This window comes from Oryctolagus cuniculus, chromosome 1 (assembly GCF_964237555.1).
Source record: "Oryctolagus cuniculus chromosome 1, mOryCun1.1, whole genome shotgun sequence".
Taxonomy (NCBI): Eukaryota; Metazoa; Chordata; class Mammalia; order Lagomorpha; family Leporidae; genus Oryctolagus; species Oryctolagus cuniculus.
In genome coordinates this window covers 199,390,628-199,534,806 of record NC_091432.1, presented here as the reverse complement: position 1 = coordinate 199,534,806, position 144,179 = coordinate 199,390,628, and the positions used below count along the sequence as shown (strand labels likewise).

The 144,179-nt window shown below is 46.4% G+C and overlaps 1 protein-coding gene, 1 non-coding gene and 1 pseudogene across 7 annotated transcripts; 2 read left to right on the top strand and 1 right to left on the bottom strand.

Annotated features, from left to right (window-relative positions):
* Nucleotides 1-35,831: 35,831 nt before the first annotated feature.
* MELK (maternal embryonic leucine zipper kinase) lies at nt 35,832-120,149 on the bottom strand. Of its 6 annotated transcripts, none has more exons than XM_002707984.5 (18): nt 119,998-120,149; nt 116,065-116,158; nt 114,320-114,405; nt 110,557-110,673; nt 108,194-108,337; nt 106,493-106,561; nt 104,049-104,141; nt 98,860-98,958; nt 76,117-76,185; nt 73,518-73,616; nt 64,818-64,904; nt 62,818-62,937; nt 58,688-58,810; nt 52,020-52,251; nt 48,686-48,782; nt 46,120-46,288; nt 39,548-39,651; nt 35,832-36,359 (listed from the first exon to the last, which is right to left on the bottom strand). In XM_002707984.5, exons 2-18 carry the CDS (start codon nt 116,120-116,122, stop codon nt 36,182-36,184), a joined length of 1,944 nt encoding a protein of 647 aa, XP_002708030.1. In that variant the 5' UTR covers nt 116,123-116,158; nt 119,998-120,149; the 3' UTR covers nt 35,832-36,181. The 6 variants fall into 6 exon arrangements, with proteins under 6 accessions (XP_002708030.1, XP_008263528.1, XP_051700013.1 ...); XM_008265306.4 differs by having other exon boundaries at nt 48,686-48,785; nt 119,998-120,148; XM_051844053.2 differs by lacking the exon at nt 119,998-120,149 and adding an exon at nt 119,733-119,986 and having other exon boundaries at nt 48,686-48,785.
* Nucleotides 63,319-63,426, top strand: LOC127485117 (U6 spliceosomal RNA). Its single transcript, XR_007912293.1, has one exon. It is a non-coding gene; the product is annotated as a U6 spliceosomal RNA (small nuclear RNA).
* Nucleotides 104,786-105,958, top strand: LOC138847671 (small ribosomal subunit protein uS17-like; annotated as a pseudogene).
* Nucleotides 120,150-144,179: the final 24,030 nt, after the last annotated feature.

The following is a 144,179-nucleotide window of genomic DNA, read 5'->3' as shown; positions in this document are numbered from 1 at the left end:
ATCATTGATCTGGAAGAACTGAACAAGACCAGGGACGTTGGGCCAGGAACCCTGATGACATCACCCAGGAGGAATATGGTGAACCCCACAAGAGCCTCACCGGTGACTGGGGAGACCACCTGGCAGTCCTGCTCTTCTCTGCACAAGGTCGGTTGGAAGTCAGGGTATTGTTATTCAAGGTCAGCTGAAAGTCAGGGTATTGTTATCCAAGGTTGGTTGGAAGTCAGGGTATTGTTATCCAAGGTCGGTTGGAAGTCAGGGTATTGTTATCCAAGGTCAGTTGGAAGTCAGGGTATTGTTATCCAAGGTCGGTTGGAAGTCAGGGTATTGTTATCCATCCCTTGCCATGCTGCCCTTGATCTCTTTGAGAACAAGAAGAAAAGGGGTAACATCAAACTCCACGTCCACCGTGTCCGCCACGGACAGCTGGGATGCAGTGACATCAGAGTATCTCAACTTCACCCATGGTGTGGTTGGCTTTGAGGACTGCCCCTGAGCATCTCCCGAGAAATGCTCCAGCGGAGAGAAAGACCTTGGAAATCATTTGCAAAAGCGTTGTCACGAAGTGCCTTGAGTTCTTCTGTGAGCTGGCAGAAGACAAGGAGAACTACGAGGCGCCTTCCGAGAACCTAAAGCTTGGTCTCCGTGAGGTCCTCACCAACCCGGGAGCCAGGGCTCCTCTCCGAGCTGCTGCACTGTCACCTCCCAGTGTGCAGCCAAGGTGACTCCGAGGCAGAGCTTGCCCATGCGTGGGGGAGACACAGGTCCATCCCCTGTGTCACTGGTGGAGGCAGACAGCAGGGGTCGCTCTGCTTTTATTGTGTGAGTGCGGAAGCTGAGCTTCGCGGTAGGGCACAGGACCCGGCCTGGTGCAAAGCACTGCGTGCAGCCGCTCAGGGCGTCTGCTGGGGAGAGCCTGGAACTGCCTGAGGAGGAGGAGGAGGAAGAGAAGAAAATGCAAGAGAGCAAGGAGAAGTTTGGGAACCTCTGCAAACTCCTGGACGAAGCCTTGGATAAGGAGGCTGAGAGCAGCAGCCTCCCACAGTCTCCACCCGCTGCCTCGCAGTGGCCAGCTCCCGCGGTGGGACCGCCAGCACCGAGTGGGCCGCAAAGGCCCAGGCCCTGAAGGCAGCTCTGCCTGGGCTTCAGGCTGGAGGAGAGCACCTGGAGACGAGCCCTCACCACCTTGTGGAGAAGCCGCGGCAGGAGCCTGAGGCTTCTCCTTTAAGGCTCCGCAGACGCACTCCAGCCGCATGGGTCACGTGGTCCCGCAGGACCCAGGCACTGCTGCGGACAAAGTGGCAGCAGAGGGACCTGGTGCCGCTGGTCCTGATGGGGGCGCCCCTCTTGAGGGCGAGGAGGATGCGTCTCCCATGGAAGCAGTAGACTTGGGGTATGACTTAGTGACGTTCTGCCCTCTGAACAGTGTCCCCCAGCCCCCACAGCCCCCACAGCCCCCACAGCCCCCACAGCCCCCACGGCCCCCATGGCAGCTTGGCTCCCTCTGCTAATGTCCAGAGGCCTTTTTCTCTCTACAGCAGGGAACAAGGACCTCAACTGAACAAGGGGTTGTTTGTTTATTTTGTCCTTAAATTAAAGCATACAACATAAAGAAAATACCATTTTATTCAGAGAATGGAAGGAGATGCTGGTACCTGCTGCCCATGGACGAACCTTTATAACACAAATAGAATGAGTCTCACACAAGAGGTTCCCTGCTGTATGAGTCCGTGCGTGGCAGGTACCTAGAGCAGGTGGATGCACAGACACAGGCGGTAGAATGGGGGTGACCAGGAGCCAGGGGAGGGCAGATCAGGGGGTCAATGTTCAATGGCTATAGAGTGGGTGCATGAGACAGTGAAAAAGTCCTGGAAATAGAGAAAGATGACAGTGTACAACTTGCTGCTACGGAGCTATGAACCTAAACGTTGTCAAAATGGTAGACTTGGCCGGCGCCGCGGCTCACTGGGCTAATCCTCCGCCTCGCGGCGCCCGCACCCCGGGTTCTAGTCCCGGTCGGGGCGCTGGATTCTGTCCTAGTTGATCCTCTTCCAGGCCAGCTCTCTGCTGTGGCCCGGGAGTGCAGTGGAGGATGGCCCAGGTGCTTGGGCCCTGCACCCCATGGGAGACCAGGAGAAGCACCTGGCTCCTGCCATCGGATCAGCGCGGTGCGCCGGCCGCAGCACGCCAGCCGTGGCGGCCATTGGAGGGAGAACCAACGGCAAAGGAAGACTTTCTCTCTGTCTCTCTCTCTCACTGTCCACTCTGCCTGTCAAAAAAAAAAAAAAAAAAAAAAAAAAAAAAAAAAAAGAAAGAAAGAAAGAAAAAAGAAAAGAATCATCTTCTAAGGCACCAGGCCCTTCCTGTGCAACGGCACTGACAAAGGAAAGCCTGGAACTACTTCAGATGCTAACTCTGCTTTTCACCCGAAGGGACAGTCCCAACCCTAACCCGCACCACAGTCCTGTAATGCAGCCCTGGCCAGCAGGGAGGAGAAGAGAAGAGAAGATGGTCCCAGACTCAGTTAGGATGCGTTCAGCTGTGCTGACCGGGAACACCAGCCTACACAACTGGGGAGTGTCTCGGCTCCTGTCACTGCAAGCCAGAGAGAGAGCAGTCGCCTGGCTGGGTTGATTTGGAGGGTCAGCCTTGCCGTCAAATATCCGAGATCTTTCTGTCTCCAATGAAGACTGGAAACTCACTGACCTGTTTTGTCTTTTCCCAGAACACACAGCTAAGGTTCATTTCCCAGCCACCTTTGCCGTTGGGTTGTGGCCACACGAGTGAGATCTAACTCAGTGTGGCAGATGCGTGAGCCCACTCCAAGCCCTGCACAGCAGCCTGGCACACCCAGTCCTCCACCTGCCCACCCGATGCAGAGGCAGCCCCAGCCGCACGGGGTGGCAGGACCGCCTGGACCCCGAGAGCGAGGTTCCCTGAACCACGCATGTGCTGAGCTTGCTAGGGTCGCCCCAACAAAGCACCGCAGACAGGGATGTTGAATACCAGATATTCATTTTCTCCCAGTTCCGGAGGCCAGAAGGCCAAGAGCAAAGGGTTGGCCTCCTTGGCTGCCAAGAGACCCCGGGCCGTCCGCTTCCTTGTGCACAGCCCCTGGTAAAGACGGGGCTGCCGCGGGAGGCTCTCGGGAACAGCAAGTCCTCCGCCTTCCCAGAAGCCCCCAGCAACCCTCCACCTCGTGTTCCGCTGGCCAGAAACAGTCGCGTGCCTGTGATCAAGCCTATGCCTGGGTAGATGGAGTCATTCTAATCGCCTTTTCTCATCAAGGCGAGGGAATGCGCTTGGCGACAGCAGCGAGGAAAGGCTGTCTAAACAAAATTCGAATTTTCTTGGACTGCAGTGAGAGAGAACAGAGGCTGAGAATGGCAGCCAGCGCCTGTTCCCACACTTTTTATCAAGGTTCTCCATGTTCTGGAGCCTCCAGGGTCTGGCCCAGCCCTCCGTGGACAATTTTGCTTATTTGTTTCAATATTTATTTTTATTTATTTGAAATGCACAGTGACAGAGAGGAGGGGGGATCTTCTATCCACTGGTTCATTTCCCAAATGGCCTCACGGCTAGAGCCGGGCCAGGCTGAAGCCAGGAGCCAGGAGCTTCTTCCAGGTCTCCCACCTGGGTAGCGGGGGCCCAAGTACTTGGGCCATCTTCCACTGCTTTCCCAGGGAGCTGGACTGGAAGTGGAGCAGCTGGGACTCAAACTGGCACCCAAATGGGATGCTGGCACTGTAGGCGGTGGCTTTACCAGCTATGCCACAGCGCTGGCCCCCATGGACAGTTTTTAAAGAGATTTGTAGAATGTAAAAACTGAATGAGGCTTTTGAGATAACTCCTTTATTGTATGAATGAATGGGCAGATTCCCAGAGCCTGCCCAGGCTAAATCAGATTCTCCAGAAGTGGATCTCAGAATTCTGATTAAAAAAAAAAAAAAATCCGGGACTGGATGCAGTGCCAGCATCCCATATGGGCACTGGTTCGAGTCACAGTTGCTCCACTTCCAAACCAGTTCTCCGCATTGGCCTTGGAAAGCAGTGGAAGATGGCCCAAGTCCTTGGGCCCCTGTACCCATGTCAGAGACCTAGAGGAAGCTCCTGGCTTCTGGCTTTGGATCGGCACAGCTCCAGCTGTGGCAGCCATTTGGGGAGTGAACCAGTGATGGAAGACCTCCCCTCTCTGCCTCTGACTCTCTGTAACTCAGCAGTTCCAATAATAAATAAATAATTTTTTAAAAAAATGAACAGACACATCACTATATCTTTAAAAAAAATCAACCCTGGGGCCGGCGCTGTGGTTTAGCGGGTAAATCTACCACCTGAAGTTCCATCATCCTATGTGGACACCAGTTCGAGTCTCATCTGCTCCACTTCCCATCCAGCTCTCTTCTATGGCCTGGGAAAGCAGTAGAAGATGACCCAAGTCCTTGGGCCCCTGCACCCATGTGGGAGACCTGGAAGAAGCTCCTGGCTCCTGGCTTCAGGTCAACTCAGCCCCAGCTATTGTGGCCATCTATGGAATGAACCAGTGGATGGAAGATCTCTTTCTCTCTGCCTCTGCCTCTCTGTAACTCTGCCTTTCAAATAAATAAATAAATCTTTAAAAAAAAAAAAAGAATCAGAACACCACACTTTTTTCAAGAGAAAATCCTTCTTATATTCTAATTTTCCGTAAGAACAGAAAACCTTGCGAATGCAGTTCATAAAGGGGTAGTTTTTAGTAGGCGACCCGGAAGGCCGATCTTCTCCCAGGCAGATCATCCGGCGGGGCCTCCGTTTCCTTGGCAGTAGCAGGTAGATCCCGTCCTCTCCGCCTCCACAGCCGAGGGAGGCCCGCGTGAGACACACAGGACAGGAGCGTGCTTTGCAAACTCTCAGCACTGCGCGTGTCCACCCCTCCGCACCCCCTTTCGTTTAGGGAAGCAGACTGAAGGCGCTTTGTCCTTGGGGGCTGGGGACATCAGGTCCCCACTGGTGGAGACTGGCCCCTGTCCTCAACCCACCGCCCACTTGGGGAGCCTCCCCCCTTGGCCACTGCTGGTTTCATGCATTATTCAGTCACAGGTGCCACCCCACAGTGGCCTGATGGTGTCCTTCACACAATCTGCGGTGTCTCCAGGTAGGACAGACGAGGAGTAAGAGGCTGAGTGACTTTGAACACACCTGCGGGATGCAGTGGAGCAGGTGCTTTGGCAGCGTGGGACTGAGCGTTCTTGGTGGGGAAGGCAGCCGAGGTCTGGGCACTCGAGGGGACGTTGACAGCTACAGACTGTTGGCCATCAGGTCCTCGCTAATGCCCGTGGCTTGGGCTTTTTGAAGTCTTCCCCCTCCCCCTCCACCAATGCATATTTGAGTTTGCTGTAAGAATTCTTTCTATTTCAGTTTGTAGAACACCCGCACCTCTTAACTCACGGGGTGCTCAAAACCACCTTGTACATAAACAGACCATGCATTTCCTTCTCCCGGATCTGCCACGCTCTGCTGAGTCCTGGTTCACCGAGTTTGTTTAGCTCAGTCCCTCGCTTCACTGTTTCATATACGATGGTGAACGCAGATGCCCTGTGGCCCCTGTCTTTGTCCATCTGACAATATGCTCGATAATGAACTCACTTAGCAAATTATATTAGGTGGGATTCACAAGCAGCGGAGAACCAATTCAAATGACCTTAGGCAAGAAAAAGGAAAGAGACTCTCATGGAACCCAAAACAGGAAAACAGCCTCTCTCTCTCTCTCTCTCCACCCCCCCTTTCTCTTTTCCTCTTTCTCTTTCTCTTTTCTCTGTCTCACTAAACTTTGCCTCTTACATTTCTATTTACTGGGAAGAATGAAATATATACTGGTTTTCCTTCTATCTCAAATTTTATTCATTTTTTATTTAAACTTTTTTTTTCACTTTATTTGAAAGGCAGAGAGGCAAAAGTAGACCAAATGAGATCCCCCACCCACTGGTTCACTCCCCCATTGCGCACAACAGCCAGAGCTGGGCCAGGCAGAAGGCAGGAGCCCAGAACTCCATCCTGGTCTCCCACATGAACGGCAGGGACTCAAGTACTTGAACCATCACGTGCTGCCTCCCAGGGTGCACGTTAGCAGGAAGCTGGATTAGAAACTGAGCAGGGTGCTGGCATCCCACATGGTGACTTAGCCACTGCACCAAACACCCAGCCCATCTCAAAGTTTAGAAGTCCCAGTATGGGGCCCACTGGCCCAGGTACCCACTCCAGGGCCAATCACCAGTGGGAACACCGCATGGATAGAACAAAGGGCTAGGGGTAATCCTACAAGAAAACACTGAGAGCATTGTGCTGGGAGACAAAGCAGCAGCATTTCTCTGGGCCACCGTGTGTGAGACACCCACCCATGGCAAAGTCCTCAGAGAGCATCCTTGTTGGGATGAATGAGATGGCTTCCCTGAGGAGGTGAGACTGAAGCTACGACTCAAAGATGAGCAGCCGTTAACAGGAAACTCTACTGAGCGCCCTGCAGATTTAAAGATGAGGACTCCGTCTGCAAGAGATTTCAACTGAAGAGAGCAGTGTTTCCTGAAGACTGCTAGCGAAAGCCAGGTCAACAGCTTAGTAATACGTTTCTGATTTTTCAAAATGGTTCTGGGGGCCAGTGCTGTGGCGTGGCAGGTAAAGCCACCGCCTGCACAGCCAGCATCCCATATGGGTGCTGGTTCAAGTCCCGGCTGCTCCACTTCCAATCCAGCTCTCTGCTAATGTGCCTGGGACAGCAGTGGAGGATGGTCCAAGTGTTTTGGCTCCTACTACCCACGTGGGAGACCCAGAAGAAGCTCCAGGCTCCTGGCTTTGAATAGTTTGAATTGGCCCAACTCTTGCTGTTGCAACCATTTGGGAGTGAACCAGTGAACAGAAGACCTCTCTCTCTCTCTGCCTCTGCTTCTCTGTAACTGTGCCTTTTAAATAAATAAATAAATCTTTAAAAAAGGGTTCTGAGGTCAAATATGTTTTCTTTTTTGAACATTTATTTATTTATTTGAAAGGCAGAGTTACGGGAGAGGGAGAGGGAGAGGGAGATCTTCCATCTGCTGGTTCACTCCCCAAATGGCTGCAATGGTCAATGCTAGGCCAGGAGTTTCTTCCCGGCCTCCAGGTGGGTGCAGGGACCCAGGTACTTGACATCTTCTGCTGCTTTCCCAAGTGCATTCACGGGGAGCTGGACTGCAAGTGGAGCAGCCAGGACTTGAGCCTGCACCAATTTGGGATGCTGACATTGCTGGCAGCGGCTTAACCCTCTGCACCACAGCGCCGGCCCCCCACCAAATGCATTTTAGAAACACTGGATTGGTCAGAGTTCAACCATTCTCTTGACTGCAGTACTTGTTGGAGATTTTTATGTGCCACAGTGTCCAGAGAATCTCTAGAGAAATCCTCTTCCCAGTCAAAACAGCCTTTATAAGTAGTGTCTTCAAACGTGAGCAAAAGTACCGTGTTGGAAAACCCTGGTTTCCGGATGGGAAGACTCCTGCTCAGATGTCCAGCTCGGTAGTGCCAGCATCTCCACTGACCTCCCTGGCCTCCCTCGCCCTTCTTCCTTGCATAACCGAGGTCATGGCTGCCAGATAACCATGGTCCAGCCCCTTCCCAGCCGCGGTAGCCCAGGTAACCCCTCTCTACCAACGAGACTTCTGCTGGGAGACTTGAGAGAAAGACCGTGCTTCTGATATAAGGAAAGGCAAATAGGAGGTGTTCTCTCACAGGCTTCTTTCCTGCTTTTGGGCTTTGTGGAGAGCAGATGTGGTGCCATGAGTGACTGCAGCCACCTTGTGATCAAGAGGTGAGATTGTTGTTAAGGCACCGGACCGTTTCTGCAACCCTCCACCTCTGGGCTTCTCGCTACGAATGCTGACTTCCAGGAGGGTGATCTGTTACTTGCAGCCGAAGAGACAGCCATCTTTACTAGTTCAGGTCTCAGCTTGGGTCATCTATCTTGGGCTTTTAGAATACAAAGTGCCAGGGCTGGCGCTGTGGCACAGTGGGTTAACGCCCTGGCCTGAAGTGCTGCCATCCTATATGGGCACCGGTTCTAGTCCCAGCTGCTCCTCTTCCAGTCCAGCTCTCTGCTATGGCCTGGGAAAGCAGTGGAGAATGGCCCAAGTCCTTGGGCTCCTGCACCTGTGTGGGAGACCTGGAGGAAGCTCTTGGCTCCTGGCTTCGGATCGGCACAGCTCCAGCCATTGCGGCCATCTGGGGAGTGAACCAGCAGGTAGAAGACCTCTCTCTCTCTCTCTGCCTCTCCTCTCTCTGTGTAACTCTGACTTCCAAATAAATAAATCTTTTTTTTTAAAGCATATACATTAGAATACAAAGTGCCTCCCTGTTTAATCTTTTCCTATAAAATCCTGCTTCATTTTAATACTCAAATTTTATAGAACATATGTACCTTTCAAAAAAATCTTATTTCAGTCTGTATTCTTAGAGGAACATGTAACATTTGTGACTTAAAAAACTCACCGTGACATCATGAACAAAACAGTGTGGGGGCAAAGTCTGGAATTACGGCCCAACTCCGGCCGGGGAGCCCCGGACTCCCAGATGAAAGCTCCAAGAGCTGCTTAGGAAATCACAAGAGAAGGCGCGCGCCAGGCGGAGCCTCGTCACCATCCACGATTACCAACGGCCCTGTAGGCCACCGGACACCAGGAAGGGGTGTCCACGCATCCTTACCTCCTTTTTTTTTTTTTTTTTTTTTTGACAGGCAGAGTGGACAGTGAGAGAGAGAGACAGAGAGAAAGTCTTCCTTTGCCGTTGGTTCACCCTCCAATGGCCACCGCGGCCGGCGCACCGCGCTGATCCGATGGCAGGAGCCAGGAGCCAGGTGCCTCTCCTGGTCTCCCATGGGGTGCAGGGCCCAAGCACTTGGGCCATCCTCCACTGCACTCCCTGGCCACAGCAGAGACCTGGCCTGGAAGAGGGGCAACTGGGACAGAATCCAGCACCCCGACCGGGACTAGAACCCGGTGTGCCAGCACCGCAAGGCGGAGGATTAGCCTAGTGAGCCGCGGCGCCAGCCTTTTTTTTTCTTTTCTTTTTTTAATCTTTTTTTATCCTTACCTCCTAAGAGGAGAGTTTCCAGCACCAATAAAGGCCTCTGATTATGCTGTATAACTTACAGAGTTTGTTGGTTAAAGAGTTTGGGCTGACCTGTAACGCGCTGTATTTCCTCCAATGTAAGAGCAGGGGAAAAACGGGTTTCCAGGCAGCATCTCTGCGTGGAACGTGGGATTTTTTTTAGAATGGGTTGCCACAAGTACAGACACCTGTGATTTCGTGTGGCAGGAACCTGGGCTTGAATTGTTTTAGAAATGCCTTTGCTGAAATACAAATCAATACCCCTCTTGCATTAAGAATCAATGTGATAATTGGCTGTGTTCGGAGCTGCTGTATCTTCCAAGGAGCAGCAATTACTCATGTGTGTTCCATAAACCACTGAGCCATAGGCTGTGCATCAAACCCACCTGAGAAGCCCTTAAACAAAATTAGACACAATTAAAAGGGATTTCTAGGCGGGAGGCTTGTGCTTTCGAAATTGTCCAAGTCATCGAAAGTTTGAGAACCATTGCCCTAAGCAACAAATTCCCCCAAGATGTTAGGAATAGGAAAATATTGATATGACAATATGAATAAAGAAACCCACTAGTTTTCCTTCTATCTTGGCCACCAGGAAGCTCAAGCATCCCCCCTAGTCCCTGGTCCCTGGTTCTTGTGTCTGTTAACCCTCTCCTTGCTGCATATGTCCAGGTGTTGCTTCTTTTATCTTAATTCACCAGGATGCAATAAAAATCCCAAGTCTTCCACCATCCTGCCATCAAACCTGCCACCCAGCCTGACCAGCTTCTGCATACGTGACCACACGCGCGCACACACACACACACACACACACACACACACCAGGGGTTACGCTTCTGGAAGCCCCACCTCCAGCCTCTGCTGTCACCTTGGCTTCCTCCCCCGGAAGTCTGATCACCTAAAGCATGTTCCACAAGGTGAAAGCCTTGACTAATCCAGTTTCCTATGAGTCAGGGATATCAGCTGTTAATATCGACCTACTTTCTATGGCGAAAAAAATACATTTTACTTTAGGAATGAAATATACGGCCTCATCTATGCCTGAGTTCATCAATCAGCTAGGCGGTCTTGTGTTGTTCCTTTCATCAGCTCTGACAAAGCGATATGGAATTAGACACCCTGCGAACTGTTTCTCTGCTCTAATGTGGGAGCTGCGCTTCACTAGAGGGGATAAAAGAATCCACTGTCATTTCTGTTCTTATCATACTCATTTTTGGCAGAGAATTTATTCACTCCCCACTGTATAGTTATTTATGTGCTGCAGCCTCACATTTTTGCATTCCCCAGAGAACGCACCATTAAAACTCTTAATGTGACACCTCATATTTTTAGTAGACTAGAAAATAGTTACAATTTTAATTTAAATTGAAATGACTATGTAATAGCTGGACAAATCAGCTTGAGATCCCCAGAGTTCTTAATTGTAATTCTCCATTGTTTTCTATGCATAAATTTCTTTTCCGAAGTGCTCATTCTGAAATACTCCCTCATTTCTTTCAGCTGTCCCAGGCTCATTCCGAACTCACTTATTTAATAATTTTCTATGGTTAACAACTTCATGATTAAACTTTAATGTTAAATATAAATGGTTGAAATAATAGGCTTATTAGAGTGTTTAGAAAAGAAAGCAGATTCCACAATTTAAAGAATCATGAACTTCAGTATCCAATAGGAGAAAAGGAGAGACACTCAATCTGGCTAAGACGAAACAGACTTGGATGATTTAAATGTACATATTATTTATTATTCAAGAACACGTGCTAGAGAGCTATGCAGTGGAAGCAGAGAGTGAGCTCTCTGGAGGGAGAGGGAGAGGGAGAGGGGAAGGGGGAGGGGAAGGGGGAGGGGGAGGGGGAGAGGGAGAGGGCAGTCAGTCTTCCATCCATTGGTTCACTCACTCCCTAATCCAAAGCCAGGAGCCTGGAGCTTCTTCCGGGTCTCCCATGTGGGTGCAGGGGCCCAAGGACTTGGGCCATCTTCTACTGCTTTCTCAGGCCATAGCAGAGAGCTGGATCAGAAGTGGAGCTGCCGGGACTTGAACTGGCGCCCATATGAAATGCCAACATTTCAGGCATCAGCTTTACCAGCTACGCCACAGCACTGGCCCAATCTTGATTTTCAAAATCAAATGATTTATTAGCCAAGACCAAGCTAAGAGAAGAATCAGAAGGGACCTTACAGCATGAGGGAAGGAATTGTCCCACTAGCCCTCAGCCAGTCTCTTTGTGGGCCCCACATCCGACACAAGGGCCTAGACGTGCAGTCAGCTCCTGTGGGCTCCTGGGCTCCTGTTCCCTGCCCCGCTGAGTGGGGGCATCAGGACATCTGGTTCTTAGCATAAAAACAAAGCAAAAAAACAAAACAAAACAAAAAACAAAACAAAAAAAAAAAAACACCTGGGGACTCTGAGATCAGATTTGATTCTAACCCTGCCTGGCTGCAGGTCGAAGGCAAAAATGTCTTCAAGAGAAAACTAGGGAAGGTATCTCAGAGAGGACTTGCAGGCTCTGCGCAGCTCCCCTGGACACTGGTGGAAGTGAGAACCTCATTCTTCCCCTCCATGCCACTCCCCAGATCACACACACATGCACACACTTACATGCATGCACACATACATGCACATGCACACACTTACATGCATGCACACATACACGCATGCACACACATACATGCACATGCACACATGCATACTGAAGACTGACGGCAGAGCTCTCCCGCTATTTAGTGAAGGACATCAGAAGCACCTAGGAAAGAGCCTTGGACAGGTCCCAGGCAATCTGGTGACTAACACCGACCCTGCCACAGACTGGCCATGTGACCTGGGTCAAGTCCACTTCCCACGATAGGCCTCAGGTTCCTCAACAGCTGAATGAGAAGTCAGGCCCAAGGGCATGGCACCTCCCATCCTTTAGCTCCATCTTGTGTCCTGTCTTCTCTAGGCAAGGCTGTGCTGGGCATGGGTGTCAGAGTGAGTGACAAACTCACCGGGGCCCAGCATCTGCGGGAGACAAACGACATAGACTGAGCAAGCTGAGCAAGAGGGGTTTCCAGCATGGCCATGTGAGCGGGTGCTCATGTCACTGTCCGAAATGGATAGAGTGGCCATTTCACGTCCCTTGTAGACCAGGAAACTTTGAAGTAAAAGAGGTGGGTTATCAATTGTTACGCTGGGGGGCTGGCGCTGTGGTGCAGTAGGTTAATCCCCCACCTGTGGTGCCAGCATCCCATATGAGCACCGATTCTAGTCCCGGCTGTTTCACTTCCCATTCAGCTCTCTGCTGTGGCCTGGGAAAGCAGTGGAAGATGGCCCAAGCGCTTGGACCCTGCACCCATGTGGGAGACCTGGAAGATGCTCCTGGCTCCTGGCTTCGGATTGGCACAGCTCTGGCTGTTGCGGCCATTTGGGGAGTGAACCAGTAAATGGAAGACCTTTCTCTCTGTCCCTCCCTCTCACTGTCTGTAACTCTACCTTTCAAATAAGTAAGTAAATAAGTAAATAAATAAATAAGTTAAAAATTAGTCTTCCACTAAGACTGTCCCAGGCAACCTGCATGTATGGTCATCCTACAGATGGGGCCTGGGGCAGATAACATCTGGGGCATAATAAATTTCAGTCTAGAAATACTGCCTGTCACGTGTCTGTGGAACACCCAACTGGAGCTGCACAGTGGCAAGGTAGGCAAAGGGGCTTGGAACTAAGGAGAGACACAGAGTTAGGAGCCATCAAGAGTCATAGGACGTCTAGATCATCCAGAGAATGAGAAGAACAGGGGCTGGCATGATGGCACAGCAGATAAAGCCACTGCATTGAAGCTCGCATCCCATATGGGTGCTGGTTCAAGTCCCGGTTGCACCACTTTGATCCAGTTCCCTGATAATGCACCTGGGAAAGCAGCAGAGGAGGCCCAAGTGCTTGGGCCCCTGCACCTGCATGAGAGACCTGGAAAAAGCTCCTGATTCCTGACTTTGGCCTTGCCCAGCCCCGGTTATTGGGACCATTTGGGGAGCTACCCAGCAGCTGAAGGATCTCACTCTCTCTCTCTCTCTCTTTCTCTATCTCCCTCTCTCTTTCTCTCTCCCTCTCTGTAACTCTTTCAAGTGAATAGATAAATCTTACAAAAGAAAAAGAAAGGAAGAAAGAATATAAGGGGAAGAGGCCAGAATTGGATGCCTGGAATTAATATGGGTGAGGGGTAGGCAAAGGAAAGTTGAAAATGATACAGAGGGAGTGGTAGAAAACGGAGGTCACAGGGAGGCCTCCAGGGGGCGGAAGTGGCCAACAGTGTGGGAGGCAGAGTCCTGGCATGGAGCAAGTCAGCCACTGGTGCTCCTGGAGGTGTCCAACACAGCCCCTCTGTACAAGGCCCTTGAAACCAAGACTCTCCACCTTCTCTTTAAAGCTAGTCCCAGAGCCGGCGCTGTGGTGTAGCTGGTAAAGCCACCACCTGCAGTGCCCGCATCCCATATCGGTGCCGGTTCGAGACCCGGCTGCTCCACTTCCACTCCAGCTCTCTCCTATGGCCTGGGAAAGCAGCAGAAGATGGCCCAAGTGCTTGGGCCCCTGCACCCACGTGGGAGACCCTAAAGAAGCTCCAGGATCCTGGCTTTGGATCGGCGCAGGTCCAGCTGTTGTGGCCATCTGGGGAGTGAACCAGTGGATGGAAGATCTCTCTCTCTCTCTCTCTGTGTCTGCCTCTCTGTAACTCTGCCTTTCAAATAAATAAATCTTAAAAAAAAAAAAAAAATCTAGTCCCCCCTATGGAGTCTGTGCCTCTGAAAGCAGAGAGGACATTGAAAACCCAAATCGTATCCGGGACCTAAAGCGTTCTTTGCAAGTGGCAATTACTGTACTGGGTTCCCTTCCCCTCTTCCCTACCTCACACCCTTTCTGTCTCCAGCATACAGCCGTTTTTGCTCATCGCCACTCTCTTCCCCTTCTGCTTTCAATTTCTATCCCATTTGCCTCTTATTTCAGCTTTAGAGCTTGGTGGTCTAGCCTCCACCCAGCCATTCTTGCAGCCAAGGCCATGAGCACACGGTGGGAACTTCCCCGCGGCCCAGCTTCTGCCCCTGCCGCAGCAGGGTGGCCACACTTGCTTCCTCCCAGACACAGCCAGTGCTCCCCTCTCGGTCCCTGGCCTGCCTGTCCCCTGCCGCCTCCAGTGCTGCCAGCTTCTCAGGGCTCCATCTTGACTTTGATCTCCCCCTGCTTCCTCTCCCCTCTCTTCGACTCCTTCACTAGGCTCAGAGCCGTGGTTTGCCAGGGCCGAGTGCAGTCACAGTCTGCTGGCGCTTGGATCTAGCCACAGAACCGTGGGGTCAGGGCAGGTGCTGGCCTGTTGGAAAGGGCCCAGTTTCCCCTTCCTCAAGCCACACCCTAAATTTGAATTTGCTCTCAAGAAACTCTGAGGTCTCCCACTCTCTAACCTCAAATCCGGGTCCTAGATTCTCACGCCGAGAATCTCAAAGAATTAGCGCCTCTTGGGTTTGATTGAAGAGGACCTCAACTGCTATGGTGCAGACATAGCTTACTCCTTGTAGTGCCTCCTTCTGCCTCTGCCCAGGCACCCAGGGATGGATAGCTTGCTAGTTCCAGGGCAAACAGCTAAGAACAGTGTCTCATCTCCTACCAGGCCAAACCTGCCTTCTTATTCTACCCAGGCCTTCGGTCTTCTCTATGTCCCATGGGTCCAACCAGCAGAGGTCAAGTCCCTCTTCCATACATCTCCAGGGTCGTGAAGGTGCCCATCACATCTCCTGCTCCATCCAGCCTCCTCCATTCCTCCGTCCGTGCCTCACATCACCCAGCCGCAGATCCCTCGCAGCCCGGGCCCACTCGCCTGGGTGGAACCATCTCCAAGAGCGTGAAATGTGTACACATATGCGTGGATGTGCTTAGGGAGCAAAAGGACTATCTTTCAGTTTTTCCTTTAAGTAGTTCGTTTCTGCGAACATCAGGGGACAATCTCCAAGAGACAGCATGACATATGATGACATAGAAACAAGGTTATCCAGGAGCCCGGCGCGTCAGACCGTCTGGAAAACCCTTAAGTGAAGAATGCTTGTCTCCATGAAACCTTGGTAATTTAAAAGAGACAATGACCATCTGAAGCAGTCAAGGTCTCCGTTAAATCCAGCTAAGCCAGGCGACGAAAGGGGGAGGACTTCTCACGCAAGGGGACCCTTTGGTCTTTAGCGACATCATTATCTGTGGGTTATTATCATTACTACAAATACTAATACACTTTTATTAAGCACCGGCAATGACCCAGGGCAAGTGAGTTTAAGTTCATATTATATCCATTTTCATTATTGAGAGAAAAGAGGAGAATGAACAAAGGACTATAATGTGAAATTCTAAAGGAGGAAAAATGAAAAAAGGTTAATTAAAAAAAAAAGCCCACAGTGTAAAGAGAAAGGCTCCAACTGTTCGTGGTCAGGCGCCATGATGAATGGCGGCTCTCGTCACCCTGGCCTTGTCCCCCTGCAATTTCTTTCCATCTCTCTCGCTAGAAAAAAATAAAAGATCCTCCCCCAGCTAAGGACATGGCAGGGACAGGCAAGGGGGGAGGCCCAGGGAAGTAGACCTTCACCTCAAGGGCCCCCTGTGGCTCTGAAATTCTACAAATCAGTGCTTGCTAATTCCAAAACCCAGCCCCCGAACGACACCACATTTAACATTAAACATGCACTAGAATGGAGGAGTAAAGGGGCTGGCCCAGTGGGGCAGCAGGTTAAACCGCTGCCTGCAGCCTCAGCCTTCCATGGGAGCACTGGTTCGAGTCCCAGCCACTCTGCTTCCAGTCCAGCTCCCTGCTAATGCTTCTGGGAAGGCAGCAGAAGGTGGCTCAAGAGCTTGGGCCCCTGCACCTACGTGGGAGACCCTGATGGAGTTGCAAGATCCTGACTTCAGCCTGGCCCAGGCCTGGCTATTGTGGCCATTTGGGGAGTGAACTAGCAGATGGAAGATCACTCTCTGTCTCTCTCCCTCTGTCTATATAACTCTACCTTTCAAATGAATATGAAATATGAAACGATGAAAATGTAGAAATAAAAATATTAAATCCTGAGAGGCACTCCCTTAAAACTCCCCAAAAATGTTCTTTGCACCTTGAGAAATAAAACATTGAAATCCACTGCCCCCCATCAGTGCACCTGGCCTGCTGGACACTTCACATGGGAGATCAACCATCAAATTCCTGCTCTGTGACTCGGGGTTTGGTAACTTGGAGTCTGTTTCCATGCAGGCAGCTTCTCTCCATCAAGGGGATGACTGAGGCTTTGAATAAACCAGAATGGGAGCTCAGAACACCAAGCAGGGCAGCGGAATGTCATCAGAGGTGTGTCATCCAGGCCAGAGGGAGCACTGTGCCCGGGGTGTGGATGACGTCATATAGTGAGGTGTTTACAGCCACAGTGTTGGAGCCAGTTGTCCTGGCTGAAACTTCCATTCATCATCCCAAACGACACACCGCCCCTTGATGTCCCCTTGTGATGTCAGCTCAGAGGGACCGAAGATAGATGTGTCGTCTGCTTGCCTGTGGGTGCCACGTGTGAAGAAAGAATCCTGGCAATGGCAGAGCCAGGTCTGCGCTCCAAGCTTGGGTGCTTTGCCAGCCGACACGCAGTGACGCGGATGACCACTGCTGCTCTTGGCGAATCCTTTGCGGCACCCAAGGAGTAGGAGGTCCCACCCATACACTGTGAGGACCATAGCAATGCCATTCTCCTGGAAAGTCGACTTAGATTGTGTAGCAAGGAGGCTCAGAGGCAGCCCGTGTGTGGATGTGGGTGCACCTGCCTGCCGCCCAGCATCTTTCTCATGGAGACTGCACGCACCTTGATGGCAGGAGGGCACACGTATTCTCTTCCATACCCCACCTCGCGCCAACCACGGCGTTCAAATGCAGGAAAGCTGACTGAATAGGTGAGTCAAGAACAGATATTCAATAAATGATACTGGGCCGACTGGCTCATCATGGGGAGGGGTGAAGTCAGATCACGGAACGAGTCAGGGTGGGAACATGTATCAGATTTGTGTCTGGAACAGGTCACACCCCACGGAGGCCAGGCGGGAGGAAGCAGTGAGCTTACCTTCGGGCAGACCCTGTACTCTGAGAAGTTCATGTATCCTAACATTACGGCCTCACTTTGAGGAAGGCCCTTGCAGCTGACAGCCTGAAGCTGTAAGAAACCAGCCAACTGCTTCAAGTCATACTGCTAGGACATAACAGAGCTTTTCATTTGAAATTGCCATCAACGGGGCGGCGCTGTGGCGGAGTGGGTTAAGCCGCCACCTGCAATGCTGGCATCCCACATGGGCGCTGGTTTGAGATCCGGCTGCTCCACTTCCAATCCAGCTCCCTGCTAAAGTGCCTGGGAAAGCAGTGGAGGATGGCCCAAGTGCTTGGGCACCAGCACCCATGTGGGAGACCCAGAAGCTCCTGGCTCCTGGCCTCGGATCTGCCCAGCTCTAGCCATTTGGGGAGTGAACCAGCAGATGGGAGACCTCTCTGTCTCTCCTTCTGTCTGTCTGTAACTCTGCCTCTCAAACAAATAAATAAAATCTTAAAAAAAAAAAAAAAAAAGTTCCAGACTTAGCTTGCACATTCCCTGCCCCAGACCCACAATCAGCCATCTCTTCGAGGAGCCCTGGTTCCTTTCATTAGAGAATGGCATTAGAAACAAAGCTCTGGTCACTAGAGGTGCTTATCACAGCTGGGGTGTCCTTTACTTCCTCTGAGCTGCCAGAGAAAAGAAGTCGATGTCACTGCACACTGTGGGGTGTGCGTAGTCATGCACAAATATTGCTCCATGTAATCACCTGTCTATATTGAGCTGAACATGTGGCCTTACTGGCGCTTCCTGTGCGAATCTCTTACCACATGGAACATTCTAGCCTCCTTCCCTTGCTTGTCCATAAAGTCCCTCTCCAAGGATGAGGAACCTGGCTTTCGCCATCAGCCACCCATTTGCTTGGTGGTTGAATTCCAGATGTTTACTGAAATTGGTAGCCTGAGCTCCTACAGGAAGCAACGCTCTCAGTAGAGTGTGGTGTTTACGGAAGGCTCATTTTGCCTGTAGTCTTAGACACTCACTTCCAAAAGCCCGGGGTTAGCATTTTCCCACCCCCTCCAGAGAGGGTGTGTCATAGAGTTCTAAAAAGTTCTCTTGTCACCGTATACTTCCTTTCTTGGATCTTTCAACCTTTTAAATTATTTTTTAAAATATTTATTTATTTGAAAGACAGAGTTACAGAGAGAGGGAGACAGAGACAGAGAGCAAAAGTGAGAACTCTCCATTGGTTCACTCCCCAGTTGGCCACCATGGCAGGAGCTGGGCTGGTCCAAAGCCAGGAGCCAGGAGTTTCATCCAGGTCTCCCATGTGAGTGCAGGGGTCCAAGCACTTGGGCCATCTCCTACTGCTTTCCCAGGCACGCTGGCAGGGAGCTGGATCAGAGTGGAGCAGCTGGGACTCCAGCCGGCACCCAGATGAGAAGCTGGTGCCGCAGACAGCTGCTTTACCTGTTGTGCCACAGCACCAGCCTCAAGTTTTTATGTTTTTAAATTAGTTGGGTAAAGACCTACAAGCATAATTACTTTTGTTTATGATTATGTGTGGCTTTGTTAGAAACCATAAAAATGTTTTCCAAAGTGAATGGACCATTTTGTACTTCTGCTAACAATGAGAGAGTTCCTGCTGCTCTATGTCCTTGTCAGCATTTGGTATTGTCAGGATTTTTTTGGATTTTAGCCATTCTACTGGGGACGTAGTATCATATTGTTTTAATTTGAAATTCCCTGAGGACACATGATGTTATGCATCTTGCCTTGTGTTTATTTACCAACTATATATCATTGGTAAGGTATCTGCTCAGACCTTTTGGCTATTAAAGTTGGTTGTTGTTTTTTAAGATTTATTTACGGCCAGCGTCGTGGCACAGTGGGTAAGGCTGCTGCCTGTGATGCCAGCATCCCATATGAGTGCTTGTTTGTGTCCCAGCTGCTCTGTTTCCGATCCAGGTCTCTGCTAATGGCCTGGGAAAAGCTGTAGATGTTTTATTTTATTTATTTATTTGAAAGGGGTTAGAGAGAGAGAATCTTCCATCCACTGGTTCACTCCACAAATGGCCACAACTGCCATGCTGTAACCAGGCTCCATCCGGGTCTCCCACGTGAGTGCAGGGGCCCAAGCACTTGGGCCATCCTCTGCTGCTTTCCCAGGCACATCAGCGGGGAGCTGGGTCAGAGCTGGAGCAGCCGGGACTCGACCAGCACCCGTATGGGATTCTAGCATTGCAGGAAGTGACTTTACCCACTATGCCACAACAGTGGCCCCAACTGTTGACTTTTAAGAAGCTTTTACATTTTAGATACAAATCATTTATCAAACGTGTTTTACAAACATTTTCTCTGATTCTATGGGTTGTGGTTTCCTGATGGTGTCCTTTGAAGCAAAAAGTTTTTTTTTTTAAATTTTTGTGAAGCCCATTGTATCTATTTTTCCTCATTTCTTGTGCCATTAGTGTTGTTATCTGTGAAACTATTGCCTAATCTAAGATCTAAATTATTTACTCCTATATTTTGTTCTAAGAAATTTTAAATCATTTTTGCTCTTACGTGTAAGTCCCTGATCTATTTTATATTACTTTTTAAAAATTTTTTTTATTTGAAAGGCAGAATGGCAGAGAGAAGGGGACACACACACAGAGAGAGAGAGAGAGAGAGAGAGAGAAAGAGATAGGTCTTCCATCTGCTGGCTTTCTCTCCAAATGTCCACAACAGCCAAGTCTGGCTGAAGCCAGGAGCCAGCAACTCCATCCAGGTCTCCAACACGGATGGTAGGGGCCCCAAGTACTTGGGTTGTTTTGGTGTTTTTTTTTTTTTTTTTTTTGGACAGGCAGAGTGGACGAGAGAGAGAGAGACAGTGAGAAAGGTCTTCCTTTGCAGTTGATTTACCCTCCAATGGCCGCCGCAGCCGGCGCACCACGCTGATCCGACAGCAGGAGCCAGGTACTTATCCTGGTCTCCCATGGCGTGCAAGGCCCAAGCACTTGGGCCAACCTCCATCGCACTTGCGGGCCACAGCAGAAAGCTGGCCTGGAAGAGGGGCAACCGGGACAGAATCCGGCGCCCCGACCGGGACTAGAACCCGGTGTGCCGGCGCCGTAAGGCGGAGGATTAGCCTAGTGAGCCACGGTGCCGGCTGGGTTGTTTTTTGCTGCCTTCCCAGTAGCATTAGCAGGAAGCTGGATTGGAAGTGGAACTGCTGGGCTCCAACCAGCACTCTGATATGGATGCTGGCACTGGGGAGGGAGTTTAGTCCACTACGCCACAAGGCCCCCACGTCCCCGAACCTTTTTTTTTTTTTTTTTTTTTTTTATTTATTTATTTGAGAGGCAGAGTGACAGAGAGACGGAGAGACAGAGAAAAGTCTTCCATTCACTAGTTCATTTCCCAAACAGCCGCTTAACAGCCAGAGCAGGAGTCAGGAGCTTCTTCCAGGTCTCCCACATGGGTGCAGGGGACCAAGCACTTGGGGCATCCACCACCTCCCATATGGGTGCCAGTGAGCAGGCCATTAGCAGGGAGCTGGACTGGAAGTGAAGCAGCCAGGACTTGAATCAGCGCCGGTGTCACAGGCGGTGTCCTAACCTGGTGCATCACAATGCTGGCTCCAAAGGCTATTCTTTCCTCTTTTAAAGTGTCCTGTATTTGTCAAAATGAGTTGGCTTGGGGGCCAGTGCCATGGCGCACTAGGTTAGTCCTCCGTCTGCAGTGCTGGCATCCCATATGGGCGCCGGTTCTAGTCCTGGATGCTCCTCTTCTAATCTAGCAGAGAGCTGGATTAGATGGCCCAAATCCTTGGGCCCTTGCACCCATATGGGAGACCGAGAGGAAGCTCCTGGCTGCTGGCTTCAGATCGGCACAGCTCCAGTCATTGCGGCCATTTGGGGAGTGAATCAACGGAAGGAAGACATTTCTCTGTTTCTCCCTCTCAAATAAATAAAATCTTTAAAAAACAACAACAATGAGTTGGGGCATTTGCAATAGGCAGAATAACACCCTATCGTCCAGGATTTGTGAATGTGACATCTGTCAAATGAGAATTAAGGTTTCTGATGGAATTAAAAAGTTGCCAATCAGCTGACCTTAAGATAAGTAAATGGGGGGCTGGTGCTGTGACGCAGGCATCCCATATGGGTGCCGGTTCTAGTCCCGGCTGCTCCTCTTCCGATCCAGCTCTCTGCTATGGCCTGGGAATGCAGAAGATGGCCCAAGTCCTTGGACCCCTGCACCCATGTGGGAGACCCAGAAGAATCTCTTGGCTCCTAGCTTCGGATCAGTGCAGCTCTGGCTGTTGTGGCCATCTGGGGAGTGAACCAGCGGATGGAAGACCTCTCTCTCTGTCTCTACCTCTCTCTGTCGCTCTTTCAAATAAATAAATCTAAAAAAACAAAAAAAAAAAAAAAAAAGGAAATGAGGGTTAGTGTTGTGGCATAGCTGGTTGAGCTGCTGCCTACAGCGCTGGCATTCCATATGTGTGCTGGTTCAAGTCACAGCTGCTCCACTTCCCATTCAGCTCCCTGCTATGGCCTGGGGAAAGCGGGGGAAGATGGCCCAAGTGCCGGGGTCCCTGCACCCACGTGGGAGACCCAAAAGAAGCTCTTGGCTCCCAGCTTTGGCCTGCCCCAGCCCTGGCCACTGGGGCCATTTGGAGAGTGAACCAGGAGATGGGAGATCTCTCTCTACCTCTTTCTAAGTATGCCTTTCAAATAAATAAAATAAATTAAAAAAAAAAAAAACACATAATGACATGGTCCTGCATGTCTGGGTGGACCCTATGTAATTGTGAGTACCCTTAAAAATGGCAAAAGAAAGCATAAGAGTTCAGAGTCAGAGGGAAATGTGAGTATGGAAGAGGTCAGAGTGATGTGTTGTGACAAGAACTTGATTCGCTTCTGACTTCTGGAAATAAAGGAAGGGAACCATGAGCCAATGATTGTGGGAAGCTCCTAAAAGTTAAAAAAAAAAAAAAAAAAAAAAAAAAAACAAGGAAATGGATCTGCCCAGAACAGAAAGGAGTTCAGCCTGTTGATGCCTTAATTTTATCCCACTGAGACAACTGGTAGACCTCCTAACTCTAGCAGGTAGATAATACATCTGGGTTGTTTTTTTTTTTTAAGTCACTATATTTATGATGACCGAGTGAGAAAATTAGTACAATCATAAATGTTCATTTTTGGACTCTCCTGTTCCAATGATTTATAGTTATGTACTTACAGCACTACCACTGCCCTGATTACTATAGCTTTGTAGTACATTTTGAAATCAGGAGATGTAAATTCCCCAATTTTATTTCTTTTTCAAGATTGTTCTGGCTATTCTGGGTCTCTTAAATTTTCATATGAATAGCCGGCGCTGCGGCTCACTAGGCTAATCCTCCGCCTAGCGGCGCCAGCACTCCGGGTTCTAGTCCCAGTCGGGGCGCCAGATTCTGTCCCCGTTGCCCCTCTTCCAGGCCAGCTCTCTGCTGTGGCCAGGGAGTGCAGTGGAGGATGGCCCAAGTGCTTGGGCCCTGCACCCCATGGGAGACCAGAATAAGAACCTGGCTCCTGCCTTCGGATCAGCGCGGTGCGCCGGCCGCATCGCACCGGCCACAGTGGCCATTAGAGGGTGAACCAACAGCAAAGGAAGACCTTTCTCTCTGTCTCTCTCTCTCACTGTCCACTCTGCCTGTTAAAAAAAAATTTTCATATGAATTTTAGAATCAGCTTGTCCATTTCTTAAAAAAAATCAGCTGGGATTTTTTTGAAGATGTGTTTATTATTTTATCTTAAAGGCAGAGTTACAGAGAGAAGGAAAGGAAGAGACAGAGAGAGAGAGAGAAAACTCTTCCATCCACAGGGTTCACTCCCCAAATGGCTGCAACAGCCAGTACTGAAGCCAGGATCCAGGAGGTGCATGCAGATCTCCCACATGGGTGCAGGGCCCAAGCACTTGCGGCATCTTCCACTGCTTTCCCAGGCACCTTAACAGGGAGCTGGATCAGAAGCAGAGCAGTGGCCAGTGCCGTGGCACAGGTTAATCATTCGCCTGTGGCGCCTGCATCCCATATGGGTGCCAGTTCTAATCCTGGCTGCTCCTCTTCCAATCCAGCTCTCTGTATGGTCTGGGAATGCAGAAGATGGCCCAAGTCCTTGGGCCCCTGCACCCTCAAGGGAGGCCAGGAAGTAGCTCCTGGCTTCGGATCGGCGCAGCTCTGGCCGTTGCAGCCATTTGGGGAGTGAACCAACAGTCCAAAGATCTTTCTGTCTCTCTCTCCCACTGTCTGTAACTCTACCTCTCAAATAAATAAATAAAATCTTAAAAAAAAAAAAAAAAAGGCAGAGCTTCTGAGACTCGAACCAGAGCCCATATGGGATCCTGACATCTCAGGCAGTTGCTCAACCTGCTACATGACAATGCCAGCCCCAGTCAGCAGGGAATGTGTAGAACCATTTAGGAGTACTGCCATCTTAACCTTATTAAGTCTTCCAATCCATGAACATGGGCTGTCTCTCCATTATTCAGCTTTTATTTCTCTCATTCTTGTTTTATATTTTTTGTGTGTATATCTTACAATTCTTTTTCTGCATATTTTCTTTTTTGAATTGATCTTGGTTCTCTTAATTTCATTTTCAGATTTCTCATTGTTAGTGTACAGGAACACAATTGATTATTATATAATGACCTTGTATCCCTCAACTTTGCCAAACTTATTAGTTCTAATTGTGTGTGCGCACGTATTCCTTAGTGTTTGCTATATACAAGATCATGTTATTCTTCCTCTCCACTCTAGATGCCTTTTCTTTCTTTTTCTAGCCTAATTTCTGGCTAGATCCTCTAGTAAAAATCTGAATAGATGTGGCAAGCACATTCCTGATTTGTACTTGATCTTAGGGAAGAAAGCATCCAATCACCACAAAGTATGATTTTAACTTTGTGGTTTTTGCAGGTGGCCCTTATCAGACTGAGAAAGTTCCCTCTTACCCTAGTTTGTTGACTGTTTCTACTAGAGAAGGGTGTTAGGTTTTCTCAATGCTTTTTCTGCATCTGTTGAGATGATCATGTGATTTCTTTTCTCTTATTCTATAAAAAGGTATACTACATTAATTTATTTTTGGATTTGAAGCCAACTCCCAGCACATTTTAAAAACGTTTTAATTGGGCCAGACACAGAGGTTAAGCCTCTCCCTGCAGTGCTGGCATCCCATATGGGCACGGGTTCAAGTTCTGGCTCCTCCACTTCCGATCCAGCTCTCTGCTCATGTGCCTGGGAAAAGCAGAGGAAGAGGGCCCAAGTCCCTGGGCCCCTGCACCGACGTGGGAGACCTGGATGAAGGTCCTGGCTCCTGGCCTAGCCCCAGCTGTTGCAGCCATTTGGTGAGTGAATCAGCAGATGGAAGATATCTCTTTCTCTCTCGCTCCTCTCTGTATCTGCCTTTCAAATAAATACATTTTAAAAACTGTTTTAATTAATTTTATTTATCTGAAAGACAAAGAGAAATCTCCCATCTGCTGATTCACTCCCACAATTGCCTGCAACAGCCAGAGCTGGCCAGGCCAGGAGCCAAGAACTCAATCCAGGTTTCCCATGTGGGTGGCAGGGACCCAACTCCTTGAATCATCACCTGCTGCTCCCCAGGGCATGCATTAGCAGGAAGCTGGAATCAGGAGTCAAGCCAGAACTTGAACCCTGGCACTTGGATAGGAATACAGATGTCCCAGGTGATGTATAAGGGCTGTGCCAAATCCCCCTGCCCTCCACCCAGCCTGCTTAGTGCATTTTTCAAAACACCCACTTTGTGCAAAGTTCTATGATTCAATAAATGAGTCTGGGCCATTTACAGGATATTCCAATACATTCTAACTTCCTCGTAAAATGACTGCCTCACAGGCATTATGAAAGCAATTAAAGAGACAAAGAGGTTTAACTCAGCTTCATGACTAACACTGGCCGGGACAGTGTCGCACCCAATTCTCCTCATGGGGCTACTTTGCCTCTGTCCTCCTCGCACATCAGTCCAAGGCCAGGCAACTCAGAAAGCATGGAAAAGACATAAGGACTTTGCCACAGCCAAGTGTTCCTCCCATCCCCCGATCCCTTTCAGGCAACAGCTGACAACATCCGAGGGCTAAATGAAACATTCGAGCCACTGCTGAGTCCCTCCTCCCACCACAGTCTTCTTCCCCAATCCACATCATTGAACTCATTTCTAGAGGTGAGTTCAAGGGTATGGGTCCCCCACCGCGCCCCTGCCAAGCAAGCACCAGACATCCCGGACGCCCCGAGTCATGCACCTGTCGGAAGCATGAACTCTTCCCCATAGCCCTGCCGCCTAACAGGAAGGTCTCTTGTCCCAGCTGATCTGAAGATCTAGGCTGTATCTTGATAGTTGGGATTCTGAGCTTGAATCCCAGGTCCTCTCCCTTTCCGTTCCTGGCTCCAGCAGACACCCCAGTGGCCGGTCACTGGGCACAGCTCTTCCCGGAGCAGGTGTGCGTGCGTTGCGGCTTTCAGGTCCTCATTCTCGGCCTCTTCGCTCCCCGAGGCTTCTCTTCATCATCTCATTTCCTTGGCGAATCCACTGTCCTACACATTTTCCTTAGCTTCTCACCATTTTCTCAACATCATTAGGTCACTTGGGTTCTGAGGACCCCATAAGCCAGCACACAGAGAGCTTCTCAGGGCACGGCGGTTCCCTCATGTGAACCATCACCATCATCACGTGCCATCACTCCAGCACCTGCTCCACACGCCTCGCCAGACTCAGAAACATTTAAGGCACTATCTTAGTACATTAACCCTCGATCCTTTGCTTGGGGTTATTCCAAACACTTTTAGCAGTGGCAGTAGGGGAGGGTGGCAGGAGATTAAACAGGAACTCCACGAAGGATGTTCCTGGCAGTAAGCTGACTCTCCCAAGAAAGGTGCTGCACAACCTCGGACACCGAACACTCAGTGAACACTGATGAGTGCAGGGCCAACTCGCAGCATACTCCCATCCCTTCCCAGGGAACTCAGACCCCGCCCCGTAGCCTCCTCCAAGCCCCCTAACTGAGGAATAAGCTAAATAAGACTTTGCCAAAGTTCAGCGTGAGTTTCATACATGTGAAATGAATCCCAAATCCTGCCCTGGAGCCTGCTGGGTGAACAGTGGGCCAATCGGAAGAGCCCCGGTACAGTGCACTACCGGCAAAAGGAGCAGCAGATACCACCTGTCTGTCCCATATCCTAGGAAGGCAAGTCCCACCTTCACTGTGGTCAGCGTGAGAGTCCCACATGTGGCCACAGGCACCACCTATCTGTTCTGTGTAACACCACATACAAAGAACTAGTAATGCCATCCTTTTCTATCTTGATCTCTTTTTATCGTTATGGTCGCTAAAAGATCACTATATCCACTTTCTTGCCTGCTGGGCAGAATATTATTCTATTACAGAGATGAGACAACTGATGGTTAGGGGAGAGAAAGGAAACTCATCCAAGACTTGTGGGCGGTGTGGAGTCAGAGCTAGACGCCAGACTTCTGACTCCATGTCCGGTGCTCTTTCTGCTGTTCTCTCCTGAAGCTGCCCTTTGGCGTGGCTTCATACTTCCATGTATCCCAGGATCTCCCTCAGTCCCAATATACTTCAAAGCCAATAATAATTTTCTGAGTGGTAAGCACATTTTCCCTCTTCAGAGAAGAGTAAGAGAATTGTAACAAGTGTATATTTTTCCTGAGGGCATCTATGCAACAACCTAAATGAACAAATTCGGAGGTACTTAAATTACACACTTCTTTAAAAATAACATAAATCCTTACTAGTTTGTAAAGAGATGGGGAAAGAGATCAGCCTATTAAATATTAGGGTTGCAAATCATGAAGCAGTATTTACTTTTAAATATACGATTTCGTTGGCTATTACTTAACACAAGCTTTTCAAACACAGAAAATTACTATGGAATCCAGGAACTGTAAGTCTCTCAATTCTTCTTCTTCTTCTTCTTTTTTTTTTTTTTTACAGGCAGAGTGGACAGTGAGAGAGAGAGAGAGAAAGGTCTTCCTTTACCGTTGGTTCACCCTCCAATGGCCGCCGCGGCCGGCGCGCTGCGGCCAGCGCGCTGCGGCCGGCGTACCGCGCTGATCCGATGGCAGGAGCCAGGTACTTCTCCTGGTCTCCCATGGGGTGCAGGACCCAAGCACCCGGGCCACCCTCCACTGCACTCCTGGGCCACAGCAGAGAGCCGGCCCGGAAGAGGGGCAACCGGGACAGAATCCGGCACCTCGACCGGGACTAGAACCTGGTGTGCTGGCGCCACTAGGTGGAGGATTAGCCTATTGAGCCGCAGCGCCGGCCTCTCAATTCTTCTATTCTGAGTAAATTGCAGTCTCTTTCAGAGGAAGACACTGTGAACCTGTTACTTTTATTAATCAGAATCACATAACACACTCAGCTGCACTATGGTCGACTTGGTCAAGTTCTCCTATATCCCCACCGCCTTCTGTAAGACTGTTGCTATCAGAAAGCAACCTCCTAACACACACTCCTGCTTTCCTATATGGTACGACTTGAGGAGAAAGTATTTCTAGTTCTACAACAGGCAAGACCCCATCACACATCGTCCAAATCCAATGTACCTGGAAGTTCTATGACCTCGCCTGTTTGAGCCTCACCGGCCTCTGTGAAAAGGGATGCCACCGACCTTGCTGATGTAAAGATTAAACAGGCTGATTTGTATAATATCCAGGGCTGTGGCGATGGTTTGAAAAATCTTTATCAGAATCAGGCCCAGCAAATTTTTTTCATAAAGGTTCAGACAGTAAAAATAAATAAATAACACTCGACAAAGTTAGAGAGAGAGAGAGAGAGAGAGAGAGAGAGAGACCGACCTTCCATCCACTAGTTCATTCAACAAATGGCCACAATAGCCAGGGCTGGGCTAGGCCAAAGCCAGGAGCCCGGAATTCCACCTGGGTCTCTGAGGCTGCAGGGGCCCAAGCACTTGGGCCATCTTCCGTTACTTTCCCAGGTGCATTATCAGGGAGCTGGATCTGAAGTGGAGCAGCCGGGACTTGAACTGGTGCTTATATGGAATGCCAGCACCACAGGTGGCATCTCAACCCACTGTGCCACAATGCCAGCCCCTAGATGGTAAAAATTTTTATAGTTTCCAGGCCATACAATCGCTGACAGAACTACACAACTCTGCCACTGTAATCACAAAAGACAACGCAAGCATAGCTGTGTCATTATAAAACTTACCCAAGGCCAGCGCCGCGGCTCACTAGGCTAATCCTCCACCTTGCGGCACCAGCACACCGGGTTCTAGTCCCGGTCGGGGCGCCGGATTTGTCCCGGTTGCCCCTCTTCCAGGCCAGCTCTCTGCTGTGGCCAGGGAGTGCAGTGGAGGATGGCCCAAGTACTTGGGCCCTGCACCCCATGGGAGACCAGGAGAGGCACCTGGCTCCTGCCATCGGATCAGTGCGGTGCGCCGGCCGCAACGCGCCGGCCGCGGCGGCCATTGGAAGGTGAACCAACGGCAAAGGAAGACCTTTCTCTCTCTCTCTCTCACTGTCCACTCTGCCTGTTTAAAAAAAAAAAAAAAAAAAAAAACTTACCCAAAAAACACGTGGCCACGGGCCAGACCACGGAACACTGTTGGCTGCTCTCTGGTATAAATCCGCCAGTGCAGGTGGGGTCTGGCACGTTCTGGATGCTATGATAGCTACCAACATTGCTATTTCACTTCTCCCTATTACACCCAGCAAACACAATGTGTTCCATCATTCCCAAATCCTGAGAAGTCCAAACTGTCTAAAATGCTGCTGTCAAGGCTCCTGGAGTCGCTCTACTCCCAGTCGCCACAGCCTGGTCCAGCGTCTCCCGTGGTGCTCCTGGATCACAGCCGTGAAGGATGAGAGGTGCTTCAGGACACCGGCCTTTTACTCCGTTCTTAACCCCTTCCATGACGTACGCCACGAATGGCTGCCCAATGTGACTGAACAGCCCCAATGACAGGGAAACCACTGTGTCGCTAATCAGCCCTTCTTCTCAAGTAGTTCTGACGTTTTTTTGGAATTGCTTCATTGAGAGTTTATGCTCAGCCTGGTTCCACTTCCTAATATATGGCAAGTCCCTGCTATGTCCCAGGCATTGCTACATGCTGGGGACACAAAGACAAACAGATATAACCTCTCCCTTTAGCTTCTCACTGGACTTAATCTGCCTGCTGCTGTCACCGCAAACAAGTCCCATAGGAAACCCCTCATGACTGTTGTTCAGCTACTTGGGGGAAAAGCCCTAAGGCTTCGCCAGGCCCCGAACTTCCAGTTCCTTCACCCACCTTTCAGGTTCCCATCATACTGCCTCCTTCTGAGCATAAGTTCACAGACACCCTACAAAGAAGCCCAGGTATGGCTGACCAACAGGGAGTAGAACAGACTTCCAACTGTGCAGGTTTGGTTTAAGGTCAACCATCTAAATCATATTTGCCTCTTAGGAGCTAACCCGGCCTCATTTACTTAGCTCATAGTGCTATTCCTTTAATTTCCCAAGTGGTTCTATAGAAATTAGAGCTAAGTGATAGATTTTAGATGATCTGGCAACCATCGACATTTTACTGTCCTTTTTTTTTACAAAGTAAGATTTAGCCTAAGTAGCAGAGCATCTATTTAATTCAATCTGATTGGCAGTAAAACAAACAGCATTTGTAGTCCCAAGGGTGTTGTAAATAAATAAAAATCATACACATATATAAAACTTGATTTCAAAATTCCTACATATCCATTAATAAGTAACAAATTCACATTTCTAGCTCCTAGCTCTCTGTCACTCTCGGGTTTCAAATAAATGTTTCTTCCACATATTAGAAATTTCCACCTGGATGTCACACCAGCATCTCAGATGCAATAGGTGCAAAAGTGAACTTGGTCTCAACTCCCTAGAACAGCTCCCTTCCCTGTAGTAGTCACTCCCTGTCTTGGTAAAGGGCTTGCCTCTCTGCCTAGAAACACCACAGTATTCTTTATTCCACCGTCTCATTTCCCTCTGACAGCTAATCACTTCCTAAATCCTGATTATTCTACCCATCTCCTATATTTACCCTTTAGCCTACTTCCTGGGCAACAGCAGTAGCTCATGAGCTTCTTTCCTGGTTACTGATGCTTCCCCATTCTACTCCAGCATTTTATAGACTGCAGTCTGCCCAACTCATCAGTGGGGTCATGAAATAAATTTACTAAGCTTCCACCTGCTTTATTTAAGAATAAAATAACGCTTTTTCTCAGGATGGAATGGTTTGTGGCAGACCAATATTCCTACAAATTAGAAAAGCTGATTAAAAAAATTGGGGAGGGGGTAAAAAGCCCCAAGGAGCTACGGAAGCGATGAGCCCAGGCTTCATCCTAAAGTGGGGCACTGCTGAAGACCAGAGAAAGAGCAGAGCTTTGGAAGCTTGTGCAGGGTGGGAGTAACAGAGCTGGAGGCTTCAGGGCTCTCAACCACATGGTCGGCTTCCCATCTAAGATAATCAGCCAATTTTGAAGCTGTGCAAAGGTAGAAGTGAAAAATTACGCCAAAACCTAACCAAAAGCAGTCTCCTGCAGTCTTTTAGTGATGAGGAGGCAAAACTCGGATTCCAGGACCTACTGGGCACACAGTCCTGGTCAGTATGGCACTAAGTATGGCACTCTCAGTTGAAAGCCCTGCTTCAAATCAAACCATCAGCTCAATCCCAAGGATGGAATTAATTCGGAGCTCATCCTGCGCTTTTTCTGCCTGACAGAGAAAACACTGAATTTTTCTTGAGGAAGATCCCATCTGGAGCTTTGACGGTTTTTAATATACAATGTCTAGACAAAATTACTAGACACGCCTAGAAACATGGTGGAAAATCAAAGGAAGATACAGTGAAAAATGACCCACAGGTGATTCTAATATTGAACTTTAATTAAAGACTTTTTAAAATTTCCTGATATTTATGCTCAAGAAAACAAATGAAAAGATAAAAAATTTCACGAGAATTTAAATCCAATTAAATAAAAAAAGAATCCAATGGAAATTGAAAAGTTAAAAATATAATCACAATAACTAAAAAATTAAAAATGTATAATTACAGAGTTGGGCATTTGGTGCAGTGGTTAAGTTGCCATTTGGGAGTCCCACATCCCATATCAGAGTGCTGGTTTGAGTCCCAGCTAATCCACTTCCTGTGTAGCAGCAGAGACATCTTGCTTACTTGTGTCCTTGCTACCCATGTGCAACCCAGATTGAGACCCAGGCTCCTAGTTTCAGCCTGGCCCACCCTTGGCTGTTATGGACACTAGGGGAGCAAACAAGCTGACAGAGGATCCCTGTCTCTCTGCCTTTCAAATGAAAGATGAAAATGAATATATTTTTAAAAATACAATTACCACTTTTAAGGATCAGTAGATGAGTGTTAACTGTAGATCAGGCACAACAGACAACAAAATTAGTGAACCAAAAGACATGTCAGTGAACAAAATAAAGCACAGAGAAAGTGGGAACACACAAAGAGCTTTAGTAAAAGACATGTGGGACACAATGGACATGCTTAACTTACACGAGCCAGAGTCCCAGGACAGAAAAAATGGAGTAAAGCAGTATTTTGAAGAGATACTCAAAATGGCTGAGACCTTTTTGAAATGTGTAAAAGGCATCAACTCAAAATTCAATCTCTTAACAAACCCCAATCAGCATAAATTCCAAGGAACATAATAAAGCAAACAAAGTATTACACATATCACAGTCAACCTGCTGAAACCAAAAACAAACAAAAAAAATAGTTCTTTTAAACAACCAGAGGAAAAGGAACATTTCCTGCAGAGGCAACAACAAAAGTGAAAGCTGATTTCTCAAAAGAAATGATGGAAGCCAGAAGGAAATGGAATGTCTTCAAATGCTGAAAGAGAATAAAGTGAGCCCATCTTGAATTATACATCCCACAGGAAAATCCTTATAAATTGAAGTGAAATAAAAATGTTTTCAGACAAACAATAAAATGAAAGAATTTACCATTGGTAGACCTGTGCTATGAGTATGGGGCAAGCATTTGGCACAGCAATTGAGATCCCATACGTAACAGCCTCATCTTAGACTGCAGTACTTGGATTCGTGTCCCACCTCTGCCCTGCTAACGTCCCTGTGAGGCAGTGGGTAACAGCTCATGTAGGTGGGTCTCAGACACCCACAGGGGAGACCCAGATTCAGTTTCAGGCTCCTGGCTTCGGCCTGGCCCAGTCCTGTTAATGCAAGCATTTGGGAGGTAAACCAGCAGCAGATGGAAGTTCTCTGTCTCTGATTTTCCAACAAATAAAATAAAAATATTTTAAAGCTTTTTAAATAAAATGAATTTAAGATAGGGTTTTTTAGGGAAAGGTTAAACCCAAAAACAATAATACTTCAGATGAAAATATAGAAATGCAGGAAGGAACAAAATAAAAATCAATGAAATGAGTCAATGTTTAGGTAATTATCAACATATACTGGCTGTAAAATGCAATAACAATAATGTCTCTTGATATTTAAAATGCAGGGGCCGGCACTGTAGTGTAGCAGGTAAAGTCGCTGCCTGCAGTGCCAGCATCCCATATAGGTGATGGTTCAAGTCCCAGCTGGTCCACTTCCGATCCAGCTCTCTGCTAAGGCCTGGGAAAGCAGCAGAAAATGGCCAATGTACCCATGTGGGAGACCTGGATGAATCTCCTAGTTTCAGCCTGGCCTAGCCCTGGCCATTGTGGCCATTTAAGAAAATACAAAGCCAGATGGGAGAGGACCATGTTTCATTTTAAAATTTTATTTAATTATTAAAGATTTATTTATTTATTTGAGAGGAAGAGTTACAGAAAGAGAGAGGGAGAGAGAGAGAGATCTTCTACCCGCTAGTTCACCCCCAAAATGGCTGCAATGGCCAAAGCTGGGCCAACCCGAAGCCAGGAGCTTCTTCCGGGTCTCCCACAGGAGTGCAGGAGTCCATGGACTTGGGCAATCTTCTACTGCCTTCCTAGACTCACTAACAGGGAGGTGGATTGCAAGTAGAGCAGCTGGGACTCGAACCAGCACCCATGAGACGCCGGCACTGCAGATGGCAGCTTAACCTGCTATGCCACAATGCTGACCCCGTATATAAAGAACTGTAAAAACTTAATAATTGGGGCTCGTGCTGTGGCTTAGCGGGTAAAGCCGACGCCTGAGGTGCTGGCATCCCATAAAGGTGCCAGTTCAAGACCCAGCTGTTCCACTTCTGATCAAGCTTTCTGCCATGTCCTGGGAAAGCAGTGGAAGATGGCCCAAATCCTTGGGCTCCTGCACTCGCGTGGGAGACCCAGAAGAAGCTCCTGGCTTTGGATCTGTGCAGCTCCAGCCATTGTGGTCAATTGGGGAGTGAACCAGCGGATGGAAGACCTCCCTCCCTCCCTCCCTTCCTCCCTCCCTCCCTCCCTCCACCTCTCTCTCTCTGTATAACTGTGATTTTCAAGTAAAATAAATAAATCTTTAAAAAAAAAAAACCACTACCACTACCTCTCTTGGAGCCACCCTGCAGGCCACTCTGGCTGGAGGCTTCTGAGTTAAATAAATCTTCCTTAAAAAAAAAAAAAAAAAAAAACACTTAACAAAATAACACAGGTTACACAGGTTAATTAAAAACGGGCCAAGGATCTGAATATATTTCTTTAAAACAGATATATAAATGGCCAATAAGCCCATGCAAATCAAAACCACAATGAAATATCATTTCAGACCCACTAGGATGGCTAAAAAAACAAAAATAGCCAATAACAAGTATTGAAGAATGTGGAAAATTTTGAAATTTCAACAGTACTGGTGGATCATAAAATGGTATAGGAGCTTCAGATGAAAACGGATGGTTCTTCAAAATGTTAAATGACCCAGCAATTTCATTCCTGGGTATACACCCAAGAAAACTGAAAACAAATGTTCACACAAAAACTTACACCCAGGTGTTCAGAGCAGCGTTACTCATAACAGCCAATGTCCATCACCTGAGAGATGGATGGATGTGACGCCCAAATACAATGGGAAGCTGCAGAGCTCAACGATGGGATGCAGTGCTGACACATGCTACAACATGACAAACCTCGAAAACGTTATCCCACAGGCTGCATGCTATATGATCCCATTTGTATGAAATGTTCAGAATATTCAATCCACAGAAATAGAAATGAAATGAGTAGTTGCCAGGGATATGGGGTAGAAAAATGGGGAGTGACCTCTTTTAGGAAGGGCCTCTTTTTGGGATGATGAAAATCTTCTAAAGTTGCGTTGTGGTATTGGTTGCACAATTATGAATATACTAAAAAACCACTCTGCATTGTACACATTTTAAAGGGGTGAATTTTATGGAATGTGAAGCATATTTCAATAAAATTATTATGTAAAAAACTGAAAACCCTTTGATGGGGCCAGTGCTAATGGGTAGTAGACTAAGCTTCCACCTGAGGTGCCAGCATCCAATATGGGCACCAGTTCTAGTCCTGGCTGCTCCTCTTCAGATCCAGCTCTCTGCTATGGCCTGGGAAAGCAGCAGAAGATGGCCCAAGTCCTTGGGTCCCTGCACATGCGTGGAAGACCTGGAAGAAGCTCCTGGCTCCCGGCTTCAGAGCAGCCCAGCTCCAGCCGTTGTGACCATTTGGAGAGTGAACCAGTGGGTGGAAGACCTCTCTTTCTGTCTTTCCTTCTCTGTCTGTAATTTTACGGCTCAAATAAATAAATAAAATCTTCAAAAACAAAAAAACAAAAACCTTTGATGGCTCTCCTTTGCCTAAGCACTTAGTTTACTGGGGCATTTAAGTTCCTTTCTGACTGGTTTCCAACTACATTTTCAACCATTATTTCCTGCTGTTTCTCTCTTACACCATCTTTAGCTAATACTCCAAACACTTAATGTCAGTTTATGATTCCACGACTTTGCACATACCGTTCCTATCGTCAAGGATGTAACACTCTTCTCTTTCTGGTAAACGCCTATATATCCAAAAAGAACAAATGCTGTTTCTTCCAAGAAATCATCCCTAACTCCCCTGTATAGTACAAATACTGGTTTATGCACCTACCCTGACAACAGACTCTGAACTCCCTGGTTTTACTAGATAGTATCATTTTCAGGTCCAGAACTCAATGCTTGTAAGTACTTAGTAAACGTTTATTGAATAAATGAATAACAAAACACTCCCTCACTACTGACCAGAAATAGAGTGATTTTTTCTCCATGCAGTTTAATTGGTAAAATCCATACAAATACAAGTTGAGTTCTGGCCTTCAGAGACCCATAAAATGAAATAAAAATACAAATTTGAGGCCAACATTGAGACTTAGGGAAATTACCACAGAGTAACATTTCATGGGGGTTCCTAGTTGGGATACTTATCATTGTTGACCGAACACACTTCCTGGAGTCAATACTCTTATTCAACATATTAAATGTGTTGTTTAACTCTAGTAACCACAGCTGTGACTTAGTTAACGATCTCAATAAATCCTACTTAAATCAGAGACAGGAAAAAATTATGCAAATGAATTCTTATCTGTTTTTCTGCCCAAGGCATATTTGATAACAGATAAAACATACTCCAGATCGTCTCTACTTAATAGTCAGGAAACCATCTGAGGCTTTATTTGGACCAAAATCAAATACAAAGAAGAAAAAAAAAGCCTGCTATATTCACAAATGGTTTTATTTCAGAAAGAAATTATATATTAAAAGAAACAGAGTTAAGAGCTTACATTCACATATGGAAGTGAATCTAGGAAAGTCAACAGTTATTAATACAACAAACCACATGATTAAAAAAGACAGTAACAGATAATGACAGATGGCCTTGCCTTAGGCTCATCCACAAAACAGTATCTTTTGTTTAAAAGCAAAAAGATATTGGTCTTTAAAATAGCTCTTCAGAAACGAGTTTGTAGTTGCAATGAACTTTAAAATCAAACAATCACACTAGACTCTGTGTAGCAGGCTGTATCACACTCACATTTGTCCAGCAGGATGGAAACCATCCATCAATTACACCTTGCAACTAGATAGTATATCTTCCACTAATCTCTTATAAACCCAGGCATCTCCCTTAAGCCGCTGCCTCCTGATACCCACCACGTCGGGTTTTTGAAGCTGGCACACTTCTAGTTCGAACTGCATTGTCACTTTGCCAAAGTCTGACTGTGTCTGACATTTCAGTGTATAGCTGTGAGAAACAAGAAGCCAGTTAGTAGGAGAACCATGAATATTCTGCTTATTACAAGCGGTTTCAGCCTCTAGGAGGCCAATGGAGAAAATGAGCCATTATTTCACATTAAGCAATGTACTACTGCTTACAATTTCCAAATGGCCTTGCTATGCATTGGTGATAGAGTATGACTGGTGTTTCCCCAGAAGCTTAACTGGAATCCCAAAAAATATAAGGATAAAGGCTTTACCAGAATTCTCCCTTGCTCCAAAGCAAAGCCCTATTTTCATAGCTCTGCCATTCATGTTTAAGAAATCTTCTGACATTCTCTATGCAACCTTTTCAACAGTGTAATCCATGAGCACCAGGCCCTTTCCACAAAGCTCAACACAAGGAAGTGCAGGGAAGATTAAGAACATTTTGCGTGTGCACCTCATCAGAAACTTCTGCCTTTCATATAAATAAAGCTGAAGCCTGTCAGGAGACATGAGTTTTTGAGGTTTTTCTAATAGTAGTAAGATGTCATGATCATTATAACATCTCATGGCAGAAAGAGAAGCAAAAACAAGCCCAAAGAGATAATATGTTCCCAGAGCTGAAGCACACAGCATCTGTGGTTAAAACTCCCACAGCACCTACCCTGATAATGGAAAGGCTCAGTCGAAGTAAAGCCTTAAACTCACCTAAAGAAATAGGTTACACAAACTGAATTCATGTAAGAAGTATTCTTAATTAGGTCATGTTATATTGTATTTATTTGTTAATCCTGAATAAACACAATAAGCAATAGGATCAATCTCAAATTTTAGATCCTTAAATATTCAAAGGTCCATGATTGGGCACGGTTCTGCAGTATTACAGAGAAATTACTTTGTATCTATTATGCATTATGAGGTTTCATAAAACATCATTTTTTTTCTTGCTAACTTGGCTATGTGTTTTGGGGAAGGAACTTGATCCCTTAAAAGTAAGGAGTCAGGCTGGCGCCGTGGCTCAATAGGCTAATCCTCCGCCTTGCGGCGCCGGCACACCAGGTTCTAGTCCCGGTCGGGGCACCGGATTCTGTCCTGGTTGCCCCTCTTCCAGGCCAGCTCTCTGCTGTGGCTAGGGAAGGCAGTGGAGGATGGCCCAAGTGCTTGGGCCCTGCACCCGCATGGGAGACCAGGAGAAGCACCTGGCTCCTGCCTTTGGATCAGCGCGATGCGCCGGCCGCAGCGTGCCGGCACAGCGACCATTGGAGGGTGAACCAACGGCAAAGGAAGACCTTTCTCTCTGGCTCTCTCACTGTCCACTCTGCCTGTCAAAAATAAAAAATAAATAAATAAATAATAAATAAAAAGAAAAAAAAAAACTTCCAAAAAAAAAAAAAAAGGAGTCAGTATCAATACAGCAAAAGGAGCACCCTGCAGTCCAGGATCTTTCCAGGAAGATGAAGCATGGAATAATTTAATAAAATGGAAGATTAAAAACAATTTATCCTGACTAGGAAAAGCTAATAATAGGATATAATCAAGATTAGCAACATCATTCCACTGAAAAGCTTAACTTTTATCATTTTGCTTCATCATAAACAAGATAAAAAGAGAAAAATAAGAAAAGGAAGGATGCAGAGACCTGTGGATTGAACAGAAAGTTAGGATAAAGTATTGCTCAGCAGTTAGTGATAGACCACAGCTGATCATCAAAGGTCTGTGATAGAGATTTGGCTTGAGGTTCTGGAACCAGAGATAAGCCTCAAGCATAAAAAAGAGATCAGAATGATGCAGAGAAACGTGTTCTAACAAAGCCTAAAGAAGAAAACCACAGTTCCCATAAGTAATGCCTGCCAACATTCACAGATAGAATTAAAACTACATTTGCAAAACGTCTATTAAAATTTTATTCCAGGGGCTGGAGCTGTGGCATAGCAGGTAAAGCTGCCACCTGCAGTGTCAGCATCGCATAAGGGCGCTGGTTTGTGTCCTGGCTGCTCCACTTCTGATCCAGCTCCCTGCTAATGTGCCTAGGAAAGCAGCTGAAGATGGCTCAAATGCTTGGGCCCCTGCACCCATGTGGGAGACCCAGAAGGAGCTCCTGGCTCTGGTTTGGCGCAGCTGTGGCAGTTGCGGCCTGCTGGGGAGTGAACCAGCAGATGAAAGACCCTTCTCTCTCTCGCTTGCTCGCTCTGCTCCCGCCTCTGCCTCTAACTCTGCCTATCAAATAAATAAATCTTAAAATAAGAAAAAAAAAATCACCTCATTCTAACATTGACTATTCTATTTGCAGGTCTTTTTTTTTTTTTTTTTTTGAATAGGTAGAGTCATAGACAGTGAGAGAGAGAGAGACAGAGAGAAAGGTCTTCCTTTCCGTTGGTTCACTCCCCAAATGGCCACCACAGCCGGCGCTGCGCCAATCTGAAGCCAGGAGCCAGGTGCTTCCTCTCCCATGCCCGAGAGCTTGGGCCATTCTCTACTGCCCTCTGGGGCCGCAGCAGAGAGCTGGACTAGAAGAGGAGCAACCAGGACTAGAACCCGGCGCCCACATGGGATGCCGGTGCCGCAGGCGGAGGATTAACCAAGTGAGCCACGGCGCCGGCCCTATTTGCAGGTTTTTGTTAACTCTGTTAGTGACTCTACATAACTGTTTAAATAAACAAATTTTAGAGACTTAAATTAGTCGAAATGCTAACAAATATGAAGATCTTAGGTAGCCAGAAGAGGTCTGCCTATTCAGACCATGAGATCATTAAGGAGCCTTTTACAGCATTCGCTCAACAGTAGGGGGAAAGACTAAGAAATATCTCCCTTAAAGCACTGAAACCCAATCCTGCAAGATGGAAAGGCATCAAGAGAGGGATGCCATACACCCCTGAGTTGTCTGAGTGTCTAATTAATTTAGATTACAATGTGTAAATACCATTGCAAAGCAGAAAACTAGAAGAAAATAGAGGATTTAAAACAAGTTCAGATTTTCCTACTCTGAAATGAAAAGTCTAACTTTGAAAGTGGAGACAGCATGGGCACTTAAAAAAACTTCTACAGCTCAAACAAAAAAGAATGAATTATAAAAATGATACTATCATAAAAGTTGTAGTTAGTGGGAGAAATATACATATATCTCGAAAATATATATATTTAAGTGGTGAGGTGAAAGGGGATCAATCCATATTTCCTCAGAGTTCAAAAGACAGTAAGTAATAAATACAAGTCGGTAAGTGTGCTTCTTACCCCTTTTGTACAAAATCAACATGCTTCTTTGGAAGAACAGACATGATTTCACTCAAGAGTTGATCTGGATTCACTAATCTGGTTGTCGTCACGTTATAGTGAAGCTTAAAAAAAGGAAAAGGTGAAGTAAATATGTATGTCAACACAAAGACTATCCTACCTGAACCAAAGATCTAAAACGCCTCAATACAGGAGTACCTTTTCAAACGGAAATATTTCAAGAAAAATAATGAAAGAATTTACAGTCAATTCTTGATAAATTGGATTAAGATGGCCCTAGGGAAGCTTAAACAAATTATATTAACTAGTAACTACATCCATATCATCCCTTTTGCAACTTTATTTTCCTTTCCTACTAATCTTTCCTAAAGAAATAAATATTAAATAGTAGCAGTCTATCTGAGCTTTACCAGTATATTCCTTCCCACATCATGATATACACACCAACAGCCCTAAAGGTAAACTATGGGAAAATGAAACAAATGCCTTAGAAAGTTGCTTTGTAATAGTTGAATACGCTTACTTAAATTCTTCATGGATTATTTAAAGAATATTAGAGAATTCCAGGAGTTAACTCTAAGACAATTCTATGAAAGAATGAATATAACAGATATCCCTTTTAGAAAAGTAGTGTCAAGTTTTTTTCTCACTGATTGAGAGTATATTTCTAAGAGGTAATTTCATTCCTAAGCGGCTTCTATCTATTCATTTAACACTTATTGGATGCTTACTATGTGCCAGGCACTGTGTTAGTAAGTCCTACAGAAAGGAAAAACTCCTCCCCTTCCTAACAGTTTCATCACTGTCAAAATAGTTTAAGAGACACACAGGTACAAGTCATACAATGGAAAGTACAAGGAGGGGCACACAGAGGGAATATTAATTAAGTGGTCTGTAAACTCTAAGTATGAATAAGATCATCAAAGTTTATGTAATAATTGTTAAGTTTAAAAACATTTCTGTATTTAAATTATTAGACTCATCTAATATCCTTTATTAATAAAAATGTATTTCAATGTCAAAAAATAGTTTTGATGTCTTTTAGATCTGAATTGTTTCTTTTTTTTTTTTTTTTAAAGATTTATTTATTTGAAACTTAGAGTTACACACAGAGAGGAGAGGCAGAGAGAGAGAGAGAGAGAGAGAGAGAGAGAGAGAAAGAAAGAAGGAGGTCTCCCATCCATGGTTTACTCCTCAGTTGGCCGCAAGGGCCGGAGTTGCGTTGATACAAAGCCAGGATCCAGGCCAGCACCGTGGCTCACTAGGCTAATCTTCTGCCTGCGGCGCTGGCACCCCAGGTTCTAGTCCTGGTTGGGGTGCCGGATTCTGTCCCGGTTGGCCCTCTTCCAGGCTAGCTCTCTGCTGTGGCCTGGGAAGGCAGTGGAGGATGGATGGCCCAAGCACTTGGGCCCTGCACCCGCATGGGAGACCAGGAGGAAGCACCTGGCTCCTGGCTTCGGACTGGTGTAGCTCCAGCTGTAGCGGCCATTTTGGGGGTGAACCAACGGAAAAGGAAGACCTTTCTCTCTGGCTCTCTCACTGTCCACTCTGCCTGTCAAATAAATAAATAAATAAATAAAAATAAACAAAGCCAGGAGCCAGAAGCTTCCTCCAGGTTTCCCACGCGGGTACAGGGGCCCAAGGATTTGAGCCATCTTCTACTGCTTTTCCAGGCCATAGAAGAGAACTGGATCAGAAGTGGAGCACCCAGGACTTGAACCAGTGCCCATATGGAATGCCAGCACTGCAGGCAGTGGCTTTACATGCTATGCCACAGTGCCAGTCCCTGATTTGTTTGTTAAAAAAACCTGGAAAATTATCTAAAATATACATGCAATAATAACTGCAATATACTGTCACTCTCTTAAGCTGACACATAAAAATTACATATATATATTTTGGGTACCATTTTATGGGGCATCAAGTGATGTTTCAACTTGAGTTCTTTTTATAAGCAACAAAATACTAAGACTCAACTATCTAACTTTTCAAAATAAGAACCTGAGCTCAAAGAAGAGATAATTAAAAAAAAAATTCTATGGAGTTTCACCATGGAGTTCCTCTTTTGTTTGTTTGTTTATTAATTTGAGAAGCAGAGAGACAGAGAGAAATAGACAAACACATACAGACACACAGAGCTCCCATCCGCTGGTTCACTCTCCCAAATATCCATGATAGGAAGGGATGGAGCAGGCTAAGCTCAGAGCCAGTAACTCAATCCAGGTCTCCCACATGGCTGGCAGGTACCCAAGGACCTGAGCTATCACCTGCTGCCTCCAGAGTGTGCATTAGCAGGAAGATGGAATTGGAGTGAAGCCAAGACTCAAACCCAGGAAACACTGATTATGGGTTGTGGGTGTCTCAAACAGTATCTTAACCACTAGGCCCAATGTCTGCCCCTAAATTTCCTGAGGTAGAACTTCCCAAGGTGTCACATAAGTTACCACTGGAGATACACAAACTACCTGACACATAAATACCATGACAAACAGATATTTATTATATTTATTCCAATCCAATTGACAAGCTTATTAGGCCAAAACTAGTAACATATAGTGTTCTTTTAAAAAAGATTTATTTATGTGAAAGGCAGATGGACAGAGAGAAATGGGAGGCAGAAAGAGATCTTCCATCTGCTGACTTACTCTGCAAATGGCCACAATGGCCAGGGCTGAGCCAGGCTGAACCCAGGAGCCTACAACTCCCTCTGGATCTCCCACATTGGTGGCAGGAGCCCAGGTCCTTGGGCCATCCTCCATTGCTTTCCCAGGCAGGGAAAGGGACCTAAATTGGAGGCAGAGCAGCTGGGACTGGAATTGGCATTCATATATGGGATATGCCACAACACAGGCCCCTATAGATTTCTCTTAAATAAATTCAAGTACATATAATGCTATAGTACATTGACAGTACATTTTAAAATATGTATAGTTTAGAATATATGAATCATTAACTCCATAAATCTATTTTTTTAAGATTTATTTATTTGAAAGGTGGAGTTATAGAGAGTAAGAGACAGAAACCTCCCTCCAAATAAAGTTACAGAGAGAGGTAGAGACAGAGACAGAGGTCCTCCATCCGCTGGTCACTGCCCAAATGGCCATAACAGCCGGAGCTGAGCTGATCTGAAGTCAGGAGCCCAAGCACTTGGGCCACTTTCCACTGCTTTCCCAGGCCATTAGCAGAGAGCTGGATCAGAAGAGGAGCAGCTGGGACAGGAACGGTGTTCATATAGGATGTTAGCACTGCAAGCGGAGGCTTAATTTACTACGCCACAACACTGGCCCCATAATCTATTTTTGAAAACAGGGTTGGGGGGGACCAGTGCTGTGGCACAGCGGGTTAAAAGCCCTGGTCTGAAGCACCAGCATCCCACATGAGTGCCGGTTCTAGTCCCAGCTGCTCCTCTTCCGATCCAGGTCTCTGCTGTGGCCTGGGAAAGCAGTAAAAGATGCCCCAAGTCCTTGGGCCCCTGCACCCGCATGGAAAGACTGGGAGGAAGCTCCTGGCTCCTGGTTTTGGATCGGCGCAGCTCCAGCCATTTTGGCCATGTGGGGAGTGAACCAGCAGATGGAAGATCTCTCTCTCTGTCTCTACCTCTCTCTGTAACTGTGTCTTTCAAATAAATAAAATAAATCTTTTAAAAAAAAAAGAAAGAAAGAAAACAGAGCTGGGGCTGGTGTTGTGGCATAGTGGGTAAAGCTTCCACCTGCAACATGGGCATCTTATATGGGTGCTGGTTGATGTCCCAGCTGTTCCACTTCTGATCCAGCTCCCTGCCAAAGGCCTGGGAAAAGCAGATGATAGCCCAAGTACTTGAGCCCCTGCCACCCATGTGGGAGACCTGGAAGCTCTTGGCTCCTGTCTTTGGCCTGACCCAACACTGGCCATTGTGACCATCTGGAAAGTGAACCAGCAGATGGAAGATCTCTCTGTCTCTCCCCCTCTCTGTGTAACTCTTTCAAGTAAATAAATAAATCTTAAAAAGAGAGAGAAAGAGTCAATATAAACAAAATCCCAGATAAATCACAGAGCAGACAATATGCCAATATGATCAACATGGTGAAGGAGAATGCTAAATGGATAGAGTTTGGGGACCTTGGTTTAACTTATAAAAGGGACAAGTAGAACAACCATGATGAGACCCTCTGTCTCCCAGTGCTTTTCATCAAACTAAACTGCCTCTGTCAAGATAATAACTGAACATTTCTAAACCATAACTTAAACTATTGCTTTTATAAAATCATCCTAATTTGTCTAAGTTTCAGATTTTCATAAATTGCTTCTTTTTAAAGATTTATTTATTTTTATTTGAAAGAGTTACACAGAGAGAGGAGAGGCAGAAAGAGAGAGAGAGAGAGAGAGAGAGGTCTTCCACCCAATGGTTCACTCCCCAATTGGCCACAACAGCCGGAACTGCACCGATCCAAAGCCAGGAGCCAGGAGCCTCCTCTGGGTCTCCCACGCAGGTGCAGGGGCCCAAGCACTTGGGCCATCTTCTACTGCTTTCCCAGGCCACAGCAGAGACCTGGATTGGAAGTGGAACAGCTGGGACTCCAACCAGCGCCCATATGGGATGCCAGCGTTTCAGGCCAGGGCATTAATCCAGTGCCGGCCCCATAAATTGCCTTTTTTTTTTTTTTTTTTTTTAAATTTTTTGACAGGCAGAGTGGACAGTGACAGAGAGAGACAGAAAGAAAGGTCTTCCTTTGCCATTGGTTCACCCTCCAATGGCCGCCGCGGCTGGCGTGCTGCAGCTGGTACAATGCGTTGATGGGATGGCAGGAGCCAGGTACTTTTCCTGGTCTCCCATGGGGTGCAGGGCCCAAGTACCTGGGCCATCTACTGCTTTCCCAGGCCACAGCAGAGACCTGGATTGGAAGTGGAACAGTTGGGACTCCAACCAGCGCCCATATGGGATGCCAGCATTTCAGGCCAGGGCATTAATCCAGCGCCGGCCCCATAAATTGCTTTTTAAGAGGGCTTCACTGCATGTTACTTGCCATCTTTTTGAAAAAACTGAAGTGTTCTTTGTACTATTCTTTCAACTTTCTGTAAATTTATAATTTATATATATAAGAAGTTTGAGGGGTAGGATGAGGCTAATTTCCTAATGTGCTTTAGGTTCCACAAAAGCTTAAAGCATTAAAAAGGGTTAGAAAACCAAAGTCAGATCAAGTTTCAGATTTGACGTTTGTGCTAATTAGGACAGTTAATTCTACTACACTTCAGTTAAAATGATCAACACTGATAATAATAATAGTTCTTGATACTGGAACAATATGTTGTATTAAAGCATTTCAAATGTGATGTAGCACTGCATATGTGCAGCCTTGTTTCTACGGCCCAGCTCTACGAGGTTGCCTCCGGCTTTTACAAATGAAGACACTGAGGAAATCAGGAATAAAGTGACTTCTCTGAGTTACATGGTATGAAGCTGGGGCTAGAACTCGGGTCTTCTGGGGCTGGCACTGTGGCACAATGCATTAAACTGCTGCCTGCGGGGGCGGCACTGTGGCATGGTGGGCTAAGCCTCAGCCTGCAGCCCCAGCATCCCATATGGATGCCAGTTCGTGTCCCCGATGCTCCTCTTCTGATTCAGCTCTCTGCTATGGCCTGGGAACACAGAAGATGGTCCAAGTGCTTGGGCCACCCACGTAGGAGGCCCAAAAGAAGCTCCTGACTTCGGATCAGCTCAGCTCTGGCAGCTGTGCCCATTTGGGGAGTGAACCACCAGATGGAGGACCTCTTTCTGTCTCTCTCTAACTCTGCCTTTCAAATAAAATAAATAACTTAAAAAAAAAAAAAAAAAAAAAGCAGCCAAGGGGAGCGTGGCTTCCTGTCTTCCACCCTTTAAAAAGAATTCAGGTTTTCTCATTCCCAATCTTGAGATTTCACCCCTATACCTTGAAAGTACTGGGTGACGACTACATAGAAAATTAACAACACAGCAGTTCCTTTTGAAAGATGTATTCAGGTTGTAAGCAAATTCACATAGACAAATACTTTTAGAACATTACCCATAGTGTTTGCTCACTGCTTAGCTTCTCAATGACATATCTAATTTAGATAAGTTTCCTTAATTTTATTTAGTGTGTTTCAGTTAAACTGTATTATTGTTTTCTTAATCCCAATGTTAGAATTTGAACCATTTCAAATTATGAGGGTACTTCAAAAAGTTCACAGAAAAATGTAACACAGCAGATTGTGGCACAGCAGGTTAAGCCACCACTGGGACACCAGCACCCCATATGAGTGGCCAGTTGAGTCCCAAATGCTCCACTTTTGATCCAGCTTCCTGCTATGTGCCTGGGAAGGCAGCAGAAAATGATTCAAGTGCTTAGACCCCTGCCATCCATGTGGGAGAGGAGGATGGAGTTCCTGATTCCAGACTTGAACCTGGCCTAGACCTGGCTGTTACATCCATTTGCAGAGTGAAGCAGCAGGGGGAAAATTGATCTCTCTCTCTCTCCTCACCCCTCTGTCACTATAGCTTTCAACTAAATAAATAAATAAAGCAATCCAGCCAGCAGTCAGCTCCTGAAATCCATACAGAATTCCAGTTCATTTACCTTTAGCTTTCTTGGCCCGTCTTTGACACAGCCCTTCCTTTTGCTCCTGGTAAGCACAGTAATAACCTTATCCAATCCTCTTTCAAGACTCCCAAACACTTTGGCTCCTTTTCTTCTTGGAGTATCCTCCATATGTGCTTGGTTGAGATCCAGTTCCACTGAACGGCACCTTAAAAAACAACAAAAAGCACAGGTAACACTGGGCCTCCTGCCTGCTGGGGCTCTGAGAGGTCAACAAAGAGGGAGGTCTACACACAGCAGGGTCTACACACAGCAGGTACACCAGGACCAGGTCACCTCACTCCTCTTCAAGGGCAGAGGCTAATGCTATCTCCCACTGGGAAAAAGTCATCACTCTCCCTTCAGCCAACTGCCACTTGGCAAAAACTATTATTCCCCCTCTTTTTCACTTGGAGAATGGATCAGAGTATGGAAGATCTCTCTGTCTCTCTTTCAAATAATTCAATAAGTAAATCAAAAACAAAACTATACTGAGATGCATTTAAAAATTTAAATAAATACGAAATATATGCAAAAGTTAAAAGAACAGTAAAATGAACACCCACACACAACCTCCTAGAATCAATAATTGTTAACATTTTGCCACACTGGCTTTCTCTATGCATATAGGTAATAAACACATTACATATATGTTAATTTTGGCTGAGCCATTTGAAAGTAATCTATTTGATGATATCATGGCACTTCACTCTGAAACATTCTAGGAAACATCTCCAACGAATAAGGACATGTTAGTATACCATTATCACATCAAGAGAATTAACGATCCTGTAATGTCATCTAATATCCAATCCCCATACTCATTCCCCAATTGTCTCCAAAATGGATTATGCTTCAGAAAAACAGCTGTAAAAAACAATGGGGGGGGGGGGGGCAGCACTGTGGCATAATAGGTAAAACCGCTGCCTGCAGTGCCAGCATCCCATATGGTCACCAGTTCAAGACCCGGCTGCTCCGCTTCTGATTCAGCTCTCTGCTATGGCCTGGGAAAGCAGTAGAGGGAGACCTGGAAGCTTGCGGCTCCTGGCTTTGGATTGGCGCAGCTCTGGCCGTTGTGGCTATCTGGGGAGTGAACCAGTGGATGGAAGATCTCTCTCTGCGTCTCCTCTCTCTGTGTGACTCTTTCAAATAAATAAATAAATCTTTAAAAACAAAAAAACAACAATAAAAATAATGAAGGGGGCTGGAGCTGTGGCATAGCAAGTAAAGCTGCCACCTGTGTCGCGAGCATCAAATACGGGTGCCGGTTCAAGTCTTGGCTGTTTCACTTCCCATCCAGCTCCCTGCTAATGCACTTGGGGAAGCAGCAGAGGATGGCACAAGTGCTTGGGCCCCTGCATCCATATGGGAGACCCGGAAGAAACTTGTCTGGCCTAACTCCAGCCATTGAGACCATTTGGGGACTGCACCAGTAGAAAAAAAAGACTTCTCTCTAACTATCTTTCAAACACACACACACACACACACACACACACACACACACCACAGTGAAGGATGGGGCCGGCGCTAGAGCATAACGGGTTAAGCCGCTTTCTGTGATGCCAGCATCCCACATGAGGGACACTTCAATTCCTGCTGCTCCACTTCCCATCCAGCTCCCTGCTAAGGTGCTTGGGAAAGCAGTGGAAAATCACCAAGTGCTTGGGCCCCTGAACCCATGTGGGAGACCCAGAAGAAGCTCCTGGTTCCTGGCTTCAGTCTAGCCCAGCTCTAGCTGTTGCAGCCATTTGGGGAGTGAACCAGCAGATGGAAGATCTCTCTGTTTCTCCCTTTCTCCCTCTCTCTCTCTCTCTGTAATTCTGCCTTTCAAATAAAATTTAAAAAATAATAATGGGGGCCGGCACCATGGCATCACAGGTAAAGCTGTTGCCTGCATATGGGCACCGGTTTGGGTACCATATGGGCACCAGTTTGAGTCCTGGCTCCCTGGTAATGTGCCTGGGAGAGCCCCTGCAAGGACTGGAAGCAGCTCCTGACTCCTGGCTTTGGATGAGCCCAGCTCTGGCCGTTGCGGCCATTTGGGGAGTGAATCAGCAGATGGAAGACTTCTCTCTCTCTCCCTGCCTTTGCCTCTCTGTAACTCTGCCTTTCAAATATATAAATAAATCTTAAAAAAAACAATAATGAAGGATCACTAACGCTGCAGAACTTTTCATAAAAGAGAAGCGGGTTTTCTCTGAAACCTCAGTTAGTGTCTTTACAATTTGGGAGGACCACTGTTAGTGGATGCTTATTGGCAGAGGAAGGGATGGGCCCCAGAGAAGGAACTACAAGGCTGGGGTCAGCACTACTGTCTTCCCAGGCTGCTGGACTTTAAGGTGCAGGTCCCACTGCTGATTAGGCTGATGATCCTACCCCATGAGCACTAGAGAAAGAAGTGGCAACAGATTCAGTAATGGCCACTGACCATTCTCCAACAGCCAGACATCCCTGCCGTATCCACTAGACTCTATGTGATGATTCACCTTCTCAGGTTTATTGCATCTGAAAACAGAAATCTGGTTACATATAGCAAAGATCAAAGTCTAAAACACGGAGCACTTACCGCCTCTCAGGGCTAATGACACCTGTTATTAACTTGTCTGTTCCTGCTGCATTTACTGGTGTTTTAACTGGAGTTTCTTTCAGGCACTGGTTTCTAGCTACTAGAAAACAAACACAAACAATATGTAGCTCACATACTATGGTTCCAAAATCAATAATGCATAAATCACCTCACTCACTGACCCAAAAATATGCACTTGGCCAGTAATATTAAAGATTCTAATTTTTTAAAGAGATGTTTCCATATGATTCATAATAAAAACAAAAGTATTTGGTTTTACATGTATGGCTTTTCTTTTCTTCACAGAAAACTAAAGCCATGCTTATAATTAATCTAAATACATCATTTAAATATAGATTTTATGATTACTAATTCTTTCTTTAAAAAAAAAGATTTATTTGAAAGTCAGAGTTATACAGAGAGAGAAGGAAAGGCAGAGAGAGAGAGGTCTTCCACCCGCTGGTTCACTCCCCAATTAGCTGCAATGGCCAGAGCTGTGCCGATCCAAAGCCAGAAGCCAGGAGCTTCTTCCAGGTCTCTCACGAAGGTGCAGGGGCCCAAGGACTTGGGCCATCTTCTATTGCCTTCCCAGGTCATAGCAGAGAGCTGGATTTTAAGTGGAGTAGCTGGGACTCAAACCAGCGCCCATATGAGATGCCAGCACTGTAGGCGGCAACTTTACCCACTACACCACAGCGCTGGCCCCACTAATTCTCTTTCCTATAAATAAAAGTCAACCTGTATTTATACAAGGACCCAGCTTATGCCTTTATTTGATACACTATTGAAAGGCTTTAATTCAACTCATACCCTTACTGAACTGCTGTTAAGCAAACAGATCAGTCTCCTGCGAAAGCTTGACAAGTTATTAAGGTGTGAGATTTCGTATTTTGCATATTCCCTGTTCCAAAATTTTGTGCTCTATTCTAGGAAGGGCATTTGCATCCCACATAGCTTATCACATATTTACATGAACAGACATGGGAGTTTGGCACAGTGGTTTAGGCACCAGCATCCATAATGGAGTGCATGGGTTCAACTCCCAGCTCCTCTCATGATTCCAGCTTCCTACTAATGTACAACATGGAAAGCAGCAGGTGACGGCTCAAGTACTTGTCTCCCTACCATACACATGGGAGACCTGGACTGAGTTCCCAGCCAGCTCCCCACTTCAGCCTGGCCCAGCCTCAGCTCCTATAGGCATCTGGGAAGTGAAGCAGCAGATGGAAGATCTCTCCCTGTCTTTCTCTGCCTTTAAAATAAACAAAACAAATTTATGTAAACAAATCAGGCTACCACCACTGATTAACTTTTTATCCATGATCTTAAAGTTTAGAGAGAGTGTCCACTTTATGATAACAAAGATATGATACCAGATTTTTAAAAAGGGATTGGAGTTCGGTTTCGTTTGTGACTATTCAACTTTATTTTCACTAGTTCCACAAGAACAAGAAAATAAGCCCAACCAAAAGTATCTGAAAAGTTTTCATCTTTGCATCTTAACAGTCTCTAGTACCATGCATGCTTGCCCTTCGACAAATTGTCACTAAATGGATTGTCACAGGAGTCACAAAAATAAAATTAATGTTTACGTCAAAAATAACTCACAGTGAAAGTAAAATGCAAAGTACTAATGGAAGCTATCGATCATGGCTCCCCTAGGCAGCTTTTACATTTAAAGAAAAATAGCCAATAAAAGCTTTTGACTAACACAATCTTTCTCACAGAGGCAAGATATGTAAACTGATGATACTTCAAGATTATAAAATAAATTCCTCAAACTACTCACATTTCAAATCCTTCAGAGTTATATAAGAAATAGAAAATATCAATACTAAAAGGGACTATAAAGTCAAAAGGTGTGGGGCTTTTTGTTGTTGTTGTTATTTTAAAGCCTTGATTGAGCTTATGTGAGCTCAGGTCCATCTTATCTCTCTGCCTAACCCCATGACCCATGGAAGATGTGTTTGTATCAACAGAAATAACAGAAGACTCACTGGGAAAAGATGGAAGAGTATTCACTGCTGAGGTCCTACTGCGTTATCTGCAAATGTTATCTCACTGAGCCCTCACAAGTCACCAGCAACCACACACACAAGCACATCATTACACCAAACTGGCCTCACATTTTTTGGGAAAGTGCTATTTGAGATGATGAAATGGAGAATTCTATTAACATAATAATGAGGTTTTTGGGCAAATATTCTGACAAAGTATTCCATAACATCTTCATGGATAAGTTAACCTCTTGAACTATCAGCCCCATTAACAAACTAGCAAAGCATGATGGTAGGAGGTAGTTTAGCAGTTCACACAGCAATGCTTCAGAGTTTGGATTCATTAGGATCTTAACATAACACGAGAAGGTCACAATCGCTGGACAAAAGGCTGATAAAGCTTAGGTGTCATTTTCAAAAATGACATAGACTAAATAAAATTCCTTCAGGCTCTAATTTACTCTTCGCCTTGACACACACAGTCCCTACTGAATACTATGCCATGCTGCAATACGCATCTTTACTCTCATGTCACTACCACCCTAGCCTGGTGAGATCCCATCCTAGAAGACTGCGTTCAGTTTTAGGTTTTATATTTTCAGAGGTATGGTGACAAAGTACAATGTGTCTACACTAGGGCAACAACCAAAACACTGAGGTGTCATAAAGGAAACTTTAAATAATCATTGGTGATGAAAATGAAGAGGAAATCGAGGGAGATGAGTTTTACTATCCGGACACAGACACAGACATCTGAGAAAGGCATCCAGACTCACCCTTTCTGCCGGGTATGGGTAGTAACACAACAGGGCAGAACAGGACCTGATCAGAACTGGAGTTCAGGGGAGTAAGAAGGACTTAGCAGAGACTTCAGTTTGAGTCACATTGTGTATAAGTGAGTGAGTGTGTGTGTGTGTGTGTGTGTATGTGCAGTTGGCAGGGGGATAGACAAACAAGGTCTAACCCTGGATATCTAATATTGGGCAAATCACTTCAAGCTTTTGAGTCTCAAGTTCCTAAGCTATGGAAATGGGAGTTGGATTAGCTGAGCTCTAACTTGCCTTTCAGATCTGATATTCTTGGATGTTAATATTGAATTTTATAAATGTGAAAAAAGAAAAGCAAAATTTGAGAAAAATTAAAAGAAAAATTAATATTCTTTTACTTCAACCAGTGCAAATAGCATATGATTTTTCTTAAAAAAGCAGCTTGACTTCTAGAAATTTCAGAGAACCATGCTGGTAATTTCTGACCAGCTACACGTTTATTTAACATGAAATGAAATGAATGACATTTGAAATTTTTTTTTAACCACTACTTAATCACTTAGCAAATACCTTTTGAGGGTGTAGTGTGACGATTTGGTGTACTGAGTATCTCTCTTTTCTGCTGGCTCTTGTTAACTGGAGTCTTTGGCTCTGGATACGCAAAGCACTCTTCATTCTTCACAGCAGACTTAGGAGTACATACATTCTCTTTGTTCTTTAATTTATTTGCAGATTCTCTGCATAATACTGGAGTTAATGATTTAGATTCCAGACCATTTGATTCTGTCCAATGCTTGGTAAACTGGAAAAGAAAAAGCCACTGGATAAAGCACACTGAAGACAAAAGTCAATTTCTTTACAACATGCCCTAATCATTTGCAAATTACCTTGCACTATTTTTATTAAAATGAAATACTAACAAAAGGATATTATTGGCAATACCAGGAAATTTAAAAATGTATATTCAGTTCTCCTAAGTACATGCAGATCATTTTAGTCTGTTCTATTGGCAGGTAATTTACAACATGTTTCAGGCTGAGTGTTCAAACATACCCAGAATGCTAAGGCAATACTGAGAGTAGTCACAAATAAATCCCTAAGAAATGCTTCTTATATCTGGATTGCCACGGTTTGCCTCTAATATGCACTGTGGGGAGCAATCCGGACTGGACTGAGTTACTCGAATTGAGACTTATTCTATGCATCTGCTCTCCCACAATATGGCGCTGGGAGAGAAGTAAACAGCTTCCGCACAGCTGCCTCCAGTTCAACCAATTAACTGTAGGACTTGCTCCTGATTGGAGAGCAGCGTGCTCGGCGTGTGGGCAGCCGAGTTGGGATTGGCGGAGCAGGACTATAAAGGAGGAGAGAGACGGCATGCACGAGGGAACATCTATGGGGAACATCTAGCTGAAGGAACACCTGTGCAGCCCCCGAGAAGAGCCGGCCGGCGGTGTGCCGCTCCCCTGCGGAAGTGGGGAATGTGGCCAGGGGGAACTGCCCTTCCACGGAGGTGGAAGGGATAGTAGCCAACCCGGGAAGAACCAGCAGCAAACCCGGGGAGGGCCGAGCAGACGAAAGAACAGCGCAGGGTCCTGTGTCGCTCCTCCACGAAAACGGGGAGCGACATAATGGTGCCGTGACTCGGATAGGAAACCTAGGACGGATAGGAAACTTAGGAGGGAAGAAACGGGAAGAAGTGGAAAATATCGGAGAGAGAGACTAGCAAACAGCCTAGGGAAAAGCCGGACGAAAAGGGTGCCGGAAGAAGCTATTGAAAGCCTAGGCAGAGACTCGGATATGGACTGTGGGAAAGAAGTTAGGATTGAAAGCGAAAGTGAAAGCTTTCATAGACTCGGATGTGGACTATGGCGGGGAAGCTAGGAGACTGAAAGCGAAAGTGAAACCTGGAGGAGGCTTGGACTCGGATACGGACTGTGGGGAGTAGCCAGGAGAAATGAGAGGAATATTGTTGGAAGAAAACTTAAGGAAACATACCGGGTAGAGAAAAATGTTAGGGAGGATGAAGCCGCGAGTGCAGGCCGAGGCGGAGACATAAGCCACCTTGGAATTCTTCAAGTCACCCCGGGGAGCAAGAGGCGAAGATCTGGAACCAGAGGCAGAGACGTGGGCCGCCAGGTTGAAATTCGCCAGGTTAGTCCGGGGAACTTGGACTGAATGCCGGTGGTGGCGGAAACATTCGCGGAAGCCGCCGCGTGCAGAGAGAGCACGGGGCGTGAATAGATGGGGAACGCCGGGGCTGGCGCGAGGCCGTGGTGCGGGCGCGAAGTGCGTGGAGACCGCGGAGCGTGCGCGCAGAGCCGGGAACCCGCCGGCGGGGCGAGGCGCCAGGAAGCCGCGCAGAGCCGTGAAGCTGCCGCGGGGCGAGGCGCCGGGAAGCCGCGCAAAGCCGGGAAGCCGCGCAGATCGGAGAAGCGCGGGCTGAAGCGGCTCAGAGCCGGGAAGTCGCCGAGAAGCAGTCTCGGGGCGGGCGCCGGAAAGCCGCAGGGATAAGAGAAACAGAAGTTTTAGAAGTAAAGTGAGAGAAATAGGAATGTTGGAAGATAGAAGTAAAATGGGAGAAATAGGAATGCCCGGAGATAGAGAAATAGAGAAATAAAAAGGCCTCCCTACAACACTGCAATGTGAGAGCTTGGATTCGGTCTGCCTAATCAAGTGAGGCGATGAGCACCTGCGGGCAGCTAGCAGCTTATGCGCCGCAGGTCACCGAAGACAGGCACGAATTAACATCAGTAAGGCTTCCCCACAATACAACAATATTAAGCTTGGATTCGGTCTGCCTGATTTAAGGCGGTAAGCGCCAGCAAGCAGCTCGACCAGAGTATGAGCTGCAGGTCACCGAAGATAGGCACGAACCAACACTAATAAGTCTCCCCCACAATAAGGCAATGAGAAGGCTTGGATTCGGTTTGCCTGATAGGTCTTGTAAGTCCCCTGCAGGCAGAGCAGAGCATGCGCTGCAGGGCACCGAACACAGGCACGCATCAGCGCCTAAAAACCTCCTCACAACATGGCGAAGAGAGGACCCGGATTCGGTTTTCCTGATTGATAGGACTTGTAAGAGCCTGTGGCAACTCTAGCAAGTAGAGCAGAGTGTGTGCCGCGGGACACCGAAGACAGGCGCGTATCAACGCCAAAAATAAAAAGAAAGGGGGATCTGTGGGGAGCAATCCGGACTGGACTGAGTTACTCGAATTGAGACTTATTCTATGCATCTGCTCTCCCACAATATGGCGCTGGGAGAGAAGTAAACAGCTTCCGCACAGCTGCCTCCAGTTCAACCAATTAACTGTAGGACTTGCTCCTGATTGGAGAGCAGCGTGCTCGGCGTGTGGGCAGCCGAGTTGGGATTGGCAGAGGAGGACTATAAAGGAGGAGAGAGATGGCATGCACGAGGGAACATCTATGGGGAACATCTAGCTGAAGGAACACCTGTGCAGCCCCCGAGAAGAGCCGGCCGGCGGTGTGCCGCTCCCCTGCGGAAGTGGGGAATGTGGCCAGGGGGAACTGCCCTTCCACGGAGGTGGAAGGGATAGTAGCCAACCCGGGAAGAACCAGCAGCAAACCCGGGGAGGGCCGAGCAGACGAAAGAACAGCGCAGGGTCCTGTGTCGCTCCTCCACGAAAACGGGGAGCGACAATGCACCAAAAAATAAAAATCACCTAGTCGGTCAGCAGAAAACAACTCACTAAAGTAACAGAAACACAGGATAAAAATATTATTTAATCCTCTCAAATTTGTGGTTGCAATTGCAAAAGAGTAAGGAAAATTCCAAGGTCAAACCAAAAACTAGGGCGTAAATCCAAAGATATAACGAAGGCTGAAACTATCTGCTGCTCTACAGGCAACCACTTACTGTCTCTCATGACCTACAGCCTGGGTTTATACAGTCATGGAAGCTTAGGCTTATGCAAGATGGTAAGTTAGATCCAAAGCTCCCATGTAAAGCCAGGAGGGGCTATAATTAAAATATAAAGATGTATTAAATATAAATCTGCTCTTCAAAGAGAATCTATCTTGGCCTAGGAAGGAGGAAAAAATGTCCCTTAATAATTTGTAAGCAGGAGTGGGCATTTGGTGAAGCAGTTAAGATGCCACCTGGGACACCCACATCCCATTATCAGAATGCCTGGCTTCAAGTCATGGCTCTGATACTAACTCCAGTTTCTGCTAATGGGCACCCTGGGAGGCAGCTGTGAAGGCTCAAGTAGTGGGTCCCTGCCACCCACACAGAAGACCCAGACTGAGTTCCTGGCTCCTGGTTTCAGCCTGGCTCAGCCCTACCTATTGCAAGCATTTGAGGAGTGAACCAGTAAATGGGAGATCTCTGTTGGGGTTTCAAATAAATAAGAATTAAAATAATAATAATTTGTAAGTTACCACAGGACTGTCTTCACATGCCTACATGGTCCTAGAAACCTCAAGCCTAAATTTTATTTATCTTAATTCCTTGCAGGGAAAGGGAGGCCAGCGCTCTAGCGGAGTAGGTTAAGCCTCCGCCTGTAGCACCAGCATCCCATGTGGGCAACAGCCACTCCACTTCCAGTCCAGCTCCCTGCTAATGCACCTGGGAAAGCAACAGAAGATGGCCCAATTCCTTGAGCCCCTGCATCCACATGGGAGACCAGGAAGAAGCTCCTGGCTCCTTCGTTTCCATCTGGTCCAGCTCTAGCCGTTGAGGCCATCTGGAGAGTGAACAAGCAGACAGAAGAGACCTCTCTCTGTAACTCTGCCTCTCACATAAATAAATAAATCTTAAAAAAAAATCTTAGTGTATAAACAAACACAATTCTTATATGAAAAAAAGTTTCATTCCAATCCACCTCAAGTTCACAACTCTTAACCCAAGCGTCAAAGATTTCCCAGAGTTCAAAGAAAAATGAGCCTATCAAAAAATAAAATACAAAGGATACAAACACAGTAAGCAGAAGTCAGCAGAAAAAAATAAGCAACAGAAGCAGACCATAAAGATATCAGATATCGAGCCGGCGCCGTGGCTCAATAGGCTAATCCTCCACCTTGCGGCGCCGGCACACCGGGTTCTAGTCCCGGTTGGGGCGCCGGATTCTGTCCCGGTTGCCCCTCTTCCAGGCCAGCTCTCTGCTATGGCCAGGGAGTGCAGTGGAGGATGGCCCAGGTGCTTGGGCCCTGCACCCCATGGGAGACCAGGAAAAGCACCTGGATCCTGGCTCCTGCCATCGGATCAGCGCGGTGCGCCGGCTGCAGCGGCGGCCATTGGAGGGTGAACCAACGGCAAAGGAAGACCTTTCTCTCTCTGTCTCTCTCTCTCACTGTCCACTCTGCCTGTCAAAAATAAAAAAAATAAAAAATAAAAAAAAAAAATAAAAAAAAAAAGTTTAAAAAAAAAAAGATATCAGATATCAAAATGATCAAATATAGAACATAAATATATATATTTAAAAACTGAAAATAAAATCATGAGAAGAGAACAAGAGACTACCCAAAATGGTCAGATTTTTAGAAAGAATAATGAGCAGGCATTGTTGCACAATGGTCCAAGCCACTGGTTGGGATACCATCCCATATCAGAGTATTGAAGTGACACCTTGACAGTAGGGACTTCATTTTAAAGCATCCAAAACTCAATCTTGAGAAAGCATCCCCCAACATGAGACTATGGTCTGAAACTAATTATGGTCTAAACTTAGACAATAACAGCATACTGCATCCTACTTGGCAGAACATAGAAACCCCCTAGCATGATCATTTAAGCTTAAAACAGGCTGCACTTAGATTAATGTTAGAGTGTAACATGTCTAATGTCAAGATTGTAATTGATATTGGTTTTGGATAGGCCTTAGGTTAGCTTGACCCTAGTAACCATGTATTTCCCCTGATCCTAGCAATTAAGTATTCTCCCTCCCCTCCTTGTGGTTTTTGCCTTTATAAACTGTTGCTTTGAGCTTTGGTGTCGAGAGTTCTTTAGGGCATGAGCCCGCTCTCCACTGGCGGCAATAATGGACCATCAGATTTTATCAGTGTGCTGCTCCTCTGTTACACTCGCTCAATCACAGCAGTATCAGTTCAAGTCTCAGCTCCTCTGCTTCCAATCCAGCTCCCTGCTAATAAGAAGGCAGAGGACAAGGGCCCAAGTACTTGGGTTCCTGCTTCGACCTGGCACAGCCCTGGCTACTGCAGGCATTCACTTCCAACACTGGCTGCTCTGCTTCCGATCCAGCTTGCTGCTGATGTGCCTGGGAAAGCAGCAGATGATGGCCCAAGTGTTTGGGCCTCTGACACCCATGCAAGAGACCCAGATGGCTCCTGGCTTTGGCCTGGTTTAGCCCTGGCTAGTGCAGCCAGCCATTTGGGGAGTGAACCAGCAAATGGAAGATCTCTCTCCACCGCTCCCTCTTCTCTCCATAACTCTGCCTTTCAAATAAATAAATAAATCTAAAATATTATAATAATAATAATGGCCAAAAACTTTTTTATTTTATTTGAAAGAGTTATATATACAGAGAGAAAGAAAGAACTTCCATCTGCTGGAAAAAAGGTGGCAAAGGTAAGGGCTGGGCAAGGCCAAAGCCAGGAACTAGGAGCTTCCTCTCTGTGTCCCACGTGGGTACAGGGGCCCAAGCACTTGGGCCACTCTCTGCTGCTTTCCCAAGGTGCCCATTCAGGATGCTGGCATTGCAGGTGGTGGCTTAACCTGCTACATCACAGCACCAGATCCCAAAACTTCCCATGTTTGAATTTTAAAAATCAATACTAATCTACATATCCATGGAGTGCAACAAACACCAAGTAGGATAAACAGATTATCAAAAGGAGAGAAAAACTGACGGTTGCTCCTAGAGTTTGAGGGGAGTTGCCCACAAAGGACCATGAGGGAATTTTGGTCAACAGAACTGTTCTGTTTGGTGGTAGATATATGCAATTGTCAAAACACACAGAATTGCATACTAGAAAGCATGAATTTAATAAACCACATGTAAATTTTACCTCATTTTTAATAAAGGAGGTGATGAGGAAAAGGAGTAATAAAATGCTCTAAAATGAAATCTTGGCTTTCTTCAACTTGGAAATAACTGAATTCCATTTCATTCATACTCTAATAATCTCTCATTATGTTTTCAATAGTTTAGGAATTCACCTAAATTTGCAAGCACACACTTCATTTTATGTTTGTCTAGATATTTTTATAATTGAGACATACATATATTCTCCTTTAAATAACAATAAATATTATCAACCTGTGATGTTTGAGGAGTTGCCACACCTGTTGATGAACTGTCTTCACACCATCCACAGTCAATCAATCCAGCCACATAATTTTCATCACTTACAGTCATATCCTCCAGACTCAAATTCTTTGACTATTAAATAGAAAGACAGAAAAATTTAGGGATAATAATCTACACATTTTAAAAACAGTATATTCCAAGCACAGGGCAAAGCCCTAGAAGCCCAAAAAAATGAGACACATTCTATTGAAGGAGCTCATCACCCAGTGTGGAAAATAGGAAGTCAAAGTATTTTAGTTCAAATTATTAGATAGGAGAATCTCTATCAAACAATACATCTTTGAACATTCTCACATATATGGCATACTAGTCAGCTTATTATTCTCATACAATTACTACAATACCAGATAACTCCTTTGCAAATTTACAAATAAAAAGCTCTGACAAAGCAGATGATGAAGATTAAATGTCTTTGAAATACAGGTTTCTTAGTTTTATGAACACACAGAGTAGTTTATAATTTCTACCAGGAATAAATTAGCCGTATGAAGGATCTCCCAGGCACAGGACACCTGGGATCCTGTGTTAACACCACCACCAGAGTAATTTATTTTCCTTTATTCTCCCACCTCGATAAACTACGGGTATGTTAGATACACCCAGAAGTCTAAGACTGTGGAAATTAGATTTTTTTTTTTTTTTTTTTTCAATTTCTTCCTCCTTCCTTTTCCCTTAACTTGTTAACCTGGCCAGGCAAGTGTACTTGGTTTTTTCATATCTCATCCTTCTTTTCCAGACCTACTGCTACCATCCTAGTTCAAGGACAATTAGTTTTATAACTGAACTGTTCAAACAATTGGTCTCTGCCACCAATCTTTCTACCTTCTCTACCAGGGTGACAGAGTTCCCCAGGACTGCTATCACAGTTGTCTCTCTCTTGCTCTGAAAACAGTGATTCCCCACTACCTGTTGCACAAAGTCTAACTCTAACATGGTATTCCAAAGTTCTCTGTAATCTAGCTCTTACCTTCCTTTTTAGCTCATTTGTTCTCTCTCCTGCTCTCATCTCTTCCCGAATTGAGCTCTTCATTTTAAGTCAAGCAAAATCAGGTGCCAGAGTTTTGCTAATTCCATTCCCCTTGCCCTGAACACTGTCTTTTTTTTTTTTTTTTTTTTTTTTTGGGACAGGCAGAGTTAGACAGTGAGAGAGAGAGAGACAGAGAAAAGGTCTTCCTTTTGCGTTGGTTCACCCCCCAAATGGTCGCTGCGGTGGCATGCTGTGACTGGCGCGCTGCACCGATCTGAAGCCAGGAGCCAGGTGCTTCCTCCTGGTCTCCCATGCAGGTGCAGGGCCCAAGCACCTGGGCCATCCTCCACTGCCTTCCCAGGCCACAGCAGAGAGCTGGACTGGAAGAGGAGCAGCTGGGATAGAATCCGGCGCCCCAACCAGGACTATAACCCAGGGTGCTGGTGCTGCAGGCGGAGGATTAGCCAAGTGAGCCACGGTGCTGGCCTTCTTTTTCATTTTTCTAAACTTGACTGTCGGTCCACTTTGGATTATGCTCATCCTCTAAAGCTCCTCTAGCACATCTCTAACCATTACCTGGCACCCATCATCTACTATGAAGTAGTGTTATCTATCGATCAACTGATCCATCTGTCTCGCAGAGCTGATCCAAGAGCCTAGCAGAGGGCATGAGTATTCTAATGAAGTTGACACTACTACAGTTTTTTGAGATTCTTGGATGAGACTGTACGGTTGTTTCACTGAAAGTGCCACCCACTGATTCTAGCTCAGGATTATTTACTTTCTTATAAACAACAGCTCAAAGAAAAAGAGTGATTCTAGGAAGGGGAGAATGCTACAAGGTAACTTCAAAATGTTTATGGAACAAAAGAACTAAAAGATAATAAGGGGCTGGCACTGTGGTGTAGTGGACTAAGCCTCTGCCTTGAGCACTGGACTCCCATATGGACGCCAGTTCATTTTCCAGCTGCTCTTCTTCAGATCCAGCTCTCTGCTATGGTCTGGGAAAGCAGTAGAAGATGGCCCAAGTGCCTGGGCCCCAACAACCACATGGGAGACCCAGAAGAAGCTCCAGGCTCCTGGCTTTGGATTGGCTGAGCTCCAACTGTTGTGGACATCTGGGGGGTGAACCAGCAGATGGAAGACCTCTATCTCTGTCTCCCTTTCTCTGCCTGTAACTCTACCTCTCAAACAAACAAAATCTTTTTTTTTAAAAAAGTAATGAACATTTTTTAAACATGCATTTGGTATTTTTTCTTTGTTTGTCTTTTAAAGGTTTATTTATTTATTTAAAAGGCAGAGTTACAGAGAAGCAGAGGCAGGGGGAGAGTGGGAGGGAGGGAGGGGGGAGAAGGGGGGGAAAGGGCGAAGGGGAAGAGGAAGGAGGAGAGAGGGAGAGGGAGTCTTCCATCCACTGGTTCACACCCCAGATGGCTGCAATGGCCAGAGCTGCACCGACCCAAAGCCAGGAGCCAGGAGCCTCTTCCGGGCCTCCCACATGGGTGCAGGGTCCCAAGGACTTGGGCCATCTTCTACTGCTTTCCCAGGTCATAACAGAGAGCTGGATCAGAAGTGAAGCAGCCAGGACTTGACCGACAGTCAAGTTTAGAAAAATGAAAAAGAAGGCCAGCACTGTGGCTCACTTGGCTAATCCTCCGCCTGCTGGCGCCCATATGGGATGCCAGCACTACAGACAGCAGCTTTACCCGCTACGCACAGTGATGGCCCCCACATGCATTTTTTTGAATGACATAAGGAGAGACAGATCTTCCATCTGCTGGTTCATTCCCCAAATTCTCACAACAGCTGAGGCTGGACCAGGCCAAAGTCAGAAACCAGGAACTCCATCTGGGTCTCCCACATGGCTGGCAGGGACTCAGGTACTGAGCCATCAGCTGCTGCCTCCCAGGCACATTAGTAGGAAGCTGCCTCAGAAGCAGAACAGCTGGGACTTGAACCAGGCACTCAGATGTGGATATGAGCATCTCAAGCAGCACCTTACTGGGCCAGAACACCCACCACGTCCAGGAACTTTCTGAGGATCCCCCCCGCCCTGCCATATGAAGAGACTGTGTTGTTTCAAGTCTCAACGGTTTGCCCAAGATCAGAAAAGAACCTCAAATTTTAATCCTATTTCATTTCTTATCATTAAAATGTCTATTTGCTATAAAAATAATTACCCAAATAACTAAATTATTAGGTAAGGCTCATTACATGGGAGATAGAAGGTAAGAGTAAATATCTTCCCAGATATTCTATACTCAGATACCTCAAAAATCATATGAGCAGTTCAACTGAGGGCATGCCAATTCAGATGTAAGAAAACCTAATGGGATAGAAAAAATGTCTTAGACCTCTTAACTGAGGTGTTATAAATTTAAAACTTAAGGTAAAATGATTATTCTAAGTATAGTGGTATCTGTTACCTTTCTGAAATGACCTTGATAAGTAGCAAAGATCATGCTTTTGTGTCCTTTTGGACCCAAATATACATTTGAATCTGAAAGAGTAAAGGGTTTGGCCAAGATGAGAGTCAAGTGGATCCATGGAGCCCATGGGCCTGAGGATCTGCCTCGGCATGGGGTGGGTATTCACCAGCCCAGTATGACTCAGTTTCAGAAGTAAGACCGCACTGACTTCAGTTCAGCTTCCTTCCAGTGCAGACCTTGGGAGGCAAAAGGTAATGACTCAAGCAGTTAAGTTTCTGTCACCCACATGGAAGACTTGGATGAAGTTCCCTGCTCCCAGCTTTGGCCTGACTCAGTCCTGGTTACTGTGGCATTTAGGTAGTAAACCAGCTCTCTGTCTCAATGTCTGTGTGTGTGTGTGTGTGTGTGTGTCTTTGTCTGTCTCTACCTTTTAACAAACTAAATAAATGAATAAATAAAAAATTTTTGGAATATTTAAATCATAAAATGTCTTGGAAATATTTAATTCATAAAATGTCTTGTCTCCCACTCTGTGACAACAGGAAGATTTAAATCAGAAACTGTCTTGGTCTTATGTCTCATTTCTTAACAACAGGAAGTTAAGATTTCCAGGGTATATTAGTCCTGAACAGGACGAGCACATGACAAGACCAGGTGTTCACACAAAAGCTTCGAACGTTTACCTTTGGGGTAGCACTGGCAGATGCACATGAGGAAGCTGGAAGCCTTAAACGAACCGGCCTTCCTCGTGCCTTCTTGGCCAGAAGCAGAAGATAAGTAGCAGTGAGGTGATCGTATTGCCACTGGAAGCAAAGAAAATCAAGTGTTTAGAAGACTAAAATTGTTTGTTAAATAATGTTCTCTTTAAAATTAACATTTTTTCAATGTAATAAACATTCAGAATTTGAAAAGTCAATAGCTTTACAAAGGTATGAGTGAAATGAAAAATAACAATCCCCTGTGCCGTGCCACCACAGACAATTCCCACTCCTTAGGAAGAGCCACTTTGAACTATTTCTTCTGCTACTAGTTCCATATCTCTCAACTCACTGCTCATATAGATTTATATTTTTTCTACCTTTAGATATAACATATAGATTGTCTAGAATGGAAAAGAAGAATTTAGCTCTAATACAACTCCCTCCCTTCTCCACACATGACTCTTCCCTGGATCCCCTTACTGTAAAGTCTTTGCTCCTTATTATAACACTCAAAAACAATTCCTACAGAGAAAATTAGCATGGCCCCTGTGTAAGGATAACATGCAAATCCATGAAGCATGCCATATTGAAAAAGAAAAAAGAAAAGAATTCTTCAGGATGGGTGTTTGGCCTAGTTGTTTAGTTGCCAGCTGATACTCACGTCCTATCCTGGAGTACCTGATTTGTTGTCCACCTCTGGCTCCTGACTCTAGCTTCCTGCTAATGCAGACCCTTGGAGTCAGTGTTGAAGTAACCAGTTCCTGCCACCCACATCGGAGAACTGGATTGAGTTCTGGGCTTCTGGTTTGTCCCTCTCTTCTGCACAACCCCAAGTGTTGCAGGCATTTGGGGAGTAAAATAATGCATGGAAAATATTTCTTTCTGTCTCTCCCTCTATCTCTCAAATTAAAAAAAAAAATCTTTATATCCCCTCCTCACTGAAAAGAACTGCGCCTTTAGCAAAGCTTTTCTTAATAAAATAAAAATCTGATTAAGGCTTCTATTCGCAAGTTAGAGAATAGAAAATAAAAATACAAATCAGAGGTGATATGAGACAGTACTGGACCAGAAGCAAAGCTAAGTGCAATCCTCACCCATCATATCAAATTGCACTCAAAGATAACTGTGAATGCCTCTATCTCTAGGAAAACACAGGTATGATCTGGAAATCAAGCATCTCAAAGAACTAAAAGACCCAGCACCAGATTTCATGGTATCTGGTTCCTAAGTTTAGGGGTGATGCTACAGGGTTGCTTTTAGTCAAAAAGAAAGCTGCTTTGCTGGCTGGCACCGCGGCTCACTAGGCTAATCCTCCGCCTTGCGGCGCCGGCACACCAGGTTCTAGTCCCGGTCGGGGCGCCGGATTCTGTCCCGGTTGCCCCTCTTCCAGGCCAGCTCTCTGCTGTGGCCAGGGAGTGCAGTGGAGGATGGCCCAAGTACTTGGGCCCTGCACCCCATGGGAAACCAGGAGAAGCACCTGGCTCCTGCCATCGGATCAGCGCGGTGCGCTGGCCGTGGCGGCCATTGGAGGGTGAACCAACGGCAAAGGAAGACCTTTCTCTCTGTCTCTCTCTCTCACTGTCCACTCTGCCTGTCAAAAAATTAAAAAAAAAAAAAAAAGAAAGAAAGCTGCTTTGCTCTTACCTTATTTCTATAGCAGAGTCATAGTTCTATGTCAGAGAACTTTAAAGTGGTCAAAATTAGAACTTCAATTTTCTGAGGACTAATTTGTTCTATTTCTTATTTATTCACTATGATTTTCTCTTATCAATGTCTTAAGAGGAGAATGTTCCTTTTTAAAGAGGACATCTAGTAGGCATCAGAAAAGAATTGAGTGGAAACCATACATACATGTAAAATGAGCACAGTATTTATATTCATGACAAAATCACAGATTTCAAAAATGCTGTATTAGTTTTAATGCACTGATAAAGCACAGTAAACAAAAAATATTACTGTCAAACTCATGTTCTGTTTCTTACCAATGAAATTAAATTCTCCATTGTTTGCCTGTTGTTTCTGTGATGTACAGAAAGTTCTGTCACACAGTCATCATCAAGGTGAATAAACTACAAAAAAGAGTTTTATAAACTTTATTTATGAAAAAATCACATACATTCATGGTCTTTAACTTTTAAAATAGCATAATTATAAAGTCAAACACCAATATGTGAAATCAGTATGAGCTTGTCAACACCCCTCATAATATCTGAAGATGTAAGCAGAAGACAACAGCATTTGAGGATGAGCTCTTCTTGAGTTCTTCCCATCCCCACCATCCTCTGACTGACTGCTAGGAATCTGCTATACAGTCTAGAGACCATATTCATAATGCCCCTTCCCTATTCCAAGACCTGCACTAGCATTTTCATCAAGGAGCAGCCACCCAGGCATCTCAGGTCAGAGACTGTACAACAGACTGGTAAGAGTGGCTGAGACGCATAGCATCCTGATCTCAGGTTGTTTCGGTTCAGCAGAATTCAAGTAGCCCTTACAATGGTGCCATAGATGCTGCCTAATCATCAGTATGCTGATGGTAGTAGCAGAACACGATGTATTTTTTTAAAGGTTGAATGATTTATTTGAAAGGCAGAGTGATGGGGGCTGGTGGGGAGAGAAAATGAGAGAGACATGCCATCCACTATGTCATTCCCAAAATGCCCACAACACCTGTAGCTGGACCAGGCCAAGGTCAGGAGCCAGGAACTCCATCCTGGCTCCCACGTGGCTGGCAGGAAACTAAGTACCTGGGCCATCATCTGCTGTCTTCCCAGGTGCATTACCAGGAAGCAAGATCAGAAATAGAGGAGCCAGGATTCAAACTGGCACTCCAAAATGGGATGCTGGCATTCCAAGCAGCAGATTAACCAATGCCACCCCCTCAACGCACAATTTTAAGGAATGAGAGTATCTATACAAATTTCATTTTGATTAAAAATAAAACTTCTGCAGGCATTCATGATGGGACCTTACCAAAGATGGGGCCAGAAATGAACTGAGTAAAGATTACAGAGAACAAAAAGGCAGGAATGGCCTGGACAGAAATTCAGAAGATGACATGGGAGGAGAATCACCAGGAATGTAATTTTAAAGTTTCTCTTCCCAAGTAAGACTTCTCTCCACAACAGCTGCAGCAAGTGGTGTTTTCTGTAAAGTCCTCCTTCACAGGAACTCGGAACAGGTGGGATGATTAACTTCTCCCTTCTGCTGCCTGAGGTCTATTGCCCTGTGATCTCTACCCACCATGAGTCGGTACAACCTGACAGCTAACAGGTCTGGGATTAGGCTTTGGCTTTAATTGTGATGTCACTTAATAAGCGGAGACTTGAGTCTATTACTACACTAAGCCTCAGTTTCATCATTCACAAGAGAGACGGCACAATGTCTTCCAAGGCACTGACATATGGAGAGCATCTAGTACAACATCTGAACAGAACAAGGCCTCAAAACACGGCTCACCATTTTTACTAAGTCAATTCCACTTGATATAAGGGCCTCTCATAAAGATGAATATTCCTATTATAGGCAACTTTCCTCTCCAAGTTTCCTCTTTTCCAGGTCCTTCAACCACCATTTTAATACCATTCTGCCCCTTTCTTTGGATCTCACACATAAGACATCACTGATCTGCGAGATGAGGTATTCAGACCCAGTACAAGGCAGAGCAAAATCATGGCCTTCCCTCGCTTGTTCAGGATACCACCCCTAAAACAATGGCCTCCATCATGAAAAGAGACACAGTACAGAAAAGCATCTCACTATGGTCTGAATGTGTGTGCTCCCCTAAAGTTCAGATGTTGTAACCTAATCACCAGTGCAAGGTCACAAGTGGCCTCTGGTTCCTAGATGGGATTCGTGTCCTTATGAAGTGGTCCCAGAGAGCTACATGGTGCAGAGGCACCATCTATGAACCAGAATGCAAGCCCTCCCCAGACACCAAATCTAGTGCTTAGATCTTGAACCTCCCAGCCTCTAGAGCCATGAGAAAAGAAATCTCTGCTGGTGATAAGCCATCCAGTTTAAGGTATTTTGTTACATAAGCTCAACCAGACTAAGAAAAATTTGCATCATTGACTGGTACAGCATAGTCTCAGGGGTTACACACAACGTAGAGACCACAAAGGTTTAATGATACTGTCATCATGCAAAGTGCTAAGAGTAAGTGTGTATTGTATTGCTTTGGTCTCGGCAGTTCCCAGAACTGTAGATTCCCCTTTAGGCTGATCTCAGCCTCAGAAGCCCAGATATTGTAACATCCAGTTGAGTATCTTCTTGATGTAACTACTGCTCAGGTGAAAACGGAAAGAAAGACCTTTGAAGTCCCCTCTGTGATCTTAAATTATGCCCCCTGAAACACCCTCTCTCTTCCAGACAGGATAGGAAGGAGGTGCTATCATTTCACTGGGCTTCTGAAATGGAAAATGTGCAAAGGATGGGCTGGAAAAGACACCAAGGCCTGAAAAACATGGCTTATCTCAAGAGCTGGATTTCCCTAAAAGGCTCAACACTTTGCCTTATGTGCTCTGAGTCCTCAGCCACACATACTCAGTACAAAAATACATACCAAAAACCAACCAATTAATTTGGATTATCCGTGCCTACTATATTTCCTGTTCACTAGGGCAGAAAATGGAACTATAACTCCTATTTGATATGATACAAGGGTATCATATCATAGAACTGTGCAAAAAAAAAAAAAAGGCAGACCACGCAAGGAGTTATAGGGTAGCATCTATACATTAAAAAACCCCAGTAAGGGCTGGTGCTGTGGTGTAGCAGATAAAGCTGGGTGCCAGTTTGAGTCCCAGCTGCTCCACTTCTGATCCAGCTCTCTGCTATGGCCTGGGAAAGCAGTGGAAGATGACCCAAGTGCTTGGGCCGCTGCACCCACGTGCGAGACCCAAAGCTCCTGGCTTCAGATCAGCACAGCTCCGGCCACTGCAGCCATCTGAGGAGTGAACCAGCAGGTGGAAGACCTCTCTGTCTGTAACTCTGCCTCTCAAATAAATAAAATAGATCTTAAAAAAAAAAAAAAACCTGAAGGACTCAACATTTAAAAGTACTCTGTAAATGGCAAAACATAACCCAAACATGAGAAGAAGTCTGACATTAGAATATCATTCTGAGGGGTGATACAATGAAAACTCAGAAAAGTTACTGTCACCCACCCAAAACTGCCATTTTTCATTCCTAGCCCAAGGTTATTTTCCTTCCACACCACAATGCTGTTCTCTGTGACTCTGTCAACAATGTTTGCCACAAAGGCTGCAGATGGACAGGACACAGGTCTTGAATTTGTGCCAGTTGGCTTTTCTAAGTTGGAACACTTCTGTCTGGATTCAAATCCTGGTTATATACTTGTTAGGTGTTTGACCTTGGGCAAGTTATTTAACAATTCTGTGTCAAATTTGTGGCAATTATAGTACCTACTTCAGAAGGCCAGTGTGAGGATTAAATAAGTTAAGACAGTTAAAAGAGGAACCAGCATCGTGGCATAGCAGGTAAAGCCACCACCTGCGGCACCAGCATCCCATATGGACACCGGTTTGTGTCCCAGCTGCTCCACTTCGATCCAGCTGCTAATGCAGATCCTGTTAATGTACCTCAAAAAACAGCGGAAGATGGCTCAAGTGCTTGGGCCCCTGCTACCTACATGGGAGACCTGGAAGAAGTTCCTGGACCCCAGCTTCAGCCTGGCTCAGTCCTGGACATTGCGGCCATCTGGGGAGTGAACCACCAGATGTAAGATCTCTCTCTCTCTCTCTCTCCCCCTTTCTGTAGCTCTTTTTTTTTTTTTTTTAAAGATTTATTTATTTGAAAGGAAGAGTTACACAGAGAAGGAGAGGCAGAGAGAGAGAGAGAGAGAGGTCTTCCATCCGCTGGTTCACTCCCCAATTAGCTGCAATGACCAGAGCTGTGCCAAAATCTGAAATCAGGAGCTTCTTCCAAGTCTCCCACGTGGATGCAGGCCACCTTGTACTGCTTTCCTAGGCCATAGCAGAGATCTGGATGGGAAGTGGAGCAGCCAAGACTTTAACTGGTGCCCGTATAGGATGCCGGCACTGCAGGCCGCAGCTTTCCCCGCTACACCACAACACTGGCCCCAAATAAATAAATCTTTAAAAAGAAAAAAAAAGGGTAAAGCAAAGCCCATAGAACAGTGCAGTATTCGAAAAAGTACTATCCTAAGACTTCTTTATATATTATACTATTTCTTAAAAGATTTATTTATTTATTTGAAAGGCAGAGTTACAGGGAGGCAGAGCCAGAAAGAGAGAGAAGTCTTCCATCTGCTGGTTCACTCCCTAAGTGGCCACAATGGTCGGAGTCGGGCCGATCCGAAGCCAGGAGTTTCTAGGTCTCCCACGTGCGTGCAGGTGCCCAAGGACTTGGGTGATCTTCTACTGCTTTCCCAGGCCACAGCAGAGAGCTAGATTGGAAGTGGAGCAGCCGGGACTCGAACCAGCGCCCATATGGGATGCCGGCACTGCAGGTGGTGGTTTTACCTCCTATACCACAGTGCCGGACCCAATATATTACACCATTTTTTAAGAGATTCATTGTGGGGCCAGCGCTGTGGCACAGTGGGTTAACGCCTGGGCCTGAGGAGCCGGCATCCCATATGGGCGCCAGTTTGAAGCCCGGCTGCTCCACTTCTGATCCGGCTCTCTGCTATGGCCTGTAAAAGCAGTGGAAGATGGCCCCAAGTCCTTGGGCCCCTGCACCTGCGTGGGAGACCCGAAGAGGCTCCTGGCTCCTGGCTTCAGATTGGCTCAGCTCCAGCCATTGCAGCCAACTGGGGAGTGAACCAGCAGATGGAAGACCTCTCTCTCTCTCTCTGCCTCTCCTCTCTCTGTGTAACTCTGACTTTCAAATAAATAAATAAATCTTTTTTTTTTTTTTTTTTTTTTTTTTGACAGGCAGAGTGGACAGTGAGAGAGAGAGACAGAGAGAAAGGTCTTCCTTTGCCGTTGGATCACCCTCCAATGGCCGCCGCTGCAGCCGGCGCACCGCGCTGATCCGATGGCAGGAGCCAGGATCCAGGTGCTTTTCCTGGTCTCCCATGGGGTGCAGGGCCCAAGCACCTGGGCCATCCTCCACTGCACTCCCTGGCCATAGCAGAGAGCTGGCCTGGAAGAGGGGCAACCAGGACAGAATCCGGTGCCCCAACCGGGACTAGAACCCGGTATGCCGGCGCCGCAAGGTGGAGGATTAGCCTATTGAGCCACGGCGCCGGCTTAAATAAATAAATAAATCTTAAAAAAATTCATTGTATACAAAAAGTCCTTATTACAATGGCACAATAAATATTATCAATTATTACATTAAGATATAAGGAAAATGGTATATTCTTTTTGGAACATTCAAATTTTATATATTTCACTTTATATGCACTGTGCCCAAAATTAAAACAAATTTTCAGATTGCTGGATTCAGACTTTCTCCCTTTTGGTAACTGCTCTCTTACAAACAGTAGTATATTTTAACCTATTAGGCTTATGGCTGAGAAGGCACACAAGGCCCTCCACACGTGGAGAAATGATGACCCCCAATGGCTGAACACAGGCATCTGCAGTACCTACTCTCTCTACCTCACAAGTGGCACATCCCAGTTTCCCTGGACTGCCAGCTGCATTGCTCAGACACTTGCACACTCTGCTGTTCTTAGGCTCTTGGTGTTGGCAACTGCTAGAATTAACTTGTATTTGCTGAACTGGTATCAAAGACATCATAGAGGGCCAGAGAAATTTTATGAGTTGATAGTCATAGGGAAATCAGGAGGGAGTTCAGCTCAGCTCACACGGCCGAAATAATTGGCAGAACAGTAGGGAGTTTGAAGCAAGTATAATCTATTTTCCTAAGACCAGAAGGCCACAGGGAAGAACATTTATAATTTCAATGTGATTCTTCCAGAAAACAAATACCTCACTGATGTATGGAGACTACTCTGTGGTGTGCCTGCGCCACACCTCTGAGCTCTTCTGTTAGCTACACACGTGGCCCACTTCAGTGCAGGAAGCTTCTGTGAAATATCAGAGCATACACTCAATTATCTAAGAAAGACTGAAAATACTTCTCTTCTTAATCGCACACCTATGTGAGGCTGAATTTTATTCCTATGCTTCAATCAAAACAACATGTCAAAGCAGGTTGAATGAAGAAGCAGGTAAGTACCTAGGTGTCTTCTCTTAAGCCAGCTTTTAAAGAAATTTGCAAAGATGTAAAGCAATGCCATTCTTCTCCCTAAATTTCTCTCTCAAATAATTTTTCATTTCTTGGTTTTCTTATTTATAAGTAGACAAAAAGAACTGTACTGACCTGATGGTACACTTTCCACATTGGCTCTGGACCATGTGGTTTGATTTGGCCAATGAGATATTAAAAAGCACAATGCAGGCAAAGGTTTAGAAATGCCTGAATGTCAGGGCTTGCCATTTTTCTTCCTTCCTTTGGAATCCAGCCAGCCACCACAGGAAAAACGTCAGACTAGTCCAGTGGACACATGGAGCCCAGCAAACAGCCAGCACAAACAGCCTGTCTTGTGAGTGAGGCCTGGACCATTTAATCCGTCAAGTTACCAGACAACTGCAACCACATGAGTGACCCCTGGCAAGATTCACACAAAAACTCCAACTGAAACCAAAGAGCCGGTCATCAGAATTGTAAATCATTACTGTTTTAAGTCACTAGATTCTGGGGTTTTTTTTATTCAGCAATTTTTAACTAATAACAAAGTATATGATGTTTAAGTAATATCTACATTTTTACCAAGTTCAAGTTGTCAGTTGTTTCAAAAAGTAATTTTTAAATATTAACATAGGAATAACATAAAAATAATTGCTTAAGGACCAGCACTGTGGCATAGCTGGTTAAGCCACCACTCACAATGCCAACATTCCATATCAGAGTGCTAGATTTTTTTTTTTCCACAAATATATTTTCCATCCTTTTTTTTTTTTTTAAGATTTATCTGAAAAACAGAGTTACAGAGAGAGGTAGAGCAGGGGGCGGGGGGGGATCTTCCATCTGCTGGTTCACTCCCCAGATGACCGCAACGGCTAGAGCTGAGCTGATCTGAAGCCAGGAGCCAGGAGCTTCTTCCGGGTCTCCCATGTGGATGCAGGGGCCCAAGGACTTGGGCCATCTTCCACTGCTTTCCTAGGCCATAGCAGAGAGCTGGATCAGAAGTGGAGCAACCAGGTCTCAAATCAGCGCCCATATGGGATGCCAGTGCTGTAGGCTGGGGCTTTAACCCGCTGTACCACAGTGCTGGCTCCAGAGAGCTAGTTTAAGACCTGGACACTCTGCTTCTATCCAGTTCCCTACTAATGTGCCTAGGAAGGCAGAGGAAGATGGCCCGATTGCCTGGGCCTCTGCCACCCAGGTGGGAGACCAGGATGGAGTTCCAGTCTCCTGGCTTTGGCCTGGCCCAGATCTGGCTGTCGCAACCATTTGGGGAATAAACCAGCAGACTGAGGATCTCTCTCTCTCTCTCTCTGTTGCTCTGTCAAACAAATGAATGAATAAATCTTTTTTAAAAATTCCTTAAATTTGAATAGTACTTTGTGTTTTTTGAGTTGCTATTATATGCCTGTACATAAAACACTGGTTCTCAAAATGTGGTCTGCAGACCCCTTAGGGTCTCCAACGTCAAAACTATTTCTACAATGATACTCTCACTTTTCTCAGTGTTGACACTGCACTGATGACACAAAAGCAATGGCAAATAAAATTGCTGGGGCCTTAGTACAAATCAGTACAGTGGTTTAATCAAAGTAACATATCCAAATAGACTGACCACAGAACCGGGTAACTATACAAGTATCTTCTATTAAACCAGACTTAAAAAGAAATTTGAGAAGACATAAAACATGCCACTCTTGGGGCTGGCACTGTGGCATAGTAGGTTAAGTCTCTACCTGTGGCGCCAATATCCCATATAGGCGCCAGTTTGTGCCCCCACTGTTCCTCTTCTGATCCAACTCTTTGCTTATAGCCTGGGAAAGCAGTATAAGATGGCCCAAGTGCTTGCTTCAGCCTCTGCACCCGTGGGAAACCAAGAAGAAATTCCTGGCTCCTGGCTTCAGATTGGCCCAGCTCTGGCCATTGTGTCCATTTGCGGAGTAAACCAGTGGATGGACAGATGGAAGACTCTTCATCTCTGTCTCTCTCTGTTTTTAACTCTGCCTCTCAAATAACTAAATCTTAAAAAAAAAAAAAAAAGCTACTCTTTTTGCTAAATTTATTTTTAAATAGTTATTCTTCATAATAGTATCTATGACAATATATAATTACTATTATCTTTAAATGAATGAATGAATGAATAAACATTAGGAGGGTAAAGGGGTTCTCAGACTACAAAGTTTGCAACTACTCTGGAAAGTAGAACTGGTTGAACCTACTTTTACAGACAAATAGGCTTAGTAAAGTTAAGTAACTTGCCCAAGATTATCAGAGCATTGTTCACAATCCTAACTACACCTGAGAAACACCAAGGAGCTTTCTGGGTGTTCCAGGATGAAGAACAGCCATTTAATTTTTTTAGTGCTAGGTGATTCTCACGTGCAGCCCCATGTGCAGGCAAATGGATGATCAGGCTACAGGTCTCCCAAACACCAATCTGATCAGTAAGTCTATAAAATACATCTTCTTTTACATTCAGACCCCACTACTTTACTTACAGGACTTTTGCTTTGCCACTCAACAGGACAGTTGTAATCTTGCATGATCCAGGGATGGTTCAATAGGTTTTTCACAGAAATCCGTTTCTTTGGGTCCACCTAGTGGCCATTTAGAAGTAGCTAGAGATTAACATTTCCAATAGATAACACAGAACACCTTTCCTCCTCAGAACTCAAAATGCATCAGAACAGATGTAAACTTTATCATCATAAAAATGCTGTCAAAGACCTTAAAATGGCCTTGGAATAAATTCTTTTAAGAAAGGCAATAGAGGCAAAAAAAAAAAAAAAAAAAAGGAAAAAAAAAAAGCTATAGCAACCAACAGAGGCTTAGGAGATAAGTGTTTAACAAACATGAACTTCATTGGTATGGACATTATTCATGAAGTTCAGTCAATCTATTGTATGATGTAATAGTCTTTTGCTGGAAAACCTATTCATGGGAAATATTCACCAATTTAATATTCAAGCAGCCACAATGCAGGGCATTCACACTGAATATGCAATCTCTACCTCTGATGAGCTTACAATCACACAGAACAAGTTGAAAAGCACACCTTTCTTTTCCATTTGTAATTTTCAAATGTGAGGAGAGGAAAATTAATCAGCAAAGATTAAGTTTTTTGAAGTCTAGAAGAAAGACTGAGGGTTTTCAATCTTATTATGGAGATTTGGTGGTCTGGCCCTACTTAATCGAGGTGGGTGAGCCTGAGGTAAATTCTGAATTAAAGGTGGAGATGGCTTAATAGATGGAAAAACTGGAAGATAGTCTGAATACTTAATGAAAAAAATATTGCACTAATAATACTGTACTCAGATTTTCACAGTGTTTCCTATCAATCTCATTTTATCCTTGTAACATTACATGGCAAATGAGGCCAAATTCTGAAGCCCCATCCTACAGATCAGACCCAGTGTAGGCAGCATGCCTACTGACTGTAGGATGAATACTTCAGCACTCCTATCTTTCACCCTCAGAGACTCATTCCACTAAACTGGTGATTCTCAAAGTGTGGTCCCAAAACCAGCAGCTTCAGCATCACCTGGGAGCTTGTGTGAAATGCAAATTCTTGGGGCCAGCATTATGGCACCATGCGTTAAGCCACCACCTACAGTACTGGCATCTCATGAGCACTGATTTGAATCCTGGATGCTCCACTTCTGATCCAGCTCCCTGCTAATGTGCCTGGGAAAACAGAAGTTGGCCCAAGTGCTTGGGCCCCTGCCACCCACAAAGGAGACTTGGATGGAGTTCCAGGCTCCTGGCTGCAGCCTGTTGTAGCTATCTGGGGAGTAAACCAATGGATGGAAGATCTGTTTCACTTTTCTCGCCCCAACTGCTGAACTCTGCCTTTCAAATAAATAATCTTTTTTTTTTTTTTTAATTTATTTTAAAGGCAGAGTTACAGAGACAGAGAGGGAGAGACACAGAAAAAGGTCTTCCACCCACTGGTTTACTCCCAAATGGCCACAATGACTGAGGCTGGGCCAGGCCAAAGCCAGGAGCTTTCTCTGGGTCTCCCACATGAGTACAGGGGCCCAAGGACTTGGGTGATCCTCTGCTGCTTTCCCAGGTGCATCATTAGGAGCTGGATCAGAAGTAGAGCAGCCAGGACTTGAACTGGTGTCCATATAGAATGCTGGTGCTACAGGCAGCAGCTCAACCTGCTGCGCCACAGCGCAGGCCCAAAATAAATAAATCCTTTAAATAGGAAAAAAATGTAAATTCTTAGTCCGGCCCCAGACCTATTGAATAAGACACTACAGGATTGGGGCCCAACAACTTTGTTTTAACAAGCCCATCTGGCAATTATGGATAGATGCTCGAGAATCAGAATCACTGGACTAGATCGAAGTGTCCAATCAACTGTACATCAGCTTATTCAAGCACCCATTCAGTATATACTGTATACCTAACGTGCTTAAGTGGGAACAAGATAACAGAAAAGACTGGAGCGAAAGCTACCTAGACAAAGCAACCACAGCTCATGGAAAAATAAGAGAAAGAACATCAGAGGCCAGTGCTGTGGCACAGCAGGTTAAGCCTCTTGCTGTGATGCCACCATCCCACATGGGTGCCAGTTTGAGACCTGGTTGCTCCACTGGTGATCTAGCACCCTGCTGTTGCACCCACGTGGGAGACCAGAAAGAAGCTCTAGGCTCCTGGCTTTGGCTTGGCCCAGCCCTAGCCACTGGGGCCATTTGAGGAGTGAATCAGTGGATGAAGATCGATTCTCATCCTCATATTCTTTTCTTTTCTCTCTCTCTCTCTCTCTCTCTCTCTCTCTCTCTCTCCCCTTCTTCCCTTTCCTCCCCCTCGTCCTCGTCCTCCTATCTCTGTAACTCTGCCTTTCAAATAAAATAAGTAAATTTTTGAAAGAAAGAAAAAGAACATCAGCAAAGACATACAGCAGAAGTTTTTTAGAGTTTACAGCATAAGAAAGGAATCAGTAGAGGTTATTTTCAAAGTAGATACAATCAATGGAATCTTTTCTAATCTGATAATGATAAATGTAGTGGGTCCACAGATATTTTAAAAGTTGGATCAAGCAACTTAATAACAGACTTCTATTACTTAAAAATAAGTAACAAAGTTTACCTGTAGCATTTGTTGAAGAAGCAGAATACTACTGGGAGACAGCCACTTAGGAACATCATATTTCCCCCTCTACAAAAAACAAAGAAAACATTTAGGAGATTTAGGTTCGATCAGCCTTGACACAAATTTCTAAGGTAATAATATCCTATAGGTTTATTTCTAAGCCCAAAGACTTCATCCAACGGCAATTTTGGTTAAGCATTGTTGATAAGAAATTCATTTCTTGCCTTGAACAAAATCCAGTAAACTGAACACTACCATCATTTCTAAATTATCCACATACCAAAGGTCTAGAGCAAAGAGAATTTAACGTGGAAAATAAAAATGTTACAGATCTTGGGAATCGACAGTGTGATTACATGGATAGCAGATATACACTGTGCTCAATTTGTATTGCTGAAGAAAGTTTAGTTCATAATCTCACAGCAATTATCAGTTGACACAATGAAGCAGCAGAAAAGTATATTTGGTGGGAAGGCATAGGCTACGGTTAAAACTGGGTCACACAGTATCAACAAAGCAGAATTCATAATGACTGAGACAAACTAATGAAAGCTACTTTCTAAAACAAGTACAGGCTGGCGCTGCGGCTCACTAGGCTAATCCTCCGCCTGCGGCGCCGGCACACTGGGTTCTAGTCCCAGTAGGGGCGCCGGATTCTGTCCCAGTTGCCCCTCTTCCAGGCCAGCTCTCTGCTGTGGCCAGGAAGGGCAGTGGAGGATGGCCCAAGTCCTTGGGCCCTGCACCCCATGGGAGACCAGGAAAAGTACCTGGCTCCTGCCATCGGATCAGCGTGGTGCGCCGGCCGCAGCACGCTGGCCGCGGCGGCCATTGGAGGGTGAACCAACGGCAAAGGAAGACCTTTCTCTCTGTCTCTCTCTCTCACTGTCCACTCTGCCTGTCTAAATAAATAAATAAATAAAACAAGTACCTGTTTGTGCAAATGGAAGACTCAGGAGACAAATGTTTATGACCTACTATACATAGAAACTATGGCCACCAAGTCATGAACCAAAGATATGACCAAGTAGTTGCTAAACAATAATACATGTCAGAATACCTCTTTACATAACCTGCCATATACCCCCTGTTCCCAATTCAGAAGAAATAATAAAACACTTTCTCACAACAGAAAAGTAAACTGCTTAAAGATGCTAGGATAAAAGGCTATTTGAGAAAAATTAAGATTGAATTGTAACTTAAAGTATACACCAAAATTAATTGTACTCTGATTAAATGCAAATATAAAACCTTAAGATTATTTAAAGAAAGCATGGTTATTTTTAGAATCTTTTTGGACATTACAGCAAAGTCAAAAACTATAAATAATAATATACAACAAAATAAAAAGTTGACATTTCTTTACAGCAAAACAGAACAGGAAGTCTGCAGTGTGGCACAGAAGGTCAAGCTGCCACCTGCAACACCTGCATCCCATAGGACCCCCATTCAAGTCTCAGCTGCTCTACTTCCAATCCAGATCCCCGCTAATTTGCCTGGGGAAGCAGCAGAAGCTGGCCTGAGTACTTGGGCCCCTAGCACCCACAAGGGAGACCCAGATGAAATTCCAGTTTCCTGGTTTTGGTGTGGGACAGCCCCAGCTGCTGCAGCCATTTGGGGAGTGAACCAGCAGATGGAAGGCATGCTCTTTCCGTCTCCCTTCCAAATAAAATCTTAAAAAAAAAAAAAAAAAAAAAAAAAAGGCTTACTTATTTGAAAAGCAAAGTTACAGAAAGAGGGGAAATAGAAAGAGGGGAAATGACAGAGACAGAGAGATCTTCTATTCACTGGTTGACTTCCCAAATGGCCTCAACAGGAACTGTGGTAAGCCAAAGCCAGGAGCCAGGAACTACATCAGAGTCTCCCATATGGGTGCAGGGATTCAAGTACTCAAGCCATCTTCTATTGTTTCCCAAGGTGCATTAGCAGGGAGCTGAACTGGAAGTGGGGCAGCCAGGATATGAACCAGTGCCCATTTGAGATGTCAGCGTCATAGGAAGAAGGCACAACACTGGCCCCCAATAAATAAATTAAAAAAAAAAAAAAACCACTGACAACTTAGTTAACTAACAACAAAATGGGAAAAATATCTTTTCCAATCAAATGACAAAAGATTAATATACTTAATCACATAAAAAGATCACAGAAATCATTACGATGTCACCACTACCACACTTGTTCTCATCTTTTTCTCCACCTCAGTAAATAGCAACTTCATTCTAAGAACGGCTCAGGTCAAAAACCTCGAAGTCGGCCAGCGCTGCGGCTCACTAGGCTAATCCTCCCTGCGGTGCCGGCACCCCGGGTTCTGGTCCTGCTTGGGGTGCCGGATTCTGTCCCGGTTGCTCCTCTTCCAGTCCAGCTCTCTGCTGTGGCCTGGGAAGGCAGTGGAGGATGGCCCAGGTGCTTGGGTCCTGCACCCGCATGGGACACCAGGAGGAGGCACCTGGCTCCTGGCTTCGAATCAGTGCAGCGCGCCAGCCGCAGCACGCCAGCCGTAGCGGCCTTTTGTGGGGTGAACCAACAGAGGGAAGACCTTTCTGTCTGTCTCTCTCTCACTGTCTAACTCTGCCTGTCAAAAAAAAAAAAAAAAAAAAAAAAAAAAAACCCTCAGAGTCATCTTCAACTCCTCTCTCACACCTTTCATCCAATTTGTCAACATCTATTGCATCTATTGGCTCCATGTTCAAAATCTATCGAGAATCACTCATCACTACCTCTAATACCACCATCCTCATCTAAGCCAACACAATCTCTCATCCACCAGACTGCCAACAAGCTCCTAACTGGTCTTCCAGATTCCACCACTGAACCCCCTGGCCTAGTCTCCACTCACCACCAATTTTATTTCCTTTTTTAAATTTGTACCTATTCGAGAAACAGAAAGACAAAGAGACAGATAGAGAACCCTCAATCTGCTGGTTCACTCCCCAAATGACCACAAAAGCTGAGACTGGGCCAGGTTAAAGCCAAGAGTCAGGAACTCAATCTGTGTCTCCCACATGGGTGGCAGAGACCCAACTACTTAGCCATGAGTTGCTGCCTCCCACGGTCTACATCAACAAGAAGCTGGAATTAGGAGCCAGAGCCACGCATCAAACCCAGGCACTAGGATGTGGAACAAGGGTCTCCAAACTAGAATCTTAAGAAGTAGGCCAGGGGCCGGCACCATGGCACAGGTTAATCCTCCAACTGCAGAGCCGGAATCCCATATAGGTGACGGTTCTAGTCCCAGCTGCTCCTCTTCCAATCCAGCTCTCTGCTATGGCCTGGGAAAGCAGTAGAAGATGGCTCAAGTCCTTGGGCCCCTGCACCCACATGGGAGACCAGGAAGAAGCTCCTGGCTCCTGGCTTTGGATTGGTGCAGCTCTGGCCGTGGTGGCCATTTGGGGAGTGAACCAACAGAAGGAAGACCTTTCCCTCTGTCTCTCCCTCTCACTTTCTGTAACTCTACCTTTAAATAAATAAATAAAACCTTAAAAAAAAAAAGCAGGCCAAACACCCACTCCACAAACCCAGCCACCCCACCTTTTTTTTTTTTTTTTTTTTTTGAAGATTTATTTGAAAGTCAGAGTCACACACAGAGAGGAGGAGGGGTGGGGGGGGAAGGGAGGGAGGGAGGGATCAGTCGGTCTTCCATCTGCTGGTTCACTCCCCAATTGGCAGCAATGGCAGGAGCTGCACCAACCTAAAGCCAGGAGCCAGGAGCTTCTTCTGGGTCTCCCATGAGGGTGCTGGGACCCAAGGACTTGGGCCATCTTTTTTTTTTTTTGAAAGGTAGAGTTACAGAGAGGCAGAGAGAGAGAAAGGGGCCCAAGGACTTGGGCCATCTTCTACTGCTTTCCCAGGCCACAGCAGGGAGGTAGATGGGAAGTGGAGCAGCTGAGACTCGAACCTATGCCCATATGGGAAGCCAGCACTGCAGGTGCCCTGCCCCCAATATTCTTTTAAAACATTAGGCCAAGTCATGTCACTTCACTATTCAAAACCCTCCATGGCTTCCTATCTTGCACAGAATGAAATCCAAATTTCTTACCCTAACCCTAAGGCCATGCATGACCTGTATCCCCACATCCACCTCACTCCTTGGTATCTCTTAAATTTACCTCCTAACTCTCCCCCTCACCCACCAAACGAAAGTCATATGTCAAGCATGCTCTGGCTGGCGCCACAACTCACTAGGCTAATCCTCTGCCTGCGGCGCCAGCACACCGGGTTCTAGTCCCGGTTGGGGCGCAGGTTCTGTCCCGGTTGCTCCTCTTCCAGTCCAGCTCTCTGCTGTGGCCCGGGAAGGCAGTGGAGGATGGCCCAAGTCCTTGGGCCCTGCACCTGCATGGGAGACCAGGAGGAAGCACCTGGCTTCTGGCTTTGGATCGGCACAGCACGCTGGCCACAACGCATCGGCCATAGCGACCACTTGGGCGGGGTGAACCAACGGTAAAAGGAAGACCTTTCTCTCTGTCTCTCTCTCACTGTCCACTCTGCCTGTCAAAAAAAAAATGCTCTTAAAAAATTATTTGAGAACAGTTTGAAGTTAACATTGTGAGCTAGTAATACAAAGGGTTCCCACTGAAACACATTCTTAAGGATACAGGGACAGCAACCAAAAAGAGAAGAAGAAAAAGAAGAAAAGCCAACAGTAACTGAAAGAAGCTAGGCAAAGAGTGGAGGCAGGTGGGTGGAGATGTCAATCAGCTCTAGCACTGGAGTTCTCTATTTTTATGAACTTTCTAGGATATACTTCCTAAAGAAATCAGTCCAGCTTAAAGGTAAGGAGAGAAATGGACAAATATGGGTCACCCAAAGTCCTAAGTCTACATGGCAGGCTTGATTCCAATTATGCTAAAGAAGTAATAGGGGCTAGGGTAGGCCCTGAGGCATAGCAGGTAAAGCCCGCCTCCTGCAACACTGGCATCCTATATGGGTGCCAGTTCAGGTCCTGGCTGCTCCACTTCTGATCCAGCTCCCTGCTAGTGTGCCTGGAAAAGCAGCGAAGGATGGCCCAAGTTCATAAGCCAAAGAAACTCCTGGCTCCTGGCTTCAGCCCGGTCCATCTCCAGCCATTGTGGCCATTTGGGGAGTGAATCAGCAGGTGGAAGATCTCTCTCCCTCCCTCCCTCCCTCACTCTCTGTAATACTTTCAAATTAATAAATTTTTTTTTTTAAAGTAATAGGAGACAGACATTTGGCACAGCAATTAAGATGCTGGTTGGGACACCCTCATCCCATATCAAAGTGTCTGGGTTCAAGTCCCAGCTCTGCTCCTGATTTCAGTTTCCTACTAATGCACATCCTGGTAAGCAAAATAGTTGGTCTCTGTAACCCACTTGAGAAACTTGAATGGAGTTCCCAGCTCCTGACTCAACCCGTACAGCCCTAGTCACTGCAAGGCATCTGGGGAGTCAACCAGCAGATGGTTCTGTCTCTTTCTGTCTCATAAATAATATGTTTTCCTACCCTTAAAAAAATAAAGTCATCAGAGACCCAAAAGAGTATTTTCAACCCATGAACTTATGGAGAAAAGATTCTGACATTGAAACAACTCAACCTCTCTGATGAGAATAAACATACTGACCTACAAAGTATTTCCTAGAAAGGGCAGAGCTTCCATTTTATTACAAATGGCATTTAATATTATCAAATTTTCACTCACTCTGTATCTAAAGCATTTGATATGACCCAGAGAACTCACTCTTTTTTTTACAGCTTGCCAGGGGACTTCAACACTTGCCAAAGTCAGAAACTGACAAAGCTTTGTTTCTGAATTACAGTAATGAAGCCTCTTATTCATCTCTCCCTACTCCCTACTGTCACTAGCCTACAGCCAAATGAATCCCAACCTGAGTGGTCAGTGCTGCTTGGGCTCCATACCTATCCCCAGGAAAAAAGGATTATTCAATGCTTTAACCAGTGTCCTGGAACTCAGCAGTAATTCACGGTTGCTGCATGCCTGGCCCTGACCTATTCAGTCTCCCTGTCATATCATGCCTTGAGACCAAGGCTGCTCATGAGTCTAACCTTGGGGACTTGATTTGTTCTCCTTCTTGGTAAACTGCCCATCTAACTGGTCTTCCAAACATGTTTACTTCCTCTTGGCAGGGTCTGTTATAGAGTGCTGACCAGCCTGAGACAGGGCCCTCCTACCTGATTAAACAGGGATGATCTACCTGAGTCTGATCCCCACCTGCTCCCACAGTGGCCTCTGTCACGCTGCACTCACTGTTGGGCCTCCCGGTGCTCTCAGTGGTCTTCCAACATGCTGACTGGTAGCCCAGCCATTTGCAGCTTACCCTCTGGCTACCACCTGCCCTGGGTGGAAAAGTGAACCCCGCAACTGTACAAGAATGCACTTCTGCTGCTTTAAGCCACCATGCTGTAGAACTTTGCTACAACCACCCTAGGAATCCCATATCCGACTTCACTTCATATTATCTCTCCCCAAGCAGCATCACCCACTCTAAGGATAACTCTGATTTCAGTTTCAGTCCTTTCTGGTCTCTTACAAAATGCAAGCTAACGGACTCATAACCAGAATTACCCAAATAAATATAAGTATACCTTTAAATTCAGAAACTACACGTGAAAAAGAGTACTCTTAATTAAAAGAAGTCCTCCGAAGAAGCCAGATATGAAATACTCAAAGTACTGAATAAAGAATGCTTCGCCACACCAATCCCAAGTTTCTCTTGGACTCTTGTCATCATTCCTATCATCTCACTTTGAATTTATGAGCTGCCTTTTAACAGATCCCCTGTGCTTTGCTGTGAGTTAGCATCACAGAAGCAGTCCTGCAGAGGCAGAAAGAACAAGTGAATGAGAAGCGTGGCATTCAGCACACTAGTGACCGCAATGGATTGGAGCCATGCATTGTTGCTGTGGATTCGTTCTGAGAGGAGCGTGGTGGGGGCAAGAGGCGGGAGTCACCACACAGACCCCAGGGAATAGGGTGAAAGCAGGCCTGGGGTAAGCACCCTGCAGACTCGTTTATTTTAGTTGCTACAGCAGCTTATATAGCCAAGGCAGCCAATCCGGTCAAGGGGTGGTCTATGCCCTAACCAATCACACCCTGTTGCCATGTGGTTTCCGAAGCCATCCAATCACAGCCTGTCGCCAGTCAGGCTCCATTGTCATGTGGTTTCCGAAACCATCCAATCACAGCCTGTTGCCAAGCAGTTTCTATTGCCAGTGGCCATCTTGGCATGGCCTTCTCATTCTACCACAATGCATTAAGCTGGAATCCCAGTTTTGCTTCTTACTAGCTCTATGAACTTGTACAAGTTATTTAATCTCTCTGACCCTATTTCCTAACAGAGTAGGCTAAAGACAAAGCACCCAGGTCCAAATCTAAGACTCACTACTTACTAGCTCCATGACCTTGAAGCCCTTTAACCTTACTGTGCCTCAGTTTCCTCATATACAAAAAGAAATAGAATAGCACTTGTTACACAGAATTGTTCCTAGGATTCGATGATTTAATACATACAAAGCACTTAAAAACTCAATGAGTGTTAATTTCTGCTGCTGCTGCCCCCACTACCACTATTACTGTCTGCAATGCCACTTACAGGAGCATAAAAAGAATAGAGGGGCCAACACTGTGGTGTAGCAGGTAAGGCCACCATCTGCAGTGTGGCATATGGGCACTGGTTCATGTCCTGGCTGCTCCATTTCTGACCCAGCTCTCTGTTATTGCCTGGGAAAGCAGTGGAAGATGGCCCAAGCTGAGCTTTGCCCCTATACCCATGTGGGAGACCCAGAAAAGGCTTCAGGCTCCAGGCTCCTGGCTTTGGATCAGTGCAGCTCCAGACATTGCAGCCATCTGGGGAGTGAACCAGAGGATGGAAGATATCTCTCTCTCTGCTTCTTATTCTCTGTAACTCTGCCTTTCAAATAAATAAATAAATCTTTAAAAAAAAAAAAAAAAAAAAAAAAAAGAAGAGGATGTGTATGACAGTACCCAACACACTGCCCTGCACATAAAAGATAGTAAATGTTTACTGAGTCAGAAATAAGCAGAAGAGAGAGACTCAAAAACGTAGTGGACTAGAGATGGACGTGTTGGCCAAGTCTTATGAAAGCCAGAGTATTAAATGTTTGGGATAGTAAGAAAGGCTAAAGCTGTTCTGAGGAATGCCATGTGGCCTCTCAGTGGAACTCTGGTCCACTGCAGCTTCCTCCAGTGTGGAGACAACACACCCGCCCAGTGTAGAGAGAACACCTCTGTGTCATCACTTGCAAGTCATGAGGCCTGTGACTCATCACCACATCCTGACAGTCTCAGCTTCATTCTCTGCACTGAAATATCGGCTGGGTCCAGAGCCGAGCTTTGCTGTTAGGCTTAACACTAACTCTTATTTGTACACAGTATTTTAAAAGGCTCAAAAACACTTGTACATGTATTTTATCATGTGCTTGGTAAGCAAGAATTATTAACTACAATATACAAATGAGACAACTGCATTGCAGTGGGGACATGAAGTACTTGTTCAATACCATAGGGCATTGGTTCTCAATAGGAGGTGATTTGTCCCATAGGAACATCTGGCACAGTCTAGAGACATTTTTGATTATCACAACTTGGGGGCTACTATTGGCATCTAGTGGGTAAAAGCCATGTATCCTGCTAAATATCCTATAATGCACAAGACAGCCCCTACAACAAAGAATTATCTGGTTCAAATGCCGACAGTGCTGAAGGCGAAAAACATTGTCATATGGCAAAAAAGGGTTAGTGATAGGGCAAGATGAGGAACACAGTACTTCTTCTAATGTACTGTACTACAAGGTGCAAGCACACCTACAAGTAGACAGAGAAAAGCTACTTACTTAAATAGTAAAATAGATAAACAAAGATCAATCAGCAAAGACCTCAAAAGGAACAATTCTGCTGGGGAAAAGCATCCCCACAACAGCCCCTTGTCAACCAGGGCTGTTCCCCCTAACTCTTGTTTTTGCTCAGTCTTTGGAGAATTCCTGTTCATTTATTTAGGGGATGATTACCTTGACAATGAAAGCAAGAAATGGGTAACAGTGGGAGAATGCCAAATGGGAGGGGTAAAAAGATTTGTGGGCTAAGCAAAATAATCCAGGGCATTCCAGTGGTCTTGAAATTGTTCATTTTTCACAATGTTCTCAGAAAGGCAATATCTCCAGCACATAATCATAGTACTGCAGTCAATTCTGTAATTGTAAAAATACAGTCTCATAGAAAGGCAACTTGTTCATTTTCTTGCTCGTTTTCTTTAAAATTTTACTTTAATCCTACTCAGCTTTTATTTACTAAATTATTTCTATTACCCTAATATTGGTGTGCCAAAACTGGAGTACAGTTATGCCTGCCTTTGAATGTAACAACGGTAAATGAATATAGGTGATATTAATAAGATTAATACTCAGTCTATTAGTAATCATGCTGAAAATTGCAGTCGAGCATTTTGGTTAAAATAGTCAACAACTGGAAAAGAAAAACGAAGTCTGCCTCTTAAACAAGAATTGCATACAGTGTGTCAAATATTGCTGGGTTTTTCAATCAGACCAAGAACTGAGGGAAGTGTTATTCCCAAGTGAGGAATTTCAGAACATTCTAGGCAAAGATACATACTGCATGCAAGTGATACGACACCTTAATTAGATTCAACCAGCAGACTGTATTATACTGCGACTCGGAACAATAGTTCTGAGCCAAGATTACAATAAATTTCAAAATCTATAATGTGTGAAATTAAATTCCACAATAATGCATAAAAGTCCTAATTTGAATCAATTTTCAACTTGCAAATACATGAAAAGCTAAAAAATGAAATTCAGAGTAAGAGAAACAAAGACGACATAGTATTAGTAAATAATAATAATTAGGAAGGCCAAATCTCTACTGAGCAACAAGTAGACATTTTCTACCACATTCATTCCACTGCAAAGGTACCAAATTTGCCAAAAATATCAAAACTGGATCTAACATATATTATTAGGAAGTAACACTTGTATTATTTTAAGGTCAGTTCCTTTCCACAAAGAATTAATTCAGATCTTCTAATACATTTAAGAAAAATAAATAAAAGTAGAGAACACTGATGTTTGTTGGTATATTCACCTTGTATTGATGAAGCAATATATTAATAATTAGTAGCATTAGTTCCATGGTTACTGTACAAATCTGAACTTACAGTGAAAGCAAATGAAGACAAATAAACAGTACAGAGGTTTAAGGTCCAGATAAGGAAAAATACAGTAAAGCTTAGCACTAAGTCAATAAGTTAGGATCACCAGGCTGGCACTGTGGCCCAGAAGGTTCAGTTGCCACCTATGACAGCAATATCACATATCAGCCCAACGGTTCGAATTCCAACTGCTCTGCTTCTGATCTGGATCCCTGCTAATGTGCCTGGGAAAGGCCAAACATGTGGGACACTTGGATAGATTGTCTGGCTCCTGGCTTCAGTTTGGCCCTGATCGGAATATTGTGGCCATGTGAAGTCTGAAACAGTGTATGGAAGATCTCTTTCTCTTTCTCCCTCCTCTCCCCTCCCTCCCCGCTTTCAAATAAATAGATGAGGGGCCAGTAGAGGATAAAGCCGCCACCTGTGGTGCTGGCATCCTATATGGGTGCCAGTTCGAGACCCCGCTGCTCCATTTCTGATCCAGCACTCTGCTATGGCCTGGGAAAGCAGTAAAAGATGGCCCAAGTCCTTGGGCACCTGCAACCAGGTGGGAGACCTGGAAGAAGCTCCTCACTCCTGGCTTCGGATCGGCGCAGCTCCAGCCCATGAAGCCAACTGGGGAGTGAACCAGCAGGCAGAAGACCTCTCTCTCTCTCTGCCTTTCCTTCTCTCTCTGTGTAACTCTTTGAAATAAATAAATAAATCTTTTAAAAATAGATGAATTTTTTATTAATTTACTAGCTACCTTCTATTAGTTATTTCTCCTTTTCCTTTAAGATTTATTCATTTATTTGAACTATGTCTATTGGTATTGTCACTTATTTTATCTTTAAGGATAAGACTACAAAATATTCATTAATGTATCTGATATTGATTAGAAATCAACACCCAGAACATTTAGCACTGGTCCTCTTCTATTCAGTTTTTTTTATTTTAAGATTTATTCATTTATTTAAAAGGCAGAGTAACAAAGAGATAGGGAGATCTTCCGTCTGCTAGTTCACTCCCCAAATGGCCAAAACAGCCAGTTCTGGGAAAGGGTAAAGCTAGGAGCCAAGAACTATATCCTGGCTTCCCACAAGAGTGGCAAGGGCCTAAGTACCTAGGCCATCTTCTGCTGCCTTCTCAGACACATTAGTAGGAAGCTGGATTGGAAGCAGAGCAGCTATGACTCAAATTAGCACTCTGAAATGATATGCTAGCACCACCGGCAGCAGTTTAACCCGCTGCACCACATCATCTCCTCTATTCAGTTTTCTAATCAACAACATAGACAAATAAGTATTTAAGAAATATATGGGGGGCCGGCACTGTGGTGTAACGGGTAATGCCACCGCCTGCAGTGCTGGCATCCCATATGGGCACCAGTCTGGGTCCTGGTTGCTCCACTTCCAATCCAGCTCTCTGCTATGGCCTGGGAAAGCAGTGGAAGACGGCCCAAGTCCTTCGACCCCTGCACCTGTGTGGGAGACACAGAAGCTGCTCCTGGCTCCTGGCTTCAGATCAGCACAGCTGCGCCCACTGTGGCCAACTGAGGAGTGAACCAGCGGATGAAAGACCTCTCTCTCTGCCTCTCCTTCCCTCTCTGTATAACTCTGACTTTCAAATAAATAAATAAATGTGGGGTTTTTTGTTGTTGTTGTTGTTGTTGTTGTTGTTGTTGTTTTTAAAGAAGAAAAGAAATACATGGGGCCAGCGCTTGCTACAGCATATTCAAGCCAGGGCCTGTAGCAGCTGCATTTCATATGGGCTCCAGTTCGAGTCCCAGCTGCTCTACTTCCCATCCAGCTCCCTGATGGGGCACCTGGAAAATCAGTGGAAAATGGCTCAACTCTTTGGGCCCTTCCACCCACATGGGAGACTGGAGGAAGCTCCTCACTTCAGCCTGGCCCAATTGTTGCAGCCATCTGGGAAGTGAACCAGCAGATGGAAGATCTCTTTCTCTCTCCTCTAAATCTGCCTTTCAAATAAATAAATAAATATTTAAAAAATATACAAATAGGCATACTTCTGACAGTAACAGCTGCCATTACATGAGAGCAGAATCAACACTCAAAAATTCAACAGGGGCCACTGTCATGGTATAGTGGGTTAAGCAGCCACCTTTGACACCAGCAACCCATATGGGTGATGGTTTGTGTCCTAGCTGCTCCACTTCCAATCCAGCTCCCTGCTAACATGCCTGAGAAAGCAACAGAAGATAGTCCAACTGCTTGGGTCCCTGAACCCACATGGGAAACCCAGATGAAGCTACTGGCTCCAGGCTTAGGCCTGGCCCAACTCCAGCCACTGTGGTCATTTGGGGAGTGAACCAGCAGAGAGAAGACCTCTCTATGCCTCTCCCCATCTCTGTAATTCTGCTTTTCAAATAAATAAATATTTTTTAAAATTCAATGGGGCAGACATTTGGCACAGCAATTAAGATGCTGGTTCAAGTCCCAGCTGCTCCACATCCGATCACACTCTCTGCTGTAGCTTGGGAAAGCAGTGAAAGATGGCCCAAGTCTTTGGGACCCTGCACCTTCACTGGAGACCTAGAGGAAGCTCCTGGCTCCTGGCTTTGGATCAGCTCAGCTCTGGCCATTGCAGCCATTTGGGAAGTGAACCAGCAGATGGAAGACCTTTCTCTGCCTCTCTAACTTTGACTTTGAAGTAAATAAATAAATCTTTAAAAAAAAATTCTACCTTCACTTTTGATTCAGCTTCCTGCTAATATAGATCTTGGGAGGCAGCAGCTGATGGCTCAAGTACTTGAGCCCCTGCCACCCACGAGGGATACCTGCATGGAATTCCAGGCTCCTGGCTTCAGCCTGGCCCAGCCCTAGCTATTGCAGGCATTTGGGAAGTGAACCAATGGATGGAAGATCAATCTCTCTCCCTCTCTCTGCCTTTCAAGTAGATGAAAATAATAAATATTTTTTAAAGATATGCAACATACATACTTCAGAAAGCTCCCATCCCCTTGAAGGGGGGAGGTGGGGAACTAAGAAAAAAGGCAAAAAGAAATTCAACTAAGGGCCCAGCATTGTAGTATAGCAGTTAAAACTGCTGCCTGCACCTTTTGGGTGCCAGTTTGTGTCCCAGCAGCTCCGCTTCTGATCCAGCTCCCTACTAAGGGCCTGGGGAAAAAAAAGTGGAAAATGGCCCAAGTGCTTGGGCCCCTGCACCCATATGGGAGACCTGGAAGAAACTCCTGGTTTCGGCCTAGCTACTACAGCCATCTGGGAGCAAACTAGCAGATAGAGGATCTCTCTGTCTCTCCGTCTCTCTCTCTCTGTAACTCTTTCTAATAAAAGATATTTTAAAAAAAAAATCAGTAAAAAGATTAATGCATATCCTCTGGGCAGAAGTAATTTCAACAGAACTCAAAAAAGCATAACTTTGTTTCTGTACACCTACTTACAGAGACCCAGATTTGGCCTGCAAAGACACCTCCCCTGGGGGGTGGGCTCTACCCTAACAATTAAGATGATGGTTAGGATGGCTACACCTCATATCAAAGTGCCTGGGTTCAATTCCTGGTTCCAGCTCCTAACTCCAACTTCCTGCTAATGCAGACCCTGGGAGGCAATGGTGATGGCCTGAGTCACTGGGTCCATATCACCCACATAAAAGACGTGGATTGAGTTTCTGGCTCCCAGTCTTGGCTCCCCCAGCCACTGCAAACATTTGCAGAGTGAACAAATGTATGAGAGCGCTCTCTGTCTCTAAGTAAAATGTTTTAAATACTTAAAAACAAGTCACTTTCCCTGGCTTCCACATTAGTTTTTGGAGTTCAAAATTCATTGAAAACTTTATCATTCTACCTTTTTAAAAAAAATCTACACTAGCAAACCAGATTCAACAGCATCTTAAAAGGATTATATATCCATAACCAATAATATTTAATCCTGGAATGCAGGGATGGTTCAACATACTCAGGTCAATCAATGTAATACAACATATAAACAAAATTAAAGAAAAATGACATGATCATCTAATTTGATGCAGAAAGAGGGTGGTATTCTGGCATAGTGGGTAAAGCCACTGACTGAGTGCCAGCATTCCATACGGGCACCAGTTTGTGTCATGCTGTTCCACTTCCGATCCAGTTCGCTGCTAATGGCCTGGGGAAAGCAGCATCAGATGGCCCAAGTATTTGGGTCCCTACCACCCACATGGGAGACCTAGAAGAAGCTCCCGGCTCCTGGCTTCGGCCAGGCCCAGTCACTCTATTGAAGCCATCTGGAGAGTGAACTAGCATATGGAGGATATCTCTCTCTCCCTCTCTTCCTCCCTCCCTCTGTGTAATACTGACTTTCAAATAAATAAATAAATCTTTAAAAAAACTTTTTAAAGATATTTTTAATTATTTATTTGAAAGGTAGAATTACAGACTGTGAGAGAGACAGAGAAATGTCTTCCTTCCATTGGTTCACTCCCTAAATGGCCACAACGGCCAGAGCTGTGCTGATCCGAAGCCAGGAGCCAGGTGCTTCCTCCTGGTCTCCCATGCGGATGCAGGGGCTCAAGGACTTGGACCATCTTGTACTGCTTTCCCAGGTCACAACAGAGAGCTGGATCAGAAGAAGAGCAGCCAGGACTAGAACTGGCGCCCACATGGGATGCCAGCACTGCAGGTGGAGGATTAACCTACTGTACCACTGCGCCGGCCCCTAAAAACACAAAAATTATGGGGAAAAAACATGACAAAAGTCAATAGTCCTTTCATGATAAAAATACTAAACAAACTAGGAACAGAGGAGTTTGTGCTAGGGCTTACAAGGTTAAGCCTCAGTCTGCAGCAGTGGCATCCCATATAGGCACTGGTTTGAGTCCCAGCTGCTCCACTTTCAATGCAGCTCCCTGCTACTGCACCTGGCATAGCAGCAGAAGATGGCCTAAGTGCTTGGGATACCCAGCAGAAGATCCTAGCTCCTGGCTTCAACCTAGCCCCGCCCCATCCATTGCAGCCATTTGGGGAATGAACCAGAGATGGAAGACTTCTCTCTCTCTCTAACTCTGCCTTTCAAATAAATACAATAAATTTAAAAATAAAATGAAATAAAACAGGAATATGGCTGGCGCCGTGGCTCAATAGGCTAATCCTCCACCTGCGGCACCAGCACCCGGGGTTCTAGTCCCAGCTGGGGCACCAGATTCTGTCCCGGTTGCCCCTCTTCCAGTCCAGCTCTCTGCTGTGGCCCAGGAGTGCAGTGGAGGATGGCCCAAGTGCTTGGGCCCTGCACCTGCATGGGAGACCAGGAGAAGCACCTGGCTCCTGGCTTCAGATCAGTGCGGTGCGCTGGCCACAGCGCGCCAGCCGCAGCAGCCATTGGGGGGTGAACCAACGGAAAAGGAAGACCTTTCTCTCTATCAAAAAAAAAAAAAGAAAAAGAAAGAAAACAGGAGGAGGAGGAAACTACCTCAACAAAATAAAAGCCACACATAAAAAAATCCTTGTTATGACATTCAGCTGTGAAAGACTGAAAGCTTTCCACCTAAATCAGAAACAAAACAAGGATGCCAACTTTCATTACTTCTGTTCAACACAGTAACAGAAATCCCAACTAGACTGCTCAGGCAATCAGTAAGTAAAACTCTGACATAACTCACAATTTAAGAGGTACAGAGGGCATAGAATGAAATCCCCCTTCTATCTCTTTACTCTAATTTCCCTTGCCAGAAGGAAGAGTAAGCAACAACTGCTATCTCCTTCTGTATGTGAACAAGCAGTATCAATATGCCTCTCCTTTCTTTTTTACAAAAATGACAGCACACTATATATACTTTTATAAAAAAGATTTATTTGGGACCGGCATCGTGGCTCACTTGGTTAATCCTCTGCCTTCAGCACCAGCATTCCATATGGGCGCTGGGTTCTAGTCCCGGTTGCCCCTCTTCCAGTGCAGCTCTCTGCTGTGGCCTGGGATTGCAGTGGAGGATGGCCCAAGTGCTTGGGCACCTGCACCCGCATGGGAGACCAGGAAGAAGCACCTGGCTCCTGGCTTCGGACTGGTGCAGCGCTGGCCGTGATGGCCATTTGGGGAGTGAACCCACGGAAGGAAGACCTTTCTCTCTGTTCTCTCTCTCACTGTCTGTAACTCTATCTGTCAGAGTTAGAGAGATCTTCCATCTGCTGGTTCACTCTCAGATGGCCACAATGACCACCACTGAACCAAGCCAAAGCTAGGCTAGGAGCATCTTCTGGGTCTCCCATGTGGGTGGTAGGGGCATGGGGAGTTGGCCCATCTTCTGCTGCTTTCCCAGGCCATTAGCAAAGAGCTGGATCTGAAGCAGAGCAGCCAATACACAAGCCAGTGCCCATATGGGATGCTGGCATTGCAGGTGGCAGTTTTACCCACTATGCCACAATGCCAGCCCCTATATACACTGTTCTACACCTTGCTTTTTCACTTAACAATAATCTGAGATATCATTTCATTATTAGAACTTAACGAACCTTCCTCACTCATTTTTATAGCCACAGTGTATTCTACTGTAAAGATGTAATATGACTTAACTACATTTTCCAAAAGAAAAAGAAAGCACTAATAAGATCCACAAGAATTAAGAAATAAAAAGGTCACATAGTAAAAAGCAAGCACTGTATTACTCTGCGTTGAGATACAGACCCTTGGAGAGCATTTAAACATCACACAACCCAAAAGAATACCCAAGGCCGTGTCTCCAACCCTGACTTATTCATTCACTATTACAAGTTATTCATTATTTATTATTAACATGATAGATAAGCTACCAAACCAGCTCTTTCAAAATTGGAAAAGAGTTTTCTCCATCAAATTAAAGACCCATTACTTTCCAAATATCCCATTTAAACAATACATCAAAAAAAGCAATCATATCAGAATAGCCAGGAAAACTGAAGGGGAAAAAACAGAACAACAAGAAAAGACTAATTCCATTAGACATTAACAAAAAGTTATTGTGTAGGTACAGTAATTAAAACAATTAGTTAGGGGCCAGTGCTGTGGGATAGTGGTTAAAGCCGCCGGCTGTGGCACCAGAATCCCATGTGGGTGCCGGTTGGAGTCCTGGCTGCTCTACTTCTGATCCAGCCTGGAAAAGCAGTGGAAAACGGCACAAGTGCTTGGGCCCCTGCACCCACTTGGGAGAACCAGAACAAGTTCTTGGCTCCTGGCTTCAGATCAGCCCAGCTCTGGCCTTTGCAGCCATTTGGGGAGTGAACCAGCACATGGAAGCTCACTGTCTCTTCTTTTTTCTCTATATTTCTGCCTTTCAAATAAACATTAAAACAAACAAACAGAGAAATGTGTAAATGTAGGAATTGGGTATTGTAAATAAAACCATCATTCCAAATAACTGGAAAAATAATTCATTACTAATAAATAGTATTGGGACAGCCAGCTAACCAACCATAATAGTAATAATAATATAGTAATAATAATAGTTGTTATTATTATTATTATAGATGCCTAAAAACTATCACAGATCAGAACAGGCTAAATTGACATGATGACTAAATGTAACAGGGTGTCCCAGAAGGATATTAGCAGAGGAAAAAGATACCAGGGGAAAACTAGCAGAAATCACATTACTGAATTAAAAGTAATATACTGACGCTAGTTCCTCAGTTACAACAAATGTACTAAAGGAACACAAGATGTTAACAATAAGGAACACTGAGTGAGGGGACAAATAGAAACTATTCACAACTTTTTAAAATAAAAGGTTTATCTAAAAGTTTACAAAGCCACGTCTTGGGGCCTGCACTGTGGCATAAAGCTACCACTTGCAGAGCTGGAATCCCATACAGGCACTGGTTCGAGTCCCAGCTGCCTCACTTCCAATCCAGCTCCCATGCACCTGGGAAAAGTAGCAGAAAATGGCCCAAATGCTTGGGCCCCCTATCACCCATGTGGGAGATCCAGATGAAGCTCCTGGCTCCTAGCTTTGGACTGGCCCAGCCCTGGCTGTTGCATAGATATGGGAAGTGAACCAGAGGATGGAACATTTCTTCCTGTCTCTCTAACTCTCCCTTTCAAATAAAGAGAATAAATCTTTTAAAAAGAAAATATGCCGAGTTGACCTTTTTTTTTTTTAAGATTTAATTTAGGGGCTGGTGCTGTGGCATAGTAGGTAAAGCCACTGCTTGCAGCACTGGCATCCCACATAGGTGCCAATTCAAGTCTTGGCTTCTCCGCTTCTTATCCAGCTCCCTGAAATGGTCTGGGAAAGCAGCAGAACATGCCCAAGTGCTGGGGCCCCTGCACCCCCATGGGAGACTTGAACAAAGCTCCTAGCTCCTGGCTTCAGATCAGCCCAGCTCTGGCCATTGCAGCCATTTGGGGAGTGAACCAATGGAGAGTTCTCACTCTTTTTCTGTCTCTATCTCTCTCCTTCTCTTTGTAACTCTGCCTCGCAAATAAATAAAATTAAAAAAAAATTATTGGGCCGGCGCCGCGGCTCACTAGGTTAATCCTCCGCCTAGCGGCGCCGGCACACCGGGTTCTAGTCCCGGTCGGGGCGCCGGATTCTGTCCCGGTTGCCCCTCTTCCAGGCCAGCCCTCTGCTGTGGCCAGGGAGTGCAGTGGAGGATGGCCCAGGTGCTTGGGCCCTGCACCCCATGGGAGACCAGGAAAAGCACCTGGCTCCTGGCTCCTGCCATTGGATCAGCGCAGTGCGCCGGCCGCAGCGCGCCGGCCGCGGCGGCCATTGGAGGGTGAACCAACGGCAAAGGAAGACCTTTCTCTCTGTCTCTCTCTCTCACTGTCCACTCTGCCTGTCAAAAAAAAAAATTAAAAAAAAAAATTATTTATTTATTTATTTGAAGTCAGAGTTACAGAGAGGCAGAGACAGAGAGAGAGAAAGCAAAGTCTTCCATCCACTGGTTCACTTTCTAGATGGCCATGATGACCAGAGCTGCGCTGATCCGAAGCCAGGAGCCAGGAGCTTCTTCTAGGTCTCACACGTGGATGCAAGGGCCCAAGAACTTGGGCCATCTTCTACTGCTTTCCCAGACCATAGCAGAGAGCCGGATAGGAAGTGGAGCAGCCAAGGCTTGAATTGGCACCCATATGGGATGCCTGAACTGCAGACAGTAGCTTTACCCAATACACCACAGCACCAGTCCATACATAAAATTTTTTTTTTTAAGATTTATTTTATTTATTTGAAAGAGTTACAGAGAGAGGTAGAGACAGAGAGAGAGGTCTTCCATCTGCTGGTTCACTCCCCAGATGGCCGCAATGGCTGGAGCTGTGCCGATCTGAAACAGGAGCCAAGAGCTTCCTCCGGGTCTCCCACACAGGTGCAGGGGCCCAAGGACTTGGGCCATCTTCTATTGCCATCCCAGGCCACAGCAGAGAGCCAGACCAGAAGAGGAGCAGCCGGGACTAGAACTGGAGTCCATATGGGATGTCGGCGCTTCAGGCCAGGGCTTTAACCTACTGCACCACAGCGCTGGCCCAATCCCTAAAATAAATTTTTAAAAGATTTATTTATTTATTTATTTGAAAGGCAGAATTACAGAGAGACAAAAAGAGGCCTTCCATCTGCTGGTTCACTCCCTAAATGGCACAATGGCTAGGGCTGGGCTGGTCGGAAGCCAGGAGCCAGGAGCTTCTTCTGGATCTCCCATACAGGTGCAGGGGCCCAAACACTTGGGCCATCCTCCGCTGCTTCCCCAGGCACATTAGCAGTGAGTTGGATCGGAAGTGGAGCAGCTGGCACTCCAACTGTTGATCATATGGGATGCCAGTGTCACAGGTGGTGGCTTTACCTGCCGTGCTACAACGCTGGCCCTGACCACTCTTGACTGATGATCTTCAAAGCCGGGGCATGTGCACTCCAGAGGATATGATAGAATGATACATTGCGATGTGGAAAGAAAATAGTAAGACTTCTATTTATATTTTCTACTAAAAATGAGACAAAAGTCAAGCTTTGCTGACATTTAGTACACACATTGGTACTGGCACTGGCACTAGTCCTTACATAAACTACATCATGAAATGCTGCTCAGGAAGAATGGAGGTGTCACATTCCATTGAGTGCAACAGTGCCACACAACAGAAGACTGTGGTACTGGGTTTCACCACTGTTGGTGTATTGTGAAGTTCACAATGTTTGTATCAGCCCAGTTAAACAGATTATTATAATATCTGGCTTAACTAAACTAAATCCTCACAAAACAGCCAAGGGCTCAAAAAGATTCTTACAAAGAAATCACAGATTAAAGATAAGAGGTTTCTCTAGGATAGGATATAAGAAAAACTACTAATTCAAATAAATAAAAATTGAAAACTAAACGAGTGCCCTAGAATTGGTGTTCTACAGGGTGGGCAACAGGGCAAGTAGGACTACCACTTTAACTCTCTGTGCTACTTCCCAAAAGTAAGAGTTGCTTCAGGTTAGTTCCCTACCTGTAGGTGTCCATCCACACATGACATCTGACCACTCTTCCTCCTGTTTCTCCCATCTCTCTGTCTACTCTATCAAGAATGCTCTCGGGCACCAGCGCCATGGTTCACTTGGTTAATCCTCCGCCTTCAGTGCCAACATCCCATATGGGTGCTGGGTTCTAGTCCCGGTTGCTCCTCTTCCAGTCCAGCTCTCTGCTGTGGCCAGGGAGGGCAGTGGAAGATGGCCCAAGTGCTTGGGCCCCTGTACCCACTCGGGAGACCAGGAGGAAGCACCTGGCTCCTGGCTTCAGATCAGCGCAGCGCCAACCATAGCAGCCATTTGGGGAGTGAACCAATGGAAAGAAGACCTTTCTCTCTGTCTATCTATAACTCTGCCTGTCAAATAAATTTAAAAAAAAAAAAAAGGAATGCTCTCACATCCCTTTCTGAAGCACTTCTATCTACCCTTGTTTTAAAACCTGATAGGCCTGCTACTGCCTCCACTAAGAAATCAGCCCCCAGCAGACAATTATCAAAGTGTTTGTCCATACCTTTTAGTATCTTGTACAAAGCAAACATTCAGAAAATATTTGTTAGACAGAAGTAAGTATGTTTCAGAGAAACTGTTCTGCTGGCCTGACCTTGATTTGCTAGGGAGCCCAATATCATGCTTTCTCCCTCTTTACATTATCTTCCTTTGTTAGCTTGCTTTAAAATTAACTCTTAAAAAAAGATTTTACTATTTTACTTGCTATATATGCATTTTTAAATAAATACAATTCATGTATTATAAAACTTATCCTTTTAAAGTGTACAACTGTGTGGATTATAGTATACTCACAAGGTTGTACAATCATCACTATTTTTTAATTCTGGAATCTTTTCACCATCCCCAAAGGAACTCCACACTCATTAGCAGTCGACTCCCCACCCCAACTCTCAATCAACCACTAATCTACTTTTTGTCTCTGACAGACATGATTTTAACAAAGCTTACCATACTCTTAACTGTGCTTTTAGTGTACACCTTAAAGCCAAGCGTTTCCTTCTAAACAAATGGGGGGGTCTTAGATTACTATGACTTAATAGGAAAATGTAATTTATTTTTTTTTTTTTTTTTTGACAGGCAGAGTGGACAGTGAGAGAGAGAGACAGAGAGAAAGGTCTTCCTTTGCCGTTGGTTCTCCCTCCAATGGCCGCCGTGGCCAGCGCGCTGCTGCCGGCGCACTGCGCTGATCCAATGGCAGGAGCCAGGTACTTATCCTGGTCTCCCATGGGGTGCAGGGCCCTAGTACTTGGGCCATCTTCCACTGCACTCCCTGGCCACAGCAGAGAGCTGGCCTGGAAGAAGGGCAACCGGGACAGAATCCCAGCGCCCCGACCGGGACTAGAACCCCGTGTGCTGGCACCGCAAGGCGGAGGATTAGCCTAGTGAGCTGCGGCGCCGGCCTGGAAAATGTAATTTAACACAGCAACTTACTAAGTTGTTATTTCAAGCTATAATACAAAAACTCTTACCAGGAAAATCAGCTTACATATTTACTCACCTTAGTTCAGAGGCATCCTAAAATACAGAATACTTTGCTTGTTTTTGTTTTGTTAAACTTTTTATTGAAGTATAATACACATAAAGAAGTGTATGAAGAGGATATCTTGATGAATTTTCAAAAACTCAATAGACAAATACAACCAGCACCCAGATAAACAACAGGCACCCCTACTACTCCCAACCTCAATTACACTCAAATGAAAACTATCTTGGTTTCTAACAGCACATATTACTTTAGCCTGTTTTTGTAATTTCATAAATGGAAACAATATAGCATGCAGTGTAGAAAACTTTTACATTGGGGCCAGTGCTGTGGTGCAGCAGGTTAACACCCTGGCCTGAAGCACTGGCATCCCATACGGGTTCAAGTTCAAGACCCAGCTGCTCCACTTCTAATCCAGCTCTCTGCTATGGCCTGGGAAAGCAGTAGAAGATGGCCCAAGGCCTTGGGCCCCTGCATCCATGTAGGAGACTCCAAAGAAGCTCCTGACTCCTGGCTTAGGATCAGTGCAGCTCCAACCATTGCAGTAAATTGAGTGAACCAGAGGATGAAAGACCTCTCTCTCTCTCTGCCTCTCCTCTCTCTGTGTAACTCTGACTTTCAAATAAATAAATAAATCTTAAAAAAAAAAAATACCTTTTACATTGGAATTCTATGCCCTGCAATACTCACCATAATCTTCTTGTACAAAGCCATGACATTATCATCATCAAATGGTAAATATCCACACATAAGTACGTATAAGAGTATGCCCATGCTCCAAACATCTGCCTGAAAGGGGGAAAGAAAGTCATTAAAAAAAAAAAAACAGGTGCCAGTTCAAGTTCCAGCTGCCCCACTTCTGATCCAGCTCCCAGCTAATGCACCTGGGAAAGCAGCAGATGGGCCCCTGCACACACACACAGGAGACTGAACACAGTAGCAGGATCCTGGCTTCATTCTGGCTCAGCCCCAGCCATCTGGGGAGTGAACCAGCAAATGGAATCAATGTCTCTCTCTCTCTCTCTCTCTCTCTCTCTCTCTCTCTCTTTCAAATAACTAAATAAATATTTTTTAAAAATTTAGAACACATTTCAGATGTCAGGATGCTTAACAGAATCACAGAATCTCTATAAAGCTGGAAAAGGGCTCAGGGATCATCCACTTCAACCTGCCATTCTACAGACAGGGAACCTGCAGTCCAAAAAGGAAGGCTGTCCAAAGTCACCGCTCTGAGGCCTCTGGACTTCCAGTTCATGTACTCTCCTCCAGCTGGACTCCAACACTTAATAGAAAATAATTTCCAGCTGGCTGGGCTGGCTTAGACTCGATAAAGAAATGAAGCCAGGTTTCTGATTCTGAAAGATAATTCTACAATGCTCTTGAGGGTGTAGGTTATATGAGGATTATGTAAACAGGCATGAGGATGTCAAAACAAGTCTTAAAATTTCCTGATAATCTGCAAATGTGTATAAGCTGCACTGTAAAATCCTTTCTGTGTAGAGAAATCTGAATAAAGTTCAGTGATTAACTTTTCAAATAGAGAGGATACAAATTAGCCTGCCAGCACAAAGAGCCCTACAATCTCAAAATCCAAAAGCAGCTTAACCTTCATATGAGCTCTCCATGGGTGCCAAGAGGCCTAAGCAGTAACTATTTACTCAGGCAGTATTTGGCCTTCGTCAACAATGACAACACCATTAGCTGAGGAGAACTCATAGCTCCTTAGGAAAATTTTCAGAAACAAAGACAGCAGAGGGGCAGAGAAACAGGCAACAGAGTTAAGATAACTTGAGTACCATGAGAAATCTACGCAGCACCTATATGAGTACTAGGTAACCCAATTCTAATCTTATCTACTGAATCACATCAAGTTATTAGGATTCTACTGTGATACCTCAAGTGAACGATTTGCTCTAAAATCTGACATCTGAGAGATGTCAAATATTTAATCTATACACGGAGGCATGATGGCATGGCTATCATGATCAGGATCTTAAACTAAAAGCCAAGACACTTCACAAGAAAGAGTAAGCTAACATGGCCTTGTCAAGTACCATAAGAGGTCAACAGAATATGTATGGGATTAAACTAACAAACAAAATAACAGTAACATCCCCATAGAAATCTATCAAAGTCCACTAAAAAGAACAAACTGGAAAAGTGTTCTTCAGTTAACTCATCAAAGCACCTTCACTTCACTGTTTCAAATTAGGTACAAAATTAGTTAACGGAGCTGATGCTTTGGTGTTGTGGGCTAAGCCTCTGAGTGTGTTGGCAGTATCCCATATGGGCACCGGTTCATGTCCCGGCTCCTCCTCTTCTGATCCAGCTCTCTGCTATGGCCTGGGAAAGCAGTACAAGATGGCCCAAGTCCTTGGGTCCCTGTACCCACAAGACACCTGGAAGAAGCTCCTGGATCCTGGCTTCAGATCAGCTTGGCTCCAGCCGTTGCAGCCATTTGGGGAGTGAACCAGCAGATGGAAGACCTTTCTCTCTGTCTCCTCCTCTGTCTATAACTCTCTCTCTCTCTCAAATAAATAAAATCTTAAAAAAAATTATTTAACTAAAATCATAAGCCAAACCAAAATGTAATCCACAGGCTACCAATTGCCAAATAAGAAATAAAGAATCAGGAGGAAAAGAGTTTTAAGAAATTTCCTGTGAGAAATTATTGAAGGAATTTAAGTTATTTGTCATGGAACATGGTCTTAGAGCATGGGCATCAGAATCTCTGCTAATTTTATTTCCCTATTTATGTATCTGAGAGGCGGAGACAGTTCTCATCCACTGGTTCATGCCCTAAATGCTCACGACAACCAGAGCTGGGTCAGGGCCAAAGCTGGGAGCCAGGAACTCAAATCCAGGTCTCCCACATGGGTGGCAGGAACTCAATTACTTGAGCCATCACCACTGCCTGCCTGGGTCCACACTGGCAAGAAACTGGACTCAGAAGCCAGATTCAGGAATTAAACGTAGGTTCCCCAATGTAGGATGTATAGGATGGAGGTATCTTTTTTTTTTTTTTAAAGATGTATCTATTTGAAACGCAGAGCGACAGAGACAGAGAGATAGATAGAGCGAGATAGATCTTTTATCTTTTATCTACAAGTTCACTCACAAAATGCCTTTAACTGCTGGGGCCCAGCCAAGTTGAAGGTTGGAGATAGGAACTCCATCTGGGTCTCCCACATGGGCAGCAGAGACCAAGTAATTGAGCCATCATTTGCTGTATTCCCAAGAGCATTAGCAGAAAGCTAGATCCAAAGCAGAGTAGCATAGACTAGAACCAGCAACTCCAATATAGGATGGCATTTTGACATGGGACATGGCTATCCAAGTGGCAGCTTACACCATGGAGCCATAATGTCCACCCCAAGCACCCAAGCATCTTAACTGTTGGGCTAAATCCTCACTCTTTCTAGTGCTTATTTTAAAATTAAAATACTTAAAGCCTCACCTAAAAAAACAAAACCAAATTCTGAGGGAATAGTCCTCAGTGCTTTTAACGAGTGTCCCAGATGTTTCTTCAATACACTGTCCTCAAGACACTGTTCTTAGAAGGATGAAAAGTCCAACAACATGGACAAGTAAACAACACATGGGGACATGGCTCAATAGGCTAATCCTCCGCCTGCGCCTGGTTCGTTCGTTCGTTCCTCCGTTCCTCCCTCCCTCCCTCCCTTCCCTCCTTCCTTGACAGTTAAGACAGTGAGAGAGAGAGAGACAGAGAGAAAGGTCTTCCTTCCGTTGGTTCACCCCCAAAATGGCCACCACGGCCGGCACTACGCAGATCTGAAGCCAGGAGCCAGGTGTTTCCCCCTGGTCTCCCATGTGGGTGCAGGGCCCAAGCACCTGGGCCATCTTCCACTGCCTTCCCGGGCCACAGCAGAGAGCTGGCCTGGAAGAGGAAAAACCGGGACAGAATCCAGCGCCCCAACCGGGACTAGAACCCGGGGTGCCAGCGCCACAGGCGGAGGATTAGCCTAGTGAGCGGCAGCGCCAGCCTGCAACTGCCTTTCAAATACATAAATAAATCTGATTTAAAAAAAAAAAAAAAAAGCCAAAAAATAAAAACCATGGAAGTATTATCCAATGACAAAAGAATCAACAATATATGACATATACTAAAAAGGATGAGATAGGGCCGGCATTGTGGTGTAGTGGGTAAAGCCATCACCTTCAATGGCAGCATCCCATATGGGCAGCAGTTTGAGTCGATCCAACTCCCAGCTAGTGGGTCTGGGAAGGGAGTGGATGGTCCAGTGCCTGAGCCCCTGAAGCCCACGTGGGAAATCCAAATGAAGCTCCTGGACCCCAGCTTCAGCCTGGCCCAACCCTAGCTGTTGTTGTGACCATCTGGAAGTGAACAGTAGATGGAAGATCGATCTCTCTGTGTCTCTCTCTCTCTCTCCCTGTAGCTCTGACTTTCAAATAAATAAGTCTTTAAAAAAAATTAAAACAAGTCGTACAAAACAATCTTCTCACGTTACGTCTTAAGTAACCTAATACCTCCCAAAGATTCTCCCACCTAACACACGACTGGTTCCAAATGTTCCACATGAAAAGTAGATTCTGTAAGGATCACACTGTACAAAAGCATGTTAAAGAATAAGAACCTGGGGCCAGCGCTGTGGCGTAGTGAGTAAAGCCACTGCCTGCAGTGCCGGCATCCCTTGTGTATGCCAGTTCCAGTCCTGGCTGCTCTACTTCCGATTCAGCTCTCTGCTATGGCCTGGGAAAACAGTACAAGAGGGCCCAAGTCCTTTGGCCCTTGCACCCACATGGAAGACCCAGAAGAAGCTTCTGGCTCCTGCCTTCGGATCAGCGCAGCTCCAGCCATTGGGGACAACTGGAGAGTGAATCAGTGGATGGAAGATCTCTCTCTCTCTCTGCCTCTGCCTCTGCCACTCTGCTTTCAAATAAATACATAAATCTTTTTGTTGTTGTTGGTTTTTGTTTTTTTTTTTGTTTTTTTTTGACAGGCAGAGTGGACGGTGAGAGATAGAGAGACAGAGAGAAAGGTCTTCCTTTGCCGTTGGTTCACCCTCCAATGGCCGCCGCAGCCGGCCACCGCGCTGATCCGATGGCAGGAGCCAGGTACTTATCCTGGTCTCCCATAGGGTGCAGGGTCCAAGTACTTGGGCCATCCTCCACTGCACTCCCTGGCCACAGCAGAGAGCTGGCCTGGAAGAGGGGCAACCGGGACAGAATCCGGCACCCCGACCGGGACTAGAACCCGGTGTGCCGGCGCCGCAAGGTGGAGGATTAGCCTAGTGAGCCGCGGCGCTGGCCAATACATAAATCTTAAAAAGAATAAGAAACTTATTCAACCCGGCATTTCCTGAGATTTTTTTTTTTTTTTTAATGATGATAAGTAATTTCAGGAAAACTAGTACTCCAGAGAACGGGAGGAGCTGACTGACTTGAAGTAGCAAGTATAAAGCAAGGCAGAATCCTGGGCTTCTGAACCTAGACTCCTACTCAGGACTGCTGGCCTCGATCAAGAGTAGACTTTGAACAAAGTACAGGCTTTCTCTGTGCTAACCAGCACCTCGGAAAACTGAACCTGCAATCCAGCCCTGTGTCCAGCCCAGCTGGACTAACAAGTCCAGGCTGCCACGGTCCAATACAAAAGCAACCACAACAAGGACACCAGAATTATATCCCTGCTTTATAAGTGCATTATGTGTTAGGATACTTACCGCAAGTTATTAATTCTTTTTATTAGTTTACACATCTCATTCTCCAAACAGACTGAACTCTTTAACAAGATTATTTACTGCTTCACTGTTATATCCTGAGTGCACAGTCCTTGACTCACTATAGGTCACCAAAAAATGTATAACCATTATATACTGAATTCATCAATGAATAATTACCTCCGATCCAAGATATGATTTGCCTTGTATTAATTCAGGTGCTGCATAAGCAAGACTTCCACAGCATGTCTGTAGATGGTAATCCTTATTACCCTGCCAGTAAGATAAAAATAAAACACTTAGTAACTCAAATCCTTAAGAGAATTAAATCTTGACAAAGCAAAGCAGAGAAGCTAGATGAACTAACCCCAAATAATAAAAGACTCCTGCAGCAACCCAATGTTCTCTGCATACATGAGTGCCTGCACCTGTGGTCTCAGAGTTTCTGGGTTTCCAATACCACTATAACCTGGCCCAAACTCACTCATTTTCTCCTTAGCTGAGTCAAGTCAGGTTCACACTTCCCTAGACAGATATCTATTCACATTATATCAGTGTAGCGTACATCCAAGCACCCACATCTTCCTACCTCCAGGTACTCAGGCAAAAAGGACTATTTCTTTACTGCACCCTATCTCCAATATCAAATCCTTGCACATGCAAAAGAGCTCCTTTCTCAGAGGGAAGAAAGCAATACGAACATAGATGAGCGCCTTGTGAGTCTGTTTCCTGGACTCAGCTCTAAGACAAATGACCACCTTCGCTTCGAGGATCTGTTCAAAACCAGAAATCTGCTCACCTTCCCCCACAGAAACAGAGACATGCTGACGAGGAGGCAGCTGTGAAACACTTGTGCAGAGCTCTGCAGCTGGCAGGGAACTTCCCAGACTGGGAGACTTCATTCACAGCTGGACAACATGGTTAAGAAGTGAGCTCCTCACAGAAGGCTGAGGCAACCCTACTTTGTTAGATGGCGTTTGTGTGGGATGAAATCTGTGGCAGGCACAAACAAAGGCTAATGGAGTTTGTCACAAACATTCTCCACTGCCTCCTGTGGAGAAGAAGACATGAACCAGTCTCTCTGTTCAGTCTGTTATCTTTATAGGTCTGTCAATGCAAAAAAAAAAAAAAAAAAAAAAAAAAAATCACCTTCCAGCATTTGGTTCCCAGACCAAGGGCTCCACAGACAATCTCTGAAAAGCCAAGGCAGGAGAGAGAATCAGAAACAATCAGCCACTCAGCCAAAGGGGCAAAAATTGGATTCCCTTTGCACCTTTCTAATTCTGACTGGGGCAGAAAATAATCATGGGAGCACAAAGGGCTGAGACAAGTCTGCAAGCCCAACATCCTTAATGAGTGTAGACAGCTCATTTTAGAGACTGTGAGTACCATCATTAGAGAACTCAGGAGGAAGCCTCCAACAGGCAGCCACACAGGAGAGCCGCTGCAGAGCGCAGCTGCAAAGTTCAAAGTCACCTCAAAGAGAAGTTGCACTGAGGCACACCAGCACCTAACTGTGGAGTGCAAACTAAGGAAACGTCACAAAAATACAAACGGGAGTCCAGGAGGAAAGCCGACACTGCCAAGGCTCTCTTTTTTTCAGGCAGACACTCAGACCAAGCCTTTCTACCAAAAGCAGCCACACATCTCTCAAAACAAGAGTTGTTTTCAGCCTACAGGGTGAAACTTGTAAGGAGAAACTCCTGTGCAACCATGAGAACACTGGTCTGGGCCACAAGACACCCAAAGAAGCTACGAGGGCACCTACACTGACAAGAAATGCCACTTCACAGGAAGCATCACCATCCCAGGGTGGATCCTGTCTGGTGATGAAGACACAGAGGACCAAGACACAGGATGAAGATACAGAGGACCACCTGCCATCTGCCGGAACTATCGCCTCCACTACATTGGCAAGCACAACCACTTGAGAAATGCCACAAGAACACATCTATGCACCTGTCCTCCTGCTTCAGGGACATCCAGATCAGCAACATTGTCACCGTGGGCACATGCAGCCCCAGAGCAAGGCAGTGTACTTCAATGTGCTCAAGGTCACCAAGGCCACCAGCACCAAGAAGCAGTTCTGAGACTGCATAGTCACCCACTTCCCCCACATGAAAGTTATTTTCCTATTCAAAAGTAAATAAATGAATAAATAAAAGTACACATGGACTTTTTCCTTTTTCTAAGAAAGGGGCTTGTCTCTGAAAATGCAACTAATTGTTAGTTAAACAACCACATGGATAACAAAGAATAGATTTGCAGTAAATTTCCAACTTATGTCTGAATGAACAAAGGCATCATCTAGTGGCAACATACTCAAACTGCACGGACATGATCAATCAGCATCTGAGCTGTGACTGTCTCATGTCACCCTGGCACCATGAATTTTCTCACAGCATATCCATGGGGTCTGCAGCAGGACCAACCCTGGGCCTAGAGCTGCAGCCCTCAGTCTAACTTACATACTGGAACAATCTAAAGAACTTGCAAAAACTATTGATGCCAGGGATGAATTTAACATCTGTCTCAAAGGATACAAGTCTTAAGGCAGTACAAGATAATATACTAAGAAGTGCATTTACAAAGGAAACAAATGCCATTTTTAGATCTACACTTACCTTAGGTTTTGCACAGAGACCAAAGTCAATCAGCTTTAATTTATGATATTCATCAAATAACAAATTTTCCTAGAAGACAAAGAAATTTTTTAACTATATATTGACTTCCTTACAGCACATCCCACTCTCGCCGTTTCTCACATTGATTTAAGGTTTATATTAAAAAACTTGGGTGGATTTTTCCTCTCTTGGAAGCCCCCCTCCATGGCGCTTTAGCTGGAAGCCTTTGATGCTAATAAGTCTTTTTAAATCTAAAAAAAAAAAAAAATACCACCTTGGGTATTATAAAGCAGAAATCAACTATGAAATGATAAGAAATATACAAGGGGAAAGAAAAGGAATGTTGATAACTACAGCACTTCCCTCAAAACACACTATTATAATCCATTTTCTCTTTGGTGCCCTAAAGATTAACAAAACACAGTTTGAGCCAAAGGCAAGTTTAAACCACAAGAGTGAGCTCAAAGAGTTGGGTTATAAAGACAACACAGAACAGTAATACTGCCATAACTTCTCAGACCAATTCTAAGTTCCTGACGCTGGTACCAAGCAACATACAAATCAATATTCACCATCCCCCACATTAATCACAGCCTGCAGATTTAGTGAATATTCACATTTTTATTCTGTGCTTTAAAAGTAGAGTCTGTAGGGGTAGGAGGGGCGGCGCTGTGACATAAGAGGCTAAGGATCTACCTGCAGCACCAGCATCCCACATGGGCACCAATTCAAGTCCCCACTGCTCCACTTCCAATCCAGCTCCCTGCTAATGCTCCTGGGAAATCAGTGGAAGATGACCCAAATCCTTGGGCCCCTGCACCCACATGGGAGACCTCTTGGCTAACTTCAGCCTGGCCCAGCCCTGGCCATTGCATCCATCTGGGGAGTGAACCAGTAGATGGAAGATTCTCTCTCTCTCTCTCTTTCAAATGAATAAATGAATCTTAAAAAAAAAGAAACAGAAAAGGAGAGTCTGTCAATTCACTGAACTGCTCCCTTCTGAGGAATAATGGAATTAAAATGAAAAGAACAGGCCGGCGCCACAGCTCAATAGGCTAATCCTCCGCCTTGCGGCGCCGGCACACTGGGTTCTAGATCCGGTCAGGGCGCCGGATTCTGTCCTGGTTGCCCCTCTTCCAGGCCAGCTCTCCATGGGAGACCAGGAGAAGCACCTGGTTCCTGCCTTTGGATCAGCGGGTGCGCCGGCCGCAGTGCTCCGGCCGCTGCGGCCATTGGAGGGTGAACCAACGGCAAAGGAAGACCTTTCTCTCTGTCTCTCTCTCTCACTGTCCACTCTGTCTGTCCAAAAAAAAAAAAGAAAAAAAAAAAAAGAAAAAGAAAAAGAAAAGAACAGGGGATTAGAACAGAGAACAGGACACTAAAACGAAAATACTCAATGACATAACATTCTCAAAGAAAACGCTCAATACTCTCCTTTCAAAGATAAAATCCTGATTATAAAGACATTTATAATGTCACACACAATGGACAGATAAATAAAATGAAAATCTGCCCAAACAGCCTACCAAAAGTCAAAAAGCAAACAAGGAAAAAAAGAAATGTGAGAGCTGCTGACTAAAACAAAAAAGGAGCAGCAAAGCTAAGACAGATGCCCTAACAGAACTTGCAGAAACCCAGACAGTGGTAGGTGGATGCTGCCGACCTCTTGGGTGAGCACGGAGCCCTGCTGCAGCCACTCACCGGTTTGAGGTCCCTGTGAGCGTAGCCCTGGCTGTGCACGTAAGCGACCGCGGACAGTATCTGGCGGAAGACAACTCGGGCCTCCTCTTCCGACAGGCGATCCTGGGAAATGATGTAGTCGAACAGCTCTCCTCCAGGGCAGTACTTCAACAGCAACAGTCACAGAGACATCGTTATCACTTGAAAAATCACTTCCGAGAGATTTCAGAAAGTCATACATCGCTCAGAAAAATTAATTCAACTTTAAAGGCAAAGGAAGTGAGCGAGGCACATTCAGAGCTATACTCTCAGGATCAAACAAGCCAGTAATTAGTCCAGGAATGAGAACAATAACTCTTCCCCTGAACATTTTTATTACCAATAAATAGAAGTAGAAGCAACTACTACTATGATTCTAAAAAGCTCATTCGGGGATTTATATATTTATGGCAAAGTAGTAAAACCAATTCTCCTCTTAATTCAACTCACATTCAGTATAGTTACCTGAAATTAAAAAAAAATAGCAGTAATTATTGTTCCTCTAGTAATTATTACTGGTCACTGCCCCAAGACCAGTGATTACCAGTCTGTATCAGAAGCAGCCCAGTTCCCCAGAGGGCCTCAGAGGCTGCGAGGAGGCGGCTTTGAGCCAGAGCACGAAGCTCCAGGATCTCCATCACTCTCCAGAGTACTCACTCTTCTGTAACCTGGGTTTCCATTTAGGACTTCATCTCATTTTAATTTTACCAGTTAAAATTAAAAATGCATATAGCCTTTGGCCTCATGGTTCCATATTTAAGAAGTGTTCTTATAGATGCACTCACTCACATGAAAAATGGTGCACATTAAAGACCATTCATGGGCAGGTGTTTGGTGCAGCAGTTAAAACGCCCATGAGAATGCCTGCATCCAACACTGGAGTATCCGGATTCGAGTCTTCGCTCTGGCTCCTGATTTCAGCTAATTCTAATTTCAGTTTTCTGTGGACCCTGGGAGGCAGCAATAATGGCTCCAGTAGCTGGGTTCCTGCCAACTCAGTAACTGGGCCACTGCCACCCACATGGAAGACTTGGATTGAGTTCCCAGCTCCCATGTTCAAGCCCAGCCCAGCCCCCACTGCTGCAGGCATTTCGAGTACAAACCAGTGATGGGGAGCTCTTCCCCCGCCTTTTCCCCCATCCTCCCCACCTCTCATCTCAAAGTTTTAAAGGAAAAGGGGCAAATGTATACAGAAACACAGACATACAGAGAGGAAAACATCATTTGAAGGTGGAGGCAGTGGAGGAGGATCTCTAAAGCCAAGCAATGGCAGGCACCAGTGACCCAGACACCAGGAGGGGGCATGGAACAGATTCTCCTTCAGAACCTGCGGAAGGGACCGACCTTTCCCACACCTTGACTTCAGACTTCTAGCCTCTAGCACTGTGAGGTAATATTTCTGTTGTTTCAAACCACCAAGTTTGTAGCACCTGTCATAACATTCCAAGGAAATTAATACTTATACACCATATGAAACTGCAATGGGAGCCAGCACTATGGTGTAGCAGGTAAAGTCACTGCCTGCAGTGGGAGCACTGAGTCCGGGCTTCTCCACTTCTGATCCAGCTCCCTGCTAATGTGCCTGAGAAAGCAGCAGAAAATGGCTCAAGTGCTTAGGCCCCTGCACCAACATGGGAGACCCAGAAGAAGCTCCTGGCCCCTGGCTTCAGATTGGCCCAGCCCCGACAGACAGATGAGGCCATTTGAGAGTGAATCAGCGCATGGCAGAACTTTCTCTCTCTGTCTCGCTCTCACACACTCTCTCTGTAACTCTACCTTCCAAAATAAATAAATCTTTAAAAAAAATTCTTTAAAAAAAAAAACTGCAATGAATCCTTCCCTCTAAGAACTCTATAAACTATTACAGTCCATTCACTGAACCACACCACTCCATCAAGCGGTATGTTAGAAACAGTACATTGGGGCCAGCGCTGTGCCGCAGTGGGTTAACACCCTGGCCTAAAGCGCCGGCATCCCATATGGGCGCCGGTTCTATTCCCGGCTGTTCCTCTTCCAATCCAGCTCTTTGCTGTGGCCTGGGAAAGCAGTAGAAGATGGCCCAAGTCCTCGGGCCCCTGCACCCACATGGGAGACCTGGAGGAAGCTCCTGGCTCCTGGCTCCTGGCTTCGGATCGGTGCAGCTCCGGCCGTTGCGCCCATCTGGGGAGTGAACCAGAGGATGGAAGACCTCTCTCTCTCTCTGTCTCTACCTCTCTCTGTAACTCTTTCAAATAAATAAAATAAATCTTAAAAAAAAAAAAAAGTACATTTATCATGAATCCCTTATTTATTATATACATCCACTTGATCTAAAACTGTTATGATTTCAGGACTGTGGAACATACCTCAAGAACCATGAATATTTTGTTGGCTGTCTCTAGCACATGGTAGAGTTGACATATATGCTGATGTCTCAGATTCTTCAAAGCATCAATCTCTGTTTTAACCCGGGGCAAATCACTCTGTGCCAAAATATATTGAATGGGCAATCAATTTATCTGGGTTTAGTTTTCCAGACATCAATATAAGTAGCTTTAATACTAAGTAGCAAAAGCCATCAAGAGTCCCAAATTGTTCAACTCAGAAAAATATAACAAAACTTATTTGTATGTATATAAAGGCCTTAAGAATTTGATAAAGGCGGGTAAAGCCAGCATGGCATAGGGGGTAAAGCCACCACCTGCAGTGCCAACATCCCATATGGGTACCAGTTTGAGTCCTAGCTGTTCCACTTCTGATCCAGCTCTCTGCTATGGCCTGGGAAAGCAGAAGATTAACAAAGTCCTTGGGACCCTGCTGCACTCGCATGGGAGACCCAGAAGAAGCTCCAGCCTCCTGGTTTCAGATCATCCAACTCTGTCCATTGTGGCCATTTGGGGAGTGAACCAGTAGATAGAAGACCTCTCTCTCTGCCTCTGTCTCTGTAACTCTGCCTTTCAAATAAATAAATGTCATTTAAAAAATCTTTATTAAAAAAATTTGATAAAGGCAATTTCTATGACAGTCAATAGCATTATGACCAGAAAAATTCAGAGATCTCTGACTCCTTTAGAAGGAGAGCATTCCAAACAAGAAAAATGACAAACACTCTACTTAGTTACTTACCATGCCTAGACTACCACTTTTTTTATTTTATTTTATTTATTTGAGAGGTCTAGTTCTAGACAGAGGGACATAGAGAGAAAGGTCTTCCGTCTGCTGGTTCACTCCCTCAATGGCTGCAACCCCTGGAGCTGGGCTGATTCAATGCCAGGAGCCAGGAGCTTCTTCCTAGTCTCCCATGCAGGTAGCAGGGGCCTAAGCATTTGGGCCATCTTCCACTGCTTTCCCAGCAGAGAGCTTAATCACAACTAGAGCAGCCAGGACATGAACCAGTGCCTGTATGGGATGCTGGTGCCACTGGTGGAGGCTTAGCCTACCACACCACAGTGCCAGCCCCCTGGACTACCACTTTCAAGCTTGGCAATGCCCCTTAAGAAATATGCTGAGCTGGGGCCAGCGCTTTGGCACAGCGGGTTAAAGCCTTGGCCTGAAGCACCGGCATCCCACATGGGTGCCGGTTCTAGTCCCAGCTGCTCCTCTTCCTATCCAGCTCTCTGCTATGGCCTGGGAAAGCAGTAGAAGATAACCCAAGTCCTTGGGCCCCTGCACCCATGTGGGAAAACCAGAGGAAGCTCCTGGTTCCTGACTCCGGATCGGCATATAGAGGGGCCAGTACTGTGATGTAGTAGGCTAAGCCTCCACCTGCGACACCATTATCCCATATGGGCTCTGGTTTGTGTCCTGGCTGCCCCTCTTCTGATCCAGCTCTCTGTTATGGCCTGGGAAAGCAGTAGAAGATGGCCCAAGTCCCTGGGCCCCTGCCACCCACATGGAAGACTCAGAAGCTCCTGGCTCCTGGCTTCAGATCAGCACAGCTCTGGTGGTTCCAGCCATTTGCGGAGTGAACCAGCGGATGGAGGACCTTTCTGTCTCTTCCTTTCCCTCTAACTCTGTCCTACAAATAAATAAAACAAATCTTAAAAAAAAAAAAAAAAAGAAAGAAAGAAACAAAACATGCTGAGCTGAAAAACCAGTGAATTTAGGTGAAAACTATGTGGGTATTTGCAGTCCCCATCTTCTGACTTTACTAGGAGCTTGAAGTTTGGGGGACCAGCACTGTGGCACAGTGGGTTAAGCCACTGTCTGCAATGCCAGCATCCCATATGGGAACTGGTTTGAGTCCCAGCTGCTCTACTTTCAATCCAGCTCCCTATTAACATGCCTTAGAGAGCAGTGAGGCCGGAGCCGCAGCTCACTAGGCTAATCCTCTGCCTTGCGGCACCTGCACACCGGGTTCTAGTCCTGGTCGGGGCGCCGGATTCTGTCCCGGTTGCCCTTCTTCCAGGCCAGCTCTCTGCTGTGGCCAGGGAATGCAGTGGAGGATGGCCCAAGTACTTGGGCCCTGCACCCGCATGGGAGACCAGAAGAAGTACCTGGCTCCTGCCTTTGGATCAGCACGGTGCGCTGGCTGCGGCGGCCATTGGAGGGTGAACCAACGGCAAAAGGAAGACCTTTCTCTCTGTCTCTCTCTCACTGTCCACTCTGCCTGGCAAAAAAAAAAAAAGAAAGAAAAGAAAGCAGTGGAAGATGGCTAAGTGCCTGGAACTTTATACCCACATGGGAGACCCTGAAGAAGCTCCTGGCTTCCGCCTAGCCCAGCCCCAGTGGTTGTAGCCATTTGGGGTGTGAACCAGCAGATGGAAGATTTCTCTCTGTGTGTCTCTCCCTCTCTCTCTGTAACTCTGCCTTTCAAATAAATAAACCTTAAAAAAATTTTTTTTCAAAATAAAAATATGGTTGGGAAGGAAGATAAGCCAAGCTGGAGATTTAAAATACAGGAACCTAGAAATACTATGAAAGAAAAAATTAAGGCTGGTGCCGCAGCTCAACAGGCTAATCCTCCGCCTAGCGGCGCCGGCACACCAGGTTCTAGTCCCGGTCGGGGCACCGGATTCTGTCCCGGTTGCCCCTCTTCCAGTCCAGCTCTCTGCTATGGCCCGGGAGTACAGTGGAGGATGGCCCAAGTGCTTGGGCCCTGCACCCCATGGGAGACCAGGAGAAGCACCTGGCTCTTGCCTTCAGATCAGCGTGGTACACTGGCTGCAGCGCATTGGCCGCGGCGGCCATTGGAGGGTGATCCAACGGCAAAAAGAAGACCTTTCTCTCTCACTGTCCACTCTGCCTGTCAAAAAAAAAAAAATCTGGAAATACTATGAAAGAAAAAATTAAAACTTTATTATAAAAAAGACTCAGTCTGGGGCCTACATTGTGGCTGTGATGCCAGTGTCTCATATGATCAGCATCTCATATGGGCACAGGTTCAAGTCCCAGCTGTTCCACTTCTGATCCAGCTCCCTGCTAATGTACCTGGGAAAGCAGCAGAGGACGGCCCAAGTACTTGGGCCCCTACCATCCTCGTAGGAGACCTGGATGAAGCTCCTGGCTCCTGGCTTCAGCATAGCCCAGCCCTAGCCATTGTGGCCATTTGGGTAGCTCCTGGCTCCTGGTTTCAGACAGGCTCGGCTCTGGTCCCAGCCGTTGTGGCCATTTGGGGAATGAACCAGCAGATGGAAGAATTTCTCCCTGCCTCTACTTCTCTGTAACTCTGCCTTTCAAATAAATAAATAAATCTTTTAAGAAAAGAAAAGAAAAGAAAAGAAAAGAAAAGAAGAAGAGAAAAGAAAAGAAAAGAAAAGAAAAATGCTAACAGCCTGGAAAAAACAGTGGAAGATGGCCCAAATGCTTGAGCCTCTGCCACCTTCATGGGAGGTTTGGACGAAGTTCCTGGCTCTTGGCTTTGGCCTGGTCCAGCACTAGCTGTTGCAGCCATCTGGTAAGAAAATAAGTAAATGAAAGACCTATCTCTGTGTGTCCCTCCTTCTCTGTAACTCTGCCTTTCAAATAAATAAATTTTTTAAATTTAAAAAATTAAAACTAATCATAAAATTTTAAAAGCTATAAAAATATTCTAAAAAAGAGCAAAAACTGGAACATTAGAGCGAACTCACATCTTAACCACAAAATTGATCTATAGGATAAAGTATTTTTAAAATATTTTAAACTTACCCCTAGTGCATTTTTATCCATGATTTTTATAGCTACCATTTCTCCAGTGAGGATGTGGCAGGCAAGTTTGACCTTTGCAAAGCCACCTACGTACATAAAAATGTAGTATGAAGAAGCAAGCAAGAACTAGGCACAAACATCTATACTTTTCAAAGGCTTTACTGGGCCATATATTCCTAGAAATCTGTGAACCCTTTCTTCCTGTTGCTTTCAAAGTGTAAAAGCCATGAATCTAGCCTCCTCTCATCCAATGTCTAGCTAAAGAGCCTTTTTTTTTTAATCATAGCAGTACAGGTGAGTCTTCAAAAAGTTCATTGGCAATGGAAAATCTATTTTTCCATTTTTATTATGGAAATTCTATGCATGGATTTCAAAAGGTTTTGTACCAAAATAAACTTACCTTTAATTCCAGTTTCCACAAACTTTTTGAAGTATTCACATGAGAACAGAATTCACTCTTGTGGATTTTGTTTTACAATTAACATTGCAATTAAATTTGCTTTATTAACATTGTTAGAATATAAGACAGCTGAGACAGAAGACAAATTATATAAAACTTCCATTCACTTTAAAAACTATGAGGATACGTAATTATGTTCTAAAACTGGATAAAAGGTTCCACATAGGGACCTAAATCTCCAAATTAACATTTCCAAGAAGTTCCAGCTAGCTTATGTCTCTCTCTGCCTCCCCCCATCCTGGGCTTCTCTTATTTAAGTAAAAAGCAATCCAGATGCTTGAATCCAAAAATCCTGGAAGCATCCTTACCTCTTTCTTAGCACTCCAGAACCAACCTACCAACAAATCCTGTTGGTTATGTCTTCAAACATATCAATGGTTAGCTTGGGGGAAAGGAGGAGGTACTAATTGGAAATGGCATAGTCTTAACCTGAGCAGGGACTGTTTGGGCGTATGTATATGTAAAAATCCATCAAGAATAGTGCACTTTGCATATTTTACTGAGTGCTACAACCTAATAAATAAAACATACTCCTGTGTGTGTGTGTATTTGTGTGTATGTAAAACCCCATCCCTGGGACTGGCTCTGTGGTGTAGAAGGTTAAGCCTTAGCCTGTGGTGCCGGCTCCCTGCTAATGCGCCTGGGGAAGCAGCAAAAGATGGCCCAAGTGTTTGGGTCCCTGCATCTGCATGGGAAACCTGGAAGAAGCTCCTGGCTTCGGACAGGCCCAATTCCAACCATTGTGGCCATTTTGGGAGTGAACCAGCAGACTGCAGCCTTCTCTCTGTCTCACCCTTTCTCTCTCTCTCTAACTCTGCTTCTCAAATAAATAAATAAATCTAAAAAAAAAAAAAAAAAAAAAAAAAAAACACCCCTTTCACTACTTCACTACCATACCCAAGCCACCATCATCTCCAACATCACTCACCTGAAATACTGCAATTGCCTCCTAACATCTCTTTGCTTCTGCTCTTGCCCTCCCCTACCCAATCTTTTCATCACCAAGCAGCCAGAGGGACCCTGTAAAAACACCCCCAGTGATGCCTTGGCTCAAAATTCTCCAATGACTTTTATATAGAATGAAGTCAAAGTCCTAGCAAAGATCTACAAGGCTTCCCCTTCTATTCTCTTCTCTCCTTGGCCCATGTTCTCTTACCAAAGTAGATAAAAGAATTTTTAAATGACATAGGTTAGACTAAAAAGTTCATGACTATTCCTCTAAACAAACTACAATCTAAACAGTTGATCTATCCTCTGTCCCCCCCAAAATAACAATAATAATTACCTGTTCCAATAGTTTCATATAATTCATAATATTTAAGAAGTTCATCATAATCTTTCATAGTCTACCTGGAAGTGATTCAAAATTACAAAAGAACCTGTAACACAGAAATAGTATATGATCAATTAAGGAAATATGACCAAATTATCTTTACTACCTTGAAATCACAAACATTAATAAACCTTAGGCACATAACTGATACTAGACAAACTGATTAGCCATATTTAAAAAAAAAAAAAAACAACAATCTAGATTCCTAATCACCCACCCATCTCATATGGGCACTGGTTCACGTGCCCACTGCTCCATTTTTGGTCCAGCTCCCTGCTCACAGCCTGGAAAAAGTAGCTTCACCTGCTATTCCACGGCGCTGGCCTCCCATGCGGGTGCCAGTTCAAGTCCTGACTGCCCCATTTATGATCCAGCTCCCTGCCAATGGCCTGGGAAAGCAGAAGATGGCCCAAGAACTTGGGCAACTCCACTCATGTAGGAGACCTGAATGGAGCTTCTGGTTCCTGGCTTCCACCTGGCCTAGACCTGTCTGTTACAGCCATTTGGGCATTGAACCAGCAGATGCTTCTCTCTCTCTCTCTCTCTCTCTCTCTCTCTATATATATATATATACAAACTCTGCTTTTCAAATAAATAATATAAATCTTAAAAAAGAAAAGAAAAATCTTTTCCAAGAACTTTTTTTAAAAGATATTTTTATTTAAAAGGCAGAGGGGCCGGTGCCGCAGCTCACTAGGCTAATCCTCCGCCTGCAGCGCTGGCACACCAGGTTCTAGTCCTGGTCGGGGCACCGGATTCTGTCCTGATTGCTCCTCTTCCAGTCCAGCTCTCTGCTGTGGCCAGGGAAGGCAGTGGAGGATGGCTCAAGTGCTTGGGCTCTGCACCCGCATGGGAGACCAGGAGGAAGCACCTGGCTCCTGGCTTCAGATCGGCGCAGCACGCTGGCCATGGCAGCCATTTGGGGGGTGAACCAATGGAAAAAGGAAGACCTCTCTCTCTCTAACTCTGTCAAAAATAAAAAATAAAAAATAAATAAATAATAAAAGGCACAGAGGGAGCCGGCCAGTGCTGTGGTATAGCAGGCAAAGCCACTGGCTCCTGGCTTTGGATCGGCCCAGCTCTGGCCATTGCAGCCATTTGGGAAGTGAACCAACAGATGGAAAATCTCTGTCTCCTCTTCATTCTCTGTAACTCTGCTTTCAAACAAAATAAATCTTTTAAGAAAGGCAGGCAGGCAGGCAGGCGCAGCAAGAAAGAGCAGCCTTCCTCTAGTTCCCTCCCCAAATTTCTATAAAGCCAGAGCCAACAACTCAATCCAAATGTCCCATAAAGGTGGCAAGAACCCAATTACTTGAGCCATCACCACTGCCTCCCAGGGGTCACACTGGCAGGAAGGCAGAGTCAGAAGTTAGTCTGAACTCAGATGCTCTCATGTGGGATGGGGCATCTTAACCAGTAGACCAACGCCCTTGGAGCTTTTTGAAGCTCCTTCATACTCACTGAGCAACTGAGGACGTAATTAGAAATACTCTTATTTATTTACTCAGATTTTTTAAAAATGTATTTGAGACAAAGAGAGCAAGAGATCAATCTCGTATCTAGTTCACTCCCCAGATGCCTACAAAAAGGCAGGGCTGGGCCAGGCTGAAGCCAGGAGCCTGGAATTCAACGCAGGTCTCCCATATGGGTGGCAGGAACCCAACCATTTGACTTCCTGGTCAACTAGCAGAGACTTGCACCAAGGTAACCCTGAAACAATGTACTGGGGCCAGCACTGTGGAGCAGTGGGTTAAAGCCTCGGCCTACAGTACCAGCATCCCATATGGGAGCCACTTCAAGTCCCAGCTGCTCCACTTTCAATCCAGCTCTCTGCTATAGCTTGGGAAAGAAGTGGAAGATGGCCCAAGTCCTTGGGCCCGTATACCCGTGTGATCCAGAAGAAGCTCCTGGCTCCTGGCTTCAGATCGGCTCAGCTCTGGTCATTGCAGTCATTTAGGGACTGAACCAGCAGATGGAAAACTCTCTCTCTGGATCAACCTCTCTCGGTAACTCTTTCAAATAAATAAAAATGAAATGTACTTTTTTTTCCCCTTTCTTCCATTTTCTCTACCTAGCCCTTTCTCTCAAATTACACCATGTCTTTAGTGAGCAATACCAATGTGGACCCAGTTTATTTGTTAAATCTAGGGAATATCATTTGGGCTATATAAGAAAATTGGTGGGGGCCAGCAGTGACACAGGTTAAGCCTCCACGTACAGCACCCGCAACTCATATGGGCGCCAGTTCAAGTCCTGGCCGCTTTACTTCCAATCCAGCTCTCTGCTAATATGCCTGGAAAAGCAGTGGAACACGGCCCAAGTTCTTGGGCACCTGCACCCATGTGGGAAACACAGAAGCTCCTGACCCCTGGCTTCAGCACGGCCAAGCCCCAGCCATTGCAGCCATTTGGGGAGTGAACCAGCATATGGAAGATCTGTCTGTCTCTGTCTCTCCTTCTCTCTGTATCTCTGCCTTTCGAATAAATAATTAAATCTTAAAAAAAAAAAAAAAAAAGAAGAAGAAGAAGAAAAAGAAGGGAAGGGGAGGGAAAGGGAAGGGAGGGAAGGGGAGAGGAGAGGCGAGGAGGGAAAGGAACGATATTGGTGCTTACATTATATACTACCATACTAATAGCAGATTATACTTGAGTTTTCAAGTTTGAGGGTATAGTGCTGGTTCGAAACATTTTTAAGTGCTTTGTTTATGCTCTAGTTTGGAATACAGAACACAGGACCTAGGATTGTTATAAGTCAACTTTGTAACGGCCAAAGGAGGCACAGGTGTTATTGGTCATGTGGCAGATGGTCTCTCAGCTGTGGACAGTGAAGAAGACCCACCCAAATCAGATCCCCGAGTGTCCTTCTGGGTAGGATGAAATAGAAGTATCGGAGCCATACATGACTGAGGAAACAAGGAACCGGCTATGTAGTGGGAGGAGGCTTACGGTTCAGTCTTACTGATTTCAGACCCAAAGCAGAATACAGAGCGGCTTATAATGTGCGCCGTCATACGTTTAGTTAGCACCCTGCCCTGCTCCCTTACAGAGGCTTGGGGGGAGGGGTAACCAACAGAGTTATGCAGGAGGGAAGATCCACTGGTAAACAAGCCCCTGAGGGTGCAGTAAGCGCTGTCCTGACTCCTCCCACGGGAAACAAAATCCAAATATGAGCCAAGAGGTTAGGAATATTGGCCTCTAAGCAAAAAAGCACTTCTGCTCCTGCGCCACCACATACGCGCCGTCCCGAGAAATGCCGGCGTGAAGCCCCTGGACAATCACTCCTCCTAAGTGCTGGGGGCCGGCGTGAAGCCCCCGGACAATCACTCCTCCTAAAGTGCCGGGGGCCGGATGGCTCCCTCGGGAAGCCTTCCCCTGCAGGTGTCCTGGAGGCAGCAGCGTGGCTGCTCTCTCTCCTATAGCAGCTGGTGCACGCTCCCCTTTTCAGTGCGAGTCTCTTAAGCCACTACTTTGGGGACAGGAAGGACCTGGACACTGCAAAGGGGGTGATAGCTAAGCCCTGTCCTCCTGGTCTGTGAAGCCGAGTTGTCCTGATAGAAATAACTCAGCACCTTCCTCGGATCTTTCACGTGGGCAGCCGGGGTCGCGGGAATGGGAACTCACTCCTATCGCAGCCTCCTCGGGGGCTGGCGCTTTGCCGGCACACCCGAGCGGTAACTCGGTGAGGTCGGGTCTCTCGCTATCCCACTCACACAGGAGAAAACCGGGGGTCGGGAGGCCTAGGTATCTCCTCCAGGAACAAGGCCGAGGGGTGGGGTCCCGGTGAACTCCTCGGTCACACTGGGCTCCGGCGGCCGCTGCCGGCACCCCGCACAGCCCAGACCCCAGCCCTCGCCTTCGGCTGCCGTGGGCAGACGACAGAACTGACCTGAGGGGCACGGGGCCGGGCGGGGCGGGGCCGGACAAACGGACAGACGAGCCGGCCAGCCGTCCCGAGCGCCGCGGCGTGTGCCAGGAGCTCCTAGGAATCTTTTCGGTAGTCGCGCTCAAGCCGCTTCCGCCCGCCAAGGGAATCAAACCTCCCGGGCCGGAAGAGGCGGGGCGCGGCGGGGGCGCGCGCGGCCGGGACGCGCACGGCGAGCGGGGACGCGCGCGGCGGCTGGTTCCCGCGGGGAGGGGCGGGGCGGGGCGGTGGGTCCGCGAGTGAGGTGGCCGTTTGGTGTTGGGGGCTGCTGAGGGGTGTTGAGACGTTGGCTCGCAGGCTGGTGTCTGCCTGAGGGCGCGTGGTGTGGACCTGCGAAGCTTCTGCAAACCCAACTTTCTATGTTCTGTTTCCTAAAATTGATCTACCGGAAAGATCTCAGGCAATCACAGTTCTCACTTTTGTCCGCCTCTTGCCCATTGGCCGTTCTCCCACCCAACAAAGAGAGGTATACCTTTCCCCTCTCCTGAATCTTACTAAAATCTGTCGCCAGGAAAAATTAAAAACCCTAGGAGCCGAATTAATTGTCCATTAGATAACACGGCATCGTCAAAACCAACGTAGTAATCCAATAGAAGTTTTTCTGATACCTTTATTCTCCTTATGTATTTATTCTTTTTTTTTTAATGTTTTTTTGACAGGCAGAGTTAGACAGGAAAGAGAGAGAGAAAGATCTTCCTTCTGTTGGTTCACCCCCCAAATGGCCGCTACAGCCAGCGCTGTGCCGATCTGGAGCCAGGAGCCAGGTGCTTCCTCCTGGTCTCCCATGCGGGTGCAGAGCCCAAGGACTTGGGCCATCCTCCACTACACTCCCGGGCCACAGCGGAGAGCTGGACTGGAAGAGGAGCAACCGGGACTAGAACCCAGGGTGCCGGCGCTGCAAGCGGAGGATTAGCCAAGTGAGCCGTGGCGGCCATTATGTATTTATTCTTATTTGGAAGGAAGAGTGAGAGGCAGAGCGATCTTCAATCCTCTGGTTCACTCCCCAAATGGCTGCAATGGCCAGGGCTGGGCCAGGCCAAAGCCAGGACCCTGGAACTCCAACCCCCTCTCCCAGGTGGGTGGCAGGGACCCAAGTACTTGAGCCATCTTCTGCTGCTTTCCCAGGTGGATTAGCAGGGACCTGAATTGGAAATGGAGCAGCCGGGACTCGAACCAGCACTCAAAGGTGATGTCAGTGTCGCAGGCAGTGTGTTGACCTGCTGTACCACGATGCTAGCCTACCTTTGCTCTTTTGATTACCTGTGTAATTTTGATCATCTGTATGAGTTACAATTGTAGTGCTAGCTTGATCCAATAGAAAAAATTTATAGACACAGGAAAGAAAAGTTAGATGTAAGCTTCTATGTGTATTTTTATTATAATGAAGTATGATAGGGTGCTGGATAAAAGACTGTCAAGAAAAAAAATATGACAGTAAGCTAGCACTTGTGGCCAGTGTCAAGCCCAATATTTAGATTCTTGGCTCCTGTTGACTCCAGCTTCCTGCTAATGCAGACCCTGGAAGGCAGCAGTGATGGCCGAAGTACTTGGGTTCCTGCCACCCGCATGGGAGTCCTGGACTGAGTTCCTGGCCCCCAGCTTCAGCCCGGTTATTGCAGACATTTAGGATATGAACCAGGAAGAAAAGAACTCCCTCCTTCTCCCTTTCTCTCTGTCTCTTTGTCCTTCAAAAAAAAAAAAAAACTTAAAAAAAAGTATATACAACATTTTGTGGAATGAAATATGAGTAAGGAGAAAAGGTAGGGGAAATAAGAGAATGTTAAAAAGAGGTTGTGGGATTTTGTTTATGTTGTTGGTAATGGATGATGGTCAATATCGAGTCACTGGCATTTCCAAGCTGATGGATACCTTTAAATGATGTTACAGTTTCATTTTACAATGTTTAGGACAGGAGCTTCTGGAAAGGGGAACTCACTGATGTGCTGAGAGGTGGTGCAGCTGGAAAGGGCGTGGAAACTCTTCCCCATACCTCATTTATCTTGCTCGAGGCATCGCTTTCATTTGGCTGTTCCTGAATTATACCCTTTGTATTAGGTTGGTAAATGTAAATAAAGTGTTTTTCTGACATAAATAAATGCTTACAATAATCCAGCGTTTGAAAACTATTTGCAATAATCTAGAAATTATACCCTTTTCAACTATTCACATTATGATGAAACACTTTAGATGTAAAATTTTCAAGATTATTTTGAGTTTCCATTTCTCAAAACAGTTTGAAGATCACTGAATTAAGAACAAGTATGCAGCAAGAGAGAAAACATCTCAGTGTAGGCAGCGTGACTCTCTGAGGGTTCATTTCCTCACTCGGACCACAAGGAGGCTGGATTGTGATTCTGCTGCTCCCTGTTTCAAGAAACACTAACGGGCTGGAGTTGCCATGCAGTGTGTTAAACTGCCGCCTGCAAGGCTGACATCCCATATCTGAGCACTGGTTCAACGCCCAGCTATTCCACTTCTGATCCCACTCCCTGCTAATGCTTAAGTACCTGGGCCCCTGCCACCCACGTGGGAGACCCACATGGAGTTCCAGACTCCTGGCTTTGGCCTGGACCAGCACCACCTGTTGCAGCCTTTGAGAAATGAACTACTGGGAAAAAGATTTCTCTCTCTCTCTCTCTCTCTCTCTCTCTCTCTCTCTCTCTCATCCTGCCTTTCAAATAAATCAATAAATCTTAAAAAAAAAATTGGGGTCAATATTGTGGCATAAGGGGTTAAGCATCCCATGTGAATACCAGTTCAAGTCCTGGCTGCTCCACTTCCCATCCAGCTCCCTGTTGATGGCCTGGGAAAGCAGCAGAAGATGGCCCAAGTGCCACCCACGTGGGAGACCTAGAGAGTTCCAATTCCTGGCTTCCCCTGATCCAACCCTGGCTATAACAGCCATTTGGGGAGTGAACCCGTGGGAGGCAGATCTCTCTATGTCCCTGTGTGTGTCTCTCTTTCTATCCCTCTCTCTCCCTGTAACTCTGCTTTTCAAATAAATAAGTTAATCTTTAAAAAAAATCACTGGGGCTGGTGCTGTGGCATAGTGGGTAAAGCCACCGCCTGCAGTGCCGGCATCCCATAAGGGCACCGGTTTGAGTCCTGGCTGCTCCACTTCCTATCCAGCCCTCTGCTATGGCCTGGGAAAGCAGTAGAAGATGGCCCATGTCCTTGGGCCCCTGTACCCTCATGGGAGACTGGGAAGAAGCACCTGGCTCCTGGCTTTGGATCAGCACAGCTCTGGCAGTTGTGGCCAACTGGAGAGTGAACCAGCGTATGAAAGATTTTCTTTATCTCTCTCTCTCTCTCTCTCTCTCTCTCTCTCCTCTCCTCTCTCTCCTCTCTCTCCTCTCTCTCCTCTCTCTTCTCTCTCTCTCTGCCTCTCCTTCTCTCTGTATATAATTCTGACTTTTAAATAAGTAAATAAATCTTTAAAAAGATCACTGTGTGATATCAAGTCATTTGGGATATAACATCTCTGCCAATAATAGCACCACTAGCAGAACTGATAAAATCCGCTACGCATTTGGAACATTTCATGTGCACTTACGTGCTTCATCTCTATACCCAAATGTCTGCCGTTCTCACATCGGAATGATTTGTGCTATTCATTCTTTCATCAGTCTTCGGTGTCTATGCTGTGCCAGACCCTATTCAGGACAATGTCAGAAAAAGGAAGAAAAGAGATCGTGGCTTCTGCCCAAGGGAGCTGGAAGACAAGAGCCAGGCTCATAGACAACCAAAAGTAACCAAGAGCCAAATGGAAGTGCTACACATCCAAGGACAAGCACGTGCAGTGGTGCCACCCACAGCTCAAGGAGGGGAACAATTCATTCTGGCCAGGGGATTGAAATACTTTGTACTAGAGGAAGGTTTTGAGAAAAAATGGAAAGAAGTTACAAGAGAGCATTCCCCGGTCAGGAGAAACTTGTGCAGAGCACAAAGGCAAGAAAACACAAGCCTCCGTGGAGAAGGGCAGGTGGAGGAGAGCACAGGGTATAGAGGGTGTGGCAAGAAAGAGTGAGCTGCAAGAAGGGGCTCCCCGGTGGGAGGAGCCTGGCATGCCGGGCCAGAGTTGGGAGGAGTGCTGAGCGGCAAAGGGAGATGAGCTCATCTGCATTTCAGAGCACAGCAATGCACCCACTGCCAGCACTTGAGAGTGCCAGACCTGCCCAGCTGGGTGACGGCTGTGCTTCTCTGATGGCGGGATGGATGCCACGAGTCTCAGCACAACACATGGCGGTAGTCCAGTCTCTGAAGGTGCTGTTCACACCAAAGCCATCTCCCTTCTGAAGCCATCCAGGTTAGCTGACCTCAGGCTAAACACCCTGCCCTGATTTCTGGACCTAATCCAAGAGCAAGTGGGACACCCACACAGTTAAGTTGGGGGTCATAGACCTGCTGAAAAAGAGAGAGGAGGACAGCATTTAGTGCAGTGGTTAGGTTGCTACATGGGACCAACATCTCACACTGGCTTGCCTGTTGGAGTCTTGGTTCCTCTGCCTCCTGCTAGTGTGCAGTCCTGGGAAGCAGCAGGTGATGGCTCAAGTCCCTGCCACCCACATGGGAGAACCAGATTGGGTTCTGGGCTCCTGGCTTCAGCCTACTTCAGTCCCAGAGGTTCTGGGCATTTGAGGAGTAAACCAGAGATCTCTCTGTGTCTCTGTGTGTGTGTCTCTCTCTCTTTAAATAAAATGTAAATAAATGAATGAATTTTTTACAAAGAAGAGGAGATTGACTTAAAAATAAATACTTAAGGGACAGGCACTGTGGCGTAGCAGGTTAAGCCGCCGCCTGCAGTGCCAGGATCCCATATGGACAACAGTTCAAGACCCAGCTGGCTCCACTTCCGATCCAGCTCTCTGCTATGGCCTGAGAAAGCAGAGAAAGCAGTAGAAGGTGGTCCAAGTCCTTGGGCCCCTGAACCCACATGGGAGACCCAGAAGAAGCTCCTGGCTCCTGGCTTCAGATTGGCACAGCTGCAGCCATTGCAGCCAATTGGAGAGTGAACCAGAGGATGGAAGATCTCTCCCTCTCTCTCTCTCCCTCTCTCTCTCTCTCTGCCTCTCCTTCTCTCTCTGTGTAACTCTGACTTTCAAATAAATAAATAAATCTTTAAAAAAAATACTTAAAATACTTCAAGAAAAACTTAAAAATACTTCAGGGATTTTAAAACTACTTTGGGAATTTAAATTTAAAAATAGTAAAACTCTAAAAATAATAAACTAGATATAAAACATACAGAGCTATGTAATACTCTCTAATGGCCTGCACTCCCAGCACCCGGGGACCAGGCCAAGAAATGCTACTGTGATCAGAATCACTGAGACTTCAGCAAAACGCAGGACTCATGTGCACCCGAGGAGGTGAAGTTGAAGTCTATTAAGTGGATGAAATGAAGGTGCTTCCCTCGAACCTCCACCAAAAGAACACAAAGCAGCCAGGTGACAATGAGCAGAGAAACGATGATCCCAGACACTCTAAGTTGTCAATGAGAAAAGTAGAGAAGCAAAGAAACCCCCATGGAGGATGGAGGAAAGATCTATTCTTTTCCTTTTAATGTAAATTTTTAAAGAGATTATATATTTGAGAGATAGAGTTACAGACAGAGACAGAGAGGTCTTCCATCCGCTGGATCACTCCCCCAAGTGGCCACAACGGCTGGAGCTGTGCCAACCCAAAGCCAAGAGCCAGAGGCTTCTTCCGGGTCTCCCACGCGGGTGCAGGGGCCCAAGCACTTGGGCCATTCTCTGCTGCTTTCCCAGGCCATCATCGGAGAGTTGGATCAGAAGAGGAGCAGCCATATGGGATGCCAGCACCGCAGGCAGAGGCTTAGCCCACTACACCACAGCACTGGCTCCAAGAAGATCCACTCTTAAGAGACAGACGCTGTGAGTCCAGTCCCTGTGGTGGATGATTCGTCAGCAGAGGAGAGATTGAGTGGCAGGGAGCAGCAAGGACAAGTCCTCTCAGAGGCAGAGGGGAGAGGGGGAATAGCAGCATCCCTACCCCTGGTCTCGCTCTAGGCAACCATCTGGGGTTGACAGTAGCTAATCCCCAGGGCCTGCCACCCTCATGTGAATTAATCCAGAACTCTGAGTCCTCTGAGAGCCTGAGTGCAGGTCCTGGGAGAATGCCTGCTTCACCCCTGGGAGCATACAGCCTTAAACACACACACACACACACACGCACACACACACACGCACACATGCACATGCACACGCATGCACACACGCACACATGCGCACACGCATACACATGCACACACGCACACGCACACATGCACGCACATGCACACACACGCACATACACACATACACACACGCACACATGCACACGCACACATGCACGCACATGCACACACACGCACATACACACACGCACACACAGGCGCACACATACACACACGCACGCACATGCACATACACACAGGCACACACGCACACATACACACACGCACACGCACGCACATGCACACGCATGCACATGCACACACACGCACCAACACACACACACGCACACACACATGCACACACGCACACAGTGGTCCACTTAGCACCAAGACTCATCTCTCTTAGATGAGACTCAACCCCACATTTATGTGGCTGATATCAGCCTGGTACACAGGTAGAAGCCCAATAATCACTCCGGCTGTCTCTCTCACCTCTCTCTCTTTAAATATTTATTTATTTGAAAGGCAGAGTGATAGGGAGAAAGAGAGATTTTCCATCCACAGGTTCACTCCCCAAAATGGCCAGGGTTGGTCCAGACTGAAGCCAGGAACCCACAGCTGCATCCAGGGTTCCCACTGGTGGCAGGGGTCCAAACGCTTGAGCCATCATGTGCTGCCTTCCCAGGCACATTAGCAGGGAGCTGGATCAGAAGCAGAGCGGAAGGAACTTGAACTGACGCGTTGATATGAGAGGCCAGCATTGCAGGTGGCAACTTAGCTCACTGCCCCACAATGCCAGCCCCTAAACTCTTTTTAAAATATAACTTTTGGGTCCACTGTTGTGATGTAGCAGGTGATGGAATAAATACATAAGCCTCAGCCATTCTCACTTATTGCCCAAAATATAGATAAATATTGGAATTTATTCCTTGCTCTTGAATCTCAATTGGGTCACACACCCGACTGCCTTCATACCCACCCTCCATGGCCACCTGAAAGACCAGTTGCTGGAACACTTGAAAGACCAGTTCCAGGAATTCTCCTCTGCCTGTTGCCCCCTACCCAGCCCCCATCCCTAGCCCTCCTAAAATATAAAAAGGCCCTGCCCCTGGGAGTAGGGGCCTTCTGCCGTGTGTTCCGTCAAAGTACACATGGGCAGCTGGTCACCCACTTCTACTAATTTACTTTTTCTGAATAAATTCGATCTGCCTGTAAATTCGTACACTGCCTCCTCTCTATCGTGCACCTCTTTTCCTAACATTTATGGGCCCCATGTGAGGAGGCACCGATCTGCAACTCTTTTCCTAACGGCAGGTACAGCTGCAGCCTCTGATACCAGTATTCCCCACATGGGTTCTGGTTGAAGTCCTGGCTGCTCAACTTCCTATCCATCTCCCTGCTAAGCAGCAGAAGATGGTCAAAGTGCTTGGGCCCCTGCACCCATATGGGAGACCCAGAAGAAGCACCTGGTTCCTGGCTTCGGCTTAGCCCAACACTGGTTGTTGCAGCCATTTGAGGAGTGAACAAGCAAATGGAAAATCTGTGTGTGTGTGTATGCATGTATGTGTGTGTGTTATATATCCCCTTCTCTCTGTGTAACTCTGCCTTTCAAACAAATAAATACATCTTTAAAGATAAATATATCTTTAATGTATTTATTTATTTGAAAGACAGGGTTATAGAGAGGCAAAGGCAGAGAGCGAGAGAGATCTTCATCCGCTGTTTCACTCCCCAAATGGGCACAATGGCCAGCGCTGTGCCAATCTGAAGCCGGGAACCAGGAGCTTCTTCCGGGTCTCCCATGTGGGTGCAGGGGCTCAAGTACTTGGGCCATCTTCTACTGCTTTCCCAGGCCATAGCAGAGAGCTGGATCGGAAGTGGAGCAGCCGGGACTTGAACCAGTGCCCATGTGGCACAGTTTTATCCACTATGCCACAGTGCCAGCCCCAGTACATTTTCTGTAAGTTTAAATACCCAGGCCTAAGAAAGCAGGGTATTTTTTGAAAAAGATTTATTTATTTGTTTGAAAGACAGCAGAGTTACAGAGAGGCAGAGGCACAGGCAAAGAGAGTAGTCTTCCATCCACTGGTTCACTCCCTAAATGGCCACAATGGCCGGAGCTGGGCCAATCTGAAGCCAGGAGTCAGGAGCTTCTTCCGGGTCTACCACATGGGTGCAGGGGCCTGAGCACTTGGGCCATCTTCCACTGCTTTCCCAGGTGCATTAGCAGGGAGCCGGATTGGGACTGAAACAGCTGGGACTCAAACTTGCTCTCTGACATGGGATGCCGGTGTCACAAGCAGCAGCTTACCCCAACTGTGCACATTGCTGTAATTTGTTAAAGAGATCCTTTAATGAAGGTACTGAGGCAGGGTGGAGTAAGGTTCTCAAAGGGAAAGTTGAGACTCCCAGGGAAGAACAACCACAAGCCACGGAATTTTGTGGAGCAAGAAAAGAACAATTCACCAGCTGAAGGGTGGTGAGAAGCCACAGAAGAGGAGCCACCCCTGGCAAGGGTTGCAGATGTTGAGGGAAGTGGCCCCTTATACACACAGCAAAGTAGAGAAGAGGCAGCAAGAATAAATGCAGTTGGGAGCCAGCAGGTAAGGCAACCTGCAGATAACCCACAGACGTAAATCTCCCAGGGGGAGAGGCGTGGGTGAGGGATGGAGGGGGCTGCAGGAGAGCAGAACAAACAAACCAAAAAGTCAGTCCACTGTCAGCTGGGGTGGAAGTGTAGATAGCAAATATGGGTGACACATGTACAGACAGAAATGGGAGAGGCAGTGAGGTACAGAAACGGCTAAGAGATGGGCCGGCACTGCTGTGTAATAGGTTAAGCCTCTGCCTGCGGTGCCAGCATCCCATATGGGCGCTGGTTCGAGTCCTGGCGCTCCACTTCTGATCCAGCTCTCTGCTATGGCCTGGGAAAGCAGTGGAAGTTGGCCCAAGTGCCTGGGCCCCTGCACCCATGTGGGAGGCCCCCAAGAAGCTCCTGGCTCCTGGCTTTGGATTGGCCCAGCTCTGGCTGTTGCGGCCATCTGGGGAGTGAACCAGTGGATGGAAGACCTCTCTCTCTCTGTCTCTCCTTCTCTCCGTCTGTAAATCCGCCTCTCAAATAAATAAATAATTTTTTAATATTATTTATTTATTTATTTGAAAATCAGAGTTATACAGAGAAAGAGAGGCAGAGAGGGAGAGAAAGGTCTTCCATCCACTGGTTCACTCCCCAGTTGGCTTCAATGGCCAGAGCTGCGTCGATCCGAAGCCAGGAACTTTTTCCAGGTCTCCCACGCGAGTGCAAAGGCCCAAGGACTTGGGCCATCTTCTACTGCTTTCCCAGGCCATAGCAGAGAGCTGGATCAGAAGTGGAGCGCCAGGACTCGAACCAGCGCCCATATGGGATGCTGGCACTGTAGGCGGTGGCTTTACCCACTATGCCACAGCACCAGCCCCAATAAATCTTAAAAAAAAAATGAAGAAGAAGAAATAGCTAAGAGAACAAGTGCTAACATCATACCCCAGCCTCTCCACTGTTTTGCTGTGAATATGATTTAATATCCCTGGGCACTGTGAGAATTAAATGAGATCATGGATATGATGTTCTTGGGCTCAAAAAAATTATAGCTGTTTTATGTGCCATAAAGACACTTCATTCATTTATTTTCAAACAAATTAGCTTTGAAATGTCATGTATAATAATCGTGGTGATGAGGCCGGTGCTGTGGTATAGCAGATAAAGCCACTGCCTGAAGCGCCGGCATCCCATATGGGTGCTGGTTGGAGTCCTGGCTGCTCCACTTTCGATCCAGCTCTCTGCTATGGCCTGGGAAAGCAGTGGAAGATGGCCCAAGTGCTTGGGCCCCTGAACTCACATGGGAGGCCCCAAAGAAGCTCCTGGCTCCTGGCTTTGGATCGGCCCAGCTCTGGCCATTGCGGCTATTTGGGGAATGAACCAGCGGATGGATTACCTCTCTCTCTGCCTCTGCCTCTCTGTAACTCTGACTTTCAAATAAATAAGTAAAGCTTTTAAAAAACTGTAAAAAGAAATTAAGCATAAAATTATATGAATGTTAAAAAACACTCGTGGTAGGCCAGTGCCGGGGCTCCATAGGCTAATCCTCCGCCTGCGAGCCAGCACACCAGGTTCTAGTCCTGGTCGGGGCGCCGGATTCTGTCCCGGTTGCCCCTCTTCCAGTCTAGCTCACTTCTGTGGCCAGGGAGAGCAGTGGAGGATGGCCCAAGTGCCTGGGCCCTGCACCCGCATGGGAGACCAGGAGAAGCACCTGGCTCCTAGCTTCGGATCAGCGCAATGCGCCAGCCGCAGCGCACCAGCCGCAGCACACCAGCCGCAGTGGCCATTGGAGGGTGAACCAACGGCAAAAAGGAAGAACTTTCTCTCTCTCTCTCTCACTGTCCACTCTGCCTGTCCAAAAAAAAAAAAAAAAAAACACTCATGGTGATTTATTGTAGGTTCAGCAGGCTCTTTGCTGCTTGCATCTGGGTCTATGGCAGGCTATTACCACTTGGTGGCAACATACCCCAGTCACCAATTCCATTGTTGGGAGCGATGATTTCTTTAAAAAGACTACACACTCTGATAGAAGTGCATAGCACCATCTATGGAGCAAGCTTGCCACTAAGGCTCTGGATACAATACCAACTTATAGGAAATATGGGAGAGGAAGGGACATGCTAAGCATCATGAGAATACCAACAGCAAAAGGCAGAGATGGAAAACACTACAGGACAAACACCAGCTGCTTTTTAAAGGAAAGGGCAAATAAAAAGTTGGAGGTAAAATCTTTGATTTTAACAATAATAATAATAATAACAACAATGGGAGTACCCTAAAGGGAGTGGGCATCGTGGGTTAAGCAGCAATTGGGGTGCCTGATTCCTATATCAGAGTGCCTGGGATGGAGTCCCACCTCTGCTTCCAATCCAGCTCCTTGCTAACACACCTGGGAGGCATCAGGTAATGGCTCAAGTTCTTGGGTCTTTAGTGAGACCCAGATAGATATCCTGGTTCCTGACTTTGGCCTGGCCCAGTCCTGGCTGCTGTGGGCATTTGTGTCATGAAGACGAAAGCCCTTTCTCTCTCTCTCTCTCTCTGCATTTCAAATAAATAAAAATGAAATAAATTTATAAAAGAGGGGCCGGCGCTGTGTCGTAGCGAGTAAAGCCGCCGCCTGCAGTGCCGGCATCTCATATGGGCACCGGTTCGAGTCCCAGCTGCTCCACTTCCAATTCAGCTCTCTGCTATGGCCTGGGAAAGCAGTAGAAAAATGGCCTAAGGGCTTGGGCCCCTGCACCCGTGTGGGAGACCTGGAAGAAGTTTCTGGCTCCTGGCTTCGGATTGGCCTGGCTCCAGCCGTTGTGGCCAACTGGGAAGTGAACCAGCGGATGGAAGACCGCTCTCTCTCTGTCTCTCCTTTCTCTGTGTAACTCTGACTTTCAAAAAAATAAATAAATCTTTTTAAAAATTTTAAATAAGAGGCCGGCGCTGTGGCTCACTTGGCTAATCCTCCGCCTGCAGCACCGGCACCCCGGGTTCTAGCCCCGGTTGGGGCGCCGGTTCTGTCCTGGTTGCTCCTCTTCCAGTCTGGCTCTCTGCTGTGGCCCGGGAAGGCAGTGGAGGATGTCCCAAGTGCTTGGGCCCTGCACTCACATGGGAGACCAGGAGGAAGCACCTGGCTCCTGGCTTCAGATCAGTGCAGCGTGCCGGCCGTAGCAGCCATTTGGAGGGTGAACCAACGGAAGGAAGAATTCTCTCTCTCTTTCTCTCTCTCTCTCTTGTCTGTCTCTCTCTCTCTCTGTGTAACTCTGCCTGTAAAAAAAAATTAAAAAAGAAAAAAAACTGAAGAATCAAATTGTCAAATCACAATAAAAACATTTATGGGACAATCAGGGAAATGTAAATATTGTCTGGATATTGGATGATATTAAGGAACCATGGTTAAACTTTATGGTGGGAGTGATGAGGGTATCGTGGTTATATTTTTCAAAGGATGGACTATGAGGTCTTTGGAAGAGATTTGTACTGAAATTCGTGTGTAATGGCACAGAATAAGCATCCTTCAGCTGAAATCTGAAATTCTCTGAGCCCCCACTGGACACCACAGGTGGAAAATTCCATACCATGAAACTGTGCTTCACGTACAAAACTTTTTTTGAAATTTATTTATTTATTTGAAAGTCAGAATTACACAGAGAGAGAAGGAGAGGCAGAGAGAGAGAGAGAGAGAGAGAGGTCTTCCATCCGCTAGTCCAATCCCCAAATGGCTGCAACGGCCGGAGCTGGGCTGATCCAAAGCCAAGAGCCTGGAGCTTCTTCCGGGTCTCCCACACGGGTGCAGGGGCCCAAGCACTTAGGCCATCTTCTACTGCTTTCCCAGGCCGCAGCAGAGAGCTGGATTATAAGTGGAGCAGCTGGGACTCAAACCGGTGCCCATATGGGATGCTGGCACTGCAGGCAGCGGCTTACCTGCTACACCACAGCTCTGGCCCCATGTACAAAACTTTTTAAAATATTGTATGAAATTGGGCCGGTGCCGCGGCTCAATAGGCTAATCCTCCACCTAGCGGCGCCGGCACACCGGGTTCTAGTCCCAGTCGGGGCGCCGGATTCTGTCCCGGTTGCCCCTCTTCCAGGCCAGCCCTCTGCTGTGGCCAGGGAGTGCAGTGGAGGATGGCCCAGGTGCTTGGGCCCTGCACCCCATGGGAGACCAGGAAAAGCACCTGGCTCCTGGCTCCTGCCATCGGATCAGCACGGTGCGCCGGCCGCAGCGCGCCGGCCGCGGCGGCCATTGGAGGGTGAACCAACGGCAAAGGAAGACCTTTCTCTCTGTCTCTCTCTCTCACTGTCCACTCTGCCTGTCAAAAAAATAAAAATTAAAAAAATAAATAAAAAATAAAAAAATAAAAAAAATATTGTATGAAATTACCTTCAGGCTGTCGCTCCCCCTCTTCGTGGAGGAACGACACAGGACCCTGCGCTGTTCTTTCTGTCTGCTCAGCCCTCCCCGGGTTTGCTGCTGGTTCTTCCCGGGTTGGCTACTATCCCTTCCACCTCCGTGGAAGGGCAGTTCCCCCTGGCCACATTCCCCACTTCCGCAGGGGAGCGGCACACCGCCGGCCGGTTCTCTCGGGGGCTGCACAGGTGTTCCCTCAGATGTTCCCCTTAGATGTTCCCCATAGATGTTCCCGGTGCATGCCGTCTCTCTCCTCCTTTATAGTCCTCCTCCGCCAATCCTAACTCGGCTGCCCACACGCCGAGTACGCTGCTCTCCTCCAATCAGGAGCAAGTCCTACAGTTTATTAGTTGAACTGGAGGCAGCTGTGCGGAAGCTGTTTACTTCTCTCCCAGCGCCATATTGTGGGAGAGCAGATGCATAGAATAAGTCTTAATTCCAGTAACTCAGTCTAGTCCGGTTTGCTCCCCACAGATCCCCCTTTCTTTTTATTTTTTTGGCGTTGATACGCGCCTGTCTTCGGTGTCCCGCGGCACACACTCTGCTCTACTTGCTAGAGTTGCCACAGGCTCTTACAAGTCCTATCAATCAGGAAAACCGAATCCGGGTCCTCTCTTCGCCATGTTGTGAGGAGGTTTTTAGGCGCTGATGCGTGCCTGTGTTCGGTGCCCTGCAGCGCATGCTCTGCTCTGCCCGCAGGGGCTTACAAGCCCTAACAATCAGGCAAACCGAATCCAAGCCTTCTCATTGCCGTATTGTGGGGGAGACTTATTAGTGTTGGTTCGTGCCTATCTTCGGTGACCTGCAGCTCATACTCTGGTCGAGCTGCTTGCTGGCGCTTACCGCCTTAATCAGGCAGACCGAATCCAAGCCTCCTAATTGTTGTATTGTGGGGAAGCCTTACTGATGTTAATTCGTGCCTGTCTTCGGTGACCTGCGGCGCATAAGCTGCTAGCTGCCCGCAGGTGCTCATCGCCTCACTTGATCAGGCAGACCGAATCCAAGCTTTCTCATTGGCATGTTGAGGGGAGGCCTTTCTATTTCTCTATTTCTCTATCTCCGGGCATTCCTATTTCTCCCATTTTACTTCTATCTTCCAGCATTCCTATTTCTCTCACTTTACTTCTAAACTTCTATTTCTCTTATCCCCGCGGCTTTCCGGTACCCGCCCCGAGGCTGCTTCCCGGCTCTGAGCCGCTTCAGCCCGCGCCTCTCTCATCTGCGCGGCTTCCCGGCTTTGCGCGGCTTGGCTTCGCGCGCTCCGCGGTCTCCACGCCCTTCGCGTCTGCACCACGGCCTCGCGCCAGCCCCGTTCCCTATCTATTCACGCCCCGTGCTCTCTCTGCACGCGGCGGCTTCCGCGAGTAACACAGCGTAGCTTACGTGTCCGCCACTAGCATTCAATCTAAGTTCCCCGGGCTAGCCTGGCGAATTCAACCCAGTTTACGTCTCCGCCCCACGGTTTGGCTTCCCGTCCTTTGCTCCCCGGGCTAATCAGACGGATCCCAATCTGGCTTACGTTTCAGCTTCTGGTTTCAACTTTTCGCCCCCTATTCCCGGGCTAACTTGAGAATCCCAAAGTGGCTTCCGTTTCCGCCTTGGCCTGCCCCCCGCGGCTTCAATTTCCCTAACATTTTTCTCTACCCGGTATGTTTCCCTAAGTTTTCTTCCAACAATATTCCTCCCTCATTTCTCCTGGCCTCTCCCCACAGTCCGCATCCGAGTCTGTTTGTTCTAGCTTTCACTTTCGCTTTCGACCTTAGAGATTTCTCCCAGCTTCCCCCCGTAGTCCGTATCTGAGTCTGTGCCTAGGCTTTCAATAGCTTCTTCCGGCACCTTTATCGTCCGGCTTTTCCCTAGGCTGTTTGCTAGTCTCTCTCTCCGGTATTTTCCCAGTTCTTCCCGTTTCTTCCCTCCTAAGTTTGCTATCCGTCCTAGGTTTCCTATCCGAGTCACAGCACCATTATGTCGCTCCCCCTCTTCGCGGAGGAACGACACTAAGCCCTGCCTAGGCTTCATATCCGAGTCACGGCACCATTATGTCGTTCCCCCTCTTCGTGGAGGAACGACACAGGACCCTGCGCTGTTCTTTCTGTCTGCTCGGCCCTCCCCGGGTTTGCTGCTGGTTCTTCCCGGGTTGGCTACTATCCCTTCCACCTCCGTGGAAGGGCAGTTCCCCCTGGCCACATTCCCCACTTCCGCAGGGCAGCGGCACACTGCCGGCCGGTTCTCTCGGGGGCTGCACAGGTGTTCCCTCAGATGTTCCCCTTAGATGTTCCCCATAGATGTTCCCAGTGCATGCCATCTCTCTCCTCCTTTATAGTCCTCCTCCGCCAATCCTAACTCGGCTGCCCACACGCCGAGTACGCTGCTCTCCTCCAATCAGGAGCAAGTCCTACAGTTTATTAGTTGAACTGGAGGCAGCTGTGCGGAAGCTGTTTACTTCTCTCCCAGCGCCATATTGTGGGAGAGCAGATGCATAGAATAAGTCTTAATTCCAGTAACTCAGTCTAGTCCGGTTTGCTCCCCACACAGGCTATGTGTATAAGATATGTATGAAACATAAGTGAATTTCATGTTTAGACTTGGGTCCCCTTCCCCAAGATGTCTCATTATATATATGCAAATATTTCCAAACTGGAAAAATTCCGAAATCTGGAACACTTCTGGCCCCAAGCATTTCAGATAAAGGAGTCTCAAAGTGTAGGATAGCTGATATTTCTAAACAATCCAGGAGGCAGGAAGGAAAGACAAGGTGGAAACAAAATTGGCCATGAGCTAATAATTGTTGAAGCTGAAATGAGGTCTTTGGAAGTTTGTTTTATCCTTGCCACTCAGCACGTCAGCACCAGGCGAGCATGGGGCACGGCGGTAGCGACGTCATTGCTTGGGAAGTCCACATCCCGTACGCGAGTGCCTGGCTGAGCCTGGCCACTGTACCTCCAATCCTGCTCCTGGCTGACGCACACCCGGGAGGCAGCAGGCCCAAACCGTGGCCTAATCTGCTGCACCACCACACTGGGGCCTATTTATTAGGTTTTCCAAGTACTTTGACTTTACTCTGATACTTTCCCTACAGACTTTTCCCACAATTTCTCTCTAGCTGCACTTTCCAGCAGAAATGTAATAAAGCCCCATATGTAACTGTGAACTTTCTAGGAACTTTATTACAAATGATTTTTAAAGGTGAAATTAGCTTTGCTATATTTTGTTTAACCTAATATGTACATAATATTACTTCAGCATGTAATAACAAAATATTTATTAATGAAAAATTTGCACTTTTAAAAATTTGTATTTGAAAACAGAGACAAACAGACATTTTTGATCCACTGGTTCACTCCTTAAATGCCCACAAAAGCCAGGACTGGGCAGATCCAAAGTCAGGAGCCTAGAATTCAATCCAGGTCTCCTAAGTGGGTGCATGGTCCCACACACCTGGGTCATCTTTTGCTGCTTGCCCAGGCTCATTAGCAGGGAGCTGAATTGGAAGTGGAGCAGCTGGGACACAAACGAGCACCCATTTGGGATGCTGCAGTCCCAGGCTGCAGCTTAACCCAACGCACCACAATGCTGGCCCCTCAAACAACTTGTTTTATCATTGGGTTTCAATTGTAAAAATTATAAGGTAGCAAAACATTACATTTTCATAAAATCACCTTTGTTAATGAAATTCACTGAGATGCTTGCATTTTGTTGTCTCTGCCCATTTTGCCAAAAGGAATGTGGACTCTTCTCTCTTACTTGTTTGCTTGGGCATTTGCATCTCCAAATGTGTGGCTAGGGATGTTGCATCGATCCTTAAGTTGGAGTGGATACATGGCCAAAGCCAGTTCGATTTTCCAGAATGGTCAATGACCTTTGCCAAGGGTCCCTGAAAAAACAAAGTCCTCTCTTCCCTCTGTGTACCCCGTGGTTTGCTCCAGAGAAGTTCAATGTCTGTTAAAACCAAACAAAAATACCTTGTAGGGGTGGGAGGTATGTAGAACAGATTCCGGGCTCAGATCATTTAAACACATTTTTCCCTTCAAAGAATCTCTCGTGAAATAATGGAAAACCCTAACACAGCAGCGTCAGCTGCGAGACAGAGGGGTGATCCCTGCCTTCCCAGACTCGGCGCCTGCAGCACTTGACAGTTCCTAAACTCTTTGTTTTGCGATAATTAGAGATGCCTAGCACCTTTCAAAGACAAGTCCAGGAGGTCCAGTGCACCCTTCATCCCCACCTCCCTCCGTATCTCCGCAGCTTCAGTCCTGTGCCAGACCGGTAAACCTACATTGCTGCGGTGGGCTGATCTTGCCCACGTGTCCGCAGTAACGCTTGGGCTCATTAGCGTGTCTGTGTGTGTGCACGTGGCTGTGCGTGTGCACGTGCCTGTGCGTGTTTGTGTGCAGCACTCCACCATGTGATCACACGTGGAGCCTGGTGTGTGATCGGCACCACCGTGAGGATGCGGAACTGAACCCTCATCACACCCCACCCTCCTGTGACCTCTTTCCAGCTGCTCCTCGCCCCTTGTCCCCATCTCTCAGCCGGTCTCCGTCTCTGTGATACTGTGCCAATGTTAAGGAAATGGAATCATACATTATGTATCCTTTGAGATTGGCTTTTCTCATTCAGTGTCTTAGCCTGTTTTCTGCTGCTGTAAAAATAGACCAGCAACTGGCAGCTTATAAATGCTGGCAGGTTGTAGGGCTCTGGGCTCTAGGGGCTGGGAAGTTAAAGATCGAGGGTCCTTCCTGGGCCACAGCAGAGAGCTGGACTGGAAGAGGAGCAACCGGGACAGAATCCGGCACCCCGACCGGGACTAGAACCTGGGGTGCCGGCGCTGCAGGCTGAGCATTAGCCTAGTGAGCTGCGGCGCCAGCTGAACTCTTCCTATTAATAACAAACCCACTACGGAAGTAACTCAGCCACTTTTTTCTCTAACGGCCTTCATCCATGGATGAAGGTAGTGGCTCTATGACCCATCATCTCTAAAAAGACCCACCCTCTTGCTTTAAGGTTTATTTATTTATTTGAAAGGTAGAGTGAGAGGGAAAGAGAAAGAGAAAGAGAGAAAGAGAGAGAGAATCTTCCATCTGCCGATTCATTCCCCAAATACTTGCAACAGCCCAGGACTGAACCAGAACAAAGCCAGGAGCCTGGAATTCCATCTGGGTCTCCCATGCAAATGGCAGGAACCCAAGTACTTAGGTCATCTTCTGTTGCCTCCCAGGGTTCACATTAGCAGGGAGCTGGATGAGAAGTGGAGGAGCCTGGGGCCGACATGGTGGTGTAGAAGGTAAAGCTGTCACCTGCATTATCAGCATCTTGTATGGGTGCTGGTTCAAGTACTGGCTGCTCCACTGCAGATCCGGCACCCGCTCATGGCCTGGGAAAAGCAGCGGAAGATGACCCAGATGCTTGGGCCCTTTCCACCCTTGGCTGGCTCCTGTCTTCAGCCTGGCCCAGACCCAGAAGTTGCAGTCATCTGAGAAGTGAACCAGTGGATGGAAGATCTTTCTCTGTTTCTTCTTCTCTCTCTGTAACTCTTTCAAATAAATCTTTAACAATAAATAAAGTGGAGGAACATGGACTGGAAAAGAGGCACTCTGATGTGGGATGCAGCTGTCCCACTGGCAACTTCACCTGCTCCCCCACAAAGCCCACCCCAGATCCTTCCTCTTACGACTGCTACAATGGCAGTGAATTTTCAGTGGTTTCAGAGGGGACATTCAATCCACAACACACAACAGTCAGCATAACCTTGAGGTTCACTCAAGTTGTGTATATCAATAGTTCTTTCCTTTTCATTGCTGAGTACATTTCATTGCTGAGAACATCCATGGTCTGGATGTTCCACAGTTCAAACATTCGTCAATGGAAGGATATTTAATTTCTAATTTTGCCTAATATGCATAAAGCCACTGTGAACATTATGTACAAATGTCTGTGTGAAAATAAATTATTCCTCTGAGATAAATGCCCAAGAGTAAAGTTGCTGGGTCATGCAGGAAGTTCATTTTGGTTTTAAAACAAAGTGTTATGGGCGTCGCAGCTCACTAGGCTAATCCTCCGCCTGCGGCGCCGGCACCCCAGGTTCTAGTCCCAGTTGGGGAGCAGGATTCTGTCCCGGTTGCTCCTCTTCCAGTCTAGCTCTCCGCTGTGCCCGGGAGTGCAGTGGAGGATGGCCCAAGTGCTTGGGCCCTGCACCTACATGGGAGACCAGGAGAAGCACCTGGTTCTTGGCTTCAGATCGGTGCTGCACACTGGCTGTAGCAGCCATTTGGGGGGTGAACCAATGGAAGGAAGACCTTTCTCTGTCTCTCTCTCTCTCACACAAACTCTGCCTGTCAAAAACAACAACAACAACAAAGTGTCCAGAAGTGAGTGTTGTGGGGCAGCAGGTTCAATTGCTGCTTGGGACACCCACAACCCATATCAGGGGGACTGGGGATGAGGCCCCCTCTGCTTCTGATCCATCTTCATGCTAATGCACAGCCTTGTCAAAGTCCCCTTGGTGTTTCAAGGTACAAACTCATGAATCACTGATACCATTTCCATGCCCTGGTCAATTTATTGCTAACATGTCAAGATCCAATGAATGAGATACATTAAGGACTAGAATAATTTCTCCTGATAGGGGAAGATATAGAAGCCAGAACTGCATTCTTTTTCTCAAAAGAATGCCAGAGAGCTAGCAAGCTGGTTATAGGAAACTTCTTTTCATAGATATATAAGACTACAAATTTTGTAAACACAAGCCACAAATGCCTGGGTCATATTTCAGTCCCTAGAAATATAGTATAGTAGTAGAAAGAGAATGGGTTTGGCATCAAGAGTTTTGATTTAGAGTTCTGGTTGTTTTTTTTTTTTAAGATTTATTTATTTATTTGAAAGAGTTACACAGAGAGAGAAGGAGAGGCAGCAGAGAGAGAAGGAGAGGCAGCAGAGAGAGAGGTCTCCCATCTGCTGGTTCAGTCCCCAATTGGCCGCCACAGCCAGAGCTATGCTGATCCGAAGCCAAGAGCTAGGAGTGTCTTCCAGGTCTCCCACGAAGGTGCAGGAGCCTAAGGACTTGGACCATCTTCTACTGCTTTCCCAGGCCATAGCAGAGAGCTGGATTGGAAGTAGAGCAGCCAGGTCTTGAATTGGTACCCATATAGGATGCTGGCACTGCAGGTGGTGGCTTTACTGCTAAGCCACAGCACTGGCCCCCTAGAGTGCTGTTTTTTGTTTTTTTTTTCCCACTGGAGAGTTGTGAGACCTGGAATGAGTCATTTGACCTCTCTAAACTTCACTAGCCCTGAAATCCATAATGATGGCTACCTTAGAGGCTTTTTGCAAAGATAAAATATGCTAGGGTCAGCATTGTAGCACCATAGGTTAAGCCACCTGTGACACCAGCATCCCATATGGACACAGATTCAAGTGTCAGCTTCTCCACTTACAATCCAGCTTCCTGCTAATGTGCCTGAGAAATCAGGGGAAGATGGTCCAATCACTTGGTCTCCATGCAGGAGACCCAGAGTTCCATGTTCTTGGCTTTGACCTGGACCAGCCCCGGCCATTGTGGACATTTGGGGGAGTGAACCAGTAGCTGGAAGATTCTCTCTCTCTCTCTCTCATGTCGCCTCTCTATATAACTCTTCCTTTCAAATAAATAAAATAAATCTTTGAATAAAAGATAAAATATGTGTATATCTGCCATATTTCTAAATATAATATACTGTGATGGTGATATAATTATTATTATTATTATTATTTGCCAGGCAGAGGTAGACAGTAAGAGAGAGACAGAGGAAAGGTCTTCCTTCCATTGGTTCACTCCCCCAATAGCCGCCACGACTGGCGCTGAGCCGATCTGAAGCCAGGAGCCGGGTACTTCCTCCCGGTCTCCCATGCGGGTGCAGGGACCCAAGCACCTGGGCCATCCTCCGATGCCCCCTTGGGCCACAGCAGAGAGCTGGACTGGAAGAGGAGCAGCCAGGACCAGTACCCGGCGCCCTGACCGGGACTAGAACCCGGGGTGCTGGCGCCGCAGGTGAAGGATTATCCAAGTGAGCCATGGTGCCGGCAATATAATTATTATTGATAGGAAAATTAGAAATATTTGCCAGAGGGCCAGCATTGTGGCGAAGCAGGTGCCGACATCCCATATGGGTGCTGGTTCAAGACCCAGCTGCTCCACTTCTAATCCAGCTCTCTGCTATGGCCTGGGAAGCCAGCGGAAGATGGCCCTAGTCCTTGGGCCCCTGCACCCATGTGAGAGACCCAGAAGAAGCTCCAGACTCCTGGCTTCAGATTGGCACAGCACCAGCCGTTACGGCCAATTGGGGAGTGAACCATAGAATGGAAGACCTCTTTCTTTCTCTCTCTCTCTCTTTCTCTCTCTCTCTCTCTCTCTCTGCCTCTCCTCTCTCTGTGTAACTCTGTGGGGAGCAACTGAGACTAGACTAAATTACTGGAACTGCTAGGACTAACACTATGCATCTGATCTCCCACCATGTGGCGCTGAGAGAGAATAAACAACTTCCACAGGGCCGGCGCCGCGGCTCACTAGGCTAATCCTCCGCCTGCGGCGCCGGCACACCGGGTTCTAGTCCCGGTCGGGGCGCCGGATTCTGTCCCGGTTGCCCCTCTTCCAGGCCAGCTCTCTGCTGTGGCCAGGGAGTGCAGTGGAGGATGGCCCAGGTGCTTGGGCCCTGCACCCCATGGGAGACCAGGAAAAGCACCTGGCTCCTGGCTCCTGCCATCGGATCAGCACGGTGCGCCGGCCGCAGCGCGCTGGCCGCGGCGGCCATTGGAGGGTGAACCAACGGCAAAGGAAGACCTTTCTCTCTGTCTCTCTCTCTCTCACTGTCCACTCTGCCTGTCAAAAAACAAAAAACAAAACAAAAAAAAACTTCCACACAGCTGCTTCACCAATTCGACTAACAAGCTGCAGGAGCTGATCCTGCTCCTGATTGGAGGAGAGCAGCATGCTCGGTGTGTGGGCAGCAGAGTTGGGATTGGTGGAAGAGGACTATAAAGGAGGAGAGAGACAACATGCACCAGGAACATCTGAGGAACTCCTGAGAGAGAGCCGGCTGGTGGCGTGCTGCTCCTCCACGGAAGCAGGGGAAGCGGCGGGGGTGCCGCCCCTCCGCAGAGGCAGGGGGGCCGGCAGCAAACCCGGGAAGGGCTGGGCAAAGAGAACAGCGCAGGGTCTGGTGTCGTTCCTCTGCGAGTGGGGGAGCGACATAACTCTGACTTTCAAATAAATAAATAAATCGTAAAAAAAAATTTGCTAGGTTGGCACCCTCCATCTCACCCCTGTTTATTAGTTTTTACATATTTTTTAAATGGAAATTTCAAACACTCAGGCACTGGAATACGGGCTGCAGGCATGGTGTCCCAAGTGGCGACTTAACCTCTGGGCTACATGCCGGCCCCTACATTTTTAGTACTAAGTGTTTTAAATTAGATGTGTGTTTTACACTTACAGCACAGCAGTTCAGTTCAGACAAACTTCACATCAGGGGTGCAGCAGCCGGATATGTACTCCCAGGAGCTCACGACAGCAAAATCTGTTTTTCTCTCACGTGGCGTGTCCATCATGGGGAGGCTGCTCCCCACTTTCACCCTGGGACTCCAAGCTGATGAGTCAGCTTGCATCTGAAACATGGCTCACCCAGCGGGCAGAGAGAAAAGACAACCCTGGAGGGCGGGCCTTTAGCCTAGAGTTGAGACACCCATATCCCACAGCACCGAACCTGGGTTTGATTCCTGGTTCTGGCTCCTGACTCCAGCTTTTCTGCTAATGTAGACCTTGGGAGGCAGCAGTGATGGCTGAAGTAATTGGATCCCTGCCACTCATGTGAGAGACCTGGACGGAGTTCCCAGCTCCCTGCTTCTAACCGGCTCAACCCCGGCTGCTGTGGGTGTTTGTGGAATTAACAAGTGGACGGGAGCTCTGTTCAAGTCCCCTTCTCTCTCTGTCTCTCAACTAAATAAACATGGGAAAAGAAAATAAATATTGTCTGAATAGGTTAAGGCATGCCTCTGTAGGGAAGCAACCACAATAAACTTTGGTTAAAAAAAAAGATTAAATTTCTTTTAACATAGACTAGGACAAACCTTCTAATACATCCATAAAAACTGAAACATCAAACTTCAGCCACCTATTCTGCATCACCCCTTAAACTCTGGCAAGCGACCAAGTATACATTGCAATAAGATAGCTTCCAAAGGGCCAACATTGTGATGTACCTGGTTAAATTGCTGCCTGCAACACTGGCATCCCATATGGGAGCTGGTTTGAGCCTTGGTTGCTTCGCTTCCAATCCAGCCCCCTGCTAACACACCTGGAAAGCAGTGGAAAACGGCACAAATGCCTGGGCCCCTGCACCTACATGGAAAACCTGGATAAAGCTCCTTACTCATGGCTTTGACCTGGCCCAGCCCCAGCCATTGCAGCCATTTGGGGAGTGAATCAATAGATGAAAGACTTCTCTCTCTCTCTCTCTGTCTCTCCTTCTCTCTCTGTAACAAAGCCTTTCAAATAAATAAATAAATATTTTAAAAAAAGACAGCCTTCAGTAGCTGACTCGGTTATCATGTTGGACATGCAAACTGTAATTTAAAGGACCGTGATCCTGAGTGGCTTGCAGGCCAAGACTAGAATCCATGCCAACATATGCGTTCCAACTGGGGGAGCTGGGTCTATAAAAAGGCTCGCCAAGCTCATTTTCTCAGCCTTGTGAAATTCTGCTGAGCACTCCCCCGGCCGCACTTTGCACCAGACCACCCATGTGGATACACACTTCTCACTGCAGGCCTGCCTGGAGCCCAGCCACAGCCACACCAAAACCACAAACCCTGGGCATCCATGCGGCCTCTGCAAAAGCAGCCCTAGGTTTTCTCTGCTCTGCGGCGGCGCCTTTAGCCTGGGAAGAGAAGCAGCGTCAGTCACCAGGAGATGCCGTGGTGAAGCCTTCTGGGAGAACTGGGGGAAGAGGAAGGACAAACAAACC

Excerpts from the sequence above, each read along its gene's own strand:
- MELK (XM_008265306.4), bottom strand. The coding sequence starts at position 116,122 with ATGAAAGATTATGATGAACTTCTTAAATATTATGAATTATATGAAACT. Across the intron at positions 98,959-104,048 it reads AATCATATCTTGGATCGGAG|GCAGATGTTTGGAGCATGGG; the intron begins GTAATTATTCAT and ends TCCCCCTTTCAG. Across the intron at positions 64,905-73,517 it reads AGTGGCAAAGCAAAAGTCCT|TTTATTCACCTTGATGATGA; the intron begins GTAAGTAAAGTA and ends TCTTTTTTGTAG.